General features: G+C 34.1%; 4 protein-coding genes and 1 long non-coding RNA gene across 9 annotated transcripts; 2 read left to right on the forward strand and 3 right to left on the reverse strand.

Moving 5' to 3' along the window:
* The first annotated feature begins 33,135 nt into the window (after positions 1 to 33,135).
* Positions 33,136 to 37,615, forward strand: LOC127252808 (PHD finger protein ING1). 5 transcript variants are annotated; one of them, XM_051277135.1, is made up of 8 exons: positions 33,136 to 33,273; positions 33,647 to 33,718; positions 34,497 to 34,700; positions 34,994 to 35,053; positions 35,202 to 35,304; positions 35,981 to 36,164; positions 36,262 to 36,394; positions 37,312 to 37,615. In XM_051277135.1, exons 1-7 carry the CDS (start codon positions 33,246 to 33,248, stop codon positions 36,370 to 36,372), a joined length of 762 nt encoding a protein of 253 aa, XP_051133092.1. In that variant the 5' UTR covers positions 33,136 to 33,245; the 3' UTR covers positions 36,373 to 36,394; positions 37,312 to 37,615. The 5 variants fall into 5 exon arrangements, with proteins under 5 accessions (XP_051133092.1, XP_051133094.1, XP_051133095.1 ...); XM_051277137.1 differs by having other exon boundaries at positions 35,205 to 35,304; XM_051277138.1 differs by having other exon boundaries at positions 34,497 to 34,684; positions 34,990 to 35,053.
* Positions 37,616 to 43,022: 5,407 nt separating this feature from the next.
* On the reverse strand, positions 43,023 to 44,788 carry LOC127252809 (uncharacterized). The gene is made up of 3 exons (XR_007839149.1): positions 44,430 to 44,788; positions 43,650 to 44,033; positions 43,023 to 43,540 (listed from the first exon to the last, which is right to left on the reverse strand). It is a non-coding gene; the product is annotated as an uncharacterized LOC127252809 (long non-coding RNA).
* A 4,223-nt stretch (positions 44,789 to 49,011) lies between these two features.
* On the reverse strand, positions 49,012 to 53,442 carry LOC127252807 (chaperonin CPN60-2, mitochondrial). The gene is made up of 18 exons (XM_051277132.1): positions 53,172 to 53,442; positions 53,045 to 53,069; positions 52,809 to 52,940; positions 52,434 to 52,593; positions 52,143 to 52,318; positions 51,897 to 51,992; positions 51,391 to 51,495; positions 51,224 to 51,310; positions 51,058 to 51,147; positions 50,905 to 50,985; positions 50,758 to 50,826; positions 50,564 to 50,641; positions 50,359 to 50,454; positions 50,003 to 50,102; positions 49,814 to 49,917; positions 49,629 to 49,734; positions 49,468 to 49,546; positions 49,012 to 49,353 (listed from the first exon to the last, which is right to left on the reverse strand). The coding sequence occupies exons 1-18, from the start codon at positions 53,207 to 53,209 to the stop codon at positions 49,233 to 49,235; spliced, it is 1,743 nt and encodes a 580-aa protein (XP_051133089.1). The 5' UTR covers positions 53,210 to 53,442; the 3' UTR covers positions 49,012 to 49,232.
* An 8,295-nt stretch (positions 53,443 to 61,737) lies between these two features.
* Positions 61,738 to 111,561, reverse strand: LOC127252917 (myosin-8-like). Its single transcript, XM_051277307.1, has 42 exons — positions 111,377 to 111,561; positions 108,247 to 108,375; positions 106,899 to 107,042; positions 106,376 to 106,521; positions 106,122 to 106,278; positions 105,894 to 105,952; positions 105,649 to 105,808; positions 104,762 to 104,911; positions 104,537 to 104,673; positions 104,303 to 104,449; positions 104,118 to 104,219; positions 103,718 to 103,775; positions 103,492 to 103,593; positions 100,833 to 100,870; positions 100,622 to 100,748; positions 100,346 to 100,516; positions 100,126 to 100,257; positions 99,849 to 99,958; positions 84,991 to 85,051; positions 84,309 to 84,486; positions 83,960 to 84,165; positions 82,951 to 83,070; positions 82,053 to 82,151; positions 81,834 to 81,917; positions 81,122 to 81,250; positions 80,955 to 81,041; positions 80,599 to 80,808; positions 80,381 to 80,520; positions 80,185 to 80,260; positions 80,088 to 80,111; positions 73,141 to 73,224; positions 65,751 to 65,921; positions 64,336 to 64,464; positions 64,048 to 64,224; positions 63,553 to 63,672; positions 63,416 to 63,486; positions 63,230 to 63,326; positions 63,073 to 63,129; positions 62,687 to 62,743; positions 62,259 to 62,339; positions 62,083 to 62,162; positions 61,738 to 61,988 (listed from the first exon to the last, which is right to left on the reverse strand). Exons 1-42 carry the CDS (start codon positions 111,377 to 111,379, stop codon positions 61,874 to 61,876), a joined length of 4,725 nt encoding a protein of 1,574 aa, XP_051133264.1. The 5' UTR covers positions 111,380 to 111,561; the 3' UTR covers positions 61,738 to 61,873.
* Positions 111,562 to 129,019: 17,458 nt separating this feature from the next.
* On the forward strand, positions 129,020 to 129,815 carry LOC127252918 (uncharacterized). Its single transcript, XM_051277308.1, has 3 exons — positions 129,020 to 129,255; positions 129,347 to 129,624; positions 129,727 to 129,815. The coding sequence occupies exons 1-3, from the start codon at positions 129,020 to 129,022 to the stop codon at positions 129,813 to 129,815; spliced, it is 603 nt and encodes a 200-aa protein (XP_051133265.1).
* Positions 129,816 to 144,179: the final 14,364 nt, after the last annotated feature.

The following is a 144,179-nucleotide window of genomic DNA, read 5'->3' on the forward strand; positions in this document are numbered from 1 at the left end:
ACTAAAGCTTACAAGCTAATGAAGACCATAGCTCATGGAGATAACAATATTTGGTATACTTACAAGCTAATGAAGACCATAGCTCATGGAGATAACAATATTTGGTATACTGAAAAAAGATACAATTGTTGAAGCTACATGGAAAATAAGAAAAGATGTAAAATTAATGGTGGCGATGCAATTTTAGTGGTTTAATATTTTAGGAAAAATTCAATTCGAGAGTTTATTGGAATATGGAAGTCAATAATGAAGACATTTCTATGTTAAACTCGTTTTTTAGAGATTCTCAGTGTTTAAGTAATTATTCTTGCTCTGAGGACGTTATTACTTTTGACATCACATATTATACAAATAAACATGGATTGGTGTGTTCCCCTTTCGTTGGTATTAATCATCACAATGAGAATATCATATTTGATTTTGTAACTTTTAAAGATGGGACAGAAAGATCATTTGAATGACTATTTTAGGCATTTCTTGAGTCAATGGGAAACCAACAACCTAGAGTAATATTCACTTATGAAAGTCAATAAATGGTTAATGCAATACATTGTAGTTTTCCCGATGCTTTCTGTTGATTATGTCAATGGCATATTGGACAAAATGCTCCTTTCACACTTTGGAAATTTAAATAGTAATGGGAAATTCAAATCTTTGTGGAAAAAAAAAAGTGTATGAATTTATGTAAATCCGAAGATGAGTCTGAAGCAACATGAAATATATTTTTGGATGATTATGGTGTTGGAAAAGGAATGGCTTTCTATGATGTATAAAATAAGGCAAAAATGATCAACAACTTTTAATCTTGATATATTTTCTACAGGACTCATGGCAACATATCGAAGTGAAGGCACTTATAGAACATTGAAATTTGAGAATGAAAAATAACACATCTACCTTACTACATTGGGTTCATAGTTATAAAACAATTTTAAAGCATTGGAGGGCAAAGGAGAAGACAAATGATATTGAATATTGTCATAAGAAGCCTTCACTTTTCAGTCTACATAATCTATTGCTAAAACAAGCTACTAATACACACATGAAAATTTTAAAATATTTTCCAAATAGATGCGAGGACAATTGTAGGTTGGATGCATTAAAGAATTTCGAAATCTGAAATCTTGCTGAGGATTTTGAAAGTGGTCTAGTGGTGACTCAAATGGTCATATTATTCAACTTGACAGTCACATAGCTAAATTTCAACGCACATGTCATAATTTTGAAACTAGTCATATGTTATGTAAACATATTTTTAGTGTGTATGCTTATACTTGTCAAACAAGCATACTTGATAAATATATTTTGAAGCGTCGGACCAACACTAATTTGTCTCAAGAAGATTTTGATGTTGCAATGGTTGAACTTGATCCAGAAAATGATCCTCGATTTTATTTTATAAATTTTGGGTAATAAAGCTAGGTACGTATTTTTGTGGCTTATCATAATTTTCTTATATGTTATATTTTTTATTAAACTATTGTCAAATTCTTTTAATTTGAAGCATGTTTTTAAGTTTCTTTACATATGAAGCATGGTGTATTTTATTTTATTTTATTTTTTTTAATAGTTTTTCATGTTGGATATTTTGTCTGAAGTACTTGTCAAATAACATAAAGTAAGCCAAATAATTTCTCTGGTTGAAATGTCAGAGATGTCTAAAGCACCCATTCAAAAGTTTACTATGTAAGTGGTTTTTTTTCTTTGTTTTTTATTGTTTGAAATTATAGCGGTGCATGTAATATTTAAAATAGTTTTAGTTTGTTATGTTCTCAACCTTAGGTTCCAAGTATTTTTGTCTCTACAGTGACCTATTTAGGACTTCTGATATTAATAGGATGGTAACCTGACGCAGCCCAAGTAACTAAACTATACTAACCGAAACTTAAAACTAAATTCAAAAAATAAAAAAAAAACTATGTAAGAAAGAAGAAGATATTACCGGTGTCCGATTCGTCAATCGATCGGATGTGAACCAAGCGTTGCCTAGACCCAACACCTCTAAACCAATGGAGACTCGAACAATTTGGCTAGAAACTCCGGTCGGTTTCAGAAGCCACGAACCCAAGGTTTCAACCCAAGGACCCGATTTGAGAATGATACGCGTATGCAAGGGTAACGCTCGCTCACACACTAATTCCAATATAATGGAATAAAGAGAAAACTTTAATTGATATCAATTTCAAAGTGTCTAATAAGTGAAGCCAAGTGCCTTATTTATAGGGGAGACTAGCTTGGAAAAAGACTCTACAACCAATGTGAGACAAAAATATATATTATTTATATCCCACTAATTAAGTAAATAAGAGATGTCCAATTAATTAGATTGACGGGACCCACTTTATTAAATAAAATAAAACACCTCTTATCCCACATGGGTAATAATGTGAGTATAAACTCCTATGAGTGTTATAAATTGTGGTCTTTAAGGGTGGATGCACTCCAATGTTGATAACGCTCTTCCCATTGGCCTCTATGCTTCAATTTTATGCATGTTCTCCTCTTCCAAGTATAGAATTAATGCCATAATATTAGTTTACAACTTCTTGGCACGGTTTTAAGTAATCGGACCTGGTGGTAATGTAGGTTCATCGTCGCTTTTGACGACCTCGTCATCCCCTCATTCTTGAAAAATTGAATCCCCCATTTTCATAGCCTGTTCATCTCCTACATCAAAAGGACTTAAGTCACCAACGTTGAATATGCTATGAACTTGGTACTCACCTGGTAGCTCAATACGATAGGCATTGTCATTTATGCGTTCCACAACTTGGAAAGGTCCGTCTCCTCTTGGGCTCAGCTTAGACTTCCGTTTCTCAGGAAATCTACTTTTTCTCAAGTGCAACCACACCCAATTGTCTGGTTGGAACACTACATGCTTACGACCTTTGTTAGCACATTTAGCATACCGAGCGTTTGACTTTGCAATGTTATCCCGAACCTTTGAATGCATCTCCTTCACAAATTCAGCCTATTTCCTGCCATCACCATTAAAATACTCATTTCTAGGCAATAGTAACATATCCAAAGGTGTTAGAGGGTTAAAGCCATAAACAACCTCAAAAGGAGACATGTGTGTCGAAGAATGCAATGTACGATTATATGCAAATTCAGCGTGAGGCAAACATTCTTCCCAACTTTTGCAATTCTTTTTTATCAAGACACAAAATAGGTTCCCTAAGGTTCTATTCACTGTTTCAGTTTGACAATCCGTTTGGGGATGATGAGATGTAGAAAATAGCAGCTTAGTTCCCAATTTAGCCCAAAGTGTCTTCCAAAAGTAACTAAGAAACTTTGTATCCCTGTCCGACACAATTGTCTTAGGGACACCATGCAATTTCAAAACATTATGAAAGAATAGATCTGCAACATGAGATGCATCATTGGTTTTCTTACATGCAATGAAGTGTGCCATTTTTTAAAATCTATCAACCACGACAAAAATTGAATCATTTCCTCTCCTAGACCTAGGCAATCCCATAACAAAATTCATTGAAATATCAATCCATGGTGCTTCTGGAATAGGTAAGGGTGTATATAGACCGTGTGGTTGTGCATGTGACTTTGCAATCTTACAAACAACACATTTATTCACATAAGACTCCACATCATGCTTCATTTTAGGCCAATAATAGTGTTCATGCAATGCACTCAATGTCTTATCACGCCCAATATGACCCATTAAGCCTCCTCATGTGCCTCAACCACTAACACATCACGAAGTGAACACCTAGGTACACATAAACGATTCACACGAAACAAATACCCATCGTGCAAATAATAATCACGAAAGCCATACGTAGCACATTTTGCAAAGATATCAGAAAAATCAACATCATTCACATAAATATCTTTTATAAATGCAAATCCCATAAGCTTAGATTCTAACAAGGTTAGCATCCTGTACCTCCTTGATAGCGCATCAGCTACAACATTTTCCTTTCATTTCTTGTACTGAATCGAGTAAGGAAATTTATCCACGAATGCTACCCATCTTGCATGCCGCTTGCTAAGCTTTTGTTGACTCTTTAAATGCTTTAATGATTCATGGTCAGTGTGAACAATGAATTCTTGTGATCGCAAATAGTGCTGCTATGTTTGAAGTGCACGAACCAACGAGTACAATTCTCGGTCATACGTCGAATAGTTGAGGGCAGCCCCAGTCAGCTTCTCACTGAAGTACGCAATCGGCTTCTTTCCTTGCATCAAAACAGCTCCAATTCCAATTCCTGAGGCATCACATTCCAATTCAAATGGCTTAGTAAAATCCGGTAGAGCAAAAACAGGAGCATTAGTAAGTTTTCTCTTAAGTAAATTGAAAGATGCTTGTTCAGAAACTCCCCAATCAAAGTGTTTATCTTTCTTTGTAAGATCAGTCAGTAGTGTTGCAATGGAGCTAAAATCTCGCACAAAGCGGCGGTAAAAACTTGCAAGTCCAAGGAAACTACGAACTTCTTTGATCGTTTTAGGTGTTGGCCAATCCCAAATAGCTTGTGTTTTAGCTTCATCTACACTTATCCCTTCAGCACCTACAACAAAACCAAGAAAAATACATTTGTCGACACAAAAGTCGCACTTCTTCGGGTTAGCATAAAGCTTTTCAGCTCTTAACACTTCCAAAACACTATGAATATGCTCTACATGTTCTTTCATTGATTTACTATAAATGAGAATTTCATCGAAGTAAACCACAACAAACTTCCCTATGAAAGTACGTAATACATGATTCATTAACCGCATAAACGTACTTGGAGCATTCTAAGGCCAAAAGGCATGACTAACTACTCATCTAAACGAGAGATAGGGTGTCGATACTTTACCATTATGGCATTTATGGCTCGACAATCGATGCACATCCTCTATCCACCATCCTTCTTTGGGACAAGAAGAACCGGTACAACACAAGGGCTTAGGCTTTCGCAAATCCAGCCTTTGTCAAGCAACTCATCCACTTGCTTACGTATTTTCTTAACTTCCTCTGGACTTGCCTTGTAAGCTGGACGATTTGGGATTGATGCACCCGAAATGAGATCCATCTGGTGCTCAATGCCCCGATTAGGTGGTAATCCTCCGGTTACTTCATCAGGAAACACATCTTGATATTCATACAAAAGAGAAGCAACATTGAAAGGGAGTTCCATTAGCTCTTGCTTAGACAAATAAACAGGTTTAATCAAAAGTAAATAAGAACTTTCCTCGTGAACTTTCAAATTTTTTGCCTCTCTCAAGCTCACAAGCATTTTTCTTTCAAGCTTACTCTTGCGTTGTTCACTCACTTGCTCTCTTTTGTCACTCTTATTTTTTTCGCTCTCACTTTTCTCACTCCCATGCTCACTTTTTACACTCTTATTTTCTTCACTATTTTTTCTTTCTCTCTTTTCTTTGGTTTCTTCCTAAAATTGACGATGCATGTAGAGTTGGTCCTCATGGACATCCATTGGAGACAACGGCTTCAAACATATCTTTCTACTTCCAAACTCAAGTGAGTATCTATTCAAGTATCCATCTGATGAGCCTTTCTATCAAACTGCCATGGTCTCCCAAGTAATACGTGACAAGCTTGCATCGGTAGCACATCACATACGACTTCATCCTCATAATTTTTGATCTTGATAGGAACCGTCACCTGCTTGTTCACATTCAACTCTCCGCAATTGCTAACCCACTGCAATTTGAATGGTTTGGGGTGGGGTGTTGTTAGCAAATTCAATTTTTGAACAGCAAGTTCACTTACAATATTTGTGCAACTCCCACTATCAATAATGAGGCTACACACTTTGCCTCCAATTATGCAACGAGTTTGAAAGGGATTTTCTCGTTGTTCCTCATAAAGGTCCTTGACATAGTGCTTAAGGCTCGTAAGGTAACCAAACTCAAACCAACACCAGAATCAGAGTCATCATCTGTGTTATTTTCCTCATTTACTCTTTGATCAACCCCCTCCTCATTTTCAGATTCCATTTCGTATTCCCCAAACTTATTGAGGATCATCGTTTTTTTTTGTTTGGGCATTGACTTGCAATGTGGCCTCAACCTTGACACTTGAAGCAAATGATATCTCGATTCCTCGGCTTCTCCGGATCAGATCCAACATGTTTTTTCCGTGGCGTGTCATCCTTGATAATACCTTTTCTTTTACTGAACCCTTGGGCCACTTGGGTTTTGTCATCCTTCTTGGTATAATTTGGTGTGAAGGGCTTTGTACCAAATGTTTTCTGTTTGCCTTTACGCTGCAATTGCTTCTCAATAGTAATAGCACGTTCCACAAATTCATCAATATCATCAAAACGATACAATCCCGCTTTGTCAGCAATGTCTCGATTCAGCCCAGTCAAGATCCTCGCTACCGTGGCTTGTTGACTCACTCAAACATCATCTCGCTTTAAAGTCACCTCCAAATCCTTGTAGAACTCATCGAATGTCCTATTTCCTTGCTTCATTGATTGCAGTCGAACATGCAATTCTTGCGTATACGAACTCGTCACAAATTTAGCTCGCATGACATGTGTCAACTCCTCCCATGTTTGAATCATTGGTGCTCCACCTCACCTTTGATTGAGGCAAATATTGTCCCACCAATGAATGGCATAATCTTTGAACTCGGAGACCGCAACTTGGACTGTTTGTGGACCATCCAAATCTTGAAAATCGAAGATCAGCTCAATCTTCCGCTCCCAATCAAGATATGTTTCTGAATCATATTTCTTGTAGAAAGCTGAGATTTGGACTTTCATAGAGCGAATTGTATCATTGTCATCTCTCCTATGTGCCCCTCGTCGTGCTCGAAAGGGAACATTGCTCTCTACTTCTCCATCATACTCATTTATGTCACGATCATCTTCGATAAGATTACAAACTCGTTCATGCCTTAGAGTATTCCCGGGACGTCATTGTCCTAAAGGTGGAATGCCATTGTGCGGACGTGGAGGAGCTGCATTTCCTTCTACCCTCGATATTTCCAACTTATTTATTTGGGCATGGAGTCCCTCAACCTCATGTCGAAGTACCCTTTGTACTTCCACCATCATATTTTTCACGAACATTTTGGGGTCAAAGCTTGATACGGATGCCATATCATGTTCCTCGTCACTTCTCTCACATGCGATAGAAAAATATATTGGAAATATATATATATATAGATGGTTAGATAAATGATTTCCTCACCCTCTCATGTATACCCACGTAATTTACCTCTCCGTCTTACACACGCGCTCAAATTTCACGGTCCTTGGTAAGCCCATCGAGTTATAGCCCACTAAACTTCACGGAATATAGCCAATATAAATTGACGAGTGTACCCCAAAAAGCCAAACTCAACAATAGCAACGAACCAACAATGAAAGCACAACCGCAAGAAAATCGATATCCACAAATAAACAAGTGGATACAATACTCAAAATCACAATATATTTCAAATAGGGCTTTTATTTTTCTTTTTTTAATATTTGTTTTTAATTTTCTGCAGTTTTTTTTTGTAGTATATAAATATTTTTTGCCCAACAATGATAATGCTACTACAAAAATTTAAAAGATCTTAACATAATTTAACAATATGAAATAAAGACTACTAATACTACCGGAATAAAAAATTCCGATAAAAACGGGCTCTGATACCAAATTGATGACGCAACCCAAATAACTAAACTATACTAACCGAAACTTAAAACTAAATTCAAAAAATAAAAAAAAACTAAGTAAGAAAGAAGAAGATATTACCGGTGTCCGATTCGTCAATCGATTGGTGTGAACCCAAGCGTTGTCTAGACCCAACACCTCTAAACCAATGGAGACTCGAACATTTTGGCTAGAAACTCCGGTCGGTTTTGGAAGCCACGAACCCAAGGAATCAACCCAAGGACCCGATTTGAGATTGATACGCGTATGCAAGGGTAACCCTCGCTCAGACACTAATTCCAATATAATTTCAATTTCAAGGTGTCTAACAAGTGAAGCCAAGTGCCTTATTTATAGGGGAGGCTAGCTTGGAAAAAGACTCTACAACCAATGTGAGACAAAAATATATTATTTATATCCCACTAATTAAGTAAATAAGAGATGTCCAATTAATTAGATTGACGGGACCCACTTTATTAAATAAAATAAAACACCTCTTATCCCACATGGGTAATGATGTGAGTAGAAACTCCCATGGGTATTATAAATTGTGGTCTTCAAGGGTGGATGCACTCCAATGTTGATAACGCTCTTCCCATTGGCCTCCATGCTTCAACTTTATATATGTTTTCCTCTTCCAAGTATAGAATTAATGCCATAATATTAGTTTGAAACTTCTTGGCACGGTTTCAAGTAATCGGACCTGGTGGTAGTGTAGGTTCATCGTCGCTTTTGACGACCTCGTCATCCCCTCATTCTTGAAAAATTGAATCCCCCATTTTCATAGCCTGTTCATCTCCTACATCAAAAGGACTTAAATTAGCAACGTTGAATGTGCTATGAACTTGGTATTCACCCGGTAGCTCAATACGATAGGCATTGTCATTTATGCGTTCCACAACTTGGAAAGGTCCGTCTTCTCTTGGGCTCAGCTTAGACTTCCGTTTCTCAGAAAATCTACTTTTTCTCAAGTGCAACCACACCCAATCGTCTGGTTGGAACACTACATGCTTACGACCTTTGTTAGCACTTTTAGCATACCGAGCGTTTGACTTTGCAATGTTATCCCGAACCTTTGAATGCATCTCCTTCACAAATTCAGCCCGATTCCTGCCATCACCATTAAAATACTCATTGCTAGGCAATGGTAACATATCCAAAGGTGTTAGAGGGTTAAAGCCATAAACAACCTCAAAATGAGACATGTGTGTCGAAGAACACAACGTACGATTATATGCAAATTCAGCTTGAGGCAAACATTCTTCCCAACTTTTGCAATTCTTTTTTATCAAGACACAAAGTAGGTTCCCTAAGGTTCTATTCACTGTTTCAGTTTGACAATCCGTTTGGGGATGATGAGATGTAGAAAATAGCAACTTAGTTCCCAATTTAGCCCAAAGTGTCTTCCAAAAGTAACTAAGAAACTTTGTATCCCTGTCCGACACAATTGTCTTAGAGACACCATGCAATTTCAAAACATTATGAAAGAATAGATCTGCAACATGAGATGCATCATTGGTTTTCTTACATGCAACGAAGTGTGCCATTTTTTAAAATCTATTAACCACGACAAAAATTGAATCATTTCATCTCCTAGACCTAGGCAATCCCATAACAAAATTCATTGAAATATCAGTCCATGGTGCTTCTGGAATAGGTAAGGGTGTATATAGACCGTGTGGTTGTGCATGTGACTTTGCAATCTTACAAACAACACATTTATTCACATAAGACTCCACATCATGCTTCATTTTAGGCCAATAATAGTGTTCATGCAATGCACTCAATGTCTTATCACGCCCAAAATGACCCATTAAGCCTCCTCATGTGCCTCAACCACTAACACATCACGAAGTGAACACCTAGGTACACATAAACGATTCACACGAAACAAATACCCATCGTGCAAATAATAATCACGAAAGCCATGCGTAGCACATTTTGCAAAGATATTAGAAAAATCAATATCATTCACATAAATATCTTTTATGAATGCAAATTCCATAATCGGACCTGGTGGTAGTGTAGGTTCTTCGTCGCTTTTGACGACCTCGTCATAACCTTTATATTGCTACATCAAAAGTAGCGATGTTATTATATATCATTTGTAAAATTGATTATAGAAGACATTCAACTAGCAGTTTTAGTAACTTCTACATTTTTTTCTTACAATTTTCTAGCTATTTTGCAAGAACCTAGCTAGAATTAGACATATCAAAATGGGCTAGTGGAACAGATCACTACCAAAAAAATGGCCATTTGTAGCGGTTAGCCATTTTTTGGTACAAAAAGCTATTTGTAACGATTTTGTACCGGATTTTGATCGGTGCATATACTCGAGTTACAAAAAGTCTATGTACCGACTTTTTCCGCAACAAAAAATGGGCGGTCAACGCATTTATTGTAACAGTGTTTGTAACGCTATCATTGTACTTTCAATTTATTTGTAGCGGACATTTACTGTTATAAAAGAATCGTTACAATAAATGCTCAACCACTTGTAACGGCTTTTGTTATGATAGTAATTTTGTTACAATAGTTGGATTTCAGAAACCTAGTTAATATTTTTTGTACCAGTATTTGTAACGACCAATTTTTTGTATCGAAAAGAGTTCCCTTATTTTTTCAATAATAACCTAAAAAAATTGTTTTGGAACTGAAAAACCTGTACGCTGTGAGAAAATACTGCCAAATGACATTACAAAATATGGAAATATTACGGCAATTTTGTATCACCATGAGTTGTAGCAAGTACGCACTGTGTAGAAACATAAATATTTCGCAATATAGCCTAACATATATGGCAAAGCGTAGCAACAAACACACAAAATGTAGTAGAGACAGCAAGTTCAACCAACATAAAGGACTCAGTTAGCATCAATCCACAAATAAAATTCAATCATCATAGAACTACGTGCCATGCTGCAAAGCCCCATACAGCATCAAAGTGGCCGTACACTGTAGTTACGGGCGACGAACAAGCTTCTAACATTGTGTAAAATTATATAAGAATTTATTTGTGAGATGGTTAAGTTATAATCCAATAGAAAATCTTGTAAATGTGGTTGCGTACGTCTTTGAATGTCCAGTCGATTGACTCGCCGCGGACAACCTCACCGAGTGTTTGTGCTCCAGATGTTGTCCGTAGAATAAGCGCAGCCTCCGGAACAGTAGCAGTTGTAACAAAAACCCTTACTATGTCAACAGTGTCACCTACGGACATATAAAAAAAACATGTGCAAATCATCGGAAAGAAAATAAAATTCATAAAATATTTAATCAATATAAAATATTAAAGATATTAACTAAAACATTATAGCATACGTAAAAGAAAATGTCGGAGATAATCGCCTAATTTAGCCATCCATACAACAGCGTAATCAAAATTGTAAAACATAGATTAGTATAAGTATAATTATAGCATGGATCCTATCTTGATGACATCCAGACCAACATATGTACAACCCCACAAGTATAAAACAACCAGCAACGTGATCAATTTATTTGATACATGTGAAAGTTGTTTGTTTAAACAAACAACTTAAATATGTACCAATTTAAAAACAACAATTAATTGAGTGTTAATGTATCCAAATACCTAACACATAAGTTAGATCAAAAATCAAAGTGGTTTGGGGAAACAAAAATCAATTTACCCACCAGCCTACAAAAATATTTAAATATAGATTTATGTGCTACCCAACAAGGTCATACAGAGCAAACAACCACCCAATTACAGTTCCACATAAGTATCATTGTCACCGTATCATGTATTACTATTTTGACTCACTAATAACCATAGAATATGTTTTACTCAAAATGGCTGCAACCAAAACCGATTTCATATAGAAAATATAACTAGGTTGAAAACAAACCTGGGGTAGGATCGGATAGCAACACCCCCTCACCAACAACGCATTTTTCCAAACCATGTAATATGAGAAGAATACGAGACCCGATCTACATGAAAAACGTGATCATATGTCAATCATATAATCTACATGCATGTTCTCGAAGGTGGTGGTGATGTGTTAGTAGTGGATGTTATTATCTAAAGGGTGATTCAGTTAACAAATACAAATAAAATTAGCAACGAAAAATTACTAACCGTCAACGGGTTAAGGACATCAGTCCCCAGCGTCTCTGACCTTCCATTTGTGCGGCTAGAATACTGCAAGACAGGTGAGTATGAAAAGACATGACTCGCCCCAAATGGTACAATGCAAAACTAACTAATACACGAGATATGCATTCTTACAGGGCCCCGTATCGAGGCACGCGGGGAAGAATTCAACAAAGCAGACATCTCAGCACGGATGGTTCTGATTTCAGACATCTTAGCGCAGTCACACCTAAATTGAGACATAAATTCCCTAATCTCAACAAGGCCTTTCTGATAGTAGGTCGACCGAGTGGTTAGACCACTGACATAGAACCTTCAAATGCAAGAGACGTGCAATAAATGAAAGCCCGCTATTCTTCTTACACCCTTGGATAAGATCATTTTGCATGTCTTCAAGCATTTGCCTCCACCCGCTATTGTTGTCATCTCTATGGTCGTCACCTACATCGGTCGCAGTGTTGCCTTCATTGATCCATTCACCCAGGTGGTCAGGCATAGCATAATCGCGCATTAGCATATCTAGGTCATCTTCCCACAGTGCTGACCTAAGCCCGTCTTTTGTGCTAGTTGATGTTTCACCTATAACTTCACCATGGCTAGTCCACACCCTGTAAGACGGGTCAAACCCGTATCTAATGCAATGAAGCAATATCTCCCTACGAGTATTAATGGCATGGTTTAAACAAGTCCTACATGGGCAATATACAACCGAGTCTATGTCCCTCCCACGAAAAGCATAGTTTAAGAATTGTATCACACCATCCAAATAAATAGACGAAGTATGGTTCGATTCGTCAATCCAACTCTTGTCCATCTAAGAAGAAAAAGTTTGAAGAATTTTGATAATCCCATTAACATAAATCGTATGCACTAAATTAAACACATGTTGTAATGTGGATCAAGATATAAGTACCACTTTAATAGTGTGCCATGTAAATAATTTTCATACCCTAACATAACTTATTTCAGGTTGGTTCTTAATACTAACTTGCCTCGGCTTATATAACCACCGAAAATAGTAGTATTGAACTAAAAATATGAATATCAGCACTATAATTCGAATGTTCATATCATAAAAACTATACAAGTAATGTGATATACTATGGATGCATGAATAACTTACTATTATGCAGCAAGCTTGGATCGACGCTTAGACTTCTGCCCAAAAATACGTTGTCCCTCAATGGCGGGTATCACACACCTATTCAATTTCAAAGACGCCTCATGTCATCTATAATGCATATGAGTAGATCGAAGAATCAGCATAACACTTTATAAAATCAATAACGAGTAACAGAAAAAACACAAACAATATTATACATATCAGTGATGATGGTATATTTAGACTGGGCTTTTGGTAGTTGTTGTGTTTTATCAGCATGGAACATGAACTGCAGCAGAATGCACCACTATCTTCTTACACACATATATATATATATACATATATACAAAAGCTACTAGAAGGTTTGGAGAAGAAAGCAATTTATGTGGTGGCAGTTGGATTTAAATTTGGAAGTGGTCCCCAAATTACAAAATATTATTCAAAAATGACAAAATTACAAGATATTAGTATCATATTTAGTTTTAGTTTTAGTATCATATTCAGTTTTATCAACAAAATTACAAAGTAATATTCAAAAATTTGTCAAAGAATGTATGTTCAACAATTATGTCCAAAAGTATCAGATTCAGTTTCGCATCAAATCATTGTGCATATACTTCCTGCATTCATTGTGCATATACTTCTTATTTTCATGATAATATCAAGGGGACAATTCATTAAAATATAAGAGAAATCCATGATAAGTGACGATGAATAGTTTGACCAACTATAAAGCATTAGATAGTTGTTTGTCTACCGTAAGTGTGGTTGTTCGATCAATGCAAGCTAAATATTGTATAAAGTATTGAATAAGTAATTTTATGAGAAAATTTCTCTAAATATTAAGCCAAATGTTGTCATCAAGTGTCTACGCCCCCAAACAAAACACAAATAGTATGCCCACCTATACATACTTAATTAAGAAACTTAATAAAACCACTTGAAATGCAATATCGCTAGCATCCACAATATACACTTATCTGGCTCAAGCTTGGTTCTCCTATCCCTAATTCTTCACATTAAGAACATATTAAAATTAGAATTTCAAACAAAAAAACAAGCATTTATTGAAGAAAACAATTAGCAAGCTAACAATAATAACATAACTAGTATGTTTGGTTTCATATTAAAATTAGAATTTCATACTGGTTGTGCCTATTAATTTTAAAAAACACTAGTAAGTTTGGTTTCGTATTTACTTATTTTTTTTTAATTTTTGGACTAAATAGATATTAAAATATTTTTATTAAAAATTATTAAAAATATCTAATAAATAAGCTTTTAGTTTACTGTAAATGGAGGAAACCAGCACTAAATCTAACACTATATACAATGGTAAAGTTGAATATTTTATTTCATTTATATTTTTTAATTGTATATAGTAATTTTATCTTTTAAATAAATAATTATTTTAATTTGTATAGATTAATATATAAGTTTTATGTATGTATTATATATGTATTATATATGATATATATCTTCTCTAAATATGATATATTATTTTAGATTTAGTTTGAAATTTAAAATAAAATTATTTTGTAGTTGTAACGAAACAATACCGCAACAAAAGGAAAAAGGTTGACCAAATCGAAAACACAATTTGTTACGGTAATAACCGGAACAAAAAATATCTTTTGTAACGAAAAAATTATAACGGATGCGATTTCGCTACAAATGACCATTTTTCTAGTAGTGGATTAGTCCACAACCCGCCATAACTTGTGAACAAACAGATTGTTTACGGGCCAACCCGCGGTGGGATGGACTAAAATTTAGTCAGCCAAACCCAATACACCGGCGGGTTGTTCTAAGCGGGCTAACTCAGAGAAAATTGCAAAAAATATCTTTCACGTACAACCAATTGTTATTTTTGTCTTTTATTTATTTCATTGAAAAATGTATCCTACACGTTTGCAAAAGTCGCAATTTCTATGATTTATCTCCATGTGATGTTCACACAATGACTATCCTACGCGCGACAAAGAACATAAAAACTAAATAGATGTTATATAATTTTTTATTATAAGTATAAATTATGGTGAGAGTATCAATATATTTTATATTAAAATCAATTTATTCCGTAGAGACTTAACTTGTATAAGAAAAACATATATGTATATATCATTATACATAATTTGACATCTTTGAACTATTGCCTAGTGACGGAAATACTAAGGAGCTAGGAAGCAGCTGACCTTCAGCCCACCCCCGCTCCCCCCAAATATATGTATTTTTAGTATAAAAATAATAAAATTATGAAATTTTTATTAAAGTACCCCTCACTTTTTTATTTTATATTGTAAAAGATATATAAATTTGTATAGTTTTTGTTTATTTGCAGTTTTAGACTTTAATTTTTAATTTTTTTTTAGTTAAAAAGGTTGAATTTTATGTAGTTTTGTTGAATTTTTCTCAAAACATTTAATTTTTCCCATTTTTTCCCATCTTCTTCTTTAGCATGGAGAAATTGAAAAAAACAATATCAAATAGATAAAAATGAAATGATATTCCCCCCTCTCCGGAGTTTTACAGATGGTTTCGTCACTTCTACTTCCAAAAATATCTACAATTTATCTTTGAATACTATCTGAATAAGGTTCTCTCAAAACCCCATAATTATAGGCCATGGATCCCGTGCTGATTGGCACATCCATCGGTAGGGTGTTGATTTAATTTCAGCTGTTAATTAAATTTGATATAAAATCGATGGTGTAAATTAAGTAGAGGTGAGATTGTCATTTTGTTTAATTTATCTTATCCAATTAAGATTTCTCCTAGGGCAATTATTTCCGGCGCCTTCTTTTTGTTATCCACGCTACTGTTGTTGTCTTCACCTCCGCGGCTACTGCTGCTATCTCCGTTGCCGCCGCTGCTGCTATCTTGGCGGTTATCTCCATTCCCCGGGAGAGTTTGTATTCTTGGTTGATGGGTGGAACACCATTGGTGGTGGATAACAGAACGTTGGTGTTGAGTGACTTGATAGTGGATGACACCTTGTCGTTCTAGTAGTATGGAATGATTGAGCAGAAGACGGCGGCGATGGTGATAGAAGAGTGGAGATGGTGATCAGAAGAGTAGTGGAAAAGCTAATGTCGACTGCTGATGTCGTGCTGAATAATATATTATAAAATGCACTTTATGCACATGTAAATTCTTAAATCAATAAAATATAATGTTGATTTATTTTAATTAACAATGATTTGAGTATTTTCATACAATAATGAATGCTGAACTTTTTCCTGCATCTTAATCCTAACTACAAGCCCTTATTATGTGCATACTCACAATCGAAATTATTGGCATTATCTAATTTTGTTAATTCCATTGTATGCCAATTAATGGATTTTTTTTATATTAGATGCTGAAAAACGTCAAACAATATATTGTTTATTGAATATTAAAATATTGTCACACATTTTTTTAAATACTGAATTTTGTATTGGGTTGTATAATATAAAATGAAATATTCCTTCATGCACACACAAATGCTAAATTCAATTGAACGAAATACAAATTTGTTTTACTTAACAATAATTTGAGTCTTTTTATACAACAATTAATGCTGATTTTTTTTGTTCTTTTGCATTTTAATCCCGACTGCAAAATCCTATTATGTTCATACTCATAATAAAAATTATACAATTTTGTTAATTTTATTGTATGCCAAGCAATGGATCCTTATTTATATAAGATGCTAAAAATGTCAAAAAATATGTTGTCTATTAAATATTAAAATGTTATCACATAGTTTAGAAAATGTTGAGTTTTATATTGGTTTGTATAATATAGTACGAAATACTTTCCATTAACACAGAAATGCTAAATTCAACTTAATTGGATGCTAATTTATTTTAATCACCAGTAATTTACATATTTTGATACAAATCCAATCGCTAATACATATTATCTAAAATTTTAACATATGCAAACAATATTCTAATAGTTTGGATACTCTTCGGATCTTGAAAAATTATGAAATCAATTAGGTTGTTGAGCGAAGAGATGAAGTATCTGAAGCTCCAATTTCTTCGATGTCTTCGTTGCTTCTTGGGTAATTGATTGAGATTGGAATAATGACAAATAAATTTGGCTCGTTTCTATCGATGACATCCATTAATTTTATTGAAATATGTCACTTTGTTTTTGTGTTGGATGTTAAACGTACGCTAAGAGGAAGGAGAAATGAGCCAGAAGCGGTTATATAAATTAAGGAAAGATAAAAAAAAAAAATTGCACTTATACCTCTCAAATAATACAAGTCATTAGAATAATTTTTGTAATCTAACGGCCCATAATGGATCAGCATACTTCTGATTATAGTGGATCAGCACTGAATCCCACTATATAATAATATTATTATTGACCTCACATACCATTAATAATAATATGAAGAAAATATGTGATACCTATTGGGTACAACCAAATTTGCATATTATTATTATTATTGTATAGTTTTTTTAGTGTTATATCAATATTCTCTTGCATCATGAAATAGATACTCTTGAAATTTGAATACAATCAAAATTATAGATTATTGTTATTATTATTATTAACAACACAAGATATAAGAAAATCTTATATCGTATATTCTCTCGTAGATCATCGGCACTCTCTTTCTATTCTAAAGATCAAGTACTCTCCCTATTGGATCTTGTTGTATTCGAAAATCCAGATATTCTTAATTTGGTGACGGTTTGATGAAATTGATTGGAAAATGGATAAAGGTCCCCTGTGGGTACTCCAGAAATCCCCTAGAAGAATGTTTCGTATATGTGAAAATAGAACTAATGGAAAATTCGCCAAAGAAGATTAAATGTAAAATGACTTTGAAAATGAAATTTTATTAGCACTTGAAAAAAAGGCTGAAAAGTACATGTGAAAAAATAAACTTACGGAAAAGGTGAAGGATAAAGAATGTACAATGCGAGAAAATTAAAGATCTTTTGAAAAAGCTTTCCAAGAAGTAAATCTTGGTACATGTCTCCATTGCTCGAGGTAGTAGACGATGAAAAATAAAATTATTTCTGGCTATCCATATAGACCACATCGTTGTAGGTCGAGTGATTTTATCTTGTTTGATCCATTGCTTCAAATTGATAGGATCTTATAGGACATCTGAAAGAATATTACGAATTCTAAATCTCGCCTAGATTGCAATATTTCATGTGCATTGAAACATATGATGATAGCTTGTTTTTGGATTACTTTTACATATCGGTCAAGTTGAGGAGTTCTTTAATTTGTGGCGATGCACAAGGTTGCATGTTGTGAGGGCATTGCAGAAACATAACCAAATCAAAAAATTTAATTTTTTATGGTACCTAAAGCTTCCATAACCAGCTACAATGGCCAGTAGAATGCTTATCAACTAATGTTAGCCAGTGATATCCTTGTCGAGCTGAATAGTATCAGTCACTTGAAAATTTCCAATGTCAGTAGTCAGATGTATCGAGATCAGGAAATATGTCTCGTTTTTTATTCAATTTATCCTTCATCACTTGTGGCATCCAACTATATATCATATGCCACTTCCAGTCTTTGGAACCCAAAACCTGGTTTGGTATAGTAAGAGAGGTGTCATCGATATAAACAAGGGGAATCCTTGAGCTCAAAGGGGAGTTTCTGATCCAACTGGAGTACCAAAAGGTACTCTTATCATTGGCGACTTAAATTTGGAAGCCATTTGATAGGGCTGAAGTTGCCTTTTTAATGCTTTTCTAAATGGTTAATGGCCGTCTTAGTTGAGCATGCACCATAGATATGTCGGTGCTAAATTTTCTTCTTATAATTGGAACCCAAGTCTTACGAGACCTGTCGAGAAGGTCCCAAGTTAGCTTTCCCAGGAGTGAAATGTTTATCTCAGGAGTTTTTTTATGCCGAGTCCCCATTTGGCTTTAGGCCGAGCAATATTTTTCCATTCAACTAGCGGCAACCCTCTCATAACATGGTCCTTCTATAGAAAAGATCTGATTATCTTATCAATGGTATCACAAGTAATTTGGGGAAACCATAGGAGTTGCATCTGATATATATGAAATGTACTAAAAAAAAAGCCTTGGCAACAGTTAATCTACTAGCCTTATCAATAGCCTAACATTTCAACCAGAGATTTTATTGCAAATTCTGTCAGCTAAAGGTTGGAAAGAATGTTTAGAGCATCTTTCTCTAATGATCGGAAAACCGAAATATGAAAACAGGTCCGAAACAAACTGAATGTTCAGTATTGAATCTATCTCCTAGCAAGTGTCATCTAGCAAACTGTTGGATGCAAGGCATATAGTTAATCTTAAGTCCCGAGATATATAAGAGAGAATACGTCCAGTAAAAGTGCATGTTCATAGCGTTGTCAATTGAGCCATGAGAGAAAAGAATAATATCACCGGTAAAGAACAGATGATTTTGGTAAACATTTTTAAGGGCTATAAGAAGAGGTTGCCATAGGGAATCTATGATTGCCTTTTCAATAGCCTTAAGAGAATTTCTCCATTATAATCACAAATAGATGTGGAGAAAACAGGTCACCTTGTCTTAATCCCCTTCCTGTAATAAATTCTAGAAGTTGAGAACCATTCCAAAGTCTCACATATTTTTTAGAGGTGACACATAACGTAATCAATCTAACAATATTTTTCAATATAGCCATTTCAGTCAGGCATCTGTGTAGAAAGGTCCATGGGCGCTATCATATGCTTTAGCTAAGTCAAGTTTAGCAACAAAACCGTTAAGACACCCAACAATATTTCTGAAAATACCAATAACTTCTTGAATAAGGGGAAAAAATTGCTTTCAATAGGCTGATGTAATTCCCAAGCCATGGTCGAAAGCAGACAACCAGGATCTTGGTAATTAGTTTATGGAGGGTGGTGCATAGGTCGATTGGTTTAATTTGCCCAAAGTATTTTAGACATTCCACTTTAGGAAAAAGGCAAAGAAGAGATCGAAAGAATTTATTATCGAATGAACCGAATGTGAGAGCCGAACGAACAAAAGTTGAAATAGTTTCTCCAAGAATCTCCCAGTGTTGACAAAAGAAATGATAGAGAAAGCCATCTATGCCTGGGGCAACTGATGGTTGAATTGACTTCATGGAACTGCAGATTTGGTATTGCAATCACCTTTCTTTATCCACCTATCTCTAGTCCATTGACACCAATAGGTTTTCTCTTCTTGAAGATCACATTGGAGATCAACTTTAAGGGAGGTGTAAGGAGTCTACTTCATACGGAACTCATTGAATTCCAGCTAGCCACCTAAGTAGTTTACTTTTTCGAATCCTCAAGGTCATTATTGTCTCTCTTTTCATCACTGAGGTGGCTTGTTAGATAAGCTCTAGCACCTCTGTAATGCCACGGAAGACCGATAGAGCATTTTACAATAAGTGGAGAATGATCACTGGATGTTGAAAGTTACTAAAGGTGTAATCAAAACTATATAATGCACAACGTGTGTGAGATTAAGATAGCATAGTGCAAATTATAATCTAAATAGATAATATTTTTCTTTCCAAAATTCTTACACCAATCTTCCAACACTTGATGACAAGGCAGAGCTTCTGCCTTTCCATCTTAAAAGGCAGTGATCTAGTCTCTAAGGCAACAACCATATAAGGGATTAACATAAAGGGTTGTGATGAAAGCATAAAAGTAACCGATATGTTAGAAGAGTTGAATATAAAGCGAGAAAAATTTGCGCTCATTTTAACTAACATTCAGAGCCCCCAGTTTGGCCAGCTCTACCATCTGCAAGGATGATGTAGAGTTCCTCATAATGTCGGATTGAAAAAGAAAAGTTGAATTCGATTGAAAGAGATCGAGGTTCTATAAGAATAAAACTATCCCTCGTATATATATATATTTGAGGTTGAGAAAACTATAATGCTAAAAATGTTTTACTTATATATTTATAAATGTGAAGTTTTAAAAAATATTTATATTCATCGTAATATTTGCATAGAGTGATGTAAAATTATCCCTCGTGTATATATATTTATATTTATAAATATATATTGACTAAACATTTATATTCATCGTAATATTTACATAGACTGATGTAAATATATGCTCATATTTTTAGAAGATCTCGACAATTATAAATTTTTTATTTTTTATTGTTTGAAATTTCAAAATTTATTGGTATTTAATAAAAATAATTGTGTTTGTTTTTTATTTCAAAATACTCTCTTTATCCCACTTACTGTCCACCTTTTCATTTTCATTTGTCTCATTTATTATGCCACTTTTCTTTTTTAAAAAATAATTATACACTTTTAATCTCATTTTAATTTTTGTTTAATTTATAATTTTTAAAATTTTAATTAGACTAATTTTATTCTAAAATTATTTTATTATACGATAACTATTTTAACTAATATATTCTTAATTATTTACTAATTATATCATTTTTAAATTCTCGTGTCTACCATAAATAAAACACGATAGCGAGGATTGAGGGAATACTATTTATCAAAACTCAAATCACCACTCTAATTTCAAATCAAAACTAAACAAACCCATATGTGTGTTTGCTTTTTTAAAGTGGGTGTTTGATTTAACTTTTAGTTTAAATAATATTTTGATTTGATATTTAATAAAAAAAAATAGTACTACCTTTATCCACCAAATTAATGTTTGTTTTTTTTTTTTTTTTTTTTGTACACAAAAAAGATGTATTTTTCATTTATAATAAATAACCTCTGCATATTGATTAATTTATATTCTTCAATGTTACCCTTATTTACAAAAATACCACAAGTATTTATAAGTTCATTCTATCATAAAATTTCTCTCACTTTCTTATTTCACTAATATACTTCCTAAAATATTTTTACAATGAACCAATATAATATTATATTCATTAAAACTTGTCTTTAACCAAAATGAGCATATATTTTATGAATGATTGGAATATATTTTTCAGAAACTGTACAAAGTGAATAACATTAAAATGTAATTAAATAAAACACAAATTTTTTTATGATTTATATATTTTATTCGTTGCATGTGTAATATTTATATTGTTAGATTAAATTATTTTTCAATTTTTTAATTTACTTTCACTTAGGGTGTGGTTTTTTATAGGGGTTTGGGGGAATTTGAGTTTGAGTTTGATTTTTATTTGAATTTTGGAATGTGTTTGAATTTTGTTGTTTCTTTTGTGTTTGGGTTTAGTTGGGGTACTGGGAGTTTTGATGGGTATTGATTTGATGGATAATAAATAAAATAATATAAATATGTATTAAATTTAATTGATAAAATTTATATTGTATGACCTGATTATGAATTTATAATGTACCCAATATATATTTAAATTTTTAATTATTTATATTATAGAATATTTTATTCTTTTTTCTATAATTTGCAAATTTGTATTTTTATTTTATTTTTTAATTTTTAAAAAAAAGAGAGAATGATAGCTTTTGAGGCGCTCTCGGCCATCACAAGAGTTGTCCCTCCTAACGTAAAATTCGCGCTCAAACCCAAATTTACAGTGCTCGCAGAGTAACTTTCTCCAAAATCGAGTAAATGAAACACACCCTTACATTTATACAATATTATATCATTATATTACGTGTATATATATATATTTTATAAATAAAAATAAAGAATTTATCTTTAAAAATAATATATTCAAAAAGGTAAATTATAAATTAAAAAAATAACTATGTTTTATAATTATATTTGATATAATTTTAGAATATTTTATCCGCATTATTTTATAAGATTAATTTTTAAATCATGTAAAAATGCTGAGTTTGTTTATGTTCGATAATTTTTCGTAAATATTATAAAAATATAAATATATATATACATATATTAACACAATATATATAGTATATATTTTATCTATTTACAATATATATAGTATATATTTTATCGAAATATTATTTTTTATATTAACGATACAATTTTTTTCATATTTAATACTCCATCCGTCTTAATTCAAAATATCATTTCGACTGTCCTATTTCACATTATCTCTTTCCTATTTTATAAAAAATAATCATATATTAATACCACAATACCTTTAACTTTCACTTAAATTACAAACATATCATTACACATACAATTATTTTATACATAAAGTCAAATAACAAAAATATTAAAAACTCTTACACACTTCCGCTAACTAAATAAAATATTATTATTTCTTAATCTATTATAAAATTTCAAATGACCTATTTGATTTGGAAATGAGGAAATAGAAAAAAACAAATGCATCCAAAAATACAAAATAAACAATCTCGACATGGGTTGGAACACACCCTAAATTTCAAAAGATGCAAAAATTATTTAGATCTCACTTGCATTGGCTTTTCAAATATATGCTTTTGGCTTCTATTTATATATATATATATATATATTATATACTCGTTTATATTGACTTTTGATTAAGAATTGGTTTTTAAAGCTAAAAAAATATTTTTTTTAGAAGCATCTTAGAAATAGCTAATGAAAAAGCAGAAATATTTTTAAATTGAAATTAATATTTTATCTCTTATAATAATACTACATTCATTATGAAAAAAAGAGCATCATTTGTTTTATACGTAGATTTTTTAATATTAATATTATATTTGCGTTTATAGTGAAAAATACAAAAATGTCCTTTTTAGATTGTATGATATAAAAGTAATGATATTTTTGTAATATATTGAAAATTGTAAAGATATTAATTGTCTTTGGTAAGTAGTACAATTACTAAATTAAGAAATGATATCCTTATTCAAGAACGAAGAAAAATGAAAAATGATATCATTCTTATGGGACGGAGGGAATAGTAATAATAATAAACCCTCCGTACCAAAACAATTGACTCATTTTTTATTTTTATATGTCCCACTTTACTTGACATATTTCCATCTTTGGTAAAATTTATTAATTCAGAACATACTTAACAAATATAAATTAACTTAATTAACTTCGTAACATATAACACCATACAACATGTAAGACCCACTCAAAACCTATCTATTTCTATCTTTCTCATCACTAAACAAATATTTTTTATCTACATTTAAAATTCTCTATCTTTTTTATTAAAATTAGTTTATGTTAATTATAAATAAATAAATATTTTTTTTATTTGTGTAAAAAATGTCATTCTCTATAAAGTGATATTCATATTCATATATTTTATTAAGATATAATTTTTAAAAATTTTAAATATATATTCTAAATTTTTTTAATCATATATATTTTTTATTTTAAAACTACAAACAATACTACTCACATAACAAGGCGGTGACTATAGTTCTAAATGAGCATTGTTTGCTAACAGACATCATACAATATTACCATAGATAGTACACCGTATGTGTTGATATAATATAAATACACTACATAAACTAACAACACATGCTATAGTCTCATACAACACACACAATAGTTGATAGCATACAATATACTTTTATACAATATATTTGTAACTATAAATAAACAATATATGTCTTTATTACACACAATAAGTGTTGTGTGTAACAAGGACGTGTGTTTTTTGTATATATTACGAGTGTTGATTTTTTCAAATCAGAACCATAACATTCCCATATAAAAAATAATAAATTAATATCATAATTCACTATTATTAATTAATTAAACATTATTACCTTAAATATCGTGTCACAAATAAAAAATATCAATTGTTCCGAAATGGAAAAAGTACAATGTAATTGGCCCTGTTTGTTTAGGGTTTGAAACGGGAACAAATATTGTGATACCGAAAAATTACACAGTATTTTGGGAGACTGTGAGAATCTCATTTTTCTTTGCAGTAATGATTATCAGAGGAATGGTAGGTGGCATTTACCAACACATACACTTTAACACATAACCTTCACAATTAGAACACTCAACTCTCTCTATCTTTTATCGGCGTGTTATGAGACGACGAAGGTAATCTACAGATCTTCGGTTGTAGAGAAGAAGATATCTGGACGGAGGCAGCTGAAGAAGAGCTGCATCGGAAAAGATCTACCATCGCCAATGCTTCACTCGTCCCCCAGAGGCAGATCGGTGCGTCGGTGATCTAGTTCTGGGAGGACATCTCTGGCGGGATAATTCCTACGTGGGCAACGTGAATAAAAAAAAAATCTAGGTAAGCTTTAATTTTCAGCTGTTGTTGCACACAAGGTTGCACGGGCTGATATGGAGGCCCGCGTATCTATGCGCCAACCACGTCGGGGCTGCATTTATAAGCGCCGATGAGGATAGCCCGTAAGGCCTTTAGTTATTTAATTTGATTTTTTTTCCCCTCAATTCTTATCGTTGATTCAAGGCTAATCGATTGACTTCGTAAGGATCAACAACGAGAAAACATAAAGATTGTGTACTTTTCATGATATAAATTTGGTCGATTCAGCTAAAGATGTTGTTACACGACTAGAGTATGTATGCTTCTATTTACAAGAACTCTAATTCCATCATAAATCACACATTTAAATTTTATTTGAAAATGGAAGACCCCCAATTTGATTGTCACTTTGTGAACATTTTGTTGTTGTGGAGTCAGGAAAGCTGGAGAATCGGTATTTAAAGGGTGCTCACAGCCGTTTGTTCTAAAACTTCCTATTCCAATAAAAGCATGGATCCGTAAATAGATTAGTATACGGGCTCCTCAAATCACATAACATCAAAAAAGCAAAAACTAGAGCTAACAGTATAGTTAATGTAATTACAGTTCCTTATCCAAGTAATTAGATTAAATATTTGTCAAGGATTTGAGTGCTTCCGTGAATGTGGCCCAAAAGTATATTTTGTTTGCAATTGTATTTTTCAATGTTACATTAACATGACTCCATTGATGTCGAACAATCCTATCCAAATAGAGGATTACAACAAAAAGGAAGCGAAGTTCAAAAATGATACTATGCGTGCATTCACGAGTATTGCATATCACAAAGTTCTCAACGAAAATCTTGAAGAGGGCATGTTCTCTACAATAGCGTGGAATGTGATCACAAATGCGGAAAAAAGTACAATATCAACCACTGAAAAATAAATGGAATGCTTTGCGCCGTGAATAGAGAGCCTTGTAAGATGAACGGATAAAAACGACTGGATTGGATATTGACTAAGAAACCCAAAGGGTCATTGGTCTACCTGGTTGGTGGGGGGAGATACTACAATCACTTATGTTTAAAGTAGAAGAGCATACATCATGACATAATATTTACGATTGTAGTTTTATATTTCCTACATTGCAGGCAAACGATGCATTAAAGCCTCTTAGGAATCAACCTTTCCCAAATTACGAGTTGTGCACAGATATAATTTTACAAAAAGACGGCCACCGGAGGCACAACTTTGGCCCCGGGAGAGGAAAGATCTCATGTCAGTCCGCAACGGACACCAAACACGGAGTACGAATACGCACACATGGGTGCAGGAGGTTCAACTGCAAAATAACATCGACAAGTAAAATACTAGTAGGTTTTGGCTCAAGTGGTTGAAAGTGACCACGTTATGCTAGATTCGTCGGAGAAGCGGTGCAGAAGGTACTAAAGAAAGTTCTAAATGAGTTAAACAAGTATGAGATGCAGTGCAAGAAAGAAGCTACAACAGATTGTAGTCATAGTCTGGTTAATAGAGCAATAAAAGAAGTTTACACCGGTTTACCTAAAGCAGCTTACGACAATGCATTAGATAGGTTGGAGAACAAGCCTTGTTCTCCATGGCACAGACAGTTGAGGAACGGATGGAGTGAATTATTAGCCTACTCAATAGTTGAACTGTCATAGCCTCATGTGGAATATTTTCTTTTAGTACTTTATGTCGGCTAGTGGAGTGACTATCTTATGTAATTAGCTGTTGTGATTCGGTACTCTCTTTCTTGTTTGATGTTTGTACTAGACTTCCTTATTCCAACTTGGTATTTTATTAAAAGTGTTTTAGGAATAAATGTTATAACTTGTTACATATTGTTGATGGACCGTTACTAACGTTACTTATATATTGCTAAAAGATGTCAACCGACCCGCTTTCTTACCGTTTTTTTTAGGAAGAAACTTTTTTTCCCTACCACGCCTCAACAGACTACTGGTTATTATCAGCAGATTATTGACGGCGTTAGATACCCTACTTAATAGGGATGGACTACAACCATGTTACACATCGACATTGGAGGGGCAAGAATTTGTTGAGGAGTTGTTGGTAGGGAACCCCCAAAGTATCATGAACTCATTGAGGGCGTTGAAAGACGTTTTCTTGGCCTTTTGTGAAGCTAACCACACAAGCGTATTCACCCTCAAGAGTCATTTACAATATTCCTTCTCACTGTTGGCCATTCACAATGGTATCACATTTTGTCCAAAAGGTTTGAACATTTTATGTCCACCATTAGCAATCACGTGACGAGAGTTATAAACGCACTGCATACATTAATAGCTAAAGTCTCCGTACTCGAGAATCAAACAACAACCGCACTATTTTTTGCACTTTCAAAGTAGTTGTTTCTATATTTCAAGGTCATTATTCAAAAACCTCATTCTTGTTATTGTATATTGATGTTTAGTATGTAACAAGAGTTAATTTAGGATGTTGTCAGAGCGATTGATGATACACATATATCTGCTTGTGTCCGAAACAAGATCAATCACGGTTTCGAAACCGGAAGAACACGCTTTGTTAAAACTGTTTGACAATTGTGGAGTTTGATATGTGTTTTGTGTATGTCTACACTGGATTCGAGGGCAGTGCGCATGACAGTCATGTTCTCTTACACACAATGCATAGGTGTTCGGATTTCCCTTACCTACCGCAAGATAAGATTGTTATCTTCATATAATTCATAGATATTTACTTCCACCCATTAAATTGTCTATTGCAAAGCATAGGAAAGTACTATATGGGAGACTCTAGTTATCAACATGTTCCACAGTTTTGGGCACAACCATAATGCACATTACCCTTTTGAAAACTCGCATGGTGAACATGTCGAGCCTGACGGGCCGAACGAGTTCTTTAACTACAAACATTCACAACTTCGTAATGTTGTCGAACGGATGTTTAGGTGCCTGAAGCAAAGGCTTAGAATTCTTGGAACTCCAAAGTCAAACTACAAGTACAAAATGCAGCTGAAGTTTTTCCACGCATGCGCATAACTTTATAATTGATTTTAGTGAATTTGTGTGCGATAGCAGACTGTCTGTCATTGCAGATACATCTGCGGGTGGGGAACCTTGGTGGGGACTACATAGCACTTTGACACCGCATCCAGATAGTGATGATGATTGTGAGCAAGGTCACTTCTGTGACTACTTGAGAGATTTGATTTACCGTAATAGGGTTAGACGATCATGGGTGAGCCAACAAAAATAGGCGTTCATTCTATTTTTTACAATTTTGTCAAAAAGTACGTACTTCGCCGAACCTTTATGTCACATTGAGGGTTCTTTAAAAAACTAATTCGCTTGTTGTGGTGATGGTTTGAGTTTCCATTCCAAATATCGAATAGGACATCTAAATAGAGTAACCTAAAAAATATATTTTATTTTTTCTGCTAGTACATCATATTATTTTTTCTCTCATATTAGCATGAGATTGTCAACAGAGAGTCAAACCTTTAGAACCCTTTTGGGCACAACTTAATATTGTCTGCAAATTAGAGGACACATAAGAAACATAACTCACAATTAACATGAACATCTTATTTCAAATACCTGAAATTTAAAATTAGAAAATGACTTTCACACCTTGTACGAACATAGTTATAAAATTAACTAATTTATCTATTATATTTAAGTTAAAATTTAAAAACATAATTGTATTTGTATTTTTAGGCCATCTCTAACCGAAAAATTCCATTATGAAGTTATAATTCTAAAAATGCAATTGGTACAGTAATTTAACTCCACCCACAACTCTATTTTTAACTCAAAAAACAATATTCTCTAAATATTCTATTTTGTATATTATTTGAAACAACTTTTTATATGTACAATTCACACCCAATCTTTATTATTATTTACATACTTTTCTATTATTACTTAATAATATATTTATAATATAAATAATTAATTTTTTATTGTTAAAGATAATAATTTTTACAAATTAAATACAAAAACAAAAAATATTATATTAAATACAAAAATTAAAAAAATGCTAAATTAAAACAAATATTACATTAAATACGAAAATTATACAGTGCTAAATTAAAACAAATATTACGTTAAATATGAAAATTACATAGACGATTAATTGTCCGAATTACTATATTGCTCTCATATATGTTCAATCAACTCACTACAAAGTGATATGTAAGCTTCTTTATCTATAAGTTATTTGTATCATTGGAAAAACTATTCATGTTGAGCATGTTGACCTCTTCCCAACTCAACTTCAATAGACAGTGCTTCAACCCGTTCAATTATTGGAGCATTGAGATCGCGTTCCTCTTCTATTATCATATTATGGATAATATACAAGTAGTCATTATATCATGCAAAATATATTTTTGCCAAAAACGGCCAGGTCTAGCAATTATTCCCCAATGCGACTGTAGAACATCAAATGCACGTTCAACATCTTTTCTACACGACTCCTACTTTTGTGCAACAGGTTTCTTCATCGAACCTCGTGGATCATGAATAGTTTGCACAATTGTTGACCACTTCGGATAAATACCATCAGCTAAATAACAACCAATATTATATTGTTTCATACTAGAGGAGAAATTCCACTAGTGAAATCTGAAAATGAATGTGAATTCTCCAAGACGTTGATGTCATTGTTGATTCATGGTAAATCAAAATATGCATGCCAGATCCAAAGATCGTAATCTACCACTGCTTCAAGAATAATAGTTGGTGAACCGCTTCGATCTGCATATGCACTTTTCCAGGTAGCTGGACAATTTTTTCATTCACAATGCATACAATTTAAACTACCCAACATACCTGGAAAACTACGAGATTCGCCAATTTGAAGTAGTCTTGCAATATCATTAGTATTCGGTGATCTAAGATATTGTTCAGAAAACTTCCACCATGGCACGACAAAATCTTTTTACACATATTCGTCAGTTGCATCTACTGTTGTACCATATGTTAACACGCGAAATACAACTGTAGCCTTTTGATAACGTGACAATCCAGGATGACCAAGTCCATCATATTTTTATTGAAAATATTAATCATGTTGTTTAAATGCATCAACAATACGAAGAAACAAACTTCGAGACTTTCAAAAATGTCGACGAAAGATTCGTTCATCAAATACTGGGTTAGGTGCAAAGTAATCATTAAGTAAATTACGATCAACTTCTTCACGATTACAATTAACAACTTTATGACCTAGCATAGATCCTCTATGAGTTGGTTGTTTTGAATTGAAAAAACAATCAAAAAATATTATTTTGCTCGATAGCTTAGATGGCTACCTTCTCACACTCATGAGTATTTGCCAGGATGTGTTGGTTGATTCCATCATGTTCCAACGAAGATGCTGATGAAGAAGAACTTTGAGCAACCACATTCGAAGGCCCTCCCATGTTGAAATTCATTTTTACACTAGATAATTATTCTGATATTTGGTTGAAGTATGTAAAATATGCGACAAATGTGCTGATTTATATAAGATGTATAAGGATAGCGTTAAGGTGGATCCAATGGCTCTTATTTGATCCATCGTGGTATGTGAATCGAGCGGCTCTTATTTAATCTATCATGGTAGGTGAATCCAATGACTCTCGTTTGATTGGTCATGTTAGGTAGATCGAACAGCTTTCATTTAATCCATCGTGGTAGGTGAATTGAACGACTCTCATTTAATCCATCGTGGTAAGTGAATCCAATGGCTCTCGTTTGATCGGTTGTGTAAGGTAGATCGAACGGCTCTCATTTAATCCATCATGGTAGGTGAATTGAACGACTCTTATTTTATCTATCGTGTTAGGTTAATCCAATGGCTCTCATTTGATTGTGATTCATCTATAAATAAAAAAATTTTGTTTCATATCATATACACTACATTTGTCTAAATTTTAAGGAAAAAAAAATGTCTTCTATACGTTCTGCTGATTTCTCCTATGTTGAAGATCAATTACTTACTGAGAAATTTCTTATAATTTCTCAAGATGCAATTACATCAAATGATCAAATGTCTATCGTGTTTTGGACACAAGTGCCCAAAGCCTACAATGCAGAGAATGAAGCAGAATGGGTTGAACGTAGTTTTATATCAATGCATACTCGAATAGGCAAATTACAGAAAGGAGTTAGACAATTTCTTGCTTGTATAATGAAAGTCGAGAATCTACATCGCAGTGGAGCATCGGAATTGGATATAGTAAGTATCTTTGTAATATTTATCGTTATAAAGTTTTAATAAATTTGTAACACTAACTTTTTTTTTTTTCCAGTTGCGAGACGCTAGACAAATGTTTACAGAAACAAATAAGACAAGTTTTAAATGTGATCATTTTATGATCAATTAAAAAATTATTAAAAATTTAAAAATCACAACGAGTGTGTGCCTTCTAGAAAAATTCCTCGAAAACATAATGCAATATATGTTTTGTCGTCGTTGAAGCATCAAACTAGCGATTCTCCTACACTATCTTCATTTTCTATTCATGTAGAGGATGAAGGTGACGCTGGAGGATACTTGTTCAATTTTACGGATACTGATGTCGAAACTCCACAACAACACACACATCCTACGAGAATAAAAAATTAATGAAAAAAAAATAGTGATGATACATTGCATTCTGATGTTCAAACCATGATGAACAATACCTCAGAAGTGGTTGAAACTTAAAAAAAATCATATGAAGAAATTAACAAGTATAATGAGAGATTAAAAAACAAAAATTACTAAAATGCTTCGACATGAAGATAGAATTTTGGCAATAGATCTTAATGTTGTTCCAGACGCAAATCTTCGTATGGTATATTATAATAATAAAAAAGAGATCATAAGGAAAAAACAACATAATATCAATCAAATTTGTCTGGTTCATTCTCGCAATTCTTCGATAGTATTGGTGGAAGTACGAATGATTTAGGTCCGTACTAAACATTATGTGTTTTTTTTTTTTTTTTTTTTTGTAATGAGTATTTTTTATTTAGTGTTTGTATTACTAGTGTTTGTAATATATTTTCTTTTAATTCAATAAATATTGTTGCATTTCTTTGTAATATATTGTTATTATATTTCCGTGTACTATATTGTCTTTAATTAAATAAAGACGTTGAAATTTTTTGTTTATATTAGTCAAATAAATTTTATTTTAAATATTTATTTTATGTATATTTACGGATAGTTTATATATTTTTATTTATTTACAAAATACATAAGTTATTTTATTAAAAATTACTTTGAATTTATTGCAAATATTCTATTTATTTAATGTAAAATTTAAATATATTTAACACATAATTTAAATTACTCCCCCCGTTTCGGTGTAAGGTTATCGTTTACTTTTTACACGTATATTTTTTAATATTGGTATTATAATGGGTTGTAATGAAAAATACGAAAATACTCCTATTAGTATTGTGTAATATAAAATAATGACATTTGTGTAATATAGTGTAAGTTGAAAGAGTATTTTATTATGTTGGTATGTAGTACAATTACTAAATTAAAAGATGGTAACATTGTTCAATGTACGGAAGAAGTATAATAAATTTAAATCACTAAATAAATACTAAAAACTACAAATATACACAATTAAAATATAAAAAAAAATACAAATTGACCTCTACAGGACCAATTTACAATTTGTGAAATTAAAAAAATTAAAAAATTAAAAAATAAAAAGACACCATAGCACAGTAGTAAAGATTAAAAAAATGATATTAAATATAGCCTTTCATTAGAGGAGCAAATTTTTTTTTTTGGCCGATGTCCTTAATTAATGTATTTTATTAAATTAATTATAATTGAAATACAATTTTTAAATTATAACATTTTAATTATACTATAATTTAAAATTATTAAATTTAATAATTTATAAAATTTTAAAATAAATTTAAAAATACAATTAATTTAACATTAAATTATAAATTTATTTTTAATTTATATATTATTTTTAAATTATAATTTTAAAATATAAATTTATAGTTACTTTATCCAATTTTTTTTTCATTCCCAATAAGAAGCACGTCGTACATGGCATATTTGTCTTACTCCCAATAAATTGTTCATATTACTGAATATTTAAATTAATTATAATTAATAAGTAAAAAAATTTATTAATAAAAATAGTTATAAATTAAAATTAATGTAATTAAAATTTAAAATATAATTAAAATTTAAAATTATATATATAAAAAAGAAAAAGTACTTAAAAGAATGGAAAAAAAGTCATAAGCGTGATACGAAGATCGTCGGCCTCGGCGACAAGATTTGTTAGGGTTCGGCAGAATATCTACAATCCACCCTAAAATCGTGGAATTCGTACCAAGATATGTCTGTCAGCGAGGAATTTCAAGCTAGTAAGTATAATTTTCTTCCTGGATGGTTGGATTTTTGTGTGTGTGTGTTTTCGTTCTTTTTTCTTATTGCTTTGGCGTTGTGTGTTGGAACCCTAGCTTGCTTTGGTGGTGAATATTCGTTTGGGGTTCTTTTTATTTGTTCAAGATGTGTATTTATTATGCTAAAGAGGTGAAAGTTTTGCGTGAATTCTTGACAATTTTTGTTAGTCTTTTTCATGGTTCCCCGAATGAAATGGGGGGGGGGGGGGGGGGGGGATTTTTCACTTAACTTTTTTCTGTCTTCGTTTTTATGTAACGTCGAAAGAACTATTAGTGTACGGGAAAGTCAGTGATAGTAGTGTTTGTTGTTCCACTTGTTTTTGCATTATAACAGATATTGAAGCTCTGCCGAATATATTGCAAAGGAAGTATGCCCAGTTACGTGATATGGATAAAAGTTTGCAAGGTATGTATAAGAATAAGTAGGATGCTTTGTGGTAAGCTATTGTATTGCGTCTATAAATTCCAATTAATTCTGTTATACTTCTGACAAGTTGGTCCAATGAGTGTTTTGAGCTCCTCTTCATCGTCTAATGCAATTAGTTTGCTTTATATTAACTGGCTAGAGGCTCGGATCTTGTTATACCTTTATGAGATGTCTTGTAGGTTGCATTGTTGATGTCATAGATTTCATTAGAAGCCTTTATTATTGTGTGCAAATGCAATGCCCTGATTCATTCAATCAATTATGAAGTGCACAATTAACTTTTGATTAGGTCGGGTTTTTGAAAACAATTACGATAACAGAGCGCAAGAACTCACTCAGGTGCAAAATTGATGGTTCCTAAGACACTGGAGTTAGTTTAGCATACAGGCACTGGCTAATGAGTAAGGAAACTGGCCGACGAGTTGAAAACGTTCTCAGCATAAAAAATTTCATTTCTGATGTTATTGATTGAAAAGTTGTTTCTTTCGTTCTTTTCCCTTGTTTCTGTGTTTCTTTTTTTCTTATTTTCCTTTCCACTTGGAGTAATAAGTTTTTAGGCTGTTCTGATAACCTTGGAACATGCAGCAACCAAACTTGAATCTTGTCAGTGTTCTATAAGTTTGCTTACGTGCTCATATGTTTACTTGATGTAATTCAATTGTGATGCGCAAGAATCAATGTCCTTAACTTACGACTTTTATGAAGAGCAAGTTGTCTAGTTTCATCATTATGGCGTGCATTGGATTTTCTTAAACAGAGATTCAGAGACAAAATGAGCAGCGGTGTGAGCAAGAAATAGATGATATGAAGCGTGCCATTAAGTCCCATAATATAACTCCAAATTCATCTCTTCTCAAATTCTCCGATGAAGCTGTAGAAGAGCAAAAACATGCCATTAGGATTGCTGATGAAAAGGTTGCATTGGCTGTTCAGGCTTATGATTTGGTAAAGCTGGATTCTGGTCTGTTGCATTCTTGTTCTTTAAGTATTTTTCTATTATAGCAGTCTTGTTCCTTCTTTCGTTGGCCATTATTGTTGTGTTATTAGTTTGTGCTCAAAGATTCAACACTGAAATATTAGGATATGTGAATTGATAGTTTGTTCCTTCTTTCATTGGCCATTATTGTTGTTTTATTTATTTTTCTAATACTCAATCAAGAGGTACAAAAAGTTTCATATCCTGTTTTTGGTCATGAAACTTTTTTTTGTTTAGCTTGGATAAAATTAAAGATCTATTGTTTGTGTGATAGGTAGATGCCCACATTCAGCAGCTTGATCAATATTTGAAGAAGTTTGATGAAGATCTTAGACGTGGTATTTGTCTCAGAACTTTTGTATCTTAGTATTTGAATGTGTGGCCTACATCCGAAATTCAGATCGGACATGGTCAGATGTATATATATATATATCACTTTTTAGGTATTTTTTTGTTATGTATTTCACAGTTTTGATGTCAAATTAGCAGAAAGAGAGGCCATTGCTGCAACTGGGGCTTCTCCAACACTTGAAAACAATGTGAAATCTGGAAGATCTGAGGAGACTACTAGACACAGAGGGCGGAAAAAGTAACACCTTTTTCTCTATCCACTCTACTATTAAGTTGCAGGAAATTTACAATTGCTGACCTTCCTGTCTAATGAACTTGATGGTGTGCCTAGAAGAATTTAAAAATACCAGATGTTTTAGGGAGTGCTGTAATATTCTCCCGTTCTTTTACCCGCATTTAGTAACATCTGTTGTTTTGTGAGTTTCACATATTTGCCAGTCTCTGAATGTACCCCTACATCCATGGAGTATATATCCCAGCAGTTAAGTAACAATAATTTTATAGATCTTTGGAAAGATCTATTCTCTTGCAAATGACCTCACTAGAAGCATGCATACTATTTTAAATGGACATATATCAGAGAGAATAGCATATTTTTGTTAATGTGACATGGAACAAGAGCTTCTCTATAAACTAGATGTTTTAGGGAGTGCTGTAATAATTCCCATTTTTTTACCCTCACAATGTAAGATCTATTGTCTTGGCCAGTTCACATATTATTTGCTATTCTCAATGTCTCACTACATCCATAGAGCATATACCCTAGTTAAATAGCAGCAATTTTATAGTAGATCTCTGGGTGTTTGTGTGTGTTCCTTGGTTTTTTTCAACAATCAACCATAACTTTCACTTAAAAGTACATTTCAGTGATGACTTCGATTGTGATGCATTGAATGTATATCATCTCAATACAGGCGTGTTGGAGCAACAACTGCAGCTGCGGCTGCCTCAGCCTCTGCAACAGCTGTTGCATCTTCCACAACAGGAGCCAATTCCACCAGTATGGAGCTTGACCTACCTGTCGACCCCAATGAACCAACATATTGTTTCTGCAACCAAGTGAGCTATGGAGAAATGGTTGCCTGCGATAACCCTGATGTATGTGCCAACAAATCTTTCTAATGTGTTGTTCTCTGTTATATACGGTATCAAATTTGCATTGAAATGACAGAAGTTTTCATTGCTTGTTTTGCAGTGCAAGATAGAATGGTTTCACTATGGCTGCGTTGGCCTGAAAGAGCAGCCGAAGGGGAAATGGTATTGCTCCGAGTGCGTTGGAACTCAGAGGCGTAGGAAGAAAAGATGATCAAAATTTGAACCAAGTTGAGGTTTGTTAGTGATCCTTCTTTTTTTTTTTTTTTTTTTTTCTTTTTTAATGCATGTCAATACTAAGCATTTGTGGTTTGGTGTAAATAAATAGGTTGATTTTCTTTGGGCCAAATGTCTACATTGGAATGATTTTTAATGTGTCTGAAATAGTCAGGAGGTATTATGTTAGAGAGGATGGTGATTTTCATGGTGTTGATGGATAGAGTTTGCTAACAACGATTTGTAGCGTTCCTATGGATTTTATTCAATTTTTCAGTTATATTATCCTCGGGTCTGTGTTATGCCTACATGCTAAAATGGTTTATAAAGTTCTTATGGTGATAAAACAAAATCATCATAAAGACATGTATGTATGAAAAGGAAAGGGGAAGTTATTTATGTGAAAATCTCTAGTTCAACGTTTATATGTGATGGTTCCTAAGTCACTTCTTATTAGTTATGAGCATTTATTCTACATTCTACAACATGATGGTTACAGTGCTGACCAAACAAATCAGTGTTATGTTAGTTTTTCGGTAATATATATAAAATAAAAATACAGTACATATTTTTATTTAAAATAGTATATATTGTGTAAAATAAAATATGTAAGTGTCATGTATGAACATATTTATTTAATCGATTATGTCATGTCTTGTTACTTATGTGTTGCATTAGTATTATATTAATATAATTATAATTTATGTGTTTTTCGTTTTTATACCATGTGTTGTTTGTCTTTATATTACGTGTTGTGTGAAATTATATGATGCACTGTTAGTTTATGTGTTGTAATTGTATTATGTTAATATAATACACGTGTTGTTTGTTATTTTTATCGTATGTTGTCATTTTATATTCTGCATTTGTATTATATTAACGTATTTTTATATCGTTTCTTTGTCAATCCACACCACCCCATTGAATTATCATGTAGTTCCTGGATAACTAAGCTTCATCGTCGAGAAGGAAATAGCTCGGATCACCAGCTAAGGCCCCCAAATGATTGCTCAACCTTGTAAGGCCCCTAAATAATCGCTCAATGATAAAGGAGGTAGGGGTGAAGAGACAACCATGATTCTAGTGATAATATTGATGGTGACTTTGATACAGAGCTGGAATTGCTAACTATGATTAATACGTTAGCTATTGATATGCCGAAAATAGATTGATTTTAACTTGATTTGAATGATCCTTTATTAAGAGCTTCATTGGCTAATATGAAATGAAAATTGTATTCATGGAATAGGAGAGAAATTTTTTTATTCGTTAACCAAAAAGATACGTGGCTATGCATAGGGATTAAGTGAAACAAAATTCACTGGGTCATAATATTCGTTGATAGGACTTCATTAGTAAGTAAGTACTCCTAGATCTCTTGTATTGGAACTCATAGTTATGGACTCGAATGTGTTGGTATGGAATATTTTTTTCCAAGTGAGATCTCATATGACCCAATATATTTAACTAAGTCTCACTTTGCGCCAATCTAGCCGAAAGACTAATCAGTTATTTTTTTATCGCTCTCAACATGCCAATATTGGTACTAATGGTACGTAAATGTAATTCATTATTCAAACAAATTTAGAATTTCTAGAGCTCTTTCTAAGGCTTGATTCATCGCCCTTTGTTGTTTATATGCAGTCGGCATAGTTCATTAAAGTAATCATCGTAATTCTACAAATGTAATGGATAAAAATGAAAGTGCAAAGATATTTTTAAAATTCATATAAAGCTATCTAAACAAAAGACATTTTTGAAATCCATGTGGAGCTATACAAGGAATGTATTCATTTATAATTATTTTGAATAATACGCGAATTATAAATTTACATGAATTTTTATAGATTTGATTAGATTATTTAATGATTTATATAAATTTTAATAAAATTCATAGGATTTCGGAATAATATTTTTATTGATTTATATGATTTTTATAAATTCATTTGGAGCACATTTAAGTACATAACAAAATTATTTATATTTAATAAAAATACCAAAAATACATTAGTTCCAAAAAAATAGATTATTATTCATTATTATTATTGCCGTTCTCATCTCTATTTTCATTACTATTATTTATCGGTCATATTTTTCACTTAACATTAGCAATACTCATTCTTCGGGTGTGTTTGTTTGGGGGATTGGATTGGATTGATACTATTCATCCAATTTTTTCTTCCAAAAATATCAAATCAAACACATATTTTTTTATTTTTTGTATTATACTAAAAATCAATTTTACATTCAAAATATCACATCAACAACTATTTATATCACATTATATCACTATTCAAATTCAAAATTTTTACTATTCAAATCTCAACTCAAAATCCAAACCCCCCAAACAAACACACCATTCATGTATTAGGTTTTATGTTTTTTTTGTTATAGTTTACTTTGTGTTGAATTGAAATAGTTGTTTGATGTGATATAAATATATGTTGATGTGATGTTTTGAATGTAAAATCAGATTTTAGTGTAATAAAATAAATAAAAATTGGGTATTTGATTTGATATTTTTGGAGGGAAAAAAAGGTTGGAATAGTAAAATCAGGTGTAAAACCTGATAAGTAAACACACCAAAGTTTCATATTCCTCATCGAGATGCGGAGAATCTGAGTCTTTTTCATATTCGTCTAAAAATTCATTAGAGTGACACTCTTTCCGGAGAAAATTATATAATACAGTACAAACCAACATTATCTGTTTGTGTTTAAAATGAGAACGTATGTGCGATTTAAAAAATTGTGAATTGCGATTTGAAAATAGCAACAATTCTCTCAATCACATTTTTTAATGATGCATGACAAATATTTAATAGCTCACTTGTATTTTTTTGGATGACGACCTTGACCACCAAAATCTTTAAGATAATAACGAATACCACATAATGGAGATAAAATTGTCGTTGGTTAGCCAATAAATAATCCACAAGAAGATATTTACCTTAAAATAATTTATTCTATTTAGTTAGCTTGTCACAATTACAAAAATGTACACAATAAATAATAAAAAAAAAATTACTTCGAGGCACTTGAAATTAATTTCTTTTTGATAGTGCATCATTTAGAAGTTTTGAGTCATATGATGAGCCATTCCACCAACTAAACGCATATATGAACTGCAAATCAAAGTTTTAAGCTGATAACACATTTTTCGATTGAATGTCATGACGGTTTTGATAATTGTTTACTCTATGACATGTTATTTTTTTGGGGGATATGAGTTCAATCTATAGCTTCAATATAATCCTAAAAAGTGAACAATTGGTAAATAATAATAATAATAATAAAACTACATCATTTAATTTCGGTTATATCTACAATATTCTCAAGAGGATTCATACCTTAAAAGAAAATGGTTAAATCTTGTACTTCCGTAAATTTTAGTAGGTTTCTCTATAGATGGTTTAACCATCATTTTCGGTGCTATAGTGTTCAATGTATTTGAATTTTTGTTGAATTTTTTACTAGTAGAAAAATGTAATGACCAAGCCTTTGGCGAATATTACCATATCGATCATTGTGTCCTACAATGATCAAGAATATTGTCACAATTTCTTCTACACATATTTATCTTGTATCTTTCAGGTGAGTTTTCTCTCTAATGATAGTGTTTAATTTTATAAATACATCTGGGTACATCCTATACAAAAGTAAAAAACTTTATGGATCTCCTTCGATCATATAATGTACAAAAGTTTTTTCTCTAATGATAGTGTTTAACTTTATAAATACATCTGGTTACATCCTATACAAAAGTAAAAAATTTATGGATATCTAATTTTCGTAATTGGTCATTGCTTCAAAGAAGTTACAATATGTTGAAGTATCATAGTAATCTTTTCTAATAAAACTATCACCGTCTTAATTGTCAACATCTAGAACCTTACATTTTTGTAAAGTTTCATCTTCAAATCTTCATCTATTTCTTCTTCCTCAATTTCTTCTTCTAACATTTTATGAACTTCCATGCTTCATATCAAAAAAATAGAAATATAGTTCCGATCAAAAAAAAAAAAAAAAAAAAAAAAAAAATAGTATATAAGATAATTAAACCACACAAGTAAACCTTAAAGATGGTGTGGAACCCAGTATTGAATATTTTTTACTACAAATATCTCATTTTCAGCATCATAATTCAAATATTATATGTGTGCATCTCTATTTTCTTCATCTTCTAATGTCGTTGCATTAGTAGCACTATCCAACCCAATGGAGTTTTTTTTTTTCTACAACATTTTATATCGTAATTGTCAAATCCTCATAATCAAGACATTTCATACAGCTTAAGTTCACGTCCTTTGAATGAATCTATTATAAACAAAGAAAAAAAAATTCACTATATAATAAAAAAGATAATCCTATAATATTACTATAATATAATGCTTAATAAGTTTACTTCTAAGTATACATTTCATACTTCATTTGAAATTGTAAATATTTTAGTAGTTTTATCATATCCAAAACTAAAGCTAAATCTCAAATTTGAATAATATAACTAACAAATTTTAAATCATTTAAAGCAATTTTGGTAATTTCTATATATTTTATTACACTAAAGTCTTTCGTTAGAAATAGAAAATATTCTTTCTTCCACCATTGCTTTCGAAAACCATCATTATTGTCATGTCATCCCTAAACCACAACAAGAAGTTCTAGCAATCTATTGTTTACAGGGTGTTTTTTTCTTTTTATATCTTGATGTGAATCCCCCAAAATAATATGATATATTAATAGACACAAACCAACTTATTAAGATATATACATATATAGTATTCCCTCCGTCCCACCTATTTTGTCCCATTTAGTTTAGGCACGGAGTTTTAGGTCATGTGTAATTAGTAAGTAATTAAGGAGTGTATTAGTGAAAGTAATTATAATTTAATAAAAATAATTATAGATTAAGATTAAGATGACTAAATAGTTTAATTAAAATAAAATAAATTTTAAAATGTGATTAAAGTGTATAATTATATTTTAAAAAAGAAAATGACAAATTATATGGGACAGACAAAAATGAAAATAGTGGACAAATTAAATGTGATTGAGGGAGTATATGATAGTTAATACATTAATATTTTTTTTTCATAAAACATATAATTAGACACATGTAAATAATAAGTAACAAAATAAAAAAAAATAGGGGTAGTCACATTATTTGTCCTCATATTTAATCGTCTTTTTATTATGTACCATTATATTATTAATTTTTAAAAATTTGCCCCTAAATTTAACTAATCAGTGCAGTTTTTAGATCTTTCTTCAATTAACACCCTAATATTTCAATTAGCACTCTAATAGTTACCGTTATTGACTATGAAAACCCGTGTCAGTAGCATGTGATTGCACTGAAATATCATTGACTGGTCATAGTCTTTGTCTTTTTCTTCAAATTGTGTGTTCGATTCTATCTTGCTGAAAATTTTGTTGCAGCGGCGGCGGTGAAAGCAACGACTCAAGAATGAAAGGCCACATGTCACGAGTTGACATTTCGCCCCAGATTTTCGGCCATAGTCTGTCCTATATGTCCATTTGTCCTGTACGGCTGATTGATGACATATGTTTTGGTGCAGGTACGTGAACCACATAACGCTCTCATATTGTACAGTATATCCCGGGCATGTTTCACATATGGGACGACTGGTCTGGGCCTAAGTGCAGGCGTGCCTAGGCACCGGACGTGTCAGCTTCCGGGCACGTTACATATGGTACCAGAGTGAAGCTTGACACTGGTGACAAACGAAGCGGATGAGTAGGACATTGCTTTGTGGGAGAGTATGCATGTGGCATGTCAAGGATGAGCATGTCCTAAGGGAACTGGACATTCTAGAGGGGAGTGCTCTTAGGGTGTGGGAGTACGCTCGACGTTGCTATTGAGCCAAGGTGGCCGAGGTTTGTTCGTAAGGGAGAAACCACGTTAAGGACGATCATGGGCGAAAAATGTGCAAGCTGCAACAAAGGATGTCTCGGATGTTTGGAGATACGCGGTATAATGGGACATGTGGGTCGGCTATGGAAAAATCTCGCTGGCGCTTGTGAGCACAAAAGGTATGCAGGAAAGGGCCGACGGACTGACGTCTGGGGGCATGTTGAAAGTGCAAGAAACAATATCGGTGTACTTGAGTAGCGTCGTACGAGGACGTTTGCGACTTGACGTAGGGGAATATTGTCAGGGGTTGACATTTTCGCCCCAAGTTCTCGGTCATAGTCCGTCCTATGTGTGCGAAGCCCTTGTCTTGTACGGTTGATCGATGACATATGTCTTGGTGCAGGTACGTGTTCTCTGCATAACTCTCTTATACTGTATGGTATATCTCGGGCATATTGTGCACAGAAGGCGGTTGGTTTGGACCTCACCGCGGGCGTGGTGTAGGTGTTGGGCGTGTTAGTTTCCAGGCACGTTACACACCGATCTCAAAACCCTCCGTCGTGTGCAAAATCATATCGACGCATACCGAAAGTCATGATGATCTCGCTTGACTGAATGACCAAACGAAGATCATTATGATCTTCCATCAAACCACCTATTTCTTTATCAATATCACTGCAAAATGAATTTTGATTACTTTCATTTCTCTCACTTAGATTCTCCTTCGATAAGCCTTGCAAATCTTCTTTCCTAAGCCTCGAGTCTAAAAATATTGCAATTGTATAGTTTTTTTTTTAAATAAATTTTATGGTAGTGTTGAGTAATACAACACTAACTTTTTTCCTCATTTTCTTCTTCCTACTACACATCTCCAACCAATTTTAATTCTCTTTGTCCTTTTCATATACTATATTAAGGAATTGTTTGTTTGATTTACTCTATGACAATATACTCACTCTCTTTCCTTATAAACAAACAAAAGTCTCAATATCTCTTATCTCCCTTTATATTTTACATTATTCAATACATTATACACACTGCGGATTAATGAGCTTGGTAGTGCTGAACCAGCCGCAACTAATGTGGATATTGTCGCCGATGGGGGGTTGGAGAATTAGTTGGTGTAGGTTGGAATTATGTTGGGGAGTGGGATCGATGTGTTTTGTTATACCATGATGTCTTCTGGAGAACACATTGGGTTGCCCTCCCCAATCTTGTTTGCAAATCCATCGTTGTTGTCATCTCCCTCACCATCGCCGGCCGGTGTCATCGATGTTGTCCTCCACGGTTGTCTTGCATGCCAATTTGAAAATTAGAATAGAAGAATATTAATTATTTAGTGAAATAAAATTAAAGGATTATCAAAGTAGGGCTTTGATTTAATCTGCATATGAATCTTACCATTAGCCATAGTTGTAGGGGCAGAGGTTGCATCTTTTTGGGCATGGGATCGTCTATGAATACCAGCCACTGCTTCAGCAAATTAGGTAATTTTATGTCCGTACAAGAATATTATATATATATATAGATATAGATAAATCTATACACGCGCCAACGGAAAGTACAATAAAAATGATTAAATAAGCTTGGAGTATCTTTTGGCCATGGTCGCTTCTGGCGGTCAGTCTCGTATTCATGTATGGCCTGTGCAATGAAAATGATGAGAAATAATTTTGCAGACAGAAGGATTTTGCACACGATAGAGGGTGTTTGAGATTGGCATCCTTGCATTCTTGAGCCGAGCCATTGCCATCGCCGTTGTCGCAAGAATTAACGAGATGGAATCTAGCATAAAATTTGAAGAAAAAGACAAAGACAACGACCAATCAACGATGTTTTAATATAAGTATAAAAAATGTGATTACCCTTAGAAATATATATATTGCATATCATTTTTAGCAATAAAAATTGTATGAATAAACTCACAATTATTCGCATAAATTGTTAAATAGGTAACTAGAAAACATAATACATACGATATTTTACAACATAAAAATATTAAATCAAACAGTGATAGGATCTTTTACAAACATTAAAAAAAAAAAAAAAATAGTCATGCAATTGCAAAATATCAGGACATACAAATCTGTACAATCGACCAATAAACTGAAACCAAAACCAATTTTTTACATCGATGAATCAATGGATTGAGACACGATGTGTCCAATCTATTGATCTTACTTGAATTATTTTTCAGTGGCTCATCGAATGGAGCCAATAAAAAATAGGTGTTTAGGGTTTTCCGGACTCCCTCAAAACAGTATTCGGACCGTGTCCAATTTAATCCAAAGCCGTGGTGTTAAATCGAAGCAAAATAACACGAGAACGAGTGAGATAGTCGAATTTCTGGAATAAGGAATGAATTGAACGAAAAAATAATAAACTAGAATTAAATTAAAGATGTTGGAAACAATAAATAAAGATTTCAAAATTTAAAAAATAAAAAATAAAAATAAAAAAAGAAAGAAAGTAGTAAAATCTCGAGAAAGCAAAAGGGATCAATTTTCTGGAAGTAATAGGCTCTGTTTCTAGTTCTGCCATTGCTTCTCTGTTATTTTGGCAAAAATGTGGACTAACAGTCCTATATTACTGACATCAATTTCTTTATTTTTCGGATAATCTTGATCCCAATTTTGACCCGATCCATATTTTTTCTCAACCTATTTGGTTATCAATTAGACAATTAACTATATTAAAAAAAAAAAAAAAAAAAGTAATGTTGGAATAACAACTACTGTATCATTACTTTTTAAAATTATGTTTTTATTAATTATTATTTATATTGTTGGGACTTGTCAACTCAACTAGTATGATATTCCCTGCCACCTTGAGCTCACCACCACAACCGATGGCAACTCAACTAGTATGATATTCCCTGCCACCTTGAGCCCACCACCACAACCGATGGCCACTGCCATCATCTAACCGGGCTCTAATACTACTGTTGGGACTGGGTCGAGCCCGCACGGATTTGTTTTTGGATATTCTTTAAAAAGTTTCATACTACTTAGGACTTATAAGATGTGAAATTTTCTTTACAACTTTCCGACGTGGGACTTGGGTTTGCACACCAACATATATATATATATATTTTTGCACAAAACAGTAGACATGTAAGTAATATGGATTAGAATCTAAGTTTGGTTTTGAATTATCTTTTTGAGATATCGAAACTGGCGGTTCAAATAATTTCGATAAGTATAGCCGTACATAGCCACTTTTGGATCCGAATCGAAGGTTTAATGTTATTTTTAATGATAGAAAAATACAAATATCAAATTTATGTTTATCAGAACGATGATGTGTATTTATTAATTGGAAGAAGGAAGGCGGCATTAGGGTAGATTTATTAGGATAAATATGTTTTTAAAGTATTATATTTATAATATAAAACTACATAAGATAATTTGGTACTACGCTATGGTTCGGGTTTTTGTATAGTTGAATGCATAAAGATTTATTGAAACTTTTTTAAATTTATATTGAATACTTCAAAATTTATAAACTTTTAAAATTTAATTGAATACAGATATTTTAGATGACTTTTTAAAATATAGATTAAATACATTCAAAATATAAAAATAAAATAAAAAAAATTCAAATTAAGTATACTCTCTAAATATAATATTAATTTGAGTAGTAAGTTGTCTTTTTCGGGCTCAGTTATTGTTTTAAGAATCAATATGGTATTGATTAAATCATTACTATTTGATCTTCTTAGTAGTTAATAGTAAATAAAATTAATCTTGTATTTTACTATATTCTTTAAATTAATTCTATATTTGAATTGTATCGCATCACACAGACGCTTTTACAAAAGAGCACATATAAGTTTATTAACAAAATATTGTGTTTGATGTTTTTATTATTCAATAGGTGTGCTTTTAACTAAAATATTCTTGTGTTTATATTTGTATTTGTGTTTAAGTTGAGTTAACATAGTGACATAAATATACGTGTATATATATACATAGATAATTTGACTGAAGTGAGAAAAATATGTAGAGTGTACAGACCGCCATCAGAAAGCTATTGCAGTGAAAGAGAGAAATTTAATAAAATGATATGAAAAACATAATAATTATAAGCATCATATTCATTATACAATAACACAATAATACTATTTAAACATGCATAACTATCATATTTAAATAGAATAAAAATTACTTCAAAAAAGCACAATCATAATTTCAAAAAAGAACACAATAATAAAAATATTAAAATAAAATTCTCTGTAACTCAGAGGTATGTGAAACAGAACTAGAAAATGATTATACCTATACAAATGAATATATACTTACATTACTATTATAAAAACAGTAAAAATAAATAAAATAATGAGTATTATTTGAAGGATAAATTTTTTAAAAGCATGATAATAATTATAAAATAGCACAACTATTATATTTTAAAAGCACAAAAATAAAACGTTGGTTAAAAAAAATTAAAGAGCACTATCTCTATTCATGTAAAGCACCGCTTTTGTGGACAGAAAGCACTCGCACTCAACAAAAAGCTTGTCAAAAACACTGACTCTTTCAAATAGAACACTGCTAAGTTAAAAAATTTAGAGAGCAATGTGTCACGAGTTGACATTCCTGCCCCAAGTTCTCGGTCCTAGTCCGTCCCATGTGTGCAACCTCATGTCCTGTATGGCTTATTGATGGCATATATTTTGGTGCAGGTATGTGTTCCGCATGATTCTCTCATATTGTATGGTATATCTCGGACGTGTTGCGCACAGAGGACGGTTGGTCTGGGCCTCAGCGCGGGCATGGCCTAGGCGCTGGGCGTGTCAGCTTCCAGACACGTTACATATGGTATTAGAACGGACCTTGACGCTAATGGCGAACGAAGCGACAGAGTAGGACATTGCTCCGAGAGCATGTCGATGGGCACATCAAGGATGAGCATGTCTTAAGGTAACTGGACATCCCAAGGACAGGATGTATGCTCGACGTTGCCGGGCCAAGAGGGCCGAGCTTTGTTCGTGAGAGCAAAATCACGTTAAGGACAATCTTCGGGCGAAGAATGCACAAGCCGCAACAATGGATGTCCCGAATGGTGTGTGGAGATGCGCAGCGAAATGTGGGTCGCATGTGGGTTGTCTATAGCAAAATACCTCGCTAGCTGTTGGTGAGCACAAAGAGATGGGTATGCAAAAATGGGTCGAGGAACTGACGCCGGAGGCATACCGAGGTTGCAAGAAACAATGCCAGTGCACTTAAGTAGCGTCGTACGAGGGCATTTGCAACTTGAAATAGTGGAGTATTGTCACCGGTTGACATTCCTGCCCCAGGTTCTCAGCCAAAGTTCGTCTCATGCCATAGTTCGTCCCATGTGTGCGAGTCCCTGTCCTGTACGGCTTATTGATGGCATATATCTTGGTGCAGGTACGTGTTCCGCATGATTCTCCCATACTGTATGGTATATCCCGGACGTGTTGCGCACAGACTGATCTTAGCCTCAACGCGGGTGTGACCTAAGCGCCAAGCATATCAGCTTCCGTACACGTTACAAATATAGAGCATACAGAAAGCACCGATTCTATTAATAGAAAGCACTTACTTCTATTAGCAGAGAGCACTACTTCAATTAATAGAAAACACTGGCTCCTAATAGAAGCCGTGCTTTTGCTCTGTTTCTATTAACAACACTAGTTCTAATTTACAGCTTTTTATTATTTTTATTTTTTATTTATATGGTTTACGTATATAATTATTTAATTGATTAATTGATTAAACTTTCAATTTAATTAGTTTTAATTCATCACTCATTTCATTTAGATCTTTTAATTTCTTATGTATATATATATTTTTGTCTTTCTGCGAAGAAAAAATAAAAAATATACAATAAATCAATTATATTCAACAGAAAAGAAGTTTGAGAAACAATATTGCAAAAAAGAAAAAATATCCTAAACGATTAGTAAGAAAAAGGAAAAAGAAAAAAATAAACTGAAATGTCTTATTTACCTGCCGCCTTTCTTTTCATCCGTAAACTAACAAAATGATACTCCCTCCATCCCAAACACCCTGCAACATTTCTTTTTTCTGTATGTCTCAAACACCTTCCAATATTTCCAAAATAGGAAATGATTAATTATAATTAATCCCTACCCCATATTTTATCCCCTCACATCATCCAAATAAAAAAATAAAATATATATTTATTTCTCTATCTCATCACCCAATTTCTAAATTATTCTACTTAATACTATCCACTTAAAAACATGTGCCAAAATCAAATATTGCACTTTGTTTGGACCGAGGGAGTATCTTTTTAGGTTGTAAACTAACAATATGAGACAGATGTCCATCTTATTACTTTATTATACATACGTTAAAAGGAACTGCGCATGACAACAATAGTGTTGTTTGCACCAAATGTTGGACCTATATAAGTGGAAACTCTCGAGCTTCTTTCTAAACCAACAATGCAGTAGAAAATAGAAGCGGATGCGGAATTCATCACATAAATAAATTTAACGATTTTAAATAAGAAATGATTCTGAACAAAGACGACCAACTTTCTTTTAAGCCACAGACTAATAGGCAGCGCTGATGAGTGCAACAATTCAGACACTTCTTTGGAGGACTTTAAGAGAACAAACTATTTCGTGAAAACACTCAAGGCAATTTCAGTAGTTTCTAGACCTGAAACAAGGACAACATTTTCTAAAATATAATCGATTTTGCCCAAAGAAAGCATTATAAATACAATACCAAAATCACAAAAATATTCCCAAAAGGCAAACTAAACACGTCGATACCAACTGATCTTATATCGTGCGAGTAAACTCCCGTTATGAAGAATGAGATGTTTTTTCTCATCCAAGGTTAAAAACAATGTCTGAACAATTACAACAAGAGCCAAGGGCCCTACCCAAAATATTGTCAAAACTTGGGAATAAATAAGAATAGTCGATTAAATTAATGTGCTCTTTTTTTTTGACATTTGTCCTCAAAATAATGTGCAGTAAGCTTAGTAATCCATGCCCCCCATGCCCCCGGGGGCACCACCCATGCCCATGTCTGGGCCGCCCTTATCATCTTTAGGCAATTCCACCACAATCGCTTCCGTAGTCGTCATCAAAGACGAGACACTGCAGGAGGGAAAGTAAACCAGACTTAAGATAACAGAATGGAATTGGAGTTGTCCACACCGAGGAGCTTACATATAGATATAGATATATATATATATATTGTCATTTACTCACCTGGCAGCATCTACAAGTGCTGTTCTAATAACCTTTAGAGGGTCTATAATTCCAGCCTTTACCATATCTACATATTCACCTGTTCTCACAACACAGCCCATGTAGATGATTTTAGTCGAAATTCAATTACAACTGCATTAAGAGAAAGATCTGTGGCAAACCTTTGGCTGCATCATATCCGAGATCTGGATCGTCTGATTCCAACAACTTGCCCACAATGACAGCCCCTTCAACGCCAGCATTGGAAGCAATTGTGTGAACCGGAGTCTGCAATTAGATTGGAAAAATTAACTAACAAACGGTAATATTGATTTGGCCCTGTTGTGTGATAACGAAGGAATCAGACCTTCAATGCATTTTGGATAATCTGAACACCAATCTTCTGATCGAAGTTTGCTGTTGGCAGCTTATCCAATTCTTTAGATGCATAGAGCAAAGCAACTCCTCCACCTGCATAGTGAGATTATATTTCCATATTCTTTTGTTTATTGTTTTCGGACAGGCAAGACTACTACGGTAATGTGTAGAAATGTACCGGGCACGATTCCCTCCTCTACAGCTGCTTTAGTAGCATTCAAAGCATCTGTCACCCGATCTTTTTTCTCTCCCACTTCCGCTTCACTAGCTCCGCCAATCTGCAATAAAAATGAATTAGTACAATTAGACGCAATGCAAATAATACATATGTTTTAAATGCAAACTATAAATTAGACTTTTGAACAACACTGGAAACCTACTAATAATATTTAAAGTAGCGAAATTTCTCTTATTACAATTGTTTTGTTATTCTGAAGGCTAACACGAAAAGGGTTATTTTGGTGACTGTTCACATGGAATAACTTGCAATTTATCACGGTTTAAATATAACCATATAAGCAAAAAAATACAAACCTTAAGCACAGCTACACCACCAGAAAGCTTAGCAAGCCTTTCTTGCAATTTCTCCTTATCATAATCAGAAGTGCTCAATTCAATTGATGATCTAATCTGCAATATTGAAACAGAAGTTCATATAAATTGCAAAGTAGATAATTCTGAAGATCTCACATTATTGATGTACTAAAATGTTATCAAACAAATTGCCAAACGCACAGACCTGCTCACATCGTTCTTCTATGGATTTCTTTGCACCAGCTCCATCTAGTATAACAGTATCGTCCTTAGATATGGTAACCTAGAACAAGAAAGATGTTCTCAATAAGCTATTGGGAAGATTCCCCTCTCAAGGGCAATGCAAGTGATACAAAAATCATTTGTGTAGCATAAATTTGCAAAATCTGAAGCTCTAACCTTCTTGCATGAACCCAGCATATCCAACTCAACATCATCAAGGTTCATTCCAAGTTCCTCAGTTATGACCTGTGAAAGAGATAACATTTACAATGTGACACTGATGTTTAAATTTGTCGGGACATGAAGTTGTGAAAATGCACTTACCTGTCCACCAGTTAAAACTGCAAGGTCATGCAAACCAGCTTTCCTGTTTTCACCAAATCCAGGAGCTTTCACAGCACAAACCTGCAACATAATAAGTTAGTAAAAATCAACATAGAGGCATGGGACCCTGCATAAGAAAGAGTATTTGAATACCTTAATTCCAGCTCGAAGCTTGTTAAGGATGAGAGTTGCAAGTGCATCACTTTCAACATCTTCAGCAACTATCAGAAGAGGCCTTTGCCGCTACAAAGGTTCAGAAATGTAGGATCAGTATGCTGCTATCACATACCACAGTGAATTTTAGGCAACCGACACTTACCTTCAAAGCCAATTCCAAAACTTTCACAATAGCATTTATGCTTGAAATTTTCTTCTCATGAATTAAAACAAGAGGATCATCCAATTCCTATTGACAGTCACAAAAAGTAAGTCAATTTTCTAATTAGAAGCACCATTTAATGTTTAGCAACAACAACGGATTTTTACGCATTTCTGGTTCTTTTGGTTTGTAATGAAGTATGGAGATATATAGCCCCTGTCCAGCTTCATCCCCTCAACAACTTCCAGTTCATTGAACAAGGTCTTCCCATCCTACAAATCACATGAAATCCATCACAAATCTTATTCACGCCATGGGGATAGATCAGGGACAGACCAGACATGCAGATACGCAAGAAGGCAGGAATAGCATGGAAATATACTTGTAAAGCACGAAATGGTAATACTATTTAATTATTGGAAATTCAAGAGATCAGAAAAATGTGCAGCAACACTATTTCATGTTGGCACTGATTACAAAACGGTAAACTTTCAAAACTGCTTTTTGAGTGCAATGACAAGAAGGTCATTGCTCATTTAAAAAATGGAATAAAAATTTTCTGCAGTTCCTGAACAATCCACATCATTGCACCCATTGAGTTATTAACATTCAGCAGTAAAAGGTACAATAACAATGAAAAGTAGGGTAACATGAAAGGCAACAATGCACATACTTGAATTGTGATAACACCCTCTTTTCCAACTTTCTCCATTGCCTTTGCAATTAGTTCACCAATTTCCCTTTCTCCATTTGCAGAAATGGTACCAACCTGCAACGTAAGATTACTTTGAGCATATCAAAAGTTCTCCAGGGCTTTCACAAAAATAACAGCTTCTTGGAAACTAGTGGCATAGATAACTCCAATTGTATATTGATTCAGGTATCCAATAAATCATAAATTTGTAAGTGGTGAACCAACCTGAGCAATCTCCTCAGAAGTGCTAATCATTCTAGCTCTGCTTTTCAAGTTTGTAAGCACACAGTCAACAGCCATGGAAATTCCTCGTCTGAGGTCCATGGCATTCATTCCAGCTGCTACTGATTTGCAGCCTTCCATAAATATGGCACGAGTGAGAACAGTAGCACAGGTAGTACCTGCAGCACATGGCGAACAAATTCAATAGGCAGACTCTATAATGACAAGAATGGAAAGGACACTCGTCCACCAAATATATCAGGAATATTATATCACATAACCAAAAACACTTACCATCACCAGCAACATCATTTGTAGCATTTGCAACCTGCTTCACAAGGCTAGCACCAATGTTCTTCACTTTGTCCTTAAATTCAATGCTCTTAGCAACAGTCACTCCATCTTTGGTCACTTTTGGAGCACCCCAGCTTTGTTCAATCACTACATTTCGTCCCTTTACCAAATAAAAGAAGAGAGAGATTCACAGAACCAAATCAATTATCACGGAAAATCATTGGCAACCAAACGAAAAATTCTACAAATACTGATAATTTATCAGTCTTTCAATGAAAAGAACATTCAGATAAGATAGGCACACTGTAAAGATTCAGAAAACATCACTTCAGAAAATTCCTAAATATTATAGTAATCGCAACAAGATCACCGTACCTTGGGACCCATAGTTACTTTAACAGCTTCAGCAAGCTCCTCAACACCCTTTAGCATTGCAGCCCTTGCCTCGACACCAAATCTAATGTCTTTTGCCGCATAGTTTCTGCTCCCACCCAATCTACTAACGACCTGATATACACGCACCAATAAACCATCAACCATCAAGTAAAAACGAAATCAAATGAAAGATTCACACACGCGCGCGAACACATATCTTCTAATAAAATAAACACCTGTTGGCTGCTGTTTCTCGCGACCCTGCACAACCAAGAAAATTTGAGGTTTACATCAGCATAAACAATTAAAATTTGACAACAGGAAAGCAGAAATGCATTCGACTTGCCAAGAGTATTGGATTACCTGGCCTTGGAAGCAAGATTAGCTGCGAATCGATACATAATGAATTGAGAATGAAGAGGAATTGGAGCAAAGCACTCTGAACTGGAAAATGAAGAAGCAGCAGCAGTAGATACGGCACTGGGTATTGCAGGACGATCGGACTGCTGCGTCCGTTAAAATGGGAAGATATAGAAGGAAAGGAAGTGTCTAGAAGATGGTTGTAAAGATGGTTCTAGGTCGTCGTCGTCTAGGGTTTAGGGTTTTACGATACGGCGGCGTTTTGAATGGGTTTCTAAAGCTTGAGAAGGGTTTTTGACGTGTGAATGTCAAAATTATTAATAGTAGTACTAGTATTATTATTATTATTATTATTATTATTATTAGCTTAAATTTTTTCGTGAACGTAAAACTTTCCATTCCATTATTGCTATTAGAAATCCGTTCCTTCTTTTTTTTTTTTTTTTTTCTCTTTGTTTTATCTTCAAAAATCTGTTATATTTTTTTGCCTTAAATTATTGCTGACTATTCAAAAGATTTTACTAAGAAATAGCTAAAAATGTACTTTAATTTTGAAAACTTTTACTCTTTTAGTAGTTTCAGCACGATATCCTATTTACACAAGACATGATAATTTAGGGTGTGTTTGGCTGCCCATTCAATTAACGATTTCTAAGTGTTTGATCAAATAATTATTTGACATTAGTTGTTTATACATAAAATATGACTATTAAAGACATTTGATATGTTATTTTTTTTAAATATTTAATTTTATTTATTTTAGTTTGAAATTTATGAGAAATTTTGTTATTAATTATTAAAAATTATAAAATGTTATAAAATATTTATTTTTATTTTTATTATTTAGGTTTGAGAAAATTATTTTTACTAAAAAATAAAAAATAAATTTATTAAAATTATGTAAAATATAAAATAATAAATCTTTCGTATATATTTTTTTTTATGTTAATTATTGTTTTAATATATATAAATAAATTAATAACCTTTGTTTTTTCTATTTGATTTGGTTTTCAAATTTTATATATTTTATAAATAAAATAAATTTATATGTAATAATTAATAATACTAATTATTTTAAATTTAAAAAAATAAAAATATAATTTAATAAATTAAATATATTAAAAATAATTAATAAATACTGCTATAAAAATATATTTATATGTATAAAATAAATAATTAAATTTTAAGGTAAATAAGGAATAATCAAAATTAAAATGAAAAAGTTCTTTCGAAACCGCTGGGTAGATGAACTTTTCAGAAATTAACTTTTTGGGTTCAAAAAGCTCTTTCAAAAACTTAATTTACAAAACACCTAAATTAGTTTTTTGACTAGTCAAACAACTAAAAAAAAGCTCTTCAAAAAGTTTTTTCTCAAACACCCTTTTAGAAGGAGTATAATTATTAAATAATTAAAACTATATCAGTAAAAATAATATACGTATAATAAAAATAATTTTAAATTAAGAATAAGGTAGCTTATTAGTCTAATTAAAATTTAAAAAAAATAAAATGAGATTTAATGTATATAATTCTTTTTAAAAACGGACAGTGGCCGAATAAGTGAAATAGAAGAAAATAGAAAAATTGACATAGTAAGTAGGACGGGGGAGTATTATTCAACATTATTTAATGAAGCAATTAAAAATAAAAAAAAATATCAACTACCGAGATACTTTACTATAATTCAACTAAACTCCTAAAAATAAGGATTTAATTTATAAAATTATTGATTCAGTCAATAGATAATATTAAACTTAAATGTAAATATTGTCATATAAAACATGACTTTTTAATAACACTTAATATTCTCTCTTGATTCAAAGCGGCATACTCTAAAGCGAATTTAGGATAATCATGTTTTACTCTAGAGAGTGATTTCGTTAGTGTATTTGCCCCATAAAAGTTTGTGTTGCAATACACAAATCTAATTATTTCTTCCTCAACACACCTAGTTATAAAATAAACTCAGTTGTCAATGTGTTTTGTTTTTCGGTAGAATATTTGATTTTTTGTCATCTTATTTACCCATTTATAATTATAGCGAATGATAGTTTCTTTTTCTTGTATTTGATAGCTTGGCATGATGATAAACTTGCAGCCACAAGACTCTGTTTCCAACGATGATAAAGCCTCTATCAACTGTTTCTTTGAATTCCAAGTAACAAGTGTTGAATCAAAGCTAAAAAAAAAATGACTAAAAACACTTCTTTTTATCATCCAAAGATGTTGCCCAATCACTGCCAGTGAACCCTACTAATTGAAGATTTGATCCAAAATAATACCAAATCCTATAATCTTGTGTCCCGAAATTATAACAAAAGATACGTTTGGTTGCGCCAAAGTGCTACTTTGTTGGCTCATGCATAAATCTAGATACAATCCCATTAAATAAGAAATGTTAGGCCTATAATTTGTGAGGTAATTAAACCTCCAATCAAACTCCTAAACTGCTTTGCATTTGTCTTCTCAACAGTCAACACCATCTTCTCAACAGTCAACCCGTAAGGTCATAGGTTCAAACCCTCGACGCCTCAGGTCACCTGCCACACATGGTTCGCCTAGTGTGTCTTGCTTGTCGGGCCTATTTTGCAGGGTATTAGATTCGGCCAGGAGTTTACCAAGTGCGCACTTTCGGGTAGCAGTTGCAGGTTCCCACGTCATAAAAAATAAATAAATAAATAAGGCTCCTCCGTCACTTCATCAAATAGTCCAAGACTTTTTTCCAATCGAGTGACATAAGGCCTAATAGCAATGCCTCCAAGACGTTTATCCTCAACTTGATGTATAAGGAACCGCGCAAGCATATATCCTAAATTTACAAGTATACGTGCATACATACTCCAAAGATAACATAAATCATGAGATGATACTACTCCCCGTACTCTCTCTACGACCATATAATGTATGGGCCAAAATATAATGAATATATCACAAAGGTGCATACCGGAGCCTCGATGCCTTCGACCGGGTAAGATTGTGAAATTGCTCCGTGCTAATCCGCGACCATAATCGATGAGCATTTTCCGGTATCAAAATGGAAAAGTCCTTAAACTTTGGTGTATCCACAAACTCTATATCCTACAAACCCATGATTCCAGCAAAATCAAATAGTGAAATCGAAAATATCTTGCCTCTGAGTCGAAAAGTCAGCTCCTTTGGATTTTCATAGTGATAGTTAATCGAGTCATGCGTCAAAATAATCATGAATTTCAAAGTCAAGCTCTTGTAAATCGGCTCTATAATTTGAAAAAACCGACGCCATGCCCCCACAGAAATAAGCTCCTCTACACCCCTTCTATGCCAAGAGTCTCCAATACTTTGCTATCGATATACTTACTCGTCAAAAAAGTTTTATTCTGCAAACGCTCATGCCGTTCAACATACTCTTGTTCTTGAAAAATCAAATATTGAGCATTTACATCCAAATTTGTATTGCCCCTCGATAAACCTGCAACGCTCTTGCCACCCTGTTGTTTCTTTCCCTCAGGTGTCCTCCCTTAAAATTAACAAATAAGAGTTCACAAAAACTAAATACAAGACAAATTATAATATAAAAAATTTTCAAAATCCAAAATAATCTAGTTGAATATTGTAAAAAAATTCAATACAACCTCAAGAACAAAGTATTATACCACGTTATTCAAAAGATCCAACAAAATCTAGTTGAATGTTTAAAAAAATTACAATACAACCTCAAGAACAAAATATTATACCATATTGTTCAAAAAATTCAACAAAATCTAGTTGAATGTTGTAAAAAATTACAATACAACCTCAAACACAAAGTATTATACCATATTGTTCAAAAAAGCCAACAAATCTAGTTGAATGTTGTAAAAAATTACAATACAATCTCAAGAACAAAGTATTACACCACATTGTTCAAAAAATCCAACAAATATAGTTGAATGTTATAAAAAATTACAATACAACCTCAAGAACAAAATATTATACCATATTGTTCAAAAAAATTCAACAAAACCTTAAAAACCAACTATAAAAACCTTTTTTTTCCCCAAATCTCCCAAATCGCAACAAAAAACCCTACCGTTGCCACCATCATCCACCGCCGTTGTCCGTCGTCATCCGACGCCGCCTACATCGTTGTCATCGTCCAAAGAGTCGCTTAAAAGTTTCAAACACGAGAGATTTGATGTTTTGTCTCCCGTGTTCGACTTATTCAGATTTTTAAAAAAACCTAACCTGCGACGAACACAGCCGTGTTACCTATAACGTCCTTGCCCATTCTGTAATTCACACACAACCGTGTGGAATAGAGACACGGCCGTGTTGAACATCACGGAAATGAACATGGCCGTGTCTAACCCCCCCAATACTATTCTGTTTCCAGAACACGGCCGTGTATTCTATATTGTGCATTCCCATTCTATAATATTAACACGCCCGTGTTATAAAGTAACACGGCCATCTACATGGCCGTGTTTAACCCCTCGCACTATTATGTTTGTTAAACACGGCCGTGTGGACCTCCACACAGTCGTGTATTCTATACCGTGACATTCTCATTATATAATATTAAGACAGTAGTATTTGATTCCAACACGACTGTGTTTGCGTACATGTCCATCGATATGGCCGTGTCTAACCTCCCTGCACTATTATATTTCTTGAACAGGGCCGTGTTGGTATGAAATACGCCCGTGTACGCCTATATAACTCATTCAAAATTTTGATGTACACGCTCGTGTTTTGTAAAACAAGCCCATGTTTGTTCTTAACTTTTTTTGTATAAATAATTTTCAAATTAAGGTATCTAAAAATAACACCTACAAAAGTAACAATATTAATTACTTCAACAAGAGAATCCAAATTCATCAACATCAAAGTAATTCAAATCCATCTACAATAAGATTAGTCAAATCCCATTCCACAATAACGTAAGGCAAATCCATCCCACAATCACAAAAGACAAATCCAATTACAATAGCATATATCAAATCCACATAAGCTTGCCCAAAAATCACAATTTCTCTTAATGTGTCCCACTTGATGTTCTACCTTCATTTGTTGCACCCATTTCAAAAGTTCTTTTTCTTACCTATGTCATACAAAATGTAAGAATATATTGTAACTGAAAAGTTAATTTGTATACCAATATATCAATAAACAACATAAGTTACGTACCGTTAACTTTGCGATTGAAGCTTGTGATATAGGAGTCTCAGCTTGTTGAGTTTGTGAAGTGGAAATACTTTGACTTTGCGCCAAAATATCATATTTCTGCAAGAACTCCTCAGCATGTTGAATTCTGTCCGCCATGAAATTTGACTCGATCAACATGCTTTTCTCTTTTGACAACCCTTGAAAGTATGTCCAACAAGCCCACAATATTTGCAAGTTCTTTTTACTTTTTGTCTTGGCAAAGTACTATTATGGACCTTCTTTCCTGGTGATCGACCTTTCTCCATTACTTCATTGGGGTCACGTCTCCTAGCCTTCTAAGGCCTTCCAACAACTCGTCTAACACTGGGAGGAAGCGGTGGAGGCAATTCAGTTTTTGGCCATATTTTTTTACTATCCATTGCGCCAATAGAATACAAATACACTTTATTGAATGTCTCAACACTGTATATTTCTTCAACAAAGTCCTCCGAATTTAATTATTGTCCATGTATAGCACTAATTGCATGGCGACATGGGATCCCACGTAACTCCCATTTTCTACAACTGCAGGATTTTTGTAGAATGTCAATAGCGAATCGATTCCCATCCGAACAATAAATCTCGTAACGCCAATCATCAAATTTAATGGGTGTGCAAGAAGAAGTCGTCTGAATATCTTTCTCCATAATTTTTACTATATTCGGGCAAAGGTGCATATCCCCTATTTTCTATGTGCCATCTCCCTTTGCTTCTGAAGTCGTGTTAATAAGAATCTTCTAATTCATTCAAACATCAGCAATATCGATATTCCTTTTGCATCTAATATTATACTATTGTGATTCACATAAATTGTTCAGGATCATATCACATCTACAAAATGTAGCAAAATATGATCTTGACCATTGAGACGGTGGTTTGTCGGCAAGACAATCAATATATTTCAGATCCAACTCTTAAATTTCTTTCATCACCTCCTCAAACTCGGGGATAGTACTTGCATTGGCAGCCATCCAAATCAATCTTTTATATGCATGACCTTTAAATCCGGCTGTTTTCATGTTTTCATACAAATGCCAAACACAAAATCTTTTTTCACATTGAGGGAAAAACTTTTCCGTGGCTTGCATGAGACCTTTTTTATTGTCAGGTATAAAAGTATAACAATCGTGCTCTATGTTCAAATCTTCTCTAAACAGAGTAAAAAACCATTCCCAAGCTTCGTGAGTCTCACTCCCAACAATAGCATATGCCAAGGGATACAATTCATTATTGGGATCAATTCCAATAGCCGTTAATAGAATGTCTTGACAAGGACCTTTTAGGTGACAACCATCAACCCTGATGATATGTCGACATCCAGACTGAAACCCCACACACAAGCGATTTCAAACATATGCAATACTTACTAAATCTGCGCCGTTCATTAAAAAATTCGCCTTCAAATTGCATCAAAATAGTTGACCAAGGATTAGACTGTCGTAAAGCTTCGGCATAGTCCCACAATTTTCTATATTGCTCTTCGGCATCACCTTCAATTGCTTTTAGTGCCCATTTATGCGCTATGCATGCTTGTTGTTGGGATATATTACATCTAATGTCTTATGTGACGTCTGTCCTAAATTCCTTTATACGTCGTTTAGGATATGGATCAAAACAACGACTCATATTTCTTTGCAAGTCATGTCGACTTAACATTCTTTACATTCAAGTCGCACATACAATCATGGTTGCAATTATATGTTCTGAGTTGAAAAGATGTTTGATCATTCACCTTTAATGCATTCATTTTCTAATTGCAATTCTTAACGGCACATCGAACATAAACTCTTCTTCTATCAATTTTAAAAAATCTTAAACTTCTCATTGTTTTGATAGCTTGATAATTGAACCACATTTTTAAATTCTTTTTTCGAGCTAAAAATCATTCCAAGACTAAAAGTGGGATACTACTTTGACGCTAGATCGTATATGGCATACGGATCTATCTCATCAACATTGGACTCGACAAAGTTGGTTAAATTTTTTTCTTGAGAATCACCAAGTGACATCTCATCTTCAGAATTTTGGTGTACTACGATCCTTTGATTTTCATTAACCTCAGTGGTGGTGATAAATACTCGGTGGCGGCGACAGAGGCACAACGTGGGGAGAGAAAGAACGGGGTTGAAGATGTGATTGAAGAAATTCTAAAATTGAATTAAACGGTAAAATTAAGGAAGAAATATTCAACCTCAATAAAAAAAATCAATAAAAATTAAAAAAAAATTATATAATAAAGTTTGTTTATTGGATTTGTGTACTTTGTGGCATATTATTAAAATGATGAAAGAATTTCAATTAATTGTGAAAATTATTTTATTGTCGAAACTATTAAAAAAATATATATATCTTACTATATTATATTAAATATGTGGATGAAAATATAAATGAGAAATTTTGTATGATTTAAATAGATTCTATCAATCCAATTTTTTTTTCTTTTAAAAAAACTATTAATTAAAAATAAAAAAATCATGTTATTAAAAACTCAACAAAAAATTCTTAACCCATTTCTATAAGCAACATATAGCATATATGTCATTTTTGGTATATTTCAAATATCATTTTTATTACAGAGAGAAGATAATAAGTAAAGTTATATATTATGGATAAAATACTATGGATAAATTGTTCATTTCCCAATATAAGATATTAACTTCTATAATTAAAATATCTATAAATAAATAAAATTAAATTCCTAAACTACTCCTAAAGAATATCAAACATTTGATATTAAAATTTATAACTTGATCATATTGTACATGTTTAGAGAAAAATATGTTAGAATGTCCACCAAACAAAGTAGAATGTTGAACAAGTAAAAAACGCTGGTATGTTTCTTTTGATGGGTTTGAGAAAATTTTGGTTTAGATTTGGTATTAAAATAATGTATGATGAGATGTTTTGTGAGAGAAAAAAATATATTTTTTTTAAAAAATACATAGTTCAAATAGTAGAAACTTGGAGTTTTGAAGTAAAAGAAACAAACTACTAATTCTGTTTACAAAGTAGAAAGACTATTGAACAAAGGAGGGTATTGAACAAAGTAAATTCACTTAATAAAATTATTTATGGAGCAAAGTAGATACTTATAAAATAGGGCATCCATTTAGATAGTTAATTATACAAAGTATAGCTCATTCAACCATGCTTATAACAATATCTCTTTACCCCATAATTGGTAAATCCTGAACTTTCAATTTTGTGCAATTCTAATTCGGCACAATAACTTCATCAAGAAGACAAAATGAATTTATATATAGTAAATGCTTTTGTTTACAACTGAAGCAGGAGAGGCTATTCTTCTAACACTCTTATCTGCCAGACTCTAACAATATAAATAAAGACATTCGAGAACCAGCGAGGCAGAATTATACTACGCTTCACTGCTTCCATCTGACAAAACCTAGCAAAAGTTCATGAGGAAGGCCATGAAGATCTAGACAGACCAACTATACAAAAGCCTCTAGCTGCGCAGATGCATATACATATATAATGGTATAGACAGGCAAAGAGTAATGCTATATACGTGCAAAAAAGCCTTATCCTTTCAAAAATTCAAAGCCTGGATTCTCAAGAAGCTCTGCTGGAGGTTTTACACCGGTGAAATCTAAATCATTGATAGAATTGCTAATATTTTGGATTGACATCGGGGTGCTGCAAAACCAAAGGAAAAAACAAAAGAGGTGAGGTTATGTAATTGTAATTCGTTTTTTTATCTTTCAGTAAGGCTGTTCTGTTGCTACGATACCCTGAATTTTCATCCAACAGATATGAATCCTTGCCAGCTTCATTGGAGTCATCTGAATCTGGCTTCAAGCTAGAAATGACCTGTTACAAATATTGATTGATGAATTGAAATAAGTATTTGAAGCAGTCTGGATTAGATTATAGTAGTAGCGCAACTAAAATGCATGGTAGACTTACATCTTGAGGCACAATTCCCGTGCTTGAATTTTCGTCTGTATAGAGAGTGCAGATCCTATGAAGCTGTTGATGGCTCAATGACTGCCAACAAATAATATTGTGTAAAAATATTTCGATAATATAGTGTAAAGGAGGATACATTTATAGTGTTAATTACCAACATTAGATTCAGATTTAAAATTCTAGTGTATTTACAAGAGAGAATAAACATTATAAGTATGTAGGTCTGGGAGTTTTCAATTCTTTGTATATGTTTTGTCGGGGTGAACGTATGAAAAGATATAATCATGATAAATATAAACTTTTGCCACTATCCATTTTCAGAAATAAAAAAAAAAACACAAAGATGAAATAATAAATAAAAATCTTTAGAAATAAGTTTTAAATGAGTGATTCATAAGAAAGATAGCAATACACAATGGACTTACAGGGCACAGCTCAGTTGTAAGATCATCTAAGTTCAGTTCTGATTTTTCTTGTAACGCCTGCACACAAGAAATAATTTAATTATCAGAATCCGCACATTAATATCATTTGTGTCAGAAAAAAAAAAATAATAAGAAGGCTCATTCAACATAATGCTTGGATAATAGATTGACTAACTTCAATTCTTGAGATACCAATATTTCAATGGTTAAATATAGCAGCTGTTCTTTTTATTTGTTTTTACTTTTTTGTGGACTTGTCAACCATTTCCATACTAAACCTTAAAACTAAATAGAAAAATCCAACATTGCGGGTACTCGTATATAACCCTTGCATATTGTTACTACTAGGGTACTAGAATGCTTTTCGAAGCATGAACACTACATACCAAAAGTCTTACAGCCTGTTGAACATGTTTTAGTTCATCCCATGCCGAGCCTGCATGCTGTTAGATAGACAATGTTAAGTACAACTCAGAATTTTCGAAACAATTTAAATACAATGTTTTAAACAACTTATTGAAAGCTACAAGCAAGACATTAGACCTCATTTGAATTTCCAGACCAAAGTTGTAATTCAGCTAAACCAGCCTTTATATATTCCCCATGACTAACTGTGCAGCACTCCTTTTGCTGAAGGATGCTGACAAAAAAATGGAACAAGGTTTCTTAAGTTGTGAGCCCAGAAGTACCGAAAAAACACTAAATGTAGGGGGCGGGGCCAAGAGATACCTATTACAGAGCTGAACATTGACATAAGAGAAAATATCTGTGAAGAGGTGCTGAACAATGACCAAAGGAACCTGAAATGAAAGTGTCAGAGAATTGCAGTAAATGAATTGAGAAAGAATGAAGTTAGTTGTACGTACAAAATTATCTTTGAGCAAGCTAAGAAACCCATTTAATACATCAATGATGCTTTGCCAGTGCCTCATAGAACTGTCCTTCGAAGATTGATCAGAAGAGCTATCCACAAGTGCTTTGGGTACCTGATCATTGCATAAATATAAATGGATACTGCCCATGAGGTCATACCACAGGCTGAACAGTGGGAGATTCATCAAAAAATCAAGTGCAAAAAGTTCCAAATAAGGATGAACAGTGGAGATTCATCAATCACCTATTCCAAATAACTTTTCATTTAATACACAATTATTTAGTACCGGAAAAGTTATAGAATGTACACTTCAAGGTCTAAATGCAGAAAGGGCAGAAAAATTAACATCATGAATGTCTTAAGCAGTGAAATATAAATACCAACCTAAAATTAACATGACGTATAAAGAAAAATTATATGAATAATAAATTTATATTAAAAAAAATAATAATATAGCATTATATTTTCAAAAGAAAATTCTTGTTACCTGTATTAAAGAAAGCAGTTGAAACAACTCCTTCTTGGCATTATCTCGAAGAAGTCCGTAAATTGTCTCAACATAAGCAGCTAGCTGCTCCTTGAAAAGGATAGCTGGATACTTGGCTTCAACCTGTTGGACTCCATCAAATCCGCCTATATTAATTGCAGGGGAAGACCGGAACCCCTGAAATTTTCACTTGTAAAAATTTATATGGAAAAACAAAGGAGAATTTATCTATCAGTGTATTTCACTACTGACAAAAATTACTAGACGAAAACTATTTAATCCTCATACTTGGGCCACTCTTTCAAAAAATGAGGCTGGCTGTTTTGCTGAGGGATCTTTCAAAGTTCGATCAAGTAAAAAAAACAAAGTTGAAGCGTTGGAAAGCCAGTATGCCAAACGTTTAGTGTCTGCCTCATCCTGCAATTCAATGCAGAAAAACAGTGTAGATTATATTTAGTGAAAGCCATGGAAATACAAAAGGGATGACGTACATTAGATTTGGTGAAAACTAAGAAGATATTAAGCCACTTTCCAAAATATCATTAACTGATTAGAGACTGAGTTTGTAACCAATACATCCTACAAACCAAGATCATTTAGTTAATAACATGGAGAAAAGCATTTAGTTTTATCAATAGTTTTTTGTGCAATTATATGTAATGATATTTAATATAATCTATTCGTTGTGAAAAGAAAAAAGAAAAAAGGATTTGATTAGAACAGCTTTATACTTTGGGCTAAATGAATTGGTGAATTAAATATTTCAGTTAACTTGATTTCAGAATCTGAAAATAAAATGTCCTTAGATAATGATGTATCTGTTATGAACTTCTGGACGGCCGTGTGATTTGGGCCAGTCAGAAGCCTCAAAGTTTGGGTTCCCGTGTTGGTTTGCCTTCAAAACTCTCCACCTTTTAACTCCATGAAGCCTAGTAAATGTTGCATTAAATCACCTTGTAACCTACCTTAATTTCGATAGAGTAAATCACCTTGTAACCTACCTTAAGTATTAAATCTTCCTTATAACTCCCTTCATAAGTCATGTATTAAAGCTTCATTAAATCTTGTAACCCCCAGACATGGCTTCCACTCCTCCGAAAGATGAAAAAATTCAGAACATTTGAATATTTTCTAAATAGTATGTCTAGGGGGATCAATAATATCATGTTAATTTATGTACATGCAGTTAAGAATGAGTATAATCTAAATCCAGATATCAGTTTATACTGTTAGAACCATTATTATAGAAAGAACACAAGGAACATAATAAGAAGTTTATAACCCAAGTGATTCAAAAGTTAATCCTATAGTTTCGATCCATTTAAAGAAAATGCACAAATCTCAATTTGGATGTAATTAAGATTTATTAGGCCCTAGATTCCCACCCAATTTCTATCCCTCTGTTTGTTCCCAGCTCTCAATGTTCTGTTTCCTTTATTTTAATTCTCCAATCTTATTATCTATAAAATATCTTTCTTCCCCACCCCCACACCCTCAATCAAAAGGGATACATTTAAATAAGGTACACAAATCTCTAGAAGGAAACTGGACTTACAGTCTGGTGTTAGCAACATGCATAAAATGACTGACGATGAAAACACAATATTCAACCATCTTTCACTCTTTCTAATACAATGTTCTATCTAACAAAACAATGAACAACTTTGAGTGCTTAAATAAAATTAAAATTTTCAGTAATATACCTCTAGGGCAGAGCCTACAATTTGAATAAGTCGATCAAATATGTTAGTTTTCTCAGCTTCAAATGATTTCCAGTTAATAAGGCACTTGTAAATGGTAAACGCAGCAACTGGTTTTTTTTCACTGAATCCAAGATCATTTTCAATGCACCTGATACACGTATCAATATTCTCCTGAAACAACAAAAGAATGGGGTCATATAGAGAAATTGCAGAATTAAGAAAAACCGATAGCAAGATAAATTTATTCATCAAGTGAACAACACAAAAGACCAAGGTGAAGAGCTTAAAGCTAACTTATTCATGGTGCTCTGGTGTCCAGAAGTACATGAGAAGAAAATGTACTTCATAGAAAATGGTCAGAAGTTTGTCCAATCAACTTGATAGAGGTGTCAAGACAACAGTAAAACTTAGAAATGGTGAAGTAGATGAAATTTAAGAAAGTCTCAATGTTAGTACGAATAATAATAGGTAAAGTATCTATATGATGCGTTCTTTATTCAATACGCAGCTCAAAACTCAGTGTTAATCAAATACTTCAAAAATAATTTCGGTCTATTGTTTTAAGGAAGAGGTTGCTTTATTCAATACCCAGCTTGAGGGGGTGTTATATATATATATATATATGTATATGTACATGTATATATCTTATTTAGTACATAATTGTAGATTAGTGGTCCAGGCCCAGATTGAGAGTATTTAGTCTTATTATATACATGTAATAATGTAAATTGTAATTAGCTTAATTAAGAAAATAGAATTCTGAAACATTCTATACTTCAACTTTAAAAAGGCTTTTGATAAAGTCAACTAGTCTACTCTTATAATCATCCTCAACAAACGGAATTCGAATATAAATGAATATCATGGATGAAAGGTATTTCCTTATAGCCATCTTAAATTATGATAAATGAATAACGGACGCACATTTTAAAAGCATCACAAAGATTTTAGACAAGGAGATAAGCTCTCTCTTATCTATTTATCATTGTTGGAAACTAATTGGCAAATAATTTGAAAGAGCGGTTAACTTGGATTTGTTAAAGGTGATTAAATGAGGATCATCTGGCCAACTTCGGACTCATATTCAGTTTGCAGGCAACATAATAGTCTCTATCATGAACTGTTGAGCTTCTTATTTCATGTCCACATTGTCTCTTTTTCTCTATTTCTCTATTTCTTTGTTTCTTTGTGTTCTTTCATCTCTTCTAAGTTGTGCATATATATGTATTATTGTTATGTTAGACTACATTTAAGAATGACTTAGTTTAACTCATGTTTCATCGTATCAAAGACACTATATCTATAAAAAATACCACCCAACAATATTTTCTTTCATTTTTTTTTTTAATTTTTTTTCCTAATCAACCCATTACCTGTTTCCACCTTAACTCAGAAATCAACCACACCATCCAAACCAGGAAGCCTAGTTAGTGTCACCAGAGATTTATTCATGCAGCATTGCATGAGGGCCATGTACTGGAAACTAACCGCTGACAGTGACAGGTTGGTTCTCTCTCTCTCTCACACACACTTCCCCCTCCTTTTCATTCTGAGTCAAAATATTGTGACATATCCTTTTCAAATTGATTGGAACCTAGCATTTTGCTACTCTTTTCTTTTAGCCTTCGATTTCAAAAAATCCCAACGTACACATCTTCTTAATTTTATGGCATCATAGTTCATTGAGGTCTCCCAACAAGTTGTTCTGTTCCCAACTCTATAGAACAACCTTGGATATCACATTCCGGAAAACAGAACAACCTTTATTGATGGGTCCTACAATTCTATTCAAGGTGTTGCTATTTCTTTGTTTCTTCTTCACTCACTCTTCAATCAACACTATTTTCCCAAACATTCCTTTTAATCTCATCTCAGTGAGTAAGCTACAAGCCAATTAAATAGTTGTGTATGCTTTCTTCCCAATTAGGTTATTACCAAGGATTTCACGGTCAATGTTCTAATGTATTATTTCAGTAAATTACAATCTCTTAGTGCTTGTTTATCCCTACTTCACTCACTGAACATTGTCACCTTGGTCATCCAGCATTGAATTATGTTATTGTTAGATAATCTTTTATATATGTGTTTAGTGTTTAGTTGGACTTATAGTTCAGCCCATTAATAGGATTAGTAGATGCCCATATGTGTTGTAGATATATATTCTACTTTGTACAACTTACATATTAGAATAATAAAAATATACGATTCTCATGGCATCAGAGCCATTCTCTACGATTTCACTCCTTAGTCGCCGTCGGATGCTAGCGATTGACTGCTCAGATTCTTCCTCTGCTCTCAGCACGCTCAGATTCTTCAGATTCTTCTTCTGCTCTCAACCGGTTTGTGTCCTACAATGAAATCATTGCCGCCGCTGTTTCTGAGAATTGATGCCGGTTTTGTTATCTTTTGAGGCGTCTCGGATGTTTTTCTCTCTTCTTGCCTTTATCACCCTTTGATTTTAATTAGTCTCTAATTGGTGGTCTAAATTTTGTCCTAGTTGCTCGTGAAATTTATTTTGGGGTGTCCATAGGGCTGCTCCAAAATGGCCAGTGCAAGTTCTTTCTTGGCACTCTGTCAGGTACTCCTACCATAACCAAGGTTAAATTACATGGTGGATCAAATTATGCCCCTTGGTAAAAAGCCGTACACATTTGGTGTAATGGACAAGGATTATCGGACCATCTCATCACAGAAATTGGAAGTATTCCCGGGGACAAGAAGGCTGCGTGGGAGAGGGTAGACGCGCTTTTACTCAGCCTACTTTGGCAGTGTATTGACGTGACTTTGCATCCTATTTTCACAAATTTCACTAGCTGCTATGAGTTGTGAAAAGAGGCTGCCCTTTTTTTCACCAACGACTTCAAATGATTGTATTAAGTTGTCTCTTCACTTGTAGACCTTAATCATCAAGGTCTTACAATGCCCGAGTACTTGGGGAGGTTAGCATCTATTCAGGTAGAGTATAACTATGCCTTTCCACTTGCAACTAATGCCGCAAAGGATCTCGAACAGCGCAACACCTTTTTATGGTTTGCGCACTTGTTGGACTCAGCCCAGAAATGAGTTCTGTTCAGGACCAAATTCTTTCGGAATCTACTGGTCCAACCCTTGATGATGTCTTCTATAGGTTTCTTCGGGTGTCTTCCACAATTTTAGAATCCATGACGTCTCATGATCAATCTGTTCTTGTGTGTGGACCATCGCATACTCCTAAACCTATGTCCAGGACATCCTGTGGAGCAACTAATGGAATGAATTGCAAAAATTGGCCTCGCTGCAGTTATTGTCATCGTTGGGGTCACACTCGAGAAAAATGTTTTAAGTTGAATCGTCGTCAATCACATACCAATGTTGTTAGTGCGTCCGACTCTATGACTTTGAACGATGCAGATTATGAGGAATATCTTAAGTTCCAAGCTTTAAAGCAGTCCTCTACCATCATGTTTGTTGCTACGTCTAGTGAGTCCACGCCTATCATTAGTATATCTCAATCCTCCTTATCTTTGAATCCTTGGGTTTTTTACTTTTGGTGCTTCTGATCATGTGTCTGGTAATCCACGTTTATTCTCTACCTTTAAAAAGTCTCATTATTTACCTTCTGTTACATTACCGAATGGTACTAATGTGTCTACCCAAACCATTGGTACAACTCATCCTTTACCACGTTTATCTCTTGATTTTGTAGTCTATATTCCTAATTGCCCTCTTAGTCTTATGTCCATTAGTAAATTAACAAAGTCTCTGAATTGTTCAGTCATATTTAATGGCGATTCTTTTACTATTCAGGACCGTAGTACGGGATAAACGATTGGTGCCAGATGTGAGTCACATGGGCTTTATCACTTTACCGTACCTTCCATTCCAATTTCTCCGGATCCTCTCACTATTGTTGCCACAGTTTCTCCAGATTTACTTCATTAGCAGTTAGATCATTCCAGTTTGTCCAAAATTCGTCTACTTGTCACGCGTCTATCACAGTTGTCATCTTTGCCTTGTGAGTCATGTGAGCTTGGAAAACAGTCCCGTGTGTCCTTCCCTAAGCACGTCAATATAGGGCATCTGAGCCTTTTGCTTTAGTTCATTCAAATATTTGGGAGCCTTTTCGTACACTATCTAAAAACTCAATCTAACTTTTCTATCAAAGTCTTGCGCAGTGACAACGGTCGAGAATACCTGTCTACACCCTTCAGTGATTTTCTTTCATCTCATAAAATCATCCATCAATCTTCTTGTCTATACACTCCTCAGCAAAATGGGGTGGCAGAACAAAAAAACCGTCATCTCATCGAGACTTCTCGTACACTTCTCTTACACCATTATGTTCCTTTGCATTTTTGGGCCGACGCGATCTTGACTGCTTCATATCTTATCAATAGGATGCCTTTTTCTGCTTTGCATTAATGTATTCCGTTTACCTGTCTTCACCCAAATGAACCATTATATTTTCTGCCTTTACTTATGTTTGGTTATACGTGTTTCATTCATGACCATTCTCCTGGTCTATATAAGTTACGTCACGAGCTCTCAAATGCGTTTTTCTTAGGTATTTTAGGGTTTAAAAAGGATATAAGTGTTACTCCCCATCTGCCGGTTGTTACTACTTTATTTCTGATGTTAGTTTCTTCGAGTCCTCCTTATATTTCTCAACCACATCTACTTTTCTTCCGTCTTTCTCATCTGTCCCACCATTTCCGTCCCCTTTGAGTGGAAGTCTGACTTACCCAGATTCATCTCTATTGCCTTCTATTGCACTATCCAGGTCTATAGTCGCTGCACATGGCTCTCTCAAGCTCCTATTTCTGCTTCTGCACCTCCTGTGTTAGCCCTTAGTCCAACTGTTGACTCACATTCGGTACCACCTGTTGTTCCTGATCCTGCAGTTCCACATCGAGGTAATCGTTCTACACGTAATCCATATCCGGTTTACCACTTTCTCTGTTATCAACGTTTGTCTCCTTCATATTATACTATAGTCTCTACCTTAGATTCTGCGTCACTTCCCTCTACATTAGGTGAGGCATTGGCTCATTCAGGATGGCATCAGGCTATGGTGGACCAAATGAGTGCTTTGCAAGCTAATGAAACTTGGGATTTGGTCCCACTTTCTCCCGAAAAATCTATAGTTGCAAGCCGTTGGGTTTATGCTATCAAAGTCGGTCCTAATGGCTCTAGGAATTGTTGTAAGGCTAGACTTATTGCTAAGGGGTTTACTCAAGTATTTGGTCAAGACTATACCAAGACCTTTTTTCCTGTTGCCAAAATGACATTTGTTCGCTTATTTATGTCCATGGCCACTACACATGGGTGGATGTTGCATCAATTAGATGTTAAAAATGCATTCTTATATGGTGAGCTTTAAGAGGAGATTTATATGGAGCAACTTCCCTGGTTTGTTGCTCAGGGGGTGTCCGCTCTTGTGTGTTGGCTTCGTAGATCTCTCTATGGCCTAAAACAATCACCTCGCGCTTGGTTTGGGTGTTTTACCCATGTCATACAAGAATTTGGGATGATACGGAGTGAGTCAGATCATACCGTTTTCTACATACATGCATTGGAAGGGAAGTGCATATACTTGGTTGTTTATGTAGATGATATCATCATAATTGGCAACGATCTAGATGGCATTGGCAAGTTGAAGCAGTATTTACATAATCATGTTCAAACAAAAGACTTGGGACCCTTTAAATATTTTCTGGGCATTGAGGTGGCTCAGTCCGAGAGAGGTCTTGTATTGTCACAACAGAAGTATGTTCTGGACATATTAATTGAGACAGGCATGACTGATTGTAAGCCAGTAGATTCTCCGATGGATCCCAATTCAAAGCTTCTTCCAGGACAAGGAAGCCCCTAACTGAACCTGGACGCTATAGAAGATTGGTTGGTAAGCTTAATTACCTGACGATCACTAGACCCAATATCTCGTTCGTAGTTAGTGTTGTGAGTCAATTTCTTCAGTCTCCGTGTGACTCTCATTGGGATACAGTTATCCGTATTTTGCGATATATTAAAAGTTCACGGGGGAAAGGGTTGTTGTATACTAACCATGGTCATACTGACATTATTGGCTATTCAGATGCTGATTGGGCATGATCTCCAACTCATAGACAATCTACCTCTGGATATTGTGTCTTTGTTTGAGGTAACCTCGTGTCATGAAATATAAGAAACAAGATGCCGTTGCTCGGTCTAGCATTAAATTAGATTATCCCGCCATGGCCTTAGCTACTTGCGAGCTAATGTGGATCAGGCAAATACTCCATAAGCTTAAGTTTTGTGAATTTTCAAAGATGCAATTGTTACGTGATAATCAAGTTATGCTCCACATTGCCTTTAATCCAGTGTTTCATGAGTGAACGAAACACATTGAAATTGTTTGTCATTTTGTTCGAGAGAAGGTATTATGGGGTGTATAGTCACTGATCATGTCTCATCCAGTGACCAACTTGCTGACATCCTAACGAAGGCTCTTCAAGGATTTCGAACTGAGTTTATTTGTTACATGCTTGGAACATACGATTTATATGCTCCAGCTTCAGGGGGAGTGTTGGATAATTTTTTATTATATGTGTTTAGTGTTTAGTTGGGCTTATAGGTCAGCCCATTAATAGGATTAGTAAAGGCCCATATGTGTTGTACATATATATTCTACTTTGTACAACTTAAAAATTAGAATAATAAAAAGATATGATTCTCAGTTATGATGATGTTCCAAATTAAAAGTTAATATCTAACTCACACTATGACTTTTATCAGCTAGCTAAGCATCATAATTTTCCTTCTTTCCTTGAATCAGATAAGGAGTTGAAAAACCATTTATGCTCTTTCAAACAAAGATTTTTTAATCCACTCAAGTAAAGCCCAAATTAGGTTTTCAATATTTTTTATATTTGTAGATGATTTATCCAAGACGATTTGGTTTTCTCTACAATATTTTCCATCTTATGTTCATTTTGTGTTGAAATTTACAATCAATTTTGTTGTTGTATTCTTACACTTTGTGATGATAATGCTTAAGAATGTTGATCTTCTAAGTATTTCCCCAATTACTTCGATCAACATGGCATTAAAAATCAACGTTCTTGTCCACACACTGGGGTGGTTGAAAGAAAATTACAACATGTAGAAGAAACCACTCGCGTTAATTCCATAAAAGGACGAGTGATGGGAATTGAAATCTTTCTAGGTACTCCTGTATTTGGAAGAGTGATAGAATTGAGATCTTTCTATCTTAGGAAGATTGGTGAGAATTGAAATATTGCCTAGGCACACTCATCAAGTCTGGTATATGTTTTCTTGACCCCCAGATTAAAGCATCACAAAGATTTTCGGCACAAAAACTCCATGTCATGGAAAAAAAAAAAAAAACTTAAAGCCAAGAGGAAAAACATACCCGTTGCCTTTCAATATGAGAATTCCTCAACTCGCTATCAGATTCAGTTCCGTATTTCTTGGTGGGAGTTGCACTCTGAGGATCCTGCATAACCAGATTCAAAACATGCATATAAAGCATACCAATGTAAAATATTTTGCACATTTTGTGAAATATAGATTGTATTATTGTCATATATTTCATCATAGGTTAGATAAACAGCAATTTCAGATTGATGTGGAGTAAGCATGGCTTGACATAAAATGGTTATGGTTGATTTAACTTCTTAAAAGGGGATCTAGAATACCTGGACAAAAATGTACTGCTACATTTGATTGCATGAAAACTATATAGCTTATAAAGATTTACATTTGAATAGGATTTATATTGACTTTTAATTATAACTATGTATATATATATATGCAAGTACAGTCCGGTGGAGGAATCAGATCATTTCCTCTATTCGAGTCATCTGGTCACCCTCCTCTTTCCTCTCATGTTGTCCGGCCTCTCTTACCTCTCTATCAGGCGTGCGAGATTACACACATTTTGGGTCAGGTTTTGACTGTCACCCCTTTGTCAAAGTCAGCACCTCCGCCGCCGCCGGAAATTCATCTGGGATAGAGTTAGTTCTGGGCAGTGCATCTGGGGGTGTTCTGTTTGGTACAGTTTTGTTGTTTTTGGTGCAATTTTGTTATCTATATAATTGGAGATCGAAAATCAGATTTAGGAGGACAGAAAAGATTGTGATTCATGAGTGCCAATTATTTCTAGAATCACTGAATACAAGCTAAATGGATCAAACTATCTTGATTGGTTTAAGACCATCAAGATGTATCTTCGGAGGATTGGTAAAGCTACTCATTTGGATAAGGATCCTTCCTTGGTTACTGATGCATGTTATGATGATTGGTTGCGAAATGACTCCCGACTAATCCTTCAAACTAAGAATTCAATTGAATATGACATAGTGAATTTAATTACTCACTTTGATATTGTTAAAGAATTGTTGGAATATCTAGGATTTTTATACACAGTGGAAGGTAACGTCTCTTGTATATATATATGATGATGTTTGTGAGAGCTTCTGTCGAGCGATAACGCATTCCGTATGTGAGATCATTTGGATTCTGACAGAGTTGGGTTTACAAATCTCAACCCCAATACAATTATGGTGTAACTATCAGGCAGCTCTACACATAGCTTCGAATCTTGTATTCCATGAACGGACCAAACATATTAAAGTTGACCATAATTTTTTTCGGGAAAGGATCCAAAAAGGAGTGGCGGTCGCAGGTCATGTGAAAACAGAAAATCAAATTAAAGATCTATAAACCAAAGCTTTAGCTAGCCCTCGGTTCAAATATCTTTGTACAAGTTCGGAATGATCAATATCTATGCTCTAACTTGAGGGGGAGTGTTATATATATTATTAGATATATGTATATATTAATTAGTATCCAATTATATTGTGGGTCTGGACCTAAAGTAGTTAGTGTTGTATATATATATATATATGTAATATTATTGTAATTTTCGAAACCATAACTAGTGAAATAAACTCACGTACATTGTTAAGATGAATATAGAACCACCATGATAACTTTGTCCATGAGATGGTATGGATACAACAATTGATGAAAGAGATTGGCCAAAAACTTAAATCTTCCTACAAAATTAAGGTGTGACTACTAAGCATCCGTACATATTATATCTGTTATATATGTATAGTGTTAGACATACGTATATATATTAATTAGTATCTAATTATATTGTGGGCTTTGACCCAAAATAGATTAGGGCTGCACATATATATGTAATTATATGATATATTTTAAGTTAGTGGAATAAGCTTACGTTAACATGGTATCAGAGCAATATTAGGGTTTTGGGGTAGGTTTTTTTGGAGGCTTATTTCTCTGTCACCGGAGTTGCCGCCACCGGCCCTGGTCAGTTCCTGGTTGATACAGTCTGGGCATATTGTGGTCTGTTCTGCCTTGTTCTGGTTTGTTTTGCCCTGTTATGTTCTATTCTGCCTTCTCTTTTCTGGGGCAGTAGTCTCTTTGGTATAATTTTGGTCCATTTTGGTGAATTTTTGGTGTGTATATAATGGGAGATAGGGAATCAGAATTGGAGGAACAAAAAAGATGGTGATAGATGGAGTGCCTATTCTCACTGTGTCCTAGTATAGTTCGGTTAATTCATCTTATTCAATTAGTGGAAACGCTGAATCATGTAACACCGATAAGTTTTTCATTTCCTTTGCTTCCAAGTTGGCCATTGATACTGGAGCAACTGGCCATATGACTGGTAACCCGAGCCTTTTATCTCTATTTGGTCTAGTCATTCATCTATTACCCTTGAGAATGGTTTGAATGCACAAGTAATTGAGGTTGGGATTACTAATCCTACATTGAGTCTTCCGTTACAGTCCCCGTATTATATATTCATCGCTTTGCGTTTAATTTGATTTCTGTTAGCAAATTAACTCATGACTTAAACTGTTGCATCTCATGTTTCCCTGATCATTGTTTGTTTCAGGACCATGTGACAAAGAGAATTATTGGTAGTGGACATCCGTCAGGGGGCTCTATATCCTTGATATCCCTACACCTACCGAGTCAAGTCTCACGTTGCATGTTCTAGCACCTATACTCCATTTGAAGTTGATTGTCTTCTTGGTCATCCCTCTTTGTCCTTACTAAAACAAATACATCCTAAGTTTGCTTATGTCAAGTCTTTAGAATGTGAGTCATGTCAGTTTGATAAACTTCATTTAGCGTCTGTTGCTCGACCAAATAAAAGATCAGGTAATCCGTTTGAGTTAGTTTACTGTAATGCCTGGGGTCCTTGTCCGGTGGTGTCCAAACTAGGTTTTCAGTACTTTGTTACTTTTTTGGATGACTTCTCTCGAATCACAGGGATCTACTTCATGAAATCTCGATTCGAAGTCTTTTCTCATTTTTCTGCCTTTTGTGCCGAAATAAAAACTCAACTTAATGCTAAAGTCCGTTGCCTACATAGCGATAATGCCAAAGAATACTTATACGATCAACTCAATCAATATGTGTCAGCATGGTATACTTCATAAATCGTCATGTGTTGATACACCCTATGAAAACGGGATAGTTGAACGCAAGAGCTGACATCTCTTTGGGACTGCTTGTGCTTTGTTCTTTCAGATGAAGGTCCCAGAGATGTTTTGGGCGAATGTTGTTTCTACGGCATGCTTCTTTATTAATGGTCTGTCATCATCAGTTTTGAAGGGTACGACGCCTTATCAAACTCTGTTTCCGTCAAAATCCTTGTTTTCCATTCCTCCTAAAATATTTGGGTGTCTATGCTATGTCCGGGATATTGGACCACACATTACGAAACTCGATCCTAGGTCTAATAGGTGTCTCTTCCTTGGGTACTCTCGGGTTCAAAAGGGCTATCAGTGTTATTGTCCAGATCTTAACCATTACATTGTCTTCTCTGATGTTGTCTTCTTTGAGTCCACTGGTTTTCCTTTTGGCTCTAATACTCCTGCACCCGTTCCGGATGATGATTCTTTAATTTATAATGTATCTCCATCTCAAGCTCCATATAAGCCTATTATGTTTCCGCATGTTTACTCGCATCATCCCAGGTCTTCTATGCTATGTCCTGCACCAATTTCTTCTTCGCATGCGTTTCTGATCCTCTTTTAGAGTTTTTTGATCTTCCGCCCATACCTTCCGAAGCTCCTGAGGACCTCTCTATTGCTTTTCGAAAAGGTAAATGTCAATGTCCCTATCATATTGCCTCAGTTATTTCTAGTGACCACTTATCGTATCGATCATGTTTGTTTCCAATTTGACTCTATATCTATTCTTAAGTCTCTTTCCAAGGCCTTATCTCATTCTAGTTGGTGTGCTGCTATGATTGATGAGATGAATGCATTGGACTCTAACGGTACGTAAGAGTTGGTCTCTTTATCGGAAGAGAAACAATTGATTGGTTGCAGGTGGCTCTATAGAGTTAAAATTAATTATGACTGTTCTATTGCTCATCTTAAGGCGCGACTTGTGGCTAAGGGTTATGTTCAAACTTATAGTGTGGACTATTCTGAGACTTTTTCTCCGGTAGCTAAGTTGACCTTTGTTCGTGTCTTGATCTCCTTAGTTGCACATCATAATTGACCATTGCGGCAATTGGATCTAAAGAATGCTTTTACCTATAATGATTTAGTTAAGAAAGTCGGTATGGAGCAATCTCCGGGGTTTGTTGCTAATGAGAAGTCGGAAAAAATATGTCGTTTGCAAAAGTTATTGTATGGCCTAAAGAAGATCCTCGGGCATGGTCTAGAAAGTTTAGCCACACGATTAAGAAATTTGGGATGATAAAGTGTAAATCAAATCATTTTGTATTTTATCGTCGTAACGATTCTGGCATTACTCTTATCATAGTATATGTTGATGACATTATTATGATCAATAGTAATACAAGTGGCATCTTAGCCTTGAAGGAGTTTATCCAGTCACAATTTCAAACTAAAGATCATGGTGAGCTATGATATGTTCAGGAATCTAAGTATCTCGGAAGAAGAATGGTATATTCCTCTCTCTGCGGAAATATATTCTTGATTTGTTGATTAAAACAGGAAAGATTGGAGCTAGACTATGAGGTGCACCTATGACACCGAATCAAATACAAAGGAAGGAATTGCCGTTTAGGAGCATGAAAGATATCGGTGATTATTAGGTAAATTAAATTATCTCACTATGACCAGACCAGATATAGCTTACCCGGTTAGTGTGGTAAGGCAGTTCATGAGTGCTCCTACAATCCAATATTGGGAGGCTTTGGAACAAATTTTGGGGTATTTGAAGGGTACTTCAGGGCAGGGACTGTTGTACAAGAACTATGAGCACGACCACATTGAATGTTTTTCTGATGCTGATTGGGCAGACTCTAAAGTTGGTATCAAGATCAAGTGTAGAATCAGATTGTCTCGAGCGATGGCGCATTCCATTGCGTATGTGAGATTATGTGAATTCGTCGGTTTCTAACAGAGTTGGGTTTTCACATCTCAACCTTAACACAATTATGGTGTGACAATCAAGCAGCTCTACACATAGTTTTGAATCCTGTAGTCCATGAACGGATCAAACATATTAAAGTTGACTATCATTTTAGTTGGCCAAAGATTCAAAAAGTGGTGGTCACAGGTCATACGAAAACGGGAAAGGTTATATGAAAACAGGAGATCAATTTGGAGATAAAGTTATTGTTATATTTTACTTAAATAATAACATCATATTCTAATAGATATGCTTAAAATGTAAACGTAGAATCTAAATAATATTATCAAAAGTATTTATCAAAAATAAAACTCAACACACCCCCTTAAACTCAAGTTGGTGCCGTATAAGCCAGCTTGAGTGAGAGACCGGATGTGGAGTTTAAATATAAATGGACTTCATAACTGGACATCAATTTTGGATCTTTCAAATCAATTTTATATCGTCGTTAGGATTTTGGCCAAATTAAGGTTTTTGGTACAACAACCCTCTATTGTGGAAACGGCTCTGGCAATCCTCTATCACAATGGCAGTGCGAAACTCTAGGAAATTAAGGTTTTGGCCAAATTAAGATTTTTAATGGTCACGAACATTTGTCGTGGCGGTGATCCTCTATCACTGCAGCCCCATCAAACGAGGATTTCTAGTGGCAGCGATCGTCTATTGCAGCGGCGGCACCGGTGATCCTTTGTCAATGACGGCGCTATACCCTAAGAAATTAAATCTTAGTAGGAAGAAACTCCGGACATTAAATACCAAATAAAAAACTTGATCAAAATGAGGAACAACTTGACTAAGAGGTCGGAAATATCCAAAAAGATGTCTCCGGAACAATTATAGCTAGTCTCAAATTAGGGAGGTTAGAATTAGAGCGACAAGGATGTGTTCAGAGAGAATTGACATTAATACCATGTTACATTTTGGGAGAGTTTCTAAGTTGTTTATTAATATTAATTAGGGCCTAGTATAGTTATGATACAAACCGAACATACTCAAATAATAACTACCCAATCTAATGAATATAGCCAAATAATAACAACCTAATATAAAGAATTGTAACAAAATATAAAAGATCTCTCAACATCTTTCCTTAAAGTTAAATGGTATTGTAAAAACCAACTTGAATTTGCCAAGAGAGATTGGAGGTGATGCAGCCATAATAGTCTATTGAGTAAGAGTCAAAACTAGGGTTCGCGATGAAGTTAGTGTAAAAAAAAAGACACTCTAAAATAGGGCCCTTAACAAAGAGTAAAAAATAGAGTTTTCAATAGAGTCATTGGAAACAGGTTCTCAACATAGAGTTAGAAGCAAGACTCTCAATGCCGTTAGGGTAAAAAATAGGACTCTCAACACTGTTAGAGTCGGAAGTAGAACCATGAAAGTAATAAGGAAAGACGATCAAAAACCAAATATATGACTTCATTGCAACTAGAAAAAAAAATCGATGAAAAATAAATTTGATAGACGGACAACTGTGACACAGTAGAGGATCTCAAAATCATGAGACATCTTGGTACATTTCGGGTTGCGTGTACCCAGAGAAACGTGACTCTAATATAGAATTCATGAATTATTTATTTATAATGAAATTAAGGCATATTTATGGACATGATACAAAATGGATAAATTCAAATAATAACACCCTAATCTAATATATATGTTTATATAATAACTAACAAATTTAAATAATATTAACCAAAGTATTTATCCAAATTATATCTTAATAGTAGATTGTTATAGGAATATATCTATTTGCATAGACTCTTGAATAGGCTTCTAATTGTATCTATATGCATGCATGTAGTGTCATAAAAAATTCTATTATCAAATTACATAATAAAATATGGTTTTATGTTGCAATTTATGTTTTGCAGCGCCATAACAGAAATTAGCATAAAATTGTCCTAATGTGAAATCACTTACATGGTGAGGATCATTCTCCACTGCCTGCCAAAAGAAAGAAATGTAATGAGAACAAAATATAGACCATTCGAGCTAATTATTCACAGAAAATCCTAACCTCTGTATTTTGATGTTCAGACTGTTTCCCAGCCGGAGAGTTTACCGAATTTTGGTGTCCATTCGAGCTTTTCACCCTAAGATTATACAGGAATGAGCATGCGATGAATACAAATCAACTGAATACTTCATTTAATATCTTTCACATGTTCAGAGGGAATGCTATTAGTGTTAATGATTAAAGACCATCAATAAACCATACAAAAAATGTGCCAATGCTTGCTATGCTGTACGGAATTAGAATCTGGGGAAATAGAAACCTCTGAATTTCAGCTTGCAACTGAGTTATCTTTGACTCTGTATCTGAAGCTTGCTTTTCCAGAGAAATTACTAAAAGCTGAAACAATTTATTGCACTTCATAAGCTTCAAACACAGATTTCACCATGTAAGGATGGGCTTATAGAAAAACCTCACCTTCAGATTTGCATTTTCAGCTCTTAATTTATCAATTAGTTCATCTCCGGTAATGGAGACATCTTCTACACTCGGAACTTGATTGCTCACCATCTTTGCAGCTTCCGGCTCCTTTATCAGCTGCTCTTTGGCTATGCCAAACTTTTTTACTTCTTCCAAAGAAGATTGTAATCTTTTGATCTCCAGACTTTTGGCTTCCTCAATGTCAACCTTATGAAAGAAGCTAACAATTACAGAGATACTGGAAAGTGATCATCAACACATTCTTTCAAAAGTAAACCCGTAAGGGCAAACCATCTAATTAGTAACAATCATACATAACTAATTGTGGAAGGAAGAAGGGGTAAGAATAATACTCTCTTCTTCTTCTCCTGCTGTAATTGGATAGTCAATTCTTTAACTTGCTTTTCCAAATTGGTTTTGGGACTATTATCCCCTCCATCCTGAGATAGATATGGTATAGTAAATGACAATTCTATTTTTGTTTTTTTCAAGCCCACCGGAGCACAAGCCATTGACATACCTGAAATTGCACTTGTAAATTTTGCATTTCTTCCAAGTCAGATTCAAACTGTTGTATTTGCTTTTGCATTTCCTCCAGTGTAGATTGTAATTCAGCATTCTCATAATTTTTGGCTTCCTCAACATCAACCTAAAAATGAAGATTGAATGTTATGGCAACGTCAAAAGGAAAAATGCTATTGTGATCCTTTGCATATGATGCAGTTGAATTTCAACCTGACTATCTATATACACAACACATACAAGTAATTGCTGTTAAAGAAGTTGGTGCTAAAGAAGTTGGTGCAGCTAAAACAAATGCCTGCACTCATAATGGCACGTTCTCTGACAGCATAACAATCCACAAAGAACACTGTCCCAATCCAACAAAAAGTAATCCTAAAACAACTAGAAGGCCCAAACAAAAGATCCTGAACAAGTTATCAAAGGTAACCAAAAAAAAACCCACAAAACCTTTGTTTTTTCTTTTAAAAGGAAACACAAGACTAAATTAGTTAAAAGAACTTGATTGCTACATATGAGCATTTGCCATTGAACAATGCATTATCGCCTATGATTTAGAAATCCACAAGGTTTGAGGCTTTTTGGTACATATGGTTTCATGCCCATTAAACATTGGCCACAAAATAACCATCAAAATTTTCACTCTACAATTAAAGTGGTTCAAATCTGTACCCCCAATAAGATCAACAGTGAAAGGCTCATTACTTTACCCTCATGCTTTTCTCCATTTGTAGCTGCAAAGTTAGTTCTTTAACTTGCTTCTCCAATGTTGCTTTGGCTTCTTCAATGTCCTCCTAGTAAAAACAGAAGTAGAAGAAAATAAATGCATGTTGATTGCAATGTGATATTTCCATATTATACAGTTGAATAAGCACCAACTAAATGCCATGTGAATGTAACTGTTAATTGTGAAAGGACAAAGGCAATACCCTTTTGCGTTTCTCTTCTTCCAATTGAATCATCAATTCTTGAAATTCCTCTTCCAACTTGACTATGGCATCTTGAAGTGCAGCAGTTTCCCTTGCAGCCTGGAGCGAAATTAGTGTTAGTCAATTTCTCATCTTTATTTGTCATCTTTACAATTTTGTGCAAACAGTGGAGGCTCAAGAATAAGCATTTAAGAAATCACATTAAAAAAATATCTACTGTTTACTAGATATCCATGATTACAACTGTTTTCTTAAGCTAGGCCAACATCACTAAATTTGGCGACCACCTTGTCCAGTAAAATCTTACAAATGAAAGAGTTGTTTTAGCTAATGTCTTCTGTACTACATTAAAGTTTTATTCAGAAAGGTGGTCATTTGTGTCCAGAGTATTAAGAGCCTAGGAAACCAAATTCATGTTAAGACACTGATAAAATATACTCGTATGTCCCAAATCTTTTACTATTATATCTAATTTTAGAAGTTCCAAAACTTATGCAACTTTTCTTTAATTACACGCAGTTTTTTCCCATTACCATTCAAAATATAATATATATATATAAAAAAAATCTAAACAAAAAATAGGAGAAAATAATTAAAAAAAAAAAAAACTATCAACATTATACCACCTAAAAAGTTGTGCCAAAAGTAAAAATACCAAAAGAAAAGGGACGGAGAGAGTATGTACTAAGCATCAGAAGCGTGAAACTCATATTTAGTGTAAAATTAGTTTTGATTTCTTTACTATAGCCCAGTTCTAGCTTCAACACAAGTTTGTACATGCCACTGAGAGAGAGCATTGTCACTGCATGAAATATCAATAGGATTTGAGGAGCTATTGAGTACAACTGCTTTTCTAGGTAATTGATTTTGCATGAGTATAGTTCAGGTGAAATCTCACCATTCTCAGTTTCCGCAATTCTTCAAGGGCAATACATGATCTGCAAGCACACTGAAGACTAATTGCAGCCCATTTTAACCGAGAATATCGATTGGAAGCCAAGTATCTTCGGCACTCTGTCTGGTTAAGCAGAAAATTCAAATGTTAATAATTATTAGAATGATGACTTCTAGGACCATAAATATAGACAGTCAGCCAACATAGGATGCACAGGATGAAGGGAGTTGTGTTTGAAAAAGTATTTATGATTTATGAACATAGTTCAGCATGCATACATTGTCAACTATTTTAATATGGGCCCGGTTCAGATAGGTTCCTTTTCCAAGTAGATAGCTCTGTTTAAGCCAAATTCATTTGAAAATTCCACTCACACAACATAATGTAATCTACATCCTGATAAAAATGTTTCTAATTGAATTGCATGGGTGGTTTCGGTTGCAGCTCTTTTACATCAATAGGATTCTATTACTTTCCAGATGCAGGAAGCTATATAGTAGATAGTTGTACCAAAATTCAATTCGGTAGTTGAACCTACTTACATCAGGTTGCACAGGACCATATCCTACTGTTTCACAAGTTGTTTGCAGTTAAATTATTTTGAGATCTATGCCTGACGGTCAGTGTACTCACATTCTAGTAAACCAAAAGATAACACACGATATTGGCTGGCAACCTATATAGCTTTTGTTAAAAGAAGAGAAGAAAATTCTTGTTAGTTAATTTTATAGTTTGTTGATAGGAAAAAATAAAAAAAAAAAACATGTCATACTTTTTCCCATAAAGAAAGGGGAGAAAAGGCTGGTTAGACGATATGTAGTTTCTCTATAAAAAATTCTAGGCCCTTAACTCCTCCAAAATTAATAGGTAGACTATGGAGAGTGAATTAATGGTAGAAAAACCCATATAAAAGAGTAGAAACTAGAACCAAAGCAATGATTCCTCTAGGAATCATGAGTGTCTTTCCGGTGCAGGGCAAATAAGTAGGCAAGAAGGGGTGAGCGTGCAAGACCTGGATAATGGTGGCAGCTTTCTTTTGCTTTAAAAATCTAAGTGTGTTACGAGCATCCATGCCTCTCATTCCTGTCTGAACCATAACTGCAGAATTGTACAAAGTTACATATGTTTTTCTTGAAAAATGCATACGGATATCTTTCTGAATGATCAAAGCAGCAGCCATCCTTCTCTTGCACTCAAAAATATGGCGTGCAATTTGCCCTGAATTAAAAAGACAATAAAGTTAGAAAAGAAATGAATGAAAGATACATTAACAAGAATAAGGTATCGTAATGAATAAATTAGTGGAGAGAAAAAAGCTATAGTAATGATAAACAAAACAAACTGTAACAACTAATTGATACCTCTACACAGAGCTTGAATATATACCGCTGCTGATCGTAATTTCAAGAAGTAATTGCGTGCATAATATGATCTATATTTTCTTTGGATTATACAAGCTGATCTTCCAAGCACCCGGGCACGACAAGCATCTAGTTCTGGCATCTGACCAGCTCTTAGAAACACTTTCGTTTTGCCAATCTGCACAATAATAATAATAAAAAATAAATTGTTGATAAAGATCTTCGTCACTGCCACTTATAATACTTGTTAAACATTACAGCTAAATGCTCACAAAGTAAAGTATTATTTTTAATCACAGCTATAAAAGGATTTACCCACCAAAGAAGAAAATAGATAATATCAATGTCCTTATGCAAGCCTAGTCAAATAAGTGGTATGTTAAGAGGGTGTGTAGCCTAGCCACTACTGTCCAACGGCATCCATTTGAATAATCTTGCTAAAAATATAACACTCACATGGCTCCAGCTTAAAATTCCATAGGGAACCACAAGAATAAGATGAAAATAATTTAAGCATAAGCTAAATATATTTAGGGATGAAACTTGCATATCTTGGTATGCATGTTGCCTATTAAAAATCACACACTCAAATAAGAAGACTCAACTTCATCATACTTCCTTACACAATCCAATCATAGTTAACAATCAAGAGAAAGTGAGCCTCCCACATTTTTAAGAGTACCTGATAACCTTTAAGGCCAGACTTCTCCAATATTTGACGGCAACCAGTGATATCATCATAACTATTGAAAGTATCAAAAAGTGAAAAACACATCAGTGCGAAAAACTCAAGCATTCCATTATATGAAAATTTATTGGCCGAACAAATATAACCAAATGCTGGAAACTTAGTTTAAAACTCTAATTTAAAATTTACGCTAGTGGAGTAACTGAAGTAAGACACAAGCCTCTTTCCTATGTTAAAAGAACAAAATATTTTTCACCAGTGAATGAAGCTTGAAAGCAACAAAGCTGTAAAAAGAGATAATTCAAATTGAAGTTATTTGGTGTTAAACATGGGATAAATAGGGAATAGGAGTGAGCTGTGAAATGTTTCATGCATGGTCTCTAATGTAGATAATTTGAATGTCTTATTGAAACTCAGCTAAATAATAAAACTGTGTTTCTCAATCTGAAAAATAAAACAAAAACATATAGAGGCTTAAAAAAAAAATATGATGCAAAAGAGAGGGGAGAGACAGTAACAATTTGTAAATAATTTACAAGTAAAGCATGGATAACCTTCCACTTACCAGAATTTATTTTACAATAGATACAAAAAAAAAAAAAAAAGTACAGAAACCAGAGATTGGCATAATTATTTCATTGATTTAACAACTCACATTTTATACTGAAATGATTAATTCCATTATATTGAGACAGGAATGATTATTATTCACTTTCACACATCTATAAAACCTACACTATCTACAAACAAATAGCTAAAATGGACCTACACAATGGACTAACGTACATACACAAATGGGCCTATATAGTATGCCTAAAACTCACCCTTAAACCGGAGTATACTGTTGAAATATATTTTAGATATATATTTTGATTAATATTATTTAAATTTGATTGTTATATTTAGAAATATCTATTAATTTAAATTATTATTATTTAGACATATCTACTAGAATATGTTGGTATAATATGAGTTTATCTATTATGTATCAGGTCTATAAATAGACCTTAATTTCATTATTAATTAACAACTTATAAATTCTCCACAAATATAATATGGTATCAGAGCCACGTTTTCTCTAGGTACACAAATGTACTGGGAGGACTACCTTTAGAATTTGAGATTCAATACTACTAAGAAAGGATATACCCCATTATAATAGCATCTATTCGTGACTTTCCCAATATATCTAACCTATACCACAACTGCCACTATATTCCTGACTTTGCACCTGTCAACATTTGGTCAATGGACGGTCAACAACTTTGTTTCCACCAACTTTAGTTGCGTGTGAAAATGCATCTGGTGTCCGATTGCTATAATTTTTCGGTGAAAACATACTGGGATATTTTCAATTTTGGGTTTGGTTTTCAATTATTTGTCCGGAGTTTATGCCTGTTAGGATTTAATTATTAGGGTTTACCGCCACTGCAGCGGCATAGGATTGCCGGTGGCCCCACCGCAATAGAAGATCATTGCCATTAAAACCCTGATTTGATATTGCTACAACAATAGAGGATCATCGCCGTAGCAGCAGAAGCAGTGGATTGTGGCCATTAAAAATCCTAATTTGGCCAAAACTTTAATTTTGTAGAGTTTAGTAGTGCCGTTGCAAAAGAGGATCACCGGTGCATTCTCACGACAGGGAATTGTCACAACTATAAACTTTAATTTGGCCAAAACTTAATTTCTTAGGGTTCAGCGTTTTCGCCATGAAAAAGAATGGATTTGAATGATCCAAAATTGAGGTCCAATTATAAAGTCCGTCACATTTAAACTCCACTTCCGGTCTCTTTAGCCAAACTTAAGTTGACTTCTACGGAACCAACTTGAGTTTAAGGTGTGGTGTAGCCATATATTTTAGATAGATATTTTTATTAGTATTATTTAAATCGGTTACTATATAGGCCTATTAATAGATTAATTTATTATTTAGACATATCTTCTAAGTTAGGTAGCTATTATTTTAGTTTATCAATTTTCTATCAGGTCTATAAATAAACCATAATTTTATTATTAATAAGCAACTTATAAATTCTACCAAAATGTAACACATACAAATCGTATGATCAAAATTTGTCACATAGAAATTTAAGAGATTTAGTAAGCATACCAGCAAGTTGACCATTTCAGTTATATAGTGTGTGGCAATGCATCTAGAGAACACCTTCTCCCAAATAAAGTGACAATAAATCTCTATGTACTTAGCCCTCTCATGAAACACCGGATTAGATGTAATATGCAAAGTAACATGATTATCACAAAATAGTTTCTTCTTTTAATCCTCAACTATCTTTAGCTCATTAAGAAGCTATTTTATCAAAATAAGTTCATGTGCCGCTAATGCTATAGCTCCATATTATGACTCTACACTTGATCGAGAAATAACATTTTGTTTATTACTTTTCCAGGAGATGAGATTAAATCCTACAAAGATGCAATACCCTGAAGTAAAATGTCTATCAAATGGAGATCCTCTGCCCAATCAACATTCGAGTATCCAATTACTTTAGTGTGACCTTGATTGGAATAATCCACCCTTTAATGTACCTTAGAATTCGAATTGCAACACCTCAAATTAGCATCTCATGGAAACTGAACTAACTAACTCACAATTCTCACTAGCCGAGTAAATGTGAGATACTTAAAGTTACCAACCAATTTGCGATACCTACCAACACAAGTAATGGCTCCCTTGTCCCGGTAGAATCTTGGAATTTGGATTCATGGTAGAGTTTACTGGCTTGCAAGCAGACAAAACAATTTCTTTAAGAATATCCTATACGTACTTCCGTTGTGAGAGCACAATACCATCACTTGATGGAGCAATCGCAATATCATGGAAATACTTTAATGGGCCATATCTTTAGTTTGAAAAGGCTTAAATAGATGTTGTTTTAATTGGGTGATCCTTCTTGATCACTCATGGTAAGAACAATATTATCAACATACACAAGAAGATACAAAAACTTATCATGCATTTGAAACCATGCCAAAATCCTATATAGCACTGTTGAATCGGTCAAAACTTGCACAAGGAGATTTCTTCAAGCCATATAAAGAACGACCTAGTTTGGAAACTAACTAAACTCTTCCAAGGGACTTGGCTAAAGGAAAAGGCAAAGGAAATAGGAAATAGATGGACGAGCGACTAAGACCATAAAAAATGTATGTCGCTAAGCAAGCTTTATACCCACTGTCTTTCAAGGAGGCCAAACAAAATTAAGTTCAACCTTTATTGAGGAAAGTTTGTGTAGGTACTCAAGAATTGTCGATCCTTGATGAAGATTCAATAAATTAGATACCATACTGTACAAACATTTAATTTCATTAGTGTATAGATTTTTGATATGCTTCTAGAGGCCATATAAATTGGTAAAATTGATGAAAATAGAATGCAAGGTTAGATCAATTGACTACTAAAGAAAACAACATGAAAGCCAAGCAACTTTGTCAGTCTTGGAAACCTTATCTGAGAGAGTGACAAGATGACCTGCCAAGCCCTACCCATACACCACATGTGAACAAACTTGGCCATGGACCATAGTTAGAGCTCCCCATCAATCGTTCATTAGCAATTGCAGAAATGGGAGGAAGAGTTCCAGTGAATGAACTAAACATGTTTGGAATGAAGAGAGTCTTGTCAACCACAAATCAACACAACTAGTGATGGGCTGATGGACAGAGGAATAGATAATCTGAAGGAAGGAATCTCTAAGCTTTAGAAAATCTATCGTCGCCTGTGAGGGACGAATGCGACTTGGAGGTGACAACCGAGGTTGGAGTGGACACAATGGCGATTTGAAGGGAAATAGGGAGGATATCGATGATAAGAAGATGGGCAGCCTTGACCTTCCTAAGTCCTTTTGTAAGACCGGTAAATGAAAGGGTTCACATCGTTGAACGCTGGTGGGATGACAGGGTTTGAACAACGACAGGAGCATGGGTCTGTTACATTTTAGGAGAAATTTCTTAAGATATTTTATTGATAATGAAATTAGGGTCTAATTATAGATCTTATACAAAATAATAACTGAAATAACAATAATCTAATCTACTAGATATATCTAAATAATAACATAATCTAATAGATATGCCCAAATAAAACTATCAAATCTAAATAACATCAACCAAAATATCTATCTAAAATATTTATCTAACATTTCGTTTCAAACTCAAGTTGATGATATAGAACTCAAACTCAAGTTGGTTCTAACCAACTTGAGTTTGGCAAAGAAACAAATGGAGTTTGAATATGGACGGACTTTATAACTAGGCATCAAAATTTGAAGCATTCAAACTGATTCTCTATTGCGGACTTTAAGAAATTATTTGGCCAAACTAAGGTTTTTAGTGGCTGCAATTCTCTGTCGCGGAAACGCGCCGGCGATCCTTTGTTGCAATGGAGGTGATAAACTGTAATAAATTAAAGTTTTAGCAAAAATAGGATCTTTCATTGCCACGATCCTTTGTCACAGAGGCGGCAGAAATGTCCTTTGTCATTCCGGGGTATCAAATTAAGATTTTTTATGACTGGAATCCTTTGTCACAACGGCGATACTAAACCCTAAGAAATCAAACCCTAATAGGCAAAAACTCCGGACAGATAACTGAACACCAAACCAAAAACTTGATAAAAAAAACCAGAGGCAACTCGAAAGATGAGAAAAATATCCCAAAGCCAAAGTTGGCGGTAACAAAATTATTAACCGAGTTGATCAGAGTTGACCAAATGTTGACCGACACAAGCACGGAAACAAAATTTTAGTTGACCAAACATTGACTAACGGTATTGACCAAACATTGACCGATGCAGGCAAGTCAAAAGTATTGTTTCTATATTGGGTGGCAAGTATTGTCTTAGAATTAGGAATATGATGACTGGGTTGTATAAGTCAAATGCGTTGAAAAAGTGACAAGTAGGTGGGATTAGAATGAGATATATTTTCGAAGTCATAGTAGATCTCAAATTCGAAAAGTAGTCCTCCTTGTACATTTCATGTTACGGGATATACCCGAAAAAAATGTAGCTATGATACTATGTTACATTTTGACATAAATTTTTTGAGATATTTTATTGATAATGAAATTATGGTCTGTTTATTGACATTATACAAAAGAATAAACTCAAATAATAACCTAATATAGTAGATATATCTAAATAATAACCTAATCTAATACTCCCTCTGTCCCAACTCAAAGTACCTTTTTTACTATTTTAATTCGTCCCACTTCAAAGTATTTCTTTCCTATTTTAATGAAAAGTAATCATACACCAATACCAAAATACCCTTAACTTTTATCTAAATTACAAGCATACCATCACATATATAATTACTTTTTACATAAAGTTAAAGGGCAAAAATGTCAAAACCTCTTACACACTTCCACTAACTAATAAAATACTATTATTTCTTAATCTACTAACAAAACCCCAAAGGGCCCCTTTGGACCGGGACGGAAGGAGTAAATAAGCCTAAGTAATATTTATCAAAACTAAATAACATCAATCAAAACATCTCTTTAAAATATATTTCAACCCAACCATTTTCAAAGATATTAAAACCTCTCCTAGACCCTTTCTAATGTTATTCATATACCAGCTTTTTCATGTCACCTTATTTTTATTAGTAAACTAACTTCTGATCTTGGTTGCACTTTTGTTTTTTCATCATTTCATTGTGTTTTTCAAAAACCGGCCCTGGGGAAGATGATTGGACGTGCTTCGGGTGTGATGGCTTTTATTTTTTGGCTAGTGGATTTTCTAAGAATAAAACTACTCAGCAGATTTCTTTCCTGAACACTATTTTCTCTTTGAATTTTTTATTATATTTATTTGTGGCACTATATATATTGGTCATACTAGTTTCTTTTATTTTAAAAAATTGTTTCTTGTTTTGTTTGGTAATACAAATCCATCATCTTTTTAGCTAAAATGCATAAAACTACTTGTCATCCTATACCATATAAGTCTTCAAAGCCTTTTGGGGTCTTGAAGTACTTGCAATCGATATAGATGGTTTATCACATTTATTAATGACCATATTTTGTTGGATTTATTTACTTAAAGAAAAAGGTAAAGTTGAAAAGGTATTCAAAAAATTTATAACACGATCCTAATTCAACTTTTTCGAATTGACAATAGCAGGGAATATTTTACTAAGATTTTTGGTCATTGTTCGCGGAGAATAACATTATTCAGCAAAGTTTTTAAAATGGGATTGTAGAAAAGAAATCGATAGGACTCTAATGTCTTCTACTAATGTTCCAAAATTTTAATGGAGAGATGCCATTTTACATGCCACCTATTTGATGAATCGAATGCCATCTCGTCTACTTCAATTTAAATCCCCAACTTTTGTTTTAAATCTTTATAGGTGCGCTTGGTTACCAATTGGTTTTTTGAGTAGGATATTGTGTTGGTAGTGATTCATTTAATTACTATTTGATTCGTGATTAATATATATAAGATTAATTTTAAAAATATTTTAATTATTTTAATAAAATATATACAATATGATATTTTTTAGAGAATGAAATTTTATATAAGAGAAATTAAAAAAAAACTATACATATTTATTTATGATTAATATAAATAATTTTACAAACAAATGAGGAATTTTGAACGTATATAGATATATTGTTCTATTGAAGAAAGAAATACAAATAGAAGATTTTGAATGAATTTTGAGTGGGAATTGGGAGCATAGTTCCAACCGCCGTTAGGACAGTAACCAAATAAACCATTATTTTCCTAAATCTAGAATATTTTTTTTTATGCCTTTAAAAGTGTTTGGATGTATTTTTTTCTCGAGAAACCCAAATAAACACATTAGCAAATTGGATCCAAAAGCTATAAAGTGTGTTTGTTGGGGTTGCTTCAATTCAAAAAGGGTTTAAATGTTTTCACCCAAGTACAAAGAAAACATTTGTTTCAATGGATGTTAAATTCTTTGAAAATATTTTTTTTTTAGTTCTTATCTTCAGGCGGAGAACAATGTAGAATATTTGAATTTTTCTTATCAAAGATTGATTAATGAATTTTTAATCCAAGAAATTGAGCCATTAGAGTTGCCATGAAAATATCATCATCTGTCCAAAAAGAAGATAATGTTCAGGAAGCTTATTAGTTTGGGAAGTTATATGTACGAAGAATTCATCATTCAAAGGACAAATTTATCACACTAGCAAGCACTTCTATCTCTAAACCAAATTCGGAACCTCTCCCTAGTAACATATGTCAAAACTGTGATTGTATTTGTGTATTTTAGGAAGTTTTATATTTGATGTGCTGTATTCTTATAACAATGTATGTTTCCATTATTAGGTTTATGCATTTAGGATCAATCCCATAATCACAGGGATTTGTTTTCCTTAGAATTAGCTGTCCTAAAATAGACTTTAGACTCATGTATATATAGAGGTTAAGTAACCTCATAATTGATATAAGAAAGAATATTATTTCTTCCAAATTTGAGAACTTATGTGATCTAAATCCAATTGCCATTAGAAAATCGAGGTTCTCTTATGTAAATATCCCATGTCTAATTATGTTTTCACCTCAAAACTCTCACCATAATACTCTACCTTTACTACAAGTATCACCTATAAAAATTCCTAACAGTATCCAGGATGCTCTTGACAGTCCGAAGCGGAGAAAAGCTTTTTTGGAAAAAATGAGCGCTCTCGGAAAAAATTAGACATGGAAAGTTGAAGAGCTCCCAGGGGAACTCCTACAGTTGGTTGTAAGTGAGTATTTACTCCAAAGTATAACAGTGATATATCTTTTGAATAATACAAGGTTCGATAAGTGGCTAAAGGATTTACTAAGACTTATGGTATTGACTATACAAAAACCTTTGTGCCTATTGCCAAACTAAATACAATTCGAATCCTTAACTTGGATTGGCCGCTACGAAAATTTGATCTAAAAAGAATGTTTTTTTGAATAGGAAACTAGAAGAAGTTACATGCTACCTCCACCAAGATTAGAAGATAAGTTTGGTTCCAAAGTATGTTGTTTGAAGAAAGCTTTGTACGGACTAAAGCAATCTCCAAGAGCCTAATTTGAAAGATTTACGCAAACTTGTTCATGGAATGACCACAAAGAGATTGAAATGATGAAGATTTGACTCACTAACGAATTTGAAATTAAAGATCTTGGTAAAATGAAATATATTTTGGCTATGGAAATAGCTAAATCGAAACAAGGGATTGTTGTATCACAGAGAAAATATATTCTCAATCTACTAGAGGATACTGGAATAAGTGTGTTAACTTTAAACACACCTATAAATCTTAACAAGAATCTTGGGAATGTTAAAGAAGGTAAATGGATAGATGTGCAACAATATCAACGACTAGTGGGAATATTGATCTATTCATCTCATATTAGACCGACATAGCATTTCTTTTAAATAAGCTTGGGTAGTTGGTTTATGCATTGCCTGTATGAAGCACATCTTAGAAGCTGTCCATAGAATCCTTAAATACTTCAAAGGTTGCTTTGGAAAAGGATTAATCTTTAGAAAGAGAGCACATCAAACAATTGAAGCCTTTACGGATGCTGAGTCCATAGAAATTTTTTTTACTTTTTTGTGGGGGAATTTGGTGATACGGCAAAGAAAAAAATAAAATGTTGTTGCCCGTAGTAGCGCCGAAGCTAAGTATTGAGCTGAAAAATGGAACATGTGAAATTTCGTGGATCAAAAGATTTTTTAAAGATCTGAAATTGAAACTTGAGTTGCGTACGAAACTCTAGCAAAAATAAAGCAGCTATTAGCATTGCTCAAAATCAAGTTCAGCATGACCACATTAAACACATTGAATAGATTGACATTTTGTGAAAGAAAACTTTGAAGCAGGAATAATTTGTATTCCTTTTGTTGCATTTGATGACCAGATCACAGATATTCTAAATAATGGATTGTCTAAACCATCATTTGACTTGCTTGTAAACAAGTTGAGCATGTTTGACATATATGCACCAACTTGAGGGAGTGTAAAAAAATATATTTAGGTGGTCGAAATAATATAGTTGTAAGTTAGGGTCAGTTACTTAGTATTTAATTAGTTCTAATTCTTGTTTAAAGGCTAATTAATTCCTGTTGTAATTTCTGTTTTATAGCCATTATGTAATTTAGCTAATTAAGCCATGTATTTTAGCTAACTAATTGCTATAATTTTCGTATTTAAACATGCATGGTTACAAGTGAGAATTGTGTTATTGAAAACTAGGAGGAGATAAGTGGCCTTGGCTCTCATGGGTCCCTCAGTGAAACCTTCGACCAACAAAAATTTCTAAAAAGGGATATAAAATAGATGCTACCGTTGGGACGACAGGGTCAATGTTACGTAGAGTAAATGAAAGAAGACTCCAATACCATGAAAAATTCTCATTCACTTCCACAGATCAGTAGACCCTACAATATATACAAACAAATATCTAAATGGGCCTATACGATGGAGTAATCTAAATACAACAACTGGCCCTATACATTATGTCCAACAAAATAAACATATATAGTTTGTTTACTTATGATGTTTTGGTTTTGGATTTTGATTTTGAATTGAAATAGTTGTTTAATGTGAAATAAATATGTATTGATGTGATGTTTTGAATGTAAAATTAGATTTTAGTATAATAAAATAAATAAAAATTGATTGTTTGATTTGATGTTTTTGCAAGGAAAAGAAAGTTGAAATAGTAAAATCATGGTTAAAATCTTACAAGTAAACAGAGACAATTTTTTAAAATTATTTTGATCCGTTTAATATATTTTGGATTTTTTTTTCTAATGAGGAACAAAAAAATTACCTTTGATTGGAAAGTGCAAAATGAAAATGAAAACACAAGTGAACAAACCCGTAGTATTTCCGATCACTTTATTTTATCTTCTTCATCTCTTTTATTTCTTTTTATTTATATATTTTTTTAGTCTAATTGGAAAAGTATTAGAATTTTTTATAGGTTTATGAATTATGGTGGAGGACAAGATAAATAGGAAACATAATGGAGAAAAACAACAGACAAAAAAGACTATAGCCGGTCACAAAGTTAGGACAAACCCAAGCCGCTCTTTTCGCAAAATGGTTTTCCAAAGTGTTTGCACTTCTAGTTACATGGTTGGAAAACCCCCTAAGTTTTTTAATGTAAGTTTAACCTCCTAAGAGTTAAGGTCCAATGGTTCCACCGTAAGGCGTTTGTGGTGTCCTAGCAAAGACTCTAATTGGTTGACCAATAGATGCTCCAAAGCATGATCTTCTGAAGAGACCCCAACTGAATGCCTTCAACTACATTCTTAGGTTGTTGGATATGATGTATATAGGTTCATTCCTGTATTTAGAATAGTGTAGGCCCTTTTTGGTATTTTAAATATATGTTTATATATATTAGGGTTTACTCATGTAATTTTAAGAAAAAATTAGAGTTATGTTATACATAGTATCAGATCCTTTCACCGTAAACCTGTATTTGCCCGAAATCAACCCATCACCGTTCAAAAACCGTCATCCTGTCGCTGGAACGCATCATTTTTCTGAATCGCTGCCGGTCTGTAACCTCTCAGGAAGGTCACCAATTTTTTATTTATCCATCCCCTAACATCCCACCAGGTCACCGCCGTCTCCTCTCTTCTCCGACCAATGCCACTGCCACCATCTTCTAACACAGGGCAATCCATCCTCTTCTCTGTGTTTGTGTTTTTCTTCTCTCCAACTTGGCTACTATATTCCTCTCATCGATGTCTTCTCTTGGTTTGTTGCATTAATTTGGGGTTGATAGGGCCTCTTCATTCCAAACAATTTTAGTTCTTTCATTAGGATTCTTTCTCCAACTTTTTCAATTGCTACTGAACAATTATTTGATTGGAGGATCTAACTATGGTTCATGGGCTAAGGCTGTTCAGATGTGCTGTATGGGTAATGGTTTGGAAAATCATTTTGTCACTCCTTGCCAAGGCATACAAAGATGCTTGGCTTAAGGCTGATCCCTTGCTATGTAGTTTGCTTTGGCGGTCAATTAATCTTGCATCCTATTTTCACCAATTTTACCAACTGTTATGAACTCTGGACACATACCAAGACTCTATACACCAATGCTATTCAATGTTTGAACAGTGTGGCATCTAATATAGCAAATCTTCTTCAGGAATTTGACAAGTTCAGAATATCTAGGAAAATTTTCATCTATAAAGGTTGAACTCAATTATGTTTTGCCTTTTGGAAAAGCAGCTACTGAGAAGCTTGCTCAACATGATACATTCTTTATGGTGTTTGCTATTGTTGGTCTTGGTCATGATTTGGGCCCAATTTGTGACCAGTTTCTTTCTAGCTCGATGGTTTTGCCTCTTGATGATGTCTATTCTTGCTGAGAATTGTATATTTTTACTATTAAGTTGTACAAAGTAGAATATATATGTATAACACATATGGGCTTCTACTAATCCTATTATTGGGCTAACCTATAAGGCCAACTAACACTCCCCCTGAAGCTGGAGCATATAAATCGTATGTTCCAAGCATGTTACAAATAAACTCAGTTCAAGATCCTCGAAGAGCCTTCGTTAGGATGTCAGCAAGTTCGTCACTGGATGAGACATGATCAGTGACTATACACCCCGATTATACCTTCTCTCGAACAAAATGACAATCAATTTCAATGTGTTTCATCCGCTCATGAAACATTGGATTAGAGGCAATGTGTAGCACAACTTGATTATCACACAACAATTGCATCTTTGAAACTTCACAAAACCTAAGTTCATGGAGATTTGTCTGATCCACATTAGCTCGCAAGTAGCTTCAGTGCTAGACCGAGAAACGGAGTCTTGTTTCTTACTTTTCCACGACACGAGGTTGGTTACCTTCAATAAAGACACAATATCCAGAGGTAGATCATCTATCAGTTGGAGATCCGGCCCAATCAGTATCTGAATAGCCAATAATGTTAGTATTACCATGGTTGGTATACAACAACTCTCTTCCCGGTGAACTTTTACCATATCGAAAAATACGGATAACTGCATCCCAATAAGAGTCACACGCACGGAAACTGAAAAAAATTGACTCACAACACTAACTGCGAACGAGATATCGGGTCTAGTGATCGTCAGGTAATTAAACTTACAACCAATCTTCTATAGCGTCCAGTTTCAATTAGGAGCTCCCCTTGTCCTGGAAGAAGGTTTGAATTGGGATCTATTGGAGAATCCACTAGCTTACAATCAATTATGCCTATAATGATGACATCATCTACATAAATAACCAAGTATATACATTTCCCTTCCAATGCATGTCTGTAAAAGACAGTATGATCTCACTCACTCTGTATCATCCCAAATTCTTGTATGACATGGCCGAAACGCCCAAACCAAGCATGAGGTGATTGTTTTAGGCCATAGAGGAGATCTACGATGCCGACACACAAGAGTGGACTCCCCCTGAGTAACAAACCAGGGAGGTTGCTCCATATAAATCTCCATTTGAAGCTCTCCGTGTAAGAAGACATTTTTAATATCTAATGGGTGCAACATCTACCCACGTGTAGCCGCCATGGGCAGAAATAAGCAAACAAATATCATTTTGGCAATAGGAGACAAGTTCTCGGCATAGTCTAGACCATATACCTGAGTAAACCCTTAGCCACAAGTCTAGCCTTAAGACGATCCACAGAGCCATTAGGACCAACTTTGATAGAATAAACCCAACGGCAAGCAACCGTAGGTTTTTTGAGAGGTAGTGGAACCAAATCCAAAGTTCCATTAGCTTGCAAAGCTCTCTTCTCCTCTACTATAGCCTGACACCATCCTGGATGAGCCAACGCCTCACCTAATGTAGAGGGAAGTGACACAGAATCTAAGGTAGAGACTGTAGCACAATATGAAGGAGACAAACGATGATAACTGAAAAAGTGGTAAACTGGATAAAGATTACGAGTAGAACGATTATTTCGACGTGGAACGGCAGGAACAGGAACATCAAGTGGTACCGAATGTGAGTCAGCAATTGGAGTAGCAGTTAGAGTAGGGGCTGACACAGGAGGTGCAAAAACAGAAATGGGAGCTGTGTGCGGCGACTGTAGACCTGGATAGGCACAGTAGACGAAAATACAAATGAATCCGGGTAAGTCGGACTTCCACTCATAGGCTAGTGCGTCCGACTCTATGACTTTGACTGGTGCAAATTATGAAGAATATCTTTAGTTCCAGGCTTCAAAGCTGTCCTCTACCACCATGTCTATTGCTATGTCTAGTGAGTCCACGTCTATTATTGGTATTTCTCAGTCCTCCTCATCTTTGGGTCCTTGGGTTCTTGACTCTGGTGCGCTTCTGATCATGTGTCTAGTAATCCACTATTATTCTCTATCTTTAAAAAGTCTTATTCTTTACTTTATGTTACATTAGCAAATGGTACTAAAGTGTCTACCCAAGCCATTGGTACAGCTCATCCTTTACTATATTTATCTCTTGATTATGTAGTCTATATTCCTAATTGTCCTTTTAGCCTTATGTCCGTTAGTAAATTAACAAAGTCTCTTAAATCTTTTGTCATATTTAATAGAGATTCTTTTACTATTCAGGACTGCAGTACGGTACAGACTGATACCATGAAAACAGTATAATTTTATTATTTTGATTTCTAAGTTGTACAAAGTAGAATATATATATATATATACAACACGTGTGAGCCTCTACTAATCCTATTAATGGGCTGAACTATAAGCCCAGCTAAATACTAAACACATATAATTAAAGATTATATAACACTTGCCTATATCTGTATTATCAGTTCCCCATTCAATTACTGACTTGGAGACAAGCCCACTCTATTGTCTTCAGCTTCTTCATCAATGTGTGATTCTAGTTCTCATGGAAGTCCTCGGAATAAAAGTACATCTCTTCTGTAATGCACTTATTGCAACGATGGGTGCCATAGCTATGAAAAATATTTTAAATTACATGGATGGCCACTTCGAGCTATTGTTGCACAGGATAAAACTCCTAATTTGTCAAGAATTTCTCATTGAAGTTGGTTTCAAGAGTTCATCTCCTATGGAATTAACATATGATATTCAAGCAGCCATTCATACCGCCTTAATTCCGGCCTTTCACAAACGAACTACACACGTTAAGGTGGATTGCCATTTTATACATGAAAATCTATGAGGTCTCATTAGATCCTGTCTAAAGACTAAGTTCCTTGTTTCTACAAATGTCTTGGCAGGATCACCCATGTAGAACATTAGTGAAAAGCTTGGAGCTTATGATAGGTATGTTCCAGCTTGAGGGGGAGTGCTAAATACTAATTCTAACATTTATAGGTGTTAGGTTTGTGGTTCAGTAGGTGTGTGAGTTACTAAACAATACATTTGTCTCTTCGATTCTCTCTATTGTTTCATTTCTACATAGATTTCATATAAATATCCATGTTACATATTATAAGGAAAAAAGAAAGCTAATACAATATCTTTCTTCTCTTCCTCGTGCATCTTCTTACAAAATCATTAATACTTTCCAGAAAATAAAAATGATAACAAAATAAATTTTTTTTTAAAAAAAAGAACAGTTCCAAGAAGTGCATTTATAATATATATCATGGTCATGGTGATTTTAAGTTTCTTCAAAATGTAATAAAATATTATCCATAATGCAAATCTATGCCCGGAGAAGTGGTAATTGAAGCCCTATTGTGTCACTAAAATTAACTTAAAGATTTAATTTCTACATTGCAGATAAGATTATCACTGATAAAAGAGAAATTTATCCTATATCCATGAGTAAGATATAAAGAAATGAATAAATATAACTCTTCATCAAAAGTAAAATGACATGATCTTTAACTTGTAAACACACCTTCCATGTAAAACACTTTGATCGAGGATTTTGAATCTTTGTATGAACTCCTGAAAAGTTTTTCGAGTGGGATATCCAGCGCAGCTGATTCGGATTGCTTCCATTACTCCCTGGAAATTAACTAGTACAGTTTTAGGTACAGTGAACAGAAGTAATGCCATTGAGAATTAGAAAAAAGTGGCTATAGCATGATAATTACCATTTTTAAGTGATCATAAAAACCAAAAGGAAAAAAATAAAATAAAATAAAATAGCAGACACACAGAGGAATCCTCACCCCACAACGAAGTTGTTGCAGAGCATTCGCATTCTCAAATATAGAAGGCTTCAGAAGATTATTAGGTTTGATACACCGGACATAGTGTGGTTCTGTTGCATTGAGAATCTCAAGCAGCGATTGTAGTTGCATCTGTGTGAAAAGTTAGAAGTGGAGGAATGAAACTGGATAGAAAAACTAATATAGCTTAGAATATTAGAAATGCACAAAATTGATCAACCTTAAATCGACTCCCAATGGAAGAAAATTTTGAGGATTTAGATGATTCCTCAGGTAAAGGTGGGAAAAGTCCAGAAACAAAGGAACATCCTGAAGCACTAAGGAGAGCCTGATGCTCAGCAATAACATAATCTTTGTTCTTATCTAGAAACAAATCTGTCTGGTAAGTGACCTGCAAAGAATGTATCCTACATATAGCTCATATTAAGGCAGTAGGCTTATTCAGCTATATACTTAAATCAATTGAAATTAGTTATTTCATAAAACATATACATACATCACCGGCATAATGGCTAATGGTAAAGCCAGTTCTCGATAACTTTGGTTTGGAAAAACGCTTGTGATCTTTAAATGTCTGGTATAACTTCTCTGAAAATGTCTCATGTGTAGATCTTGGAAACATACTACCGAGAAATAACCAATTCAAGGTTTTAGGAGGATTGTCAAATTAATACAAAATAATAAACTAGATTAGAACAGGCACATACCATGCCTCATCGAGAAGTGCAATAAGACCTCCAGGTTTCTGAGTAAACATCCCATTAAAAATGTGTCAGGAAACATGTTGAAAAGACATTAATATATCAAAGATAAACCTGCAGGGCCTTTAATAGCCTTGAATATTGTATATAACAAATATGAATGAAATAACACATTAAAAATATGAGGACAAAGCTAACTACAATGAAAGAATCGCAGATAGTGTCCTTGCATGACTTACGGAAAAAAGGAATTACATATGCAGTTCTTTCTAAAAACGGCATGTAAGGGGCTTTGTTGTTGGAACATAGAAGATTAAAATAAAATGAATATAAATTATGCATCATCTTATCATATTAAGCTTTTAACTAATGTGAATTACTCCCTCCATCCCACTACAATTGACACAATTTTCATTTTTGTCTGTCCCATAATAATTGACACATTTCTATTTTAGGTAAGATTTACTAAATCAAAACATACTTAACTAGTATAAATCAACTTAATTAACTACATAACATATAATATCATAAATAATTAGGACCCACTCAAAACCCCTTTATTTCTATCTCTCTCCTCAAAAAATAAATGTTTTTATCTATATTTAAAACTCCACTTCTTTTATAAAATTAATTTATGTTAATTATAAAAAAATAAAAGTATTTTTTATTTACTTGTATTATAGAAAATTTTATTCTCTATAAAATGATATCCATATTGCATATATTTTTTTATTGCTACATAATTTTTAAAATATTTAAATATATATTTTAATTTTTTGAATCATATCTATTAAATTTACTTTAAAACTATAAATACTATTAATTACATAAAAAATAATAAATAATAGCATAACTCATTATTATTAACTAATTAAACATTCTTACCTTAAATACCGTGTCCCTAATCAAAGGGTTCAATTATCATGGAACAGAGGGAATATTTCATAGGTAAATTTTTTGGTATAGTGCTATTAACATTTACCATGAATAGGGTAGTTTTGCACCCTAACCACCAATGTTGTTGCATTTACAAATTAATGGAACTAGTGAATAGAAATAAATTTCTTTTGTGTATGTATTACAATTACATGTGTGACTAAGTCTCGACTTATTGTCCTTAGGTTAGGCTAGACTGCTATCTACATTCACCTCACTTTCTAAACACTAATATATATTATAATATAATACAGTTTCTACAATTTTATTCATGAGTTGAAGAATCTACATCATGACATAAAAATCACAAACAAGCAGTACAAGAAAATATATTGTGTCAAAGAATAGGTTTGTTTTATATAGTTAAGAAACTTTATGCTCTTCCTTCTCTTGGTTTCTTCTTCTCACATATGTTTGTTTACATATATTCAACTAATTGTATTGTAAATAATTAGTTCAAGTAAATACAATTTATTTCCTTCTTATTTCGACATGGTACCAAAGCAGCAGGTTCTCTATTCTTCAGTATGCATTGCCAGTTCCTTCTCTTTTGATTAGTTTTATATATTAATTAGTTCCGATTAGTGTTATATGTTAATTAGTGTTATATTTGTTTGTTTGTTTCATCTTCGTCATCTGTTTTCTTCGTCTCTTTGGTTCACCTTTGTTGGTCTATATATTTATGTAGTTTTATTGTAAATAACCAATTCAAATTAATAGAGTTTATTTCCTTCTTGGATGAAGAACCAAAAATGAATAACTTCTTCAAATTTGATTCCTTTTGACATAACTGAGTTTTCAATATAAGTTATTACACTATTATATAGAGGGTTTTGCACATGTGATCTTAGAATAAATTATAATACTCTTGAACTAGAACACACAACTTTCATTATGCTGTTCTTGAATTTCAAGGGCCCCCAGCAAAAGAAACAATTGGACCCTATTTATTTATTTAAGAATATTTAACTATTAATTTAATATCTTTTTTACTATTATACATATATATATATATATAATATTAATACTATATATTTGTATATTGTAAAGAAGAGATCCGGGATTCCAACCTAAAATCGATTGGTGATAAGTGAAGTGGCCCTTCACCCTTATATAGCAGGGGAGTTCCAACATATTTACCAATGTGGAACAATATTCAACGCTCCCCCCTCGAGATGATAATCTCAAAAACCATACAGATCCAAACCCAATACAGACACCATGACACCATAGCTCTGATACCATGTAAAGAAGAGATCCGGACTTCCAACCTAAAAGCAATTGATGATAGGTGGAGTGGCCCTTCACCTAGTAGGGGAATTCCCACATATTTACCAATGTGGGACAATATTCAACGTATATAACTATTTATAAAGAGGGCTCTTAAGAGCTCTTAAAATTTTTGGGCCCTGGGTGCTGGCCAAGGCAGCCCATGCCCGACCCGGCACTGACTTTCACCAAAACTCCCATTCCTAGATAAGAACCTTACGCAAAGACCCAAGGCTCAAACATCAATTATTGAGCAATCAATTAGTTCAACACTTCAAAACAAGTAGTGACAAATCGTAGTAATTAGCTTAATTAGCTGATTAAGTTTCAAATATGGGTAAAAGCCCTTAAAAATATAACATGCATAGTTTAAATATTTTAAAATGATTGCATGAGATTGCATGAGATGGCATAGAGAAAAAATATCATCAAACTAAGAGTAAAATGGCAGAATGCAAACCCTTTCAATAAGATCAAGAATATCTTGATTATCAACGAACTCAATGTAGCTCCAGTCAATTTCTTCTTTAGTATACTCCTCCTGCTCCATCTTAAACACATGCTGCCAAAAAAATCAAGTCGTCAGCTAGGATTCAAGACCAGTTTCTTTAATCTCTTCCAATAATGGTCTTTTAGAGCCTTGTAAGATCATTTGAAAAGACAAGCTATAAGTATTGTGTGCAGACCTGATTAAAATGTTGCTGCAGTTTCTCATTAGTCAAATTTATGCAAAATTGCTCAAAACTGCAAGAGTGTAAACAATAGGAAAATTAAGCATCACAAAGATCGACCCTTAAAATTCAGCATGAAAGAAATTAAATAGTATAGGAAAGAGAACTACCAAACAAATTCTATCTCATACATATTCGTGCATGGTATACGGATATCATATACTCCCTCCATCATCAAAATCTGTGCTCATTCCTTTAGTATTTTACAAAGGGAATGAGCACAAATTTAGATGACAGAGGTAGTATCATAAAACAAGAAGCCAACATACTAAAAAGATAAGGATTCTATTTTGAGCAGCTTTCAGTAGGATATTAATTTCCATATTGTTGAGACTTAAGCATACCGGTTAAGCACCTGTTTGTCTTGAAACTCTCAAAACCATAGATATCCAGAACACCAATTATGTATTTTGAATTTGGATCTTGGCTGATAGAATCATTAATCTTGTTAACAAGCCTAACAAGAAAAGCCGCTATTAGTTAGTAAAGCTTATGCAGCAATCAAAATTATTACAGATGGCACATGTATATTTTACAAACCAATCAAATAATCTTGAATAGACAATTTTAGCCAAAGCATCTCTACTGAGTGCTGCATCATCTGGATTGAGGCTTTTTGTTATGGTCTCATCACGAGTAACCATGACACGCTTGCACAAGGAGTCTTCAAGAGCTTTCTCGTCACACCTGAATAAATTCCACATATCATATAAGAAATCTTGGCATGTGAGCTTGAAATGCAAATATAAGAGAGAAAAAAAAAAAAGAACTTACTTTAAAAGTTCAGCAGTTGTTTTCAGATGGAGTTTAGACTTATCATCCTTAGGTTTTGAAGCATCACCATCGCTTACCTTACCAAACTCAATATTACCCAAGTGAAGAACTGCCGCCACAACCCGAAAAATTGCATCCTATCAATGGAAATATTATCTATTATTATCTATTATTATTATTATTTGAAAATCTCTTTAAAATCATATCAAGATTTGAAATTTATACCTGCTCGTCAGAACTCATCCCAACTATATCCATGGCCCTCCTTGTATCAAGATATTCTTGGGAATTATCAACTCCATTCAATTCATAACAATTTGACTGATTCAAATAATGAAACTCTCTTGGATTCCCCACTTTGTATTTTTCACGATCCTGCTAGACAATGCGATAAAGCAACATTAGAGACTCAAGAAAAGAGATAATTATAACTAAGATAAACATTTCAGCTAAAATATTGAATTTCATGCATCAAAAAGCATTCAAAAGAGAGGAGATCAAGAGATGGTGTCGTTCCTCTATCATATGAACCAAAGCATATTAAATTCTTTTTGTGCGTATATTACTACCCAGGAGGTGATTATCGAGAGAAACATATTAACTGCGTTGTGAAGAATGGAACCTGAACTACTCTATATCAAAAGGTGGGTTTTTACCACTAAGGTCACATTAAAATGAAGTGAGTTATATATGTTCGGATGCATTAAATGTTGCAGTATTGTTCTTGATTTTCCTTCAAACTATGGAATGAAATCCAGTCGATCAAGGAAAAAATAAAGAACACCATTTAGTTTAATAGTATCACTCTGGTGAAGATGGTTTGATGAAATCCAAAATTATGCTATAGAATTACTGTTTAATAACCAAAATGCTTCTGAAAACTTGACAGAAATAAGTGGCAGCAAGGTAAACATCTAGAAAACAGCTTGAAAGAAGTGGCAGCAAGGTAAACATCAAGAAAACAGTTTGAAATAAGTGGGCAGCAAGGTAAACATCAAGAAAACAGTTTGAAATAAGTGGCAGCAAGGTAAACATCAAGAAAACAGCTAGCTCTCATCATTTAATTCAGAAATGTTTTACAGAAGTCTTTCCCACCAGAAGTAACACATTACCTCAGGTGGTGCAGCACAAAGCATATAAAAGCAGTGATAGTTTCTTTCGGGATCAGACACTTGGCAAACACGTGATCTTTCCAGCAAATAGGTTCGGATTGCAGCACCAGAAATCCTACCACTATTGTTGAACTGAATCTCTACAAATTTGCCAAAGCGGCTGCATCAAAGGCAAGTTCAATTTTTAAGAAAAACTTCAATTACAAGAAAGACAAAATGGTATTTTAGGTCAAGAATTAACTAACCTTGAGTTGTTATTTCTAACTGTCTTGGCATTACCAAATCCTTCCAGAACAGGACTTGACTGTTCAATATCATAGGAGTAAATGATGAAAAATTATGATCAAAATAAATTTATAAGAAAGTGCTACCTTTCCTGGTTGAGCATACAGAGGGCAATGATTTTCAACATTATTTTGTTATATTTGAAATGAAATGAAATAATAAAATAATCACTTATTCAAAACGCTAACCTCAAGTACTTTCTCCTGCACACTCCGCCCCCCATCCCCGGCGCCAGCTCCCATATATGCAAGATAACACATGAGCATTTTAGTGCTTTCAGTTTTACCAGCTCCACTCTCCCCACTTACCAAAATTGACTGGCTTATACCATCATTAACCATTCTCCTGCAATAGCATTCAGAAGGACACTTGTTGAAAACTGAAAATAATGAACATTTATTCAAAGCAACTACTTGAGAGATCTTTGATGGCTAAGGATTGCCTGTAAGCAGAATCAGCAATAGCAAAAGGGTGTGGGCTCAGTTCTCCAAGTTGCATTCCTTTGTACTTTTGCATTGTTTCTCCACTGTATAGATGGGGCAGCCGTTGAAAGGGGTTCACTGCTATCAATATGTTACCGGTGTAGGTCTACATAAACCAACTTTATCTTAGCTTCATGGTACAGTATGCTAAAAATGGAACATTGTGATTGCAAGAATAGAACTTTCTATTCATGTCTAGAAATGAAGAATACAAGCTTATAAAAGGGAAAAAGGCATGTCAAGATCTTTTGCCCTCATCTTGTGTTAAGGAAATTTCCAAGAGAGTGCAAGAGAGAACTAATGGAAGGATGTAGAAAGATTACACTGAAGAACAGTCTCAACAAAGGCAAAACAAAAATAGTTTTCTAAAATCATATAAAATGCTATTCAAAGATATAGATGGTAGTGAGGTTGAGTCACAGATGCAAAGTGGCATCCATGATATTGAAACATTTAGAAATATAACCATTATACATCACTCACATATATTTCATTTGCAAAATATCTGCTTTTCAAATTCTGCAGGACACCTGGTTCATGTAGGTATGCAAGCTTTGTCATATCATCCACACCATTGGGCAGATCCTCTGGGTCTTTTGGGTATGTATCTGATGCATTAGCCGCAACCTACAAAATAAAGTTGAGAATCAAAATAAGACCCTTAGTGTTAAATATGGGTCCTGAGCAACAAAAGAAACACAGAAGACCAGAATCCTGTAGTGGATAAAGAATCGGTTCAACTTGTAAAATACGCAACTCGAGCTCTAGTAGTCCCAGCTCATGCAACTGGAATTTCTTTCAAGTCAAGACCGAGTGTCAAAGCTTTGTACTCAAGTTATATATATACATAATTATTATTGATTACTATAAATTAATTCAATATATAGTAATGTATATATATATTTAATATGAAAGATGTTCATAGTTAAAATATATGAGCTCGAAGACTTAATTTTTTTCAAGTTTTTTAACTGTGAAGCTTACGCAGCATGAATATGATCAGAAGATTTTTAATTCAAACTAGAACATAAGCTTAAGTGAGCCTAAGCTCAAGTTTGAAAGAACTTGCTTGAATCAAAATTGAATTTGCTTAAGCTTGACTTGATGTCACTCCTTTACAGGGCCATCATTGGAAATATGAAATTATCAGTTTATGAAAGAAAGTTGAAGGCTAAGAGAGGTGCTACAAAATAACAATGCATTCAGTGGAGACACTAACGCCAAAATTATGAAAAAGAGCAAAATGTGAGACTGTTTGAAACTGCAACCAACGCCACTATACACAGAATATGCAAGTACAATTAGCATAACTAACTTAGGTCTGATGTTCAAGAAAGGAGTTTCATTTTTAGTAAAAAGGAATTGAACCTCTTATAGTTCATTCATTTCTCTCTTGATTTTCTGGCAAACTTCTTGGGGCAAAACATGAGTTGGGAATTCTCTGGCCATCTGGAATAGGTACATATTGGGTTCTTACATTAGATACTAGTCATTCTATTTTCCAATGTAATTGAATAACATAAAAATGAAAAAGCTTTGAATACAAGACACCTCAACTTTGCAGACCTGTGCAATAGAACAGGGTTACTGGTTGAGACAAAAGGACATGTGAACTATAGCTTGCACATATTTTGGGTTATTCTTTGAGCATATTTAATATAAAGTTAGCCCTTAGTCAGAATGAAATCAACCAACTATAACAATACATGAAAAGGTTCAAGACAAAATAAAGAGAAATGCATGCAAGAAACAATGTTCACTGTCTGAGTCAATCATAGCAGCATCTTTGTAATTACAGATTCAAGAGTGGAATCAGCATAGGTATACTTACTGTCTTTCCAGAAGAACATTTTACTTTAATCTCATCACCATTAACTTTCAAAACTTCCCCATCTATCCAAGCTTCCTCAGGATCTGCCACCCATACCTGAGATCCAACTGCTATATTGGATGAACCACTCTGCATATTTAGTGAAGTTCTTATATATTAAAGTGATAATAGAAAATAATCAAATAATCTGGAGATCATTATTATGTTATGAAATGCGGAGAAAACATTAATTACATTAATACATAAAAGCATGAGACAAATTGCTTATACAATGTACAAAGGGCATGCGAAAAAGTGCTAGTGTTATCTAATTTTTATTATATGGTAAAGAGATTATACAAACATGGGTTTACACAATAAAAGAACCAGCAATAGCATACGGAAAATTAATGGAAATAAAACCACAACAAAGTTCATGTATTCTGGACTAGAACTGGATCATTCTTGGAATCTTTGGATTGTGGAAGAGGTGAGATAAAACCCTTTTGAAATTGTTTCAGCTTAAAGGTAGAAAGAATTATACAGAGAGATCATGTATTTGGGACCATAGGTAAGTGGCTTATACACACAATTAGTGCTTGATAGTGGATGCAGCCCAAAGTTTTGTTGTTAAGAACATAATTCTACACCAAAGTGATAAGGATAATGATCTTGCTCGTAAATCTAGATAACTGTTTCCTGTAGTTACTGGATTTTTGGAAATGGATTAGATCCTTCATATATTAAGAAGAGTATTAAAAACAAGGAAACAGATAGATTCCACACATTATATATAACATGATGGGCAAATGCATGCAGAGACAATGGCAGTTGCTTTCTCTATATTGGAATAAGTGACACTTTGGCTCACAAGATTTGGATTGGCTCACAGGAAAGCAACTTTGGTTGCTCAATTGAGGTTGATTGCAATTTTTTATTCTGGTCATCAATCTCAAAACTCCTCAAGTTAGTCTTTGCCCGTATCTTTCTTGGCTGGCTCTAAAATAGGCTCTATCCAAGAATTTGGTACGGGGAGGTCAAGTCATGGGTTTGGAATATAGAGCTCTGTCGTACCTTGTTTGATTGGGAGAGTGATATTTGGGTGTTTTTTGTGAATGTGATCCACTCTGCTTTTGTTCTGGCTGATAGCCAAGATAAATTGAATGGTAAGCTTAATCCCAACAGTTCCTTCAGCTGCTGGTCATGTCGGTAGCTCTCAGACTCATACCCGTCATACATGTGGTCTCTTGATCCTATTATCTGGACAAAGAATGCTCTTTATCATGTCCATACCTTTATTTAGTAGCTTTGAAGAGGTGACCTCCCAGTTGGAGATTTTCTTGCATCCCCGGGATGCTTGGTTTATGACAATCAGTGTCCCATTTGTGGCTTACATTGAGACAGTTTCCCACTTATTCCTCTGTTTGTGGAACATTTCTTGAGTTTGTCTTTCTTCCTACCTCAATGTAATCCTCCTGTGCCATTCTCTATCCAACAAATTCACAAACATTTAAAATTGGAAAAGAGTTTAAAGGCTGCTGTTTGGGAAATTTGATAAACTTGTGATGGGGTAATTTTTAATGAGGATCTCTTGCCGAAGTGGGTTATTTTCAAGAGTCTCTTATTGATTGGTGACTGGTAGCACATATCCCACACTGCATCACATTCCTCAAAACATTAATGAACAATCTTCAAGACATATCTTTAATACAGAAAAAAAAAAAAAAAAAAACAAAGTCTATCACTGGTTCTCCCCTGCCCGAGGTTGGTGGGAAAATCAACTCATATGGTCCAGCATTTAGTCAACCGTGCCTAGCTGTTATTGGAGACGTTCACCCAAGACTATTTGGGACACATCATCTTTTCAAAACATATGGGATAGCATACTCTAAGTTACTGGCCATCTCCCACGTCCTCGAACATGTGGCCCTTGGTCAGCTCGGGCTGTTGCCCCAGATTTATGTTGAGTATGGCTCTAAAATTCTTTTGGAATGATTCCCAACGCTACCTGGAAGCTTAATTCATGCATCAATAAGCTCCCTCTCTACATCTCTTGATGTCGTTGCATTACTTTTTACCATATCTCTTGCTCTACATTGAATTGCCTGGCTTCTTTGCAAACCGTGGAGCTAGAGGGTCTGACAATCTTGAAGTTTAGCTATAATCACAGTTTTTCCACGTTCTTTGCTCACATATTATAGGTGCATTCTTGCATTAGTTCTCATTGTCGTAGTTCTTAATGCTCTATTAAGTTTTCCCCCAATCTCTCTATCTTCTGATTGTAATCCAACCCATCTCGTTCATTATAAGACTTTGAAGAGAACAATCTGAAGTTATCTCATGAATAACTGTTCTCCAGTTACTTGACAGTAAGGCATTCATCTTCACATTGGTGTGTTTGTTTGAAGGATTTTGCAAAAACTACACTATTAATCCAAATATTTCCCCTCGAAAACATCAAATCAAACACATAATTTTCATTTTCTATATTACTCAAAAAACAATTTTACATTCAAAATATCACATCAACACCTATTTATATCATATCATACAATTATTCCAATTCAAAATTTTTACTATTCAAATCCCAACTTAAAATCCAAACCTTCAAACAAACACACCCTAACAAAAAAGTGCATACTATAAATTGAAGAATGAATTATGTGAAATATCACATAGTGATCACAGATAATCCCTGATTGTGAACGTATCAAACATCACGCCCATGAAATTTATTCAATTGTGAATCAACTAAATCAAAGGCCTAAGTTATCTGTGTACAGTTTACGCGACTAATCTGTGCATACAATATGTGGCAACCAGTGCTTTTTATCCCTAAGGAGGTCGGCATCCGCTAGCATCTATCATATAACTAGCAACAAACTAAAGTTATCATAAGCCTCATCAGAGGCCAGAATATGAATTAGGAAATTAGACCACATTCCCTCCCAATCCAGGGCTTCTCATCAATGCTCCCCACCCCCAGCTAATGCATTTCTATTTCATGATTAAGTTCCACAGAATAAGTGTACTAGAACTTACCACTGCGGCATCCCTAAACTCTACCCAATACACAGAAATTGGCCAAACTAAACAAAAAGGGATTACCAAAGCAACAGCTCAACAGGCTCGTTAAAAAGTAAAGGCATACCATTTCCAACTTCCAAAGCAGTCAGACCCCAAGAAATTATTCCTTCAAATGCCTAATGCGAGAAAACCATCAAAAACGCATTCAATCGAACCACATTGTAATAAGAAGAGAGGTCCCGCGAACAAAACTGCAACCCGCAAGAAATAGCTAGATTCCTATTTATGTTCCAAATCACATTCCTTTATCCCCACCCCCATCACTCTTCGCTATCAATGTTTTCCGCCGTGCGTTGACAGGAAATGACGTCAGGAAAACGTGAATTACACAGGCAACATCGCATAGGACGATCCCAATTTCAATCCAACTGTTTCTTTTTTCTTTCCCGTGACGTGGATGCGTATACGTAAACCAGCAATGTTGAATCGCATGCAGATCAACAGAGGGAGGAGGGACCGAAAGGAAAGCAAATCGAAATATTCACTCCCTGGCTACGGTAATTTCCTCAGTGATTGTCTCTCCCTTTCTTATCCACAAGAGTCCTTGCGATCGATTTCCTAATTCGTTTCTCTTTCAGCATTAAAAGAATAGATTGAAGAGCAAGATCAAGCTACGTAAAAGATATATGTGATTTGCTTTGCGAAGAATGCCCTTCAAATCTCGTCTATTCACGTATTCCATGATTTAAACGTATATTCTAGTAACAATTAAAATGTGTAATCAGAAAATTAGGCTTGTTTGTTCACATATTATTTTAAAATTTAGGTAATATTATTAATATTTTTTTTTTTTATAAAAATTCTATTATATTAAATAATTATTTTTTTTCTTACAAAAATGACATCAAATTTTTTATTACCTTTTACAATTTTCAAAACTTCCAAACATCGTATATTAATTAATTAATTACCATGAATAATTAATGTAAAAGCATAACACATAAAACTTCATATTTAACGCTATTGATTCTCATCTATGTTATACTCCCCTCCGTGCCGCGTATCATGTCTAAGTACGTTTATCTCAATAACATATTCCATGTCCTTTTCTTTTTTTTTTTAAAATGATTACACACTTTAATCTTATTTTAAACTTTTTAATTTATTTTTTTAATTTTAATTAAAATAATTAGTTATCTTAATCTTAATTTATAATTATTTATATTATAAGAATAATTATTTTCAGTAATACATTCTTAATTATCTACTCATTACACGAGAACGAAGTGAGTATTAATTTTCATTATTATCTCTATAATTACTTTATCAAGTTTTACTGTAGTAAGACTTATTGCTTTTATTAATAAATATAATTATCAAATATATACTTCCTCTGTCATACTTAAATTGTCCACTTTAAGTTACATATGAAGTCTAAGGTATCTACTAATTAATAAATAATTAAAAAGTGTATTAATAAAAATAATTATGATTTAATAAAAATAATTATAAATTAAAATTAAAAAATAATTTAATTTTAATAAAAAAATTATAAATTATGAATTTTAAAATGTAATTAAAAGTGCATAGTTATATTTCTAAAGAATAAAATGAGAAATTATGTTGAGTAGAAATAAAAAGAATTAATAAATAAAGTGGGATATAAAAAATATTATACTATTATCTAAGTGTCTCTAATAATAATAATAATAATAATAATAATAACTAATTAATTAATCATTATTCCAATTTTAAATTTTAAATTTAATAATGATTATTTATACAAATACAATTCAAATTTATTTGAAAATATCAAGTATATATGCATTTTTTAATTATATTTGTCTAATTTTTATATTCAATTTCAATAATTAAATTTTTCTAAATTCTTATATTTAATTTTTAAAAAATGACCAGTAAAACATAATCTCTTCAACCAGTTCTTTAACCAAACTATCACAAATGAGTATTATTTGGATTTGCATCAATTCAAGTTTATCTTAATAATTTAAATTTAAAATGTTATTGATCCCATAAATTTGAATAATTTCAATATTTTAAAGTAATAATAAAAATTATATAATATTATGATAGTTTATATAAAATAATATCTTTAATTTAAAATATAATATTATATAAATATATTTTTTATATATTATTAGACCATAAATCTCTTAAAATCAGCAAATTGTTATAGATTTTATAAAACAGTAAAGATAACGAGTTTAATATGATAATATTACAACAAATTGTAAAAAAATAATTTGAATATTGGTGTGCATATAATATTGATGAAAGAGATAATAATAATAATAATAATAATAATAATAATAATAATAATAATAATAATAATAGTAGGTTAAGCTACCTCATAATTACAAATGTCTTGAATCGAAACCTTGGCCGAGTAAGTGCCGAATCAAAGAGACTAGCAGAAATTTCTCAGAATATTTCAAAATTTCGTGGAATGTTCCTAAATATTCCAAGAATACCGAGATCACCTCTTAACCGAATCTATGTTTATCCAATAGACTTTGTATATCGTTATATTTTGTAGAATCTATCCGAGTGTAAATATACTTTGGCCTGTATTATGTCTGGTCCGTTAAAATGTCTATATATAGGGAGCACCCCTCATTTGTAACACACTGTAATATCTGATCCATAATCGAGTTGACCCATTAAATGTTATGTTAAATTAAATATCATAAAGTTGTTATTGTAAATACGTCAACTTCAAACGACTATAGATTTATGAATTCATATATGATGTTTATGAAATTTATATCATTGGGTAAGTTTTAAGTTACCTTTCCAATTCCGCAAACGGTGAGTCAATCCGAGGCCAAACAAAAGAGTTATAGTCAAAATAGTAGTCAAAGATCTGTTGTATAGTCAATGCGTTTTTAAAAATGCCAATACGACTTTGAATCGACTTTTAAATATAAAATCTTACTTTCTCCATCATATTTAACCTTTATTTCATCCTCCAAACACTCCTAGTAAACCCTAGTAGCCACCCCTTCTCTCCCAATCAAGTTTGAAGTGATTTTGAAGTAAATTTTCATACTTTCTTTTTCTTTATTTTTGAAATTCGATTTCATAACATTTGTGCATAATATTTTAAGTTATTTTGTTTATTTAAACCACGAACTTACTTTTTTTAAATAATATTTATATTTTTCATGATTTTATATTCATTTTGACATATTGCATGAGTTACTTGAAATACAAATGAATTTTATATTATTTTCTAAAGTTATACACTTATTTTTTTGATGAAAACATTATAGAGTATTCGATGAATTTTTTATAACTTTTGGATGCTTTTTTCACAAATTGTTTTTATATGAAATTTATATTTTTTTATCGTTAATTAGAGACTAAATTTGTTTCATTTTGGTGTAAAATGAATTTTATATAAATTTTTAAAGTTACACACCCTGTTTTTTTTTTTTTTTTTTTATGGATAGTTTGTTTGGTATATTTAACTATTATTTTGTTCTTTCTGAAGCTTAATTTTGTATTTATTTTTAAAATTTAAAATATAGATATATGTGTTAACTTTAAGTAGAAATCAAGTTTTTCCCATTTGAGTGTAAAGTGGATTTTTGGTAAATTTTACAATAAAACTTCTCTATTTCTCTGAATTGAACGCACTATTTGAGTTAAGATGATATTTTGGATATAATTCAAATTAATAATTGAACTTTTGGTCTTTGAAATAAAATTTAGAAATGTAACCTTTGATTTAGCACTAGTTTCATAATATTTGGGCTAACGATGAATATATGGTGACTTTTATAAGATCTATATAAAATTTGAGTAAGTTTGTTGATCGTGTTTGGTGATTAGGTAAAGTCTGATCGAATCAAGTCCTATTAGTCAATGGTAGTTGAGTTGGTTAGCTTCCTATAAATAAAGTAAGGGGTTAAATTATACACGCTTGAAATGAATGGACCGTTATAGTTATATCTTCGTATATGATATGTTGTGAACTTATTGTGATATGAGATTAAGAAATGATAATTTGTGTATGCCGTGAAGTTGGCTAGTTAGTCGTTTATTAACTAACAAGTTGATTGGTAAATTATATAAGTTGTGGAATTGTCTAGATTTAGCCGTTGATTGACAAGTTGATTGATAAATTGTGTAAACCGTAGATTTGGCTAGACTTAGCCATTGATTGGCAAGTCAGTTGATAAATTGTATAAGCCGTGGATTTGGCTAGACTTAGCCGTTCATTGGCAAGTCAATTGTAAATTGTATAAGCCGTGGATTTGACTAGACTTAGCTGTTGATTGACAAGTCGATTGGTAAATTGTATAAGCCGTGGATTTGGCTAGACTTAGCTGTTTATTGGAAAGTCGATTGATAAATTGTATAAGTCGTGGATTTGCCTAGACTTAGCCATTTATTGACAAGTCGATTGTCAATTGTATTAGCTATGGATTTGGCTACACTTAACCATTGATAGACAAGTCGATTGATAAATTGTATAAGCCTGGATTTGGCTGGACTTATTCGTTGATTGAAAAATCGATAGGTAAATTGTGTAAGCCATGGATTTAGCTAGATTTAGCCGTTGATTGGCAAGTCGATCGGAAAATTGTTCAAGATGTTGATTTGGCTAGACTTAGCCGTTGATTAACAAGTCGATTGATAAGTTGTATAAGCTGTGGATTTGGCTAGAATTAACCGTTGATTGACAAGTCAATTGTAAATTGTATAAGCCATGGATTTGGCTAGACTTAGCCGTTGGTTGGCAAGTCGGTTGGTAAATTGAATAAGCCGTGGATTTGGCTAGACTTAGCCGTTGGTTGGCAAGTCGGTTGGTAAATTGTATAAGCCATGGATTTGGCTAGACTTAGCCATTGATTGACATGTCGAGATAAATTGTGTAAGCCATGGATTTGGCTAGACTTAGCCGTTGATTGACAAGTCGATTGATAAATTGTACAAACCGTGAATTTGGCTAAACTTAGCCGTTGATTGGCAAGTCAATTGGTAAATTGTGTAAATTTGAATAGACTTAACCGTTGATTGACAAGTCAATTGATAAATTGTGATAGCCATGGATTTAGGTAGATTTAGCTATTTTGGCAAGTCAATTAATAATTGTGTGAGTCATTGATTTGACTACACTTATAAGCGGTTACTTGGCAAGTTGGTTGATCAATTGAATGAGCCGTGGATTTTGAATAATTGTAGTTGTTGCTTGGCTATCACTTACTGTTGGTAACTTATTTCATGGATTGTATATTTAATTTTTTACTCAGCTCTCGCTGATATTACTATTTTCTTCCATGCTGAGTTGAAATCTAGACCTTAATCGACTTGATGCATCGTAGTAATGGGCTATTATCAAGCATGCATGACCTTCTACAATTGTATATTTTAAAGTAATTATGGGTGTTGATAAAAAATTTTATGACTTCCGCAAAATAAAAAAATTTGTACTTATTTTTATTATATTTTAGCATTGGCATCGAGACACGGTACATCTATGTATTGTTTCGGTGTCGGCGTGTGACATTCAAATGGAGTTTTTGGGGTGTTATAAGGTAAGTATATCATGCACACTTGTGCCATCTCTTATTTAAAGCTAGATGATATAAAATCCGATTTGATTATCAATTGTATTTATCGGGATGAGATAAAAGGTAATCCTCAACCGCCTTAAGAAGGTTGTCGCTCTTCTTGGCAATGTCTTTAATCATGTCTTTGATTGCCATGATGTTCCTCCCCTTTGGTGTAGTATGTGTTAGTGTACTTATACACCGTTGATCCCCCCTCCGGATGACTTCCCGGTTCGATCTTTATAACTTTCTTGACCGAGTCCACTAGCCCATCGAAATCTTTGATTTCCAACACTATGTACTGGAATATGTAATTCTATTCTTTTATCACGTCGATTCGTTGCTTCAAGGTCTTCATGGGACTTGCTAACACATGTAAGAATTTATTTTAGAAGTTTTGGAATTTTTAGAAAATTTTGGTACCGATAAAGAGTTAAGGGTGTGTTTGGTTTCAGTTTCAAACTAAAACCATCATTATTCACTGTTGACTTATTTTTCCTTAATGTGAAAGGACATTTCGGTAACTTCACATAAGGATAGTCAACCTAGGTATAAATTTGATATTGAGTGGATTAGGATTTGAGAGTGGTTAAGAAAGTTGCGGCCGCCACCTTACTTATCCTGTGCGCAGTCTCCATAAAACGACAATCTAAGAATATCCAACCGTTGGATCATCCCCAAATTTATACAGAAGGTTTTCCACTCATATTTCTACATTCTGAATGGTGGGGATTGGAATCGGAACATCACATGTTCTAATATAGACACGAACAGAGAGCTATGTTCCTTCTTGGATTCTATCGGACAAGTTTCCGTGTTGATGTCGAATCGGAAGATCTAACCATTGGATCAGGCTGGAATTTGAGTATGTTTTTGATGAAATCGTGGAGTAAATTATGAATGGTGAAGATCGTGATCAGATCTTTCGATGATTAAGTATTTTGGTCTGAACAAAAGGGTACTATTTGTGAGTTTTTTATTTCACTCATATATTCGTTGACAAGATTGGTGTTATATCTTGTGAGTTGGAACTTGGGTTGATTTTTATGTTAAAAGATTTGTACCATTTTTTATTATAGTGGAGATTTTGTGGACTTCGATCCCGTGGTTTTTACTCCTCATATCGAGGAGGTTTTCCATGTAAAATTGCTTGTGTCCTTGTTGATTGGTTGTATTACTTTTTTGGGCGTGATTATTCTATTGTTATTATTTTCTACTAGATTCACACAATGGGATAAATTATAATTTACGAGCATTCGTCCCATTAAAGTGGTACCAGAGCCTGGTTCGATGTTGAAGTAGATTGGGTGGCATTGGACATTGGTTATGGTGGTGGGCTAGCCCTCGTGGCCTGCAGAGCTGCCTTGAGTCAAAAGTCTCCTGACATTGGTCGGTTGGACAGTTGGTCCAGACAGTTGTGGTTGGTCAGGTAGCGGGTCCCTTTGTGATATGTGGTGCAAGGTGAACAGAGAAGACCCATATGTTGGTCCTTGGTTTGAGGGGAGGATTGTTGGGGTGCAAACCCAAGTCCCACATTGAAAGTTGTGAAGAAAAATTCACACCTTATAAGTCCCAAATAAACTCATAGTATGAAGCCTTTTGAAGGAAGTCCAAAAGCAAATCCATTGTGGGCTCAGCCCAAAGCGGATAGTATCATATTAGTGTTGAGTTGGCTCAATCCCAAAAGTAGTATCAAAACGAGTTTTCTGTTTTATTTCTTGTGGTGAATATGGAAACGAATATAAGTAGAATGGTGAATCTTAATGGTTTAAACTATCATGTATAGAAGGGAAAGATGGAGAATCTTTTATATGTGAAAGATTTCTATCGACCAATTTTTAAAACCGACAAGCCTGAGGGTAAAAGTGATGCCGAATGAAATATCATGCATCGGCAAGTATGTTGTTACATCAACTAGTGAGTGGATGACAATATTTTGAACTATGTTAGCGAAGAAACAAATGCACGATCACTGTGGGAGAAGTTGGAACAATTATATGCAATAAAAACTGGGAATAATAAATTATTCCTAATCAAGCAGTTAATGAATTTGAAATACAGATACGGCACCCCTATGACTGATCACTTGAATTCATTTCAAGGTATCACTATTCAACTGACATGAATGAATATCAAGTTTGAAGATGAAGTACAAGGATTATGGTTGCTTAGTACATTGCCGGATTCGTGGGAGACTTTTAGAACATCTTTGTCAAATTCAGCCCCTGATAGTACCATTACAATGGACTTGGTTAAGGGAAACGTGTTAAATGAGGAAATGAGAAGAAAATCACAAGGCTCTCATCAGCCAGAGGTTTTGGTCACCGAAAGAAGGGGAAGAAGCAAAAGTAGAGGTCCAAGAGGCAAACCAAAAGACAGAAGTAAATCCAACATATATAGCAAGATTGAGTGTTGGAATTGCGGAACTCCCGGGCACATAATGAAGAACTACAGAAAACCCAAGCAAGATGGCAAGAAGGATAAAAAAAAAAAAGAAAAGATGCATGAAGATGGAAAGGATAATGATAGAGTATCTGCTGCAACATGTGATTTTCTTATCCTCCTTGATTATGAAGTTGTCAATCTTGCATACCATGAGAGTAGTTGGGTGATTGATAGTTGTGCATTTATGGATGCCACATCTCGAAGAGATATGTTCACATCCTATATGTCGGGTGACTTTGGAAACATTAGGATGGGTGATGATGCTTGGCTAAAGCTATTGGTGTTGGAGATGTATGTTTGCAGACTACTAATGGTACTGCATTGGTTTTGAAGAATGTTAAACATGTGCCTGGTCTTCGATTGAACTTAATATCCGTTGGAAAACTTGATGATGAAGATTTTTGTAAATTTTTCTCTAATGGTCAGTGGAACCTCACAAGGGGTTCTTTGGTTATTTCTAGAGGAAAAAATTATTTCTCAATTATACTTGATGCAAGCAAAGCTACTTGATCGCTCTATAAATGCGGTCGTGAATGAAGAAAGAATTGAGCTATGACACAACAGACTCAGCCACATTAGTGAGAAGAAATTGAAAATCTTAGAGAAAGAAAAGATCATTCCTGACTTGAAAAATGCATCTTTGAAGAAGTGTACTCACTGCTTGGCGGGAAAGCAAACTAGAGTAGCTTTCAATGCATTAACTTCTTCTAGGGCGTCATGTACACTTGACTTAATTTATTATGATGTTTGTGACCTTATGAGAACAAAAACTCTTGGTGGTGCTCTATATTTTGTAACTTTTATAGATGATTATTCAAGAAAGACGTGGGCTTACACATTAAAGACGAAAGATCAAGTGCTTGATGTCTTTAAACAATTTCAGGCCTTGGTTGAGAGGCAAACTGGGAAGAAATTGAGATGCATCAGAACAGATAACAGTGGGGAGTACATTGGTCCTTTTGATGAGTATTGCAAGAAGGAAGGCATTCGTCATCAAAAAGTTCCACCGAAGACTCCTCAATTGAATGGACTTGTTGAAAGGATTAATAGAACATTAGTCGAGAGAGTAAAATGTTTGTTGTCCGAAGCAGGTTTGTCTACATCTTTTTGGGGTGGGGCTTTAAGTACTGTTGTGCATGTTTTAAACCTCACACCATGTGTTCCAATAAACTTTGATGTCCCAGATAGGGTTTCGTCTGGGAAGGATGTTACCTATGATCATATGCGGTTCTTTGGATGTAAAGCATTTGTGAACATCCCCAAAGATGAAAGGTCTAAGTTGGACATGAAGACTCGACAGTGTGTATTTATCGGGTATGGACAAGATGAGTTTGGCTACAGATTTTATTATCCAGAGGGGAATAAAATTATTAGAAGTCAAGATGTTGTGTTTGTTGAGGACTAGACGATAAAGAACATTGAGAAAATGAATAAATTAGCTCATGCAGTCAAAGATGATTTGATAGACTTGGATATAGTCCCTCATAATCATATTCCGGTGGAAGCTCAAGAGGAAAGTCAGGAAGAGAATTAGGATCAACCTAATTTTGGTGGTGATGATGTTCCTCATGAGAAGATAGAGGATAGAGACACACTACCGCCAGAGGTTCTAGTTACAACCACATAGAGGAAACAACAGAGTTCATGTACCTTCTAAGTTGTATAATCCAGATCAATATGTGCTTTTGATTGATTCGGGAGAACCAGAGTGCTATGAAGAAGCAATACAGAGCTCACAGAAAAATGAATGGTTAGAGGCTATGCAAGAATAGATGAAGTTTTTATGTGAGAATGACACGTATGAACTAGTAAAGCTTCCTAAAGAGAAGAATGCTTTGAAAAATAAATGGGTGTATAAAGTGAAGCAAGAAGAGAACACTTCACGACCACGATTCAAAGCAAGACTAGTTGTGAAGGGATTCAGTCAGAAGAAAATGATTGATTTTGATAAAATATTCTCTCCGGTTGTTAATATGTATTCTATTTGCTTTATGCTTGGCTTAGTAACTAGTCATGATTTGGAAATTGAGCAGATGGATGTAAAAACGGCTTTTCTTCATGTTGAAATCGATAAAGAAATCTACATGGTGCAACCTAAAGGTTTTGAAGCAAAGGGGAAAGAATATTGTGTGTGTAAGCTAAAGAAAAACCTTTACGGTTTGAAGCAAACACCTAGATTATGGTATCAGAAATTTGAGTTGGTTATGGGGGAGCAAGACTACTGTAAAACTACTTCTGAACATTGTGTGTTTGTGCAGAGATTTCCGGATGATGATTTTATTATATTGCTGCTTTATGTTGATGATATTCTGATTGTTGGTAAAAATGCTTCGAGAATTGACAAATGAAGAAGCAGTTGAGCAAATCCTTTGCTATGAAGGACTTGGGACTAGTTAAGAAAATTTTGAGCATCAACATATCCCGAGATAGAGCAAACAGAAGACTACAGTTATCTCAAGAATCATACATTAAGAAAATTTTTGAAAGGTTCAATTTGAGGAAAGCTAAAGTGGTTAGTTCCCCTCTTACTACTCACCATAAGCTTGGTGCTCACCATAGTCCTTCCACCGACGAAGATAAAGAAATGGTGAAAAGAGTTCCTTATGCTTCAATTTTTTGGAAGTTTGATGTATGCGATGGTATGCACGAGGCCATATATAGCTTATGCAGTTGGCATTGTCATTCGCTACATGTATAATCCAAAAAGAAGCATTGGAATGCAGTGAAGTGGATCTTGAGATATCTACGTGGCAGTTCCAGTTCAAGGCTTACATTTGGTGGACAACCTTTGTTATTTGGCTACACAGATTCAGATATGGTAGCTGATGTGGATACTAAGAAATCCATCTCAGGATACCTAATAACCTTTTCCGGTGGAGCTGTATCTTGACAATCAAGATTGCAAAGTTGTGTTGCACTCTCTACAACTGAATTAGAATATATCACAGCGACTGAAGCTTGTAAAAAGTTGTTGTGGATGAAGAAATTTATGGAGAAGATTGGGTTCAAGCAAGAAAGGTACGTAGTACTTTGTGATAATAAAAGCGCTATTCATTTGGGAAAGAATTCTACTTTTACGGTAGATCAAAACATATTGATGTGTGTTATCATTGGATAAGAGATGTTATCAATGATAAATTGAGTGAATTTGGAAAGGTACAGACGGATGATAATGGCGCAGACATGATGACGAAAGCTTTACCAAGGGAGAAGCTTCAGATTTGTAGATTGATCGCTGGTATGGCGAATCCTCTACATAGTCGCTCAGAATTGAGGATTGCTCCACATAGTTGGAAAAAATGGGGAAATTTGTTGACTTATTTTTCCTTAATGTGGAAGGGCATTTTGATAACTTCAAATATGGATAACCAAACTAGGTATAAATTTGATATCGAGTGGATTAGGATTTGAGAGTGGTTAAGAAAGTTGCAGCCGCCACCTTACTCATCCCGTGCGTAGTCTCCGTAAAATGACGATCTACAAATATCCAACCGTCGGATCATCCCCAAAATTTCTGCAGAAGGTTTTTCACTCATATTTCTACATTCTGAACGGTGGAGATCAGAATCGAAACATCATAGGTTCTGATATAGATACAAACAGAGAGCTATGTTCCGTCCCGGATTCTATCGGACAACTTTCGGTGTTGATATCGAATCGAAAGATCTAACCGTTGGATCAGGCTGACATTTGAGTATGTTGTTGCAGACATCGTGGAGTAAATTATGAATGGTGAAGATCATGATCAGACCTTTGGATCATTGAGTATTTTAGTCTGAAACAAAAGGTATTGTTTGTGAGTTTTCTATTTCACTCGTATATTCGTTGACAAGATTTGTGTTATATCTTGTGAGTTGGAACTTGGATCGATTTTTGTGTTGAACGATTTACCCCATTTTTATTATAGTGGATATTTTGTGGACTTCGATCCCGTGGTTTTTACTTCTCACAACGAGGAGGTTTTTCACGTAAAATTGCTCGTGTCCTTGTTGATTAGTTGCATTACCTTTTTCGGCATAATTATTCTATTTTTATTATTTTCTACTAGATTCACACAAGGGAAATAATTCTTACTTTACAAGCATTCGTCCCATCATTCACTTCACACAATTCTTAATAAATATTCATTATTTCGTCTCACAAAATATCACATTGTTTAAACTAAAACTTAAATTTTAACCTTAAACTTAAATAAAAATCAAACAAACTCTAAGTATTTGATATGTGGTTTTGTTAAAGAAAAAATAAAATTTATATAACATTTTATACTATGGTCCAAGCAAGGTACAAAAAAGTCTAAAATATTTTCCATCAAGTAATAATTATATATTTCTATTAATCATTATTATGATATGTTTTGTTTTCACATTCTTAATTACTATTTTTGTCTATCAAATGCGTATATAATGCTAAACTAATCCATAATTTATATTTAGACAAAAAGATATTGCTATTTTTTTTTTATGTTAACATCATTGCTATACATCTTACCTTTCCATAAGAATGAGAATAATAATGACCATAATCAATTGAGTGCCCCAAAATAGTTTAGTTGTAAAATAATATATATTTTTTTTCAATAAGTAAATAATATTTTATATAATGTGATTTAATGAGAAGTCACATTTAATTGATATTAGTAATATCTTTTTTAAAAACCAATTATTTTGAAATTATATTCAACTGTTCTCTTAATATTAGTAATATTTTTTTTTTTGAAAAAAAATAATTATTTTGAAATTATATTTTAAGAAATCACAATTAATTGATATTAGTATATATAGATATATATCTTTAAAAAGTTATTTTGAAATTATATTCACTTATTCTTCTCGGATTGATTTTTCAATTAATTTTTTATTTCAATTAATTAAGGTTTTAATGTTATATTATTTAAACTTAAATGAATAATGGATCACAAAATTAAAGTCTAGTCTAAAACTGTTATGAGAAAACTAGAAAGAAAACAAGTAAAGAGCACAGACGTTTTACGTGATTCAGTGACGGTGTATCAACCTACGTCAACGGACATGAACCAGAGAGATTTTATTATACTGATTCAGAGAATTACAATCATTGTCAAATGGCTAGGAACAATAACTTTCTATTTATAAGCACTTCAAAACACCCTAAACCCTAAGCCCATTTGTTATTAATTAGGATGGGCCCAAAAAGAACCATGTTAATTGAAACAGCCTTTTACGCTTTGGTTCCGGGTCGGTAGACCGCTAAATCCTAGTCACGGTTCAACAATCTCCACCTTGACTTGGAGTTTCTCCAACCGCCAAAGGTTCCTCAGTATTTTTCTCAGTCGTCTCCTTCCTGCCAGATGCCCCAAGGGGACTTTACCTCATGCGAATATTCACAAAGTTCAAGCAATGCTTGAATTTCTCGTTGGTAGCGCCTTTGTCAACATATCGGCTGGATTGTGTTATGTAACTATTTTCTGAATAGAAAACCTGTTTTCCTCGAGAACATTATGGATAAAAATTCAACCTTACATCAATATGCTTGGTTTTCTCGTGATACACCGGATTTTTAGCCAAACTCAAAGCACTCTGACTATCACAGAATAACACTGATTTCTCCACCTTCAGACCCAAACTCTGCACCAGACCATGTAACCAGCTACCCTCCTTAATACCTTCAGTCATTTACATGTATTCCACCTAAGTCATCGACAATGCAACCATAGGTTGTAAAGTAGACTTCAACTGACTACACATCCAAACAGAGTGAAGATAAAACAAGTCAGTGATATTCATTTCACCAAGTCACCCCCGTAATCAGAGTCTGCATAGCCAACCACACCATCACCATGGCCTTTATCATCATATACTAGATAAATATCAGACCTTCCTTTCAGATATCGCAAGATCCACTTTACAGCAACCCAGTGAGCTTTACCCGAATTAGCCATAAACTTACTCACCACACTAACCGCATAAGCGAGGTCCAGTCTCGTACATACCATCGCATACATAAGACTTCCAACTGCACTTGAATATGAAACCGTCTTCATGTAGTTAACCTCTTGATCTGTAGCTAAAATAGTGCTTCGATCAAGTTTAAAGTGTGCCGCCAAAGAGGTATTTACCGGTTTGGACTAATCAACAGAGAATGCCTGCAAAACTTTTTCAATATACTTTTCTTGAGAAAGCCAAAGCTGTCCTGCTTTTCTATCACGCCATATCTCCATACCCAATATTTTCTTTGCCACACCCAAATCTTTCATCTCAAACTCACCCTTTAGTAGAGCCTTCAAGTCATTAATTACAATCATGATTTTAGCTGCAATTAACATATCATCCACATACAACAACAGATACACAAAAAAATCACTAGAAACTTTCTTCGAGTAAACACATTTATTAAGCTGATTACGAGTATAACCATTAGACACCATGAACGAATCAAATCTCTTGTACCACTGCCTCGGAGACTGCTTCAAACCATATAGAGATTTCTTTAACAAGCATACCTGGTCCCTTTTAGAACTCTCGAACCCCTCCGGTTGAGACATGTAAATTCGTTCTTCTAGATTACCATGAAGGGATGTTGTTTTTACATCAAGTTGCTCCAGCTCCAGATCAAAAACACCCACCACTGCCAAAAGAACCCAAATATTTTTGTGTTTCACCACATGATAAAAGACTTCATGGTAATCAATTCCTTTCTTCTGTGAGAATCCTTTTGCCACCAGTCACTCCTTGAACCTAGCAGATTCAACACCGGGAATTCCCTTATTTCTTTTAAAGACCCATTTACATTCCAATGGCTTCACCCCTTTTGGTAGTGCAATGAGATTTCAAGTCTTGTTCTTTTCAAGAGATTGCATCTCTTCATTCATTGCTATAATCTAGTTTTCTGCATATTTACTCACCACAGCTTCTTTATATGTCCTTGGCTTATCAGAGCCAAGATCATCAACAAACGCTAATGCATAAGCCACATAATTCATATCACATGTATTGACACATCCTGCAAACCTAGATAGTTTTTGAATATTTCTCTTTCCCTTTCTAGCTGCTATGGAATCTTTAACCCTAATACCACTGTCATCAGCTTCCTCCCCAACCGGTTTTCCTTGAGGTTTTGACTGATCTGGTTGATTGGATTGATCAATAGTACTATCCTGCTGCTCTTCTTCTAACATAACTATGTCAGGAGTCTCAAACTCCACATTCTGGTTAGCACCACAATTCGAAATACTTTCACAACCTCTACTCTGATAAAGCATAGCAGATTCATCAAAGGTTACATTTTTGCTAATAAGAAATTTATCAGGATTTTTACCTTTTATGCACCACAGTCGATAACCTTAGAAATATCCATTTTACCGCCCTTGGCTCCAGCTTACTATCATTTGCATGAGCGTATGTAGGGAATCCAAATATTTTTAGATTAGAGTAATCAAAGGGTTTACCGGACCATACCTCTTGAGGAGTCTTTAAGTCAATTGTAGTTGATGAAGATCTATTAACCATATAACTAGTAGTGTTAACTGCTTTAACCAAAATTGCTTAGATAAGCCAGCAAATATGCGCATATAGCTAACACGCGCCATGAGGGTATGGTTCATATGCTCTGCAATCCCATTTTTCTGTGGTGTATAGCGTACAGTGCGGTGCCTCACTATACCTTTTTTCTTGCAGAAATCATCAAATGGAGCATTGCAGAACTCCAATCCATTATCAGTTCTTAGAATATTGACCTGTTTACCCGTCCGTTTTTCAACCGTGGTCTTCCACTCCTTGAACTTCCCAAACACCTCATCTTTAGTCTTCAAAAAGTACAACCATACTTTTCTTGAATAATAATCTATGAAAGTGACAAAGTAAGAACAACCGCCATGCGATTTCACATGAGAGGGACCCCATAAATCTGAATGAACATGCTCCAAAATTTCTTTTGAAGTGTGATACCCGTACTAAACCTCACTCTGCGCTGCTTCCCTTTTACACAAGCCTCACATAATTGAATTTTACCTGTCACATCCCCACCAAATAAACCCTGCTTGCTCAGCACAAACAATCCCTACTTATTTATGTGACCCAATCGACGGTGCCACAAATTTGTCCTGTCATCATGTTTATCCAAGGACTGGGATACCGCTACCATTCCTATCACTGAACTACCCTGTAGAAAATAAATTCCATGTTGTAGTTTTCTCTTCATCAGCACCAGAGCAGCTTTCACGACTTTCACCCACTCACCTTCACCATGATATTTTAAACCATTCTTGGCTAAGGTGCCAAGAGAAATCGAATTCTTTCTGAGTTCAGAAACATACTAGCTGTCAAATTTTCTGACAGTACCGTCATGCAATTTTAACTGCACTATCCCGCTCCCCTTTAAAACTAGAACCCCATCATCACCTAACTTTACCATTCTATTCGACTCCTTGAAAGAAGTGAGTAGATCACCACAAAACGTCATATGGTGAGAAGCACCGGTATTTATAATCCAGGTATTAGCAGTACTAACACTGAACATTGTCAGAACTTCACCAAGGTCCCAATCATCAGAACTATCTTGTAGCACAACAACACTGCCACTGTTACTAGACTAACTTTTGTATTTTCCTTCTTCTATGGACAATCCCTAGTAATGTGCTCATTCTCCTTGCAAAGGTAACACTTAACTTTTCTAGAGAATTTTGATTTTGAATGCAACCTCCCATTCCCATTACTCCTCTCATGTGGTCTTCCCCTACCTGCAAATAGACCTAAACCAGAAGCCTCTTTTAAAGAAATCTTTTTTATTCAATTCTTTGGACATAAGGACATCATTCACATCATTAACAAAAATTTTAATTCTACCATATAACATAGTATCTACAAAATTCTCATATGAATCAAGTAGTGAACACAGTAAAATTAGGGCTAAATCTTCATCATCTATTTTAACCTCAACCCTTGAAGATCAAGAATAATACGGTTAAAGGTATCAAGATGATCATTTACCTGAGTACTTTCAGACATCCGGAAGGTGTAAAGTCGTTGCTTCTTATATAACCTGTTCGTGAGAGAGTTGCTATGGTACTTCTCACACAGTTTATCCCATAGCCCAGAAGTCGTCGTCTGATCTACAACCTCCCGTAATACCTCATTAGTAATTGACAGCAAGATCGCAGAATGAGCCTTTGCCAAAATTTCCTTCTTCACCTCCTCTTTCGACTCTTAAGGAAACTTGTTTTTTCCCTCTTACGCAGCCGCACATCCCTGTTGAACTAGAAGTGCCCTCATCTTGACCTTCCAGAGTGTGAAGTCATTTGACCCAATAAACTTTTCCAAATCAAACTTATACGAGGACATCTTCAATCAATTAGATATGACTCTGATACATCTTCGAGTCTCTTGGAGTGCCAAGAAGCAACCTACCGTTGCCCGTTCTAGTTGTGAATCTGAATATCAAGCCTTGGCCAACGCCGGGGCAGAGGTTGTTTGGCTACTTAATTTACTCAAAGAACTTCATCAGTCGCCCACCCTTCCTGCGACGCTATTCTGTGACAACAGAAGTGCCATTTTCCTCAATCACAATCCTGTCTCTCACAAACGAGCTAAGCATATTGACATTGATTGTCATTTCATTGATCATGGTATCAGTCTAAACTCTTTGAAACCCTAATCTGCTTCATTCTTTCTCTGATCGTGGTGGCACAAACCACTGCAATGATCAATCTCGTTCAAATTAAATAATCTTCATCCAATTATCTGATGTGGCATCGTCAATTTCTCTCAATGGCCGCCACCTTCGAATTCATGGATGTCGTCAAAGGCACAACCACTGCACTGGCCAAAACTGTTCGGAATGATGCCGGTGAGGAGGTGCCGAATCCTCTCTATTCGGCATGGTTTCTCCAGGAACAAAAGTTGTTGGGAGTTTTGTACGCCACGCTTAAGCCGGAAGCGATGGCGGAGGTCTTGGATTGCCGCTCCTTCCGATCGGCCTGGCTTGCTCTAGAATCAGCATTCGCGTATGTGTCAGCCTTGCGCGCCAACCAACTGAAGGAGGAACTCCTCTCCTTGCGTCGTAACAGCTAACCAGTCGTTGAATACGGCAAGCAGTTCAAGGCGATCTGTGATCAACTCTCTGCGCCAACGTCCGCTTGATGAAGGAGAGAAAAGACACTGGTTTCTTCATGGCCTTGGACACGTCTTCTTCAACTTCGCTGATACGCGAATGTCCATGAATCCTATCCCTCCTTTTCGTGATTTGTTGCACCAAGAAATGCAGTTTGAACTTATGCAAAAATCCATGGAGGGAGCAAATGCGCCGTCTGTTGCCTTCGCTGCCTCTTATGAGCCGTCTGGAGGCCATGGTTCGAACCAGCCTAGGCATCGTGGTAGTTGATCGATGAGTCAACAGCGTTGTGGAGGTGGCCGTCAAGGTGGTCGCCGTCCCTTCACTCCACGGTGTCAGCTTTGCTGTTGAGAACACTATGCAGATCACTGGCCTCGCTACCTGGAGTTGCAGCGTGCAGCCTCCCGACCAGTCGGATACAACAACCAAACTGAGGCGGCGCACCTCGCTTAAGCCTTCAACACAACCTGCAATGTGGGCGACACCCCTCCTTCGGATTGGTACGTTGATTCAGGGGCATCAGCTCACATGACAAATCAGCCCGCCCAGTTGGATTCATTTGTGCCCTATTCCGGTAAGGGTTCAGTTATTGTTGGCAATGGACATAATATTTCTATTTCTCACATTGGTTCCGGTCATATATGTCATAATCTTGATCTGTTTGATGTGTTGGTGGTTCCAAATATCTCTAAAAGTCTAGTCTCCATTAGTAAACTGACATCATATTCCAATGTTGAGGCGGTGTTTACTAATAAGTATTTTACCATTCAGAATCGGTTGACAAAGGAAGTCCTAGCTCAGGGAAAATGTAAGAATGGCCTTTATGTGCTTGAGAAGTGTGACAATAAATCGGCCATCCTTACAGCTTTGCGCACTAAAGCTTTAGAAGCCAGTTTTAATTTATGGCACTTAAGCCTTGGACATGTTTCTTTTAGCACTATTGCATTGTTAAATAAACTGGGACATTTATCAGTCACATCTGTTCTGCCCAATCCAATTGTTTGCTCTCCTTGCCAATTGGCAAAGAGCAAGAAATTACCGTTTGCTTTGAATGAAAAACGTGCTACCTCTGTTCTTGATTTGGTGCACTGTGATTTATGGGGGCCTTCGCCTGTTCTATCCTCTACTGGTTACCGTTATTATGCTGTTTTTGTGGATGATTCTCTCGTTTTTCTTGGCTTTATCCTCTGTGTGCTAAGTCAGATTTTTTTGAGGTTTTGGTTCGTTTCTATACTTTTGTTTGTACACAATTTTCTCGTTCTGTGAAAGTTTTTCAGTCTGATGGAGTAATCAAATTTGTGAACAAACGTGTAACTAACTTTATGAACCAGCATGGCATATTCCACCGCCTCTCTTGTCCATATACTCCACAACAAAATGGGAGAGCTGGACGAAAACATCGTCACATTACTGAGACGGGTCTCTCGATGCTATTTCATGTTTCTACTCCAGCAACTTTGTGGTTTGAAGCATTCACCACAGCTGTCTATGTCATCAATCGGCTTCCATCCGCTACACTGGGCAACACATCACCATATGAACTGCTATTTCAATCTGCTCCCAGTTATGCTATTTTTAAACCCTTTGGATGTCGGGTATTCCCTTTTCTTCGGCATTATGCAGAGAATAAACTCTTTTCTCGCAGTCGTCCCTGCATTTTCTTGGGTTATAGCAGCACTAATAGGGGGTTTCGATGTTTTGATCCTTCTTCCGCACGCATCTACATTACTCGGCATGCACAGTTTGATGAACAAGTTTTCCCCTTCTCTGGAAATGCTTCGGCTGCAGGTCATGATTTACCTGTATCCAATTTCTTGGAACCGACCTCGGTGCATGTTGCTCATTCTACATCTGATTCATCACCCTCAGAACCTGTGCCATGTCGCCTACTTTTTGATCCGGAGTTGATTCCGGAAACTCCGGGACATGCTCCGGCTGATGATCCTGATGTTCCACCATTGCCTGAATCACCACCACCTAAGGTACCTACTCTTGAGCCGGTTAATGCTCTTATACCGCCTCCTCTACCTTCGGCACCTCTGGTTCCTCGTCGGATGCTCACTCGATCTCAATCGGGTATTTTCAAACCGAAGTACCCTGTTGATCTAGCTTCCACTGCTTTACTTACCTCTTTGGTAGGTGCTTCCGAGCCACGAGGCTTCAAGTCGGCCTCTAAATATCCTCACTGGACGGCTGCAATGCAGGAGGAGTTTGATGCACTCCTGCAGAATCAGACATCGGATTTAGTACATCCACCCCATAACACCAACATTGTTGGCTCAAAATGGGTGTTCCGGACCAAGTACCTGTCCGATGGCTCTATTGAGCGTCACAAAGCTCGACTTGTTGCTCAGGGTTTTACACAAGTTCCTAGCTCGGACTTTCATAACACATTCAGTCATGTTGTGAAGACCTCTACTGTTCGCACCATTCTAGCACTCGCTGTACATCATAATTGGCCTCTGCATCAATTGGATGTGAAAAATGCCTTCTTAAATGGGGTTCTGGACAAACTTGTCTACATGGCTCAACCGCCGGGCTTCATTGATCCCCGGAGTCTGACTCATCTATGCAAGTTCAAAAAGGCATTATATGGTCTTCGGCAGGCCCCTTTGGCTAGGTTTCAGCGTTCAGCTCGTATCTGTTGAAGTTAGGATTTTATCAGACTCGTTCGGACTCGTCCCTATTCTGCCTTCAGAAAGGGTCGTCACTTCTATACCTTTTACTGTATGTTGATGATATTATCCTCACAGGAAATAATCGGTCTCTTCTTCAACAATTTATTGCTCTCACTCACACCGAATTTGCTATTAAGGATCTAGGGCGGTTGAACTATTTTTTGGGGTTAGAAGTTTCTTATACTTCTAATGGTCTTTTCATTGGACAGGCTAAATATGCTCATGACATTCTGGATCGTGCTGAAATATTAGACTGCAAACCTGTTGCCACACCACTAGCTGCCGGAACATCCTTGTAGAGTACTAGCTCTTCGTTTGGTGACCCTACTCTTTATCGCTCTCTGGTGGGGGCGTTGCAGTATCTAACTCTTACTAGGTCCGACCTCTCATTTGTTGTTAACACAGTCAGTCAGTATCTCCATTCTCCTACCGATGAGCACTTTCTGGCCGTGAAGCGTATTTTGCGATACGTCAAAGGAACCCTTCATTATGGCCTTCACTTCACACATCATCCCAAAACTTCTGTTGTGGGTTATTCCAATGCTGACTGGGCCAGATGCCTCGAGACTGGTCGCTCCACTTATGGTTACTCTATATTTTTTGAAGGAAATCTCGTCTCTTGGAGTGCCAAGAAGCAACCTACCGTTGCCCGTTCTAGTTGTGAATCTGAATATCGAGCCTTGGCCAACGCCGGGGCAGAGGTTGTTTGGCTGCTTAATTTACTCAAAGAACTTCATCAGTCACCCACCCTTCCTGCGACGCTATTCTGTGACAACAGAAGTGCCATTTTCCTCAATCAGAATCCTGTCTCTCACAAACGAGCTAAGCATATTGACATTGATTGTCATTTCATTCGTGAGCTTGTTTCTTCAGGCAAGCTGCTTACTCAGTTTGTGCCCTCTCATCTTCAGCTCACAGACATTTTCACAAAGGTGCTGCCGCGACCGGCATTTGAGCTTCTGCGATCCAAGCTTTGCGTTCGCTCACACCCCACGCAACGCTTGACGGGGGATATTAAAGGAAAGAGTTGAAAATGTATTATTCCTTATTTTCCGCAATCTGTTGTAATTATGAAGTATATTTTTCATACTTTAAATATATTGTATTCCTTATTTTCCGCAATCTGCTGTAATTATGTAGTATATTTTCCACACTTTACGTTGTAATCTTGGATATATAATAGAGTTTCTCATCACCACAAATTAGTGATGATCGCATATCACTCTTACATACTTGTTATGAGAAAACGAGAAAGAAAGCAAATAAAGTATACAGAGGTTTTACATGGTTCAGTAATAGTGTGTCAACCTACGTCCACGGGCAGGAACCGGAGAGATTTTATTATACTGATTCAGAGAGTTACAATCATTGTCAAACAGCTAGGAACCATAGCTGTCTATTTATAAGCACCCAAAAACATCTTAAACTGTAAGCTCATTTATTATTAATTAGGATGAGCTCAAAAGAAACCTTGCCAATTAAAACAGCCTTTTGGTTTTGATTTCGGATCGGATAGACAGCTAAATCTATATGGCCAAGAAGTCTAAATTTTTCTTACAAACTAATAATAATAATGATAATAATAATAATAAGCTATTATCATATATATATATATATATTCTCTTTTCACATTCTTATTGATCTTATGTATCAAATGCAATTTTGCTAAGTTAATCTATGGTTTATGAATGTACTATAATGATTTGAGGGAATTAAAATTACAAACCATCAGCTTTACATCTTAGATGTGTCGTCATCGCCGTTGTTTACATATTTAAGATCTGTCGTAATCATAGTCAACTTTCAACTTGTAGGGCTGTTTCCAATCTTTATAGGGTATCGGATACAACGAGACAAAATCTCTTATAATCATATATATATATATATATATATATATATATATATGCATTAAGAATAAATATCAAATTATTATATAAATAAATATAAATTCAAATTAATATTGCTAATATCAATATTGATAATCTTTAATATTAATTATTTTATATCCTAAAATGACTAAAACTTAAGAGATTGGATCCTGTGCTGAGCTAATTAATTAATTCAACACTTGCTGAAATTTGTTCTATTCAATAATTTTAATGAATTAAAAATAATTTAAATTATTTAATAATTAATGGCTACAATTGATTTCAGCGGAGCTGAATCACATATTTCATCATACTATTCCTCTTGAAAATATAATATTTATGAAAACATCAGTGACTTCAAATAAGTTTCAAATAAAAGATTGAGTGGATACAATATTTGAATAGCTATTTTAGTTTCATGAATTTAAATTTAAATTATTTTTTTAGATGTGTTAATTGGTATTATACATCCTTATATTTTGAAAATATTTGTTAGATTTAATATGTTAAATGGAAAACATTATACTCCATCCGTCCCAAATAAGGTGCAACATTTGCTTTTGGCACGAATTTTTAGGTGTGTAGTATTAGGTAGGATAATTTAGAAATTAGATGATGTGATGGAGAGAAATATATATTTTATTTTTTTACTTGGATGATGCGTGAGGATTAAATGTGTGGCAGAGATTAAGTATAATTAATTATTTCCTGTTTGAGACCGAGGAAATACTATTATATTTTGAAAAAAAAAAACAATTTTTAATAAAATCTCTGTTTCTAATTACAAAATCTTATTACTCCTATATTGTCTCCTTAATTTATTGGGAGTGAATTTATTTTGTAGTTTGTTAATCTATTAATATTAACAGTATTGTAGTTTGTAGTTTGCTTGTTAATGGTATTTGTGATATTTAATTTTATTGAAAATTTTGAACATTCGAAACCTAATTCAACGATTCGGCCCAAACCTTTTAACCAAAATCCAAACTCTTAATCCTAAGACCATTAGTCAGTTAAATTAGTTTTGGGGTAGTTTATTAGATATAGAGATGGGAGGGTTTGGTGAGGAAATAAGTTTTCACGGAGTGTAACCGTGAGAGATAGAGAGGGAAAGGGAGAGAAGGCGAGAGCGCTATTCCGGTGAGTTTTCAGTGAATGTAGAAGCTTTTTTTTCGGTGGCCATTTCGGTGAGTGTCGAGGCTTATAGTCTCTAAGGAGTCATCTCCAACCTTGCGGCGGGCGTGGTAACCTTGGGCTATATCGCACCAAGGGTCTGAGACTAAATCAACCGTCCCAATCGCCGGTCAGAGAAAGAAAGATCGAAGTCGTTGTTTGTCGGTGGAGCTGCTTCCGGATGAGTTGTTGTATCGGAGAAAGAATCGGAAGATTGATGTTGTTGAATATTGTCTCACGTTGGTTAATACGTGGAAGCTCTTCTACTCATAGGATCACTCCACCTATTGGTTTTGAATATTGTCTCACGTTGATTAATATTGGTTAATATGTAGAGAGGTGAAGAAAGAGCGACTCCACCTTTCACCTTTCACCGATTGGGTAGGTTGGAAGATCGGATCCCTTCTTAACGATTGGAGCTGTTTGTAGGCTGTAATTGGAGCCGCTGTCCACCGCCCAGTTGCTGTTCCGGTGGAGCTGTTTGGAGCGAAGTCGCCGGTCGCCGCCTCTGTTTCCCGGCGAAGAAGTCGTCACCGCTGGCCGCCGCGTAAATCTGTCCATCTGAGAAGATGACCGGAGGGAGTCGCCAAACGTGTCTCTGATTTGGAAGTCTCCTGAGGAGTCGGATGAAGGACTCGTCGTCGTCATTGATAGAGCTTCTCGCGACTGGAATTTGAATACGACGAACAGGGAGCATTTTCTTTCTCATTTCAATAATTCAAGGAGTTTGGGTCTGTTTGCCTCTTTAATTGAATTAAAGGCTTGTCTCGTTGTTTTCTTCTAACTCCCAATCATTGCTTTCGGTCTTCTATTAGTATCATTTCAATTTGGATTTCCATACTAATATTGTTTTGATTTTATTTGAATTCATTTTCGGTAATTGATTTGTATAATTTTGTATATAAAATATTGTTCGAAGACTTTCACAAGCAATACTATAAATAAAGGTAATATTTAAATCAAAATGCAAAATATTTATAAAAAGTATTGGTGATCTCCTCATATTAAAGTTCATATAAGACAAAAAAAAAAAAATAGAAATTTCAAACACCATGTATAAGTATTGATTGTTTTATAAATTACAATAAAACATTAAAATATATTCAAAAAGTACAAAGCTTTATTTTAAAAAGTATTGTCTCCATCCGGCTACAAGGATCTTATTTACTTTTTGCATGTTATATTTGAATATTAATTACTATATTAAAACGTAGTACAAATTAAAAAAATTATAAAAATACTTTCATTTGTGTCTTATAATACTAATAGAAAGACATTTGTACAAAAAAATTATGCAAATACAAAGATATTTTTAATGCTAATTACAATGACGCAAAAAATAAATGTGACCCTTAGAGGCGGACAAAAAGTGAATGTTTTTCTCATATTAAAATACAAACGACACCATAACTTTCTTTCAATCGATGCAATTCATTGTTGCAATGGTATGTTATTCTTTTACACAACCGGTTGTAATTTTATTTGCATTTTTTGTTGATGTAAGCTTACAAATTTTAATATATTAATTGGGGTTTAAGGCACAATAGTAGAAGATAAGAATAAAGTTAATACTAATGTATTTGAAGTGAAAAATTTGTTGTTTTCAATCTTGAAAGTATCACCAACAACAAATCTCTTGATTCGATACAATAGTGATAATAATTCTTAAATAAATAATTTGCTTTACAAATCTTACAGAAGGGCCCGTGGATAAGAAACTTATTATGCTACCATTCTTTTGGAACCTAAAAACTATAGTCATAAATGGATGGGATACACATAGTCCACCCTCTATGTTTTGGACGATGACACAACTTAGGCATATAGATATTAATAGGAATATTGTTTTACCTGAGCCACCTCCGAAATCTCAGTCTTGTTGTACTTTGGAAAACTTACAAAGTCTATTCTATGTGAGAGATTTTAGGTATAGTGAAGAGATTTACAATAGGATTCCAAATGTGAAGAAACTTAGAATAAAGAATTTTTCGCAAGATGTGGAAGAGGGGCCATACTATAGTCTTAGCAATCTTGTCCATTTGTGTAGGCTTGAGTCACTTGATCTTGATGGGATGGTAGCCATTAAAGACGTTTCTTTCCCACATTCTCTGAGAAAGTTGAGACTAGATAATACTAATATTTGGTGGAGTGAGATGGTGAGCATTGGTTTATTACCCAATTTGGAAATTCTTGTAATTGGAGATGAAGGTGTTCAAGGGCTTGAGTGGAATGTAACTGAAGGGGAATTTGTTCGACTAAAAAGATTGCATATTATTGTTGTTGATTTGAAGTATTGAAAAACAAAGGAAGGTACTTTTCCAAGCCTTGAGGAACTCGTCCTTTGTGATATCAAATTAGAAGAATTACCTGACCCTCTCGACTTTGCTGACATTCCCAAACTTAGATTGATCAAACAAATTTTTTATTACAGTTTAAAATAATCTCTTGATTTGTAAAGTATCACCAATGCAATGAAATTATAGAAAGTATTGCTCTTAGCCGACTAAAATTGTGTAAGGTAAAAAACCAGGTATTTTAAATACCTTTTAGATATATTGGTTACTCTATAATAGAGTATCATAAATATATTTGAAAAGTATAAAATTTTGTTTTAAAGAAAATATATTTCTAAGTATTAAAATACAAATATGGACGGAATGAGGGAACAAAAAAATAATAAAAAACTTCATGTAATTTTTTTTAACTTAATAATATATGTTTGCCCTTGCCTCCTCCAATTTATGTTTATTATTAATATTTTTAATTATATATATATAATATAAAAAATATATATATTTTTTTATCTAAATATTAATTCCACATCCTCTATTTTTTTGAACTTTTTTCTTCTATCACCTGACTGTATTGCTAAGGGTATCAAAAAAGTTAAGATGACATCGAATGAACGGACAAACAAGTTCTTACAATTTTTTTTTTTCAGACGCAAAAAAACTATCGGTTCAAATAAAAAATTAACAGTTTATTTTATGATTCTAAATAGGTTGAAATCGAAACCGAACAGTTAAAAAAATTAAATTAACAAGACAATTTTGCCCCCCGAACTTTCGCAGCTGTTCCGTCACTAAGTACAAATGACACCATAACCTTTTCTCGATTCGATTCAATTCGATTCGATTCAATTCGATTCACCATTGCAATTGCATTTTTTTTTCAACATTACTCTTGTAATTATATTTGTGTGTCGATGTAAGCTTATAATTTTAATTCATCCATTGAGGTTTCCGGCAGAATAATAGAAGAATCAAGTGAACACTTATATATTTTTGAAGTGAAAAATATGTGGTGCTTAATTTTAAGAGCATCACCCGACAATAAGTCACTTAATTCGATACAATAATGATAATAATTCTTAAAAAATCATTGCAAATAACTTAAATCGCAATGCAAAATATTTATAGAAAGTACTCTTCTCAACCCAATAAAGTTCATGTAAGGTAAAAATAAGTATTAACACATTGTAGAAGTATTGACTTCTCTACAATCGAGTATTAAACATCAATTTCAAAAGTAGAACTTTATTTTTAAAAGTATATTTTATTTCATATGAAAAGTGCAGATAATATCAAAATCTCCTTTCGACTCGGTGCAATTCACCATTGTGATAATATATTTTTTTGACACAACTCTTTTAATTTTATTTTATATATATAAAAAATCAAACATAATTAATTCTATCAAAACCAAAATAATTTTTTTTACCTAGATATCATACTTAAATAAACATTGGTAGTCACTTGGTTGTGGGTTCGATTTCGGTGTGTGATGTTTGTTCGCAACCATGGTCATGGTAGTTTGAGTCGGTGTTGGTGCCTGCATCCGTGGTTGGGGGAGATTCTTCATTGGTTGTCATTCGAAATTGTTGATAAATTGGTTGGGGGACAGATTTTCAAACCTTGGCATTTGTAATTTTCATTTGTCGTCATCGCCGGAGAAGATTGAAAGATCATTTTCTCTCGTCGACCGTTGGAGAAAAATAAATTAAAATAGGACAGAAGAATGATTTGAACAAATAAACTGATTTTAGGGGGTTGATTTGAGTATGATAATAAGGTAAATAAAAAGATATATGGAGGGCATAGTGAAAATTTTTTAAGTTAAATTTATAAATAGAGGTAATAAACTAATTACGAATAAGCAAGGAGTTGTGAAGAATAATATTGTGTATAAGGGCTTAACAAAAAAAATATATTGGGATGTCAGGATTTTAAAAGAATTAATTGATTTAATTTTTTATATTTATGAAAATATATACATTTATACATATATTTTAAAAATTAATATCTCATCAATATTTGGCGTTAGAAATTGTGTCACATGGTGAGCTCATATACCCCATCTGATGGTGCCATATCAGAACAAGCTGTAATATTCTAATGCCAAATGACATTTTTAGCAACTAAGGATTGAATGTAGTACTATTTCCATATAAGCTTTACTTAAAGAACCAAGGTGCTACATATTACATTAATTATTTTTATATTTTTTATTTGTTGGGTTTCATGATAAAAATAGTGTATTATGATTACTATATTAACCTTAGTGGATCTAATAATGCACGGTCTATACTTTAGAACATTAAAATATAAACATCAACTCCCTAAGCTATATACTTAGTTGTTCAATCACAAAATATTTATTTATCTTTTAAGTAAGCTATATACTTAGTTGTTCAAATATAAAATATTTATTTATCTTTTAAGTGTAAACCACTATATAGTACAAAACATTCAAATTTACAATGATTTATATCAATATCATTACATCAATTTATACAAAGGATAAAATAGTGTGTACATATAAATATATATATCATTATCTACCATTAAAATGTAATACTCAGTAAAATTGGAATTGAAATCTGAATTTGATTTATTGAAATTGAAGGAAGAAATAGAAGATACTGAAAAGTAAATGGGTGACTTTTAAAAAAAAATTGCTCTAAGTTTTGATATGGTTGATTAAAAAGATCACGAAATCGTGCAATTTTCGGCTGTTTATAGTAAAGATAGTAGAAGGCTACAAAACTCTTATGTATATCAGAAAACTACTTCTCAAGATAAAGAAATCGCGCTGAGAGTGGAACCTTATAATGTGGTACCTCTTGTTCGATTTTAGTTATTTAAGCAAAGTATAATATTTCGTATCCCATACAAAAAAAAAAAAAAAAAAAAAATCTATGATAGAGATTGAGTTCTTCAAATGGATGTCTATGTCCAATTCTCTAGCTTGAAATTTTATGTGTAAACCATTTCCCTTTTTTTTTTTTTTTTTTTATCATAATAGTTTCATTTTTTTCCGGGAACACTTAGTAATGACGACTTTCCAAGTAGTAAGTGTTCGATTGGAACTCATCATAATCTATGTTTACAGTATAAGATGGCTCCGTTTAGCTTTTTTAAGCCATACCGTCTCCTTTCGTTTTTGATCTTCAAACCTTCTATAATCGCTCTTTGTATCCCAAATTTTTGTTCTCCTTTCCATGGAGCGACCTATGATTAATGTAGATTCATCTACCATGGCACTTACCTTTTGATAGCACTAAATCGAATACTGATCTTGCAAAGTCAAAGAAGCACTTATGCTGATAATCGTCTCTTTTCATCTATCATTGCACTTTCCTTTGACAGCCCCCAAAGTTGGAGTTGTGGGAAAAGCCAAGCCCAAGTTGGTTCAAACTTAACATGGATGGAGCTTTGAACAGTAACCCAGGTCTTTCAAGTGCAGATGGTATTGTTCGAAACCATACTGGTTCTCCTATTGTTGCTTTCCAAATGGCACTTGGCTTGCACATATGCTGAGCTTCAAGTCGTCCTCCATGGCGTCATGATGGCTTTTGGTTGAGGGTTGAGTTCCCTCTGGGTTAGACCACCAGTCGAAATTGGTGTAAAGAATGTACGATTAACATATACAAGGTCTACTTTATAGAAATCAATTTTTCAATCAAGTTTCTCACTATAAATAGGTTTCTTCAACGGATGCTCCTTAATAACATTCTGTTCATCCCAGTAAGACCATATCCTAAAAAGAACATGTCTGCATACCTGTAAAACTTTGTATCCTATGGTAGAAAATTGGTGCCTTGTTAAACCCATACCTGCTAGCAACATCTTCATAGATTATAATTCATTCTCCACCATTGGGATTCAAAAAACATTCACACTCAATATTCCAAAAAGTATGTACAAATCTTTTAACAATAATAGCATTTGGGTTGTAAGGAAGCCCTTAAATCAAGTACGGCTAATAAAATACCTTAAACCATCACTGTTGGGATGAAACAACTTCTACTTGTTCAGTTCACCAATCTTCTTCAGAATGTATGAAAAATGAATAGACTCCTCCTTAGAGTGTGTTTGGTTGTGATTGCAAACACTATTCATCCCGCCCTGTTCTGATAAAAATACACTACTTTCTCTTGAAGAATATTGCTGTATATTTTTATAATTTTATAATCAAAAGAATGAATGATTTTACAATATATAAAATCCTAATATATTAAAACTATACAAAATACCTAAACTGCCTTCATACTATTATTATAAATACAAAAATATCCCTATACATAATATATCTAACATTCCCCCTCAAATTGGAGAATACAAATCGTATGATCCAAGTTTGTCACATAAAAATTTAATTCGAGGACCTCTAAGAGATTTGGTAAGAATGTCTGTAAGTTGCTCATTCGAAGCAACATGGTGAGTGGCGATGCATCCATATAATACCTTCTCCCGAATAAAATGACAATCAATCTCTATATGTTTAGTCCTCTAGGAAACACTAGATTAGACGCAATATGCAAGGCATCTTGATTGTCACAAAAGAGTTTCATTTATGAAACTTCCACTATTTTAAGCTCATGAAGAAGCTATTTTACCCAAATAAGTTCATATGTCGCTAATGCCATGGCTCGATATTCTGCCTCTGCACTTGAGCGAGCAACAACATTCTGTTTCTTACTTTTCCATGAGATAAGCTTACCTCCCACAAATATGCAATATCCCGAAGTAGAGTGTCTATCAACTGGGGATCCTGCCCAATCAGCATCTGAGTAGCCAATTACTTCAGTGTGACATTGATTGGTGTACAATAATCCTCTACCAAGAGACCCTTTGATGTACTTCAAGATTCGAATGGCAGCATCTAAGTGACTATCGCATGGAGACTGAAGAAATTGACTCACAACACTTACAGCAAAAGAGATATCAGGTCGAGTAAGTGTGAGATAGTTAAGCTTACCAACCATTCTACGATATCTTTCTGTGTCAGCTAATTGCTCCCCCTGTCCCAGTAGAAGCTTCAGATTTGGATCCATGGGAGAGTCTACTGGCTTGCAGTCAGACAAACCAGTTTCTTCAAGAATATCCAATGCGTACTTCCGTTGTGAAAGACAATACCATCATGTGATTGAGCAATCACAATACCAAGAAAGTACTTCAATGGTCCCATATCCTTAGTTTGAAAATGCTTAAATAGATGTTGCTTTAATTGAGTGGCCTCTTCTTGATCATTTCCGGTGATAAAAATATCATCAATGTACACAAGAAGGTATAAACACTTACCACTTGATGTGTGCTTATAAAAAACAAAATGGTCTAATGCACTTCGGATCATGCCAAACTCCTTTATAACACTGCTAAATCGACCAAACCAAGCACGCGGAGATTGTTTCAATCCATAAAGCGAACAACGTAGTTTGCAAACAAAAGAAGACTCCCCCTGAGCAACAAATCCAGGTGGTTGCTCCATATAAATTTCCTTTTGAAGTTCGCCATGTAAAAATGCATTCTTAATATCAAGCTGATGAAGAGGCCAGGAATGCATAGCAGCCTAAGTAAGAAAAAGACGGATCGAAGACATTTTGGCAACAGGTGAAAAGGTTTCAATATAATCCTCACCAAAGACCTGTGTGAAGCCCTTAGCCACCAAACGGGCCTTGAGACGAGCAACTTGACCATCTGCATCAACCTTAACTGCATAAACCCAACGATAAGCCATGGGAGACTTACCTAAGGAAAAGGTACCAAGTCCCAAGTACCATTAGCGTGCAAAACAACCATTTCATCTACCATTGCCTGTCGCCAACCTGGGTGAGAAAAAGCTTCACGAAGGGATTTTGGAAGGGAGATGAAAGATAAGTTTGACACAAAGGTATAGTATGTGGGAGACAAACTATGAAAACTAAGAAAATTGTAAATGGGATGAGGATTACGAGAAGAACGAGTACCTCGTCGTAATGGTGCAGGATCCGGTAGAATAGAAGCCGCATAAGAAGAAGACAATGGCAAGTCTTAAGAGCCATAGACGCTGGAGGAACATGAGCGGTAGAACCATCGGAAGGGAGCACTTGCGAGCGAGGACGACGACTATAAACCTGAAGAGGTGGACGCAAAAGAAGAGGAGAAGAGAAAGGAATAGGTAACACGTAGCTGACATACGATATCAAAGATGACAGAGAGAAATACGGTATGGACTCAAAAAAGGTAAATCAGCTGAAAAGTAATACCTACGAGTCTCATGAGAGAAACACTTATAACCCTTTCAAACCTAGAATAGCCAAGGAAAACACACTTCAGCGCACGTGGAGCTAACTTATCCCGACCCGATGAGTGATCATGCACAAATGCAGTACACCCAAAGACACGAAGGGATAAATGATATAAAGGATCTTGAGGGAACAATACATGGTGGAGAATTTTATTTTGGAGAACCGAGGATGGCATGCGGTTGATAAGATAACAGGCGGTAAGAACAACATCAACCCAAAATCGGAAAGGAACATGATGATGCACAAGCAAAGTACGAGCAGTCTCAATTAGGTGGCAATTTTTGTGTTCAGCCAACCCATTTTGCTGAGGAGTTCAGGCACAAGAAGACTGATGTAAAATATCATGAGATGACATAAACTGAGTCATAGGAGTAGAGAAGTATTCAGTAGCATTATCCGTCCGAATTATTTTAAGGGAAACACCAAACTGATTTTGAATTTCAGCATAAAATGTTGCAAAGACAAAAAATGGTTCGGAACGAGCTTTCATCAAATAAAGCCAAGTACATCTTGAGAAATCATCAACAAA

The sequence above is a fragment of the Andrographis paniculata genome, unplaced genomic scaffold (assembly GCF_009805555.1).
Source record: "Andrographis paniculata isolate CXL003 unplaced genomic scaffold, ASM980555v1 Contig49END, whole genome shotgun sequence".
NCBI classification, from domain to species: domain Eukaryota; kingdom Viridiplantae; phylum Streptophyta; class Magnoliopsida; order Lamiales; family Acanthaceae; genus Andrographis; species Andrographis paniculata.

Bases quoted from the DNA above. Each gene is read 5' to 3' on its own strand.
- LOC127252808 (XM_051277135.1), top strand. From the start codon at position 33,246: ATGTCTGTCAGCGAGGAATTTCAAGCTA. The intron at 33,719-34,496 runs GTATGTATAAGA...TTTCTTAAACAG, and splicing joins TATGGATAAAAGTTTGCAAG to AGATTCAGAGACAAAATGAG. The intron at 34,701-34,993 runs GTCTGTTGCATT...TGTGATAGGTAG, and splicing joins TTTGGTAAAGCTGGATTCTG to ATGCCCACATTCAGCAGCTT.
- LOC127252807 (XM_051277132.1), bottom strand. From the start codon at position 53,209: ATGTATCGATTCGCAGCTAATCTTGCTTCCAAGGCCAG. The intron at 51,311-51,390 runs GTAAAAATCCGT...GACTGTCAATAG, and splicing joins ACCAAAAGAACCAGAAATGC to GAATTGGATGATCCTCTTGT. The intron at 49,735-49,813 runs GTCTGATTCCTT...ATCTAATTGCAG, and splicing joins TTATCCAAAATGCATTGAAG to ACTCCGGTTCACACAATTGC.
- LOC127252917 (XM_051277307.1), bottom strand. The intron at 84,166-84,308 runs GTATCAATTAGT...TTTTTAATTCAG, and splicing joins TATTCAAGCTCTGTGTAGAG to GGCAAATTGCACGCCATATT. The intron at 62,744-63,072 runs GTATGTAGTGTT...TCTTGTGTGCAG, and splicing joins AACAGGCTGTAAGACTTTTG to GCGTTACAAGAAAAATCAGA.
- LOC127252918 (XM_051277308.1), top strand. From the start codon at position 129,020: ATGGCCGCCACCTTCGAATTCATGGATGTCGTCAAAGGCACAACCACT. The intron at 129,256-129,346 runs GTATGTGTCAGC...TACGGCAAGCAG, and splicing joins GCTCTAGAATCAGCATTCGC to TTCAAGGCGATCTGTGATCA. The intron at 129,625-129,726 runs GTAGTTGATCGA...AACACTATGCAG, and splicing joins GAACCAGCCTAGGCATCGTG to ATCACTGGCCTCGCTACCTG.